The sequence below is a fragment of the Aptenodytes patagonicus genome, chromosome 2, assembly GCF_965638725.1.
Source record: "Aptenodytes patagonicus chromosome 2, bAptPat1.pri.cur, whole genome shotgun sequence".
Classification (NCBI taxonomy): Eukaryota; Metazoa; Chordata; class Aves; order Sphenisciformes; family Spheniscidae; genus Aptenodytes; species Aptenodytes patagonicus.
Window position 1 is genome coordinate 147,818,234 of NC_134950.1, and position 119,061 is coordinate 147,937,294.

Below are 119,061 nucleotides of genomic sequence, written 5' to 3' on the forward strand. Positions count from 1 at the left end.
GAGGAGGAGGTGACACGTGCTGAGGAGGTTCCAATGTATAATAAACTACCAGAAAATGAGAAGCAATATGCCCTGTTCACTGATGGGTCCTGTCGTCTTGTGGGAAAGCATCGGAGGTGGAGGGCTGCTGTGTGGAGTCCTATACGACAAGCCGCAGAAACTGCTAAAGAAGAAGGTGAATCGAGCCAATTTGCAGAAGTAAAGGCCATCCAGCTGGCTTTAGACATTGCTGACCGAGAAAAGTGGCCAGTGCTCTATCTCTGTACTGACTCATGGGTGGTGGCAAATGCCCTGTGGGGGTGGTTGCAGCAATGGAAGCGGAGCAGTTGGCAGCGCAGAGGCAAACCCATCTGGGCTGCCGCATTGTGGCAAGATATTGCTGCCCGGGTGGAGAACCTGGTTGTAAAAGTCCGTCACGTAGATGCTCACGTAGCCAAGAGTTGGGCCACTGAAGAACATCAAAACAACCAGCAGGTGGGTCAGGCTGCTAAGATTGAAGTGGCTCAGGTGGATCTGGACTGGCAACACAAGGGTGAATTATTTATAGCTTGGTGGGCCCATGACACCTCAGGCCATCAAGGAAGAGATGCAACATACAGATGGGCTCGTGATTGAGGGGTGGACTTGACCATGGACACCATTGCGCAGGTTATCCATGAATGTGAAACATGTGCTGCAACCAAGCAAGCCAAGCGGTTAAAGCCTCTCTGGTATGGAGGACGATGGCTGAAATATAAATATGGGGAGGCCTGGCAGATCGATTATATCACACTCCCACAAACCCGCCAAGGAAAGCGCCATGTGCTTACAATGGTGGAGGCAACCACCAGATGGCTGGAAACATATCCCGTGCCCCATGCCACTGCCCAGAACACTATCCTGGGCCTTGAAAAGCAAGTCCTATGGCGACATGGCACCCCAGAAAGAATTGAGTCAGACAACGGGACTCATTTCTGAAACAACCTCATAGACACCTGGGCCAAAGAGCACGGCATTGAGTGGGTGTATCACATCCGCCATCATGCACCAGCCTCTGGGAAAACTGAACGATACAAGGGACTGTTAAAGACCACACTGAGAGCAATGGGTGGTGGGACGTTCAAACATTGGGATACACATTTAGCAAAGGCCACCTGGTTAGTCAACACAAGGGGATCTGCCACTTGAGCTGGCCCTGCCCAGTCAAAACTTTGACGTACTGTAGGTGGGAATAAAGTCCCTGTAGTGCATGTAAAAAATATGCTGGGGAAGACAGTCTGGGTTATTCCTGCCTCGGGCAAGGGCAAACCCATCTGTGGGATTGCTTTTGCTCAAGGACCTGGGTGCACTTGGTGGGTAATGTCGGAGGATGGGGAAGTCCGATGTATACCCCAAGGGGGTTTGATTTTGGGTGAGAATAGCCAATGATCTGAACTATGTGATGTCAATTACTACATAATATTATATGCCATACCAATGATATTACAATAAGAATCTCCCAGATTAATGAAGAATGAACTGTGATGAAACCGAGCAAAGTGCAGCGGTGATGGAACCAGAACTGGCTTCAGCATACAACATATCCATACACCACACACCATCTCTCCTGCCCTGAAGGACTGTTATGACAGATGGAGCCCAAAGTCATGGACTAAATGAACCCAACAGACATTTTAGAGGGATGGCCCATAGACTAAGGGAATGATATCTATGTGTATATATTAAAAGACAAGAAAAGGGGCGGTGATTAATGTAAAATATATTGGAAAGTGTGGGGACCTGGGCATGACGTAGATGGTATAGAATAAGGTGTGGATACTGTCCTGGTTTCGACTGGGATAGAGTTAGTTTTCTTCCTAGTAGCTGGTATAGTGCTGTGTTATTGATTTAACATGAGAATAATGTGATAACACGCTGACTTTTTAGTTGTTGCTAAGCAGTGTTTGTACTAAGCCAAAGACTTTTCAGCTTCCCATACTCTGCCAGCGAGGAGGTGCACAAGAAGCAGGGAGGGGGGACAGCTGACCCAAACTGGCCAAAGGGATATTCCATACCATATGTCATCATGCTCAGTACATAAACTGAGGGAAAGCTGGCCGGGGGTGCCACTGCTCGGGGACTGGCTGGGCATCGGTCAGCAGGTGGTGAGCAATTGCATTGTGCATCACTTGCTTTATATGTTCTTATTATTATTAGGATTTTATTTTATTTCAATTATTAAACTGTTTATCTCAACCCACGAGTTTTCTCACTTTTACTCTTCCGATTCTCTCCTCCATCCCACCAGGGGGCAGGGGGAAGTGAGCGAGCGGCTGTGAGGTGCTCAGTTGCCGACTGAGGTTAAACCATGACAAACCATAATTAATTAGAAGTCATAATTTAACACTTAAATTTAACATCTAAGTGTTACTTCTCTCCTTTCCACAGAAAATGAGAGATACATGGACTGAACAGCCCTGTTGCCATTGTACTTCTAATGTATTTGGGGTATTCTTGAAAATTACCTGCCCGTTGTATAACTTAAGCTTTGCTGTAATCACTGCAGTAAGTAGTTATGACTGCAATCATGATTTACAGTTTTAAACTGTCTAAAGTTCTGAAGAAATTAGCCTACTTTAAAATGCTGAAAGAGTAACACATTTTTAGATACTAAAAAACCTACAGAAATTGCTTTGTGTTTTTATAATTTTGATAAAATCTACATTTTCTGCTTTGAGGAATACACAATGGAGCCTTGTGTATGCATAGACATGATGGAAAAATAACACTGACTCCAATTACAGAACATGACAGCAACTTAATTCTATGGAAAGTATAACTCTTCTCCCCACACACAGCAACTTTTGTTTTCTCACATGTACTAGATTGTAACTGAAATCTAGGGCACTTTTTAACAAACACATTCTCAGCATTCAATATTCAATCATAATTAAGTCTGTAAAAGCCATATTAAGACTTTTTCCCAATAAAAGGCAGATCTATGAATATTTTGTAATTGTCTCTATTCATCTGGCCACCTACTACCATAAGCGTAATGCCCTAAATGTTTCCATGTGAAAAACACATTTACATTCTGAATACATGGTAATTAAATTTTCTTGTATCAATACCAGTTACATGTCCAATTGCAGTCAACAGTGCATTTTGACTGCATGATTGTACATTTACAGCAGTGACTTTTGACTAATGTACATAAAAACATTCAACTTCACTGTTTATTTAGTTCAGAGCATGAATATTACCTCAAAACAGGAAGCATGTGCAGTTGTAATCTAAATAAAGAGCACATCACACAGAACCCATTTTGACATTAAATTGGAGGTACAGCCCGATCTGGAGCACTGCACCAGCCATTCCCAACGAAGACATTGCAAGGTTCAGAGAAAGACAGTGACAGAAACCAGAAAGATTAGGGTTGTTCAGGACGGTGATGAACAGACAGGAACACAATAAAATGATTTACAGGTGGTATAGGGAAAGTAAGCTGGTGCTTTCTGTTTTCCTGGCAGCATGGTGTGAATAAGAGGACAGTCAATTGAATTAAAACCTAGTAAACTCAAAGCTGATAAGAAGAAATACGCTTTAATTCAATACTGATGTCTTTACTTGGGTTGTTGATGAAATCTTTCAAAATTCTTGGCATCAAGAGGGACAAGACATTCTTATGGACTGAGAGAACATCCAGACCTGCAGCAATGAACAGCCAGTTTTGGATAAAAGTGCATCAGCTTTGTCCAGTTTTATTATTCCAAGTTCACAAATAGGATTTTTTGGTTGGGGGTTTTGCCCCGTATCTAGTAATTGCACAGGATCCTTTTTGCACTTCTTGTGACCGCTGCTCACCACTCTTGGAATTAGGAGGTTGGGCTGGGTAACTGCAAGTATCGTCTAGTATTGGCAGTTTCTCAGAAAACCTGGTGACATAAAGAAAGCTAAGATTTTTATTTATCATATAAAAAAAAGAATCATTTGGCTCAGTGGCAAGTGGTTTGGAAGGCAGGGCACCAGTAAAGTAAAAAACGTTCAGAGATCTCATGCAAGTTTTACAACACACAAAACTTGCACTCACTTAGGAACTTCCAGGTTAGATCTTCTGTAGTAACCCCTAAAGTCTGGCAGAGAAATTAGTTTTTAAAATCATCCTCAGAAACAAGCTAAATAGCTACTCAGCTAAACCAACCTGAATGCAGGATGCAAGAATGAGATTCATGCATCTTTCTGTGGCTAGAAGACTCTTTTTCCAAGGGCCATGAAACTTCTGCAGCTCAATTATCCTGCTTGCAGTCCTTGTACATGAAAGATGAACCCCACGTGACGTCTGCTGGTGTGCCTGCACCTGAAATGTATGAGACCCACATCCCAGTTCCTACTCCACCTGGTGGTTTGAACCACAGAAGTGACTAACCATCATTTGGCAATTGAATTCCACTGCGTGGCTCTCAACCTCTATTCCACTGGAATACCGTGTTGCAAAACTGTTCTGAAGGTCACAGAGAAAGCCTGGGTTTTAAAGCCCAGCCATCTACATACTCAAAGAATATTGGAGACACCGAATCTTGAAGTGAGATCCCCCCTCAACTCCAAAAAAATTAAAACTGAACAAAACAAACAAAAGGATTAAGTCTGATAGCCACCTGAATCTACAGCTGCTTTATCCCAAATCAAATTGGACTCCACTCAAACATCTGCTTTGCAACCCAAATCTTTTTATGGTGCTATATCTGGGATGCTCAGCATTTATTTTGGATAGCTGCATTCTCTAAAGTGAATACACCGTTGAGTATCAGAAGCCAAACAGTAACATTTACAGAATGCATGGTAAAAAACCCAAATATTCCTCTCATATCACCTTCAGAAATGTTAATCTGATTAATGAACTCAGTTCACACTTACCTTCACTCTGCTACAGGTACCAGTGGTATCAACTAGATCAAAAAGCCCAGCACGGGCAGCCTTTATCAGCCCTTGGTGCTTATCAGCCAACGGCCCAGAGGCCATATGGACCATACAGCTCACAATGATTCTCCAGCTGGGGAACACAGGAGGATTCATATTTTCATCCCGTGTCCACACACCCTACTATAACTACATCAGTTAGAACAGCAACCATTTTTTCATCATTCCTGCACTCAGAGACTGCCCCATCTCTGGAATTGTTCAAGGCCAGGTTGGATGGGGCTTTGAGCAGCCTGGTCTAGTGGAAGGTGTCCCTGCCCATGGCAGGAGGGTTGGAACTAGATGGTCTTTAAGGTCCCTTCCAACCCAAACCATTCTATGATTCTACAAGAGCTTCATAGATACCATCACCAATTACATTAGCTGAGTCCTTCAGAGCTGAGGCTCCTTAGAGTGCAGGATGAAGGCACACACCCACCACACAGGTGCATCTAAGAAGTCATATGCTTTGCAGTCATATAGGCCAGGAGATAAGACAGAACAACAACAGTGTGAATGGATAACTGAAGCATGTCCTTTTGTTGCAAGCTTGAGGTGGAACATGGATTCGATCACCTCGATACACATTGGCAACCCCTGAAGGACAGAACAGATGTTAACATGCTCAGTGCTCCTCAGGCTGTAACTACCTTTCCCTCAACTCCAAAGGGGAAGGCCGGCTTTTCAGTCACCTGTCGCTTTGTGTCAAGTGTTCTGTAGTCGGATGTTGAGCAAGAGACATTACCGCTTGAAGATCCTGCTGCTGAGTGCAGGGCTTACCTGAGTGCATGAAACTCAGAAATTACTGCAGAACTTCCTTGTGTGTGTGCGTGGTTTTGGAGTCACTAATCTCCACTATCACCATATACCCATATGAGTATCTATATGTACACCCATATGCATATGCACGCACACACACACACAAAAGCATTCCCGACCCTTGGGAACTCTATCCTCTCAGCCACACTATAGATTCACCTGAAGATAAATGTTTCTGTTCCAGATAAACACATACTGTGGAGCAAAGTCATATGCAGTGGTTGGGCATCCACTGCAAAGATACCAAACCAAACTTGGTGTAGGTGTAACCACAGTAAAACACTACTAATGCTTTATTTCTAAAAGCAGATTTCAACACCTGTATTTCTTTTGATGTTGTTACTACCATCCCCACCTTGTATTGTGTAGCTACAGTTTCCATTTTTAAAGTCTTTACTGAAAATCATTTTGCTCTCTCCCATGGTAATGAAACAAAGTGGGTCTGAACAGATCAGTTACAACTCACCCTCACACTGAAGTACCAAACCAGTATAGTGTCTGCACAGGCTTTCAGTAACGGTACGTGTGTGTGCATGCACATGCCTTCTATTTTAACATTTTAAAGATTGTGCTAAAATATTACACATCCCCAGAAATGTGCTTGCCACACCTATGGGAAAGAAACAGTAACGGTCACTGGGGCACAGGACAATCACTTAAATAAGAGTACTTTTAGAATGGAAAAGGCTAGGGGCTTTTTTCAAATCAGAGTTTAAACTGTAGTGGTCTTTCTACACAAATGTTAAAGCTTTCACTTTTTTGTAACAGTAAAGCTTTGGGTGCTTCATTAAAACTTTGAATCCCACACTGTGTATAGGTGTACGCTGCAGGCACTACGGGAATATAGCTCCAAGTTTCTCTAACCACCACAAAAAGGAAACAACAATTAGTATTAACAACTGTTTTTGAATAGAATGTAAAAATTACCTACACCAGCTTCTCAAATACACAGAAAGCAAGCCAATCAAAAAATGAAGTGCATTAGAAGAAATTCACGTACCTATGAAGAGTTCAAACTGTAATTATATAGCGTGTAATTACCACAAAGATGTACTTACAGATAAAACACACTTCTAATGCTAAACCTTTATTCTAGTGACTACAGAGGTACTTGTGGTAGCGTTTGTCTGAAGTGTTTGACATTTCTCAGAATCCCTGCCACAGAATTTGAAAATACTCATTCTCTTCTCTGGGAGGAAGTCAGAGAAGCAGACAAATATTCGAATAACTAGCCTTCCATATTTAATTATTTTTTCAAATAGTAATATAATTCCTTTTAAATTTTTGTAAATTTTTTTTAAAAAAAAAAACAAGCTTGAAAGATAATAAATGCATAAAAATGGCACACAACATGCTGAATGAATCTGTTTTAGAAATAGTTAATAGGCTTACCGTGGCTTGTGACACTGCCTGAACATACTACATACAAAGGGGAGTTTTGGTACGCACTAATGTGACTAGTCACCTGTACACAAAATCTGCATCATGACTAAAAGTGCTTTTTGCAACCAGTAGCAGTGACTCTCCTATCTTGTTCTGCATTACAATGAGCAGTCTTCATATTTTAGTGACAAGCCTCTGAATTTTTTTCCCTTAAGATTCTGAAGACAGATTCCGATGTGTTTAAATCTCCTCTTTGCAGTGCCCATTGAGCTAACATGTTCTAATACTGCATCTAGTCATATAATATACAAGACATACACATTGGTTATCTGATGAGTAGATTTACTAACGTCTACTACCTCTCCCCTTAACATTTAACTACTGCAATAATCTTTATGTATATAAATAACCATGCATATACATTCCAGTCTGATGGAGGCCACCACACCGACCAAGAAGAGTATGTGTCTCGGGGATGTGAGGAGGGAGACATGCGCAAGAGAGACCTACTGACAGATCGTTGCAGTGTGTTAAGGGAAAAATGCAAGTTTTTCTTAGACTTTACTTCAGTACTGAACCAAAAGCTAAAAAAACCCCCCAAAAAACACCAAAAACAAAAAACCAAACCCACAAACCAAAAACCAACCAAACCAAACAAAAACTCTCAAGAAAAATGGACAAACACTTGTTCCTAAAATAGATTGCATTTGTCAAATCAGAGAGCAATCCTTCTATCATTAAAGCATCACTCAAAATGAAGAACAAAGTAATTGCTTCCATATTCTACTTTAAATCCCCCTTCCTAAACCACTCTATATTGGTAAATTACAGGCAAAATATATATAGACATACATATTCAAGATCAACTCCTTTTTAAAATGTTAATTTTGCTCGTTTCTGTAATGGCTTTCTATATAATTTTCTTGATGTGAATTCAGATCAGAAGAAACTATAAATCAAGCCAGAAGTGACCAGAAAGATGGAGAGCGCAAAAGCAGTTCTCACCAGACTGTACAGGCAATTACATAAATAGTGGAACAAGGAATGTCACCTTTAAGGTGACAGCAATGCCCTAAGCAGCTACTTTCATCATTAAGCTTCCAATTCACACGCTCTTTAAAGGAAAGTAATTTCATGTTATTTTCCTCACCCATTCCTGCACCCCAAGAAGCTTTACCTACCCCTTGCAGAAAATATCCTAGAAAGAACAGACAGTAGTATGCAACGACTGAAAGCACTTTAACCATAAGAACACTGACAGAGTAGGTTTGAGAATACTAAACAGCCAAGAGAAAAATGCAAACAAGTAATTTATGCAAAAATTAATGAGAGTAATTTCTGCTGGTTTAGATCTCTCATATGACCTTAAGGCACTTACATTTATTAATAAAGCTTTGCAATTACCTCCACCATAATTCTATACTCATGCCCTGCACTGATTTACAGATATGGAAATTCTGAAAGAGATCGGCTCTGGTAAAGATTCAAAGTATTAAAAAAGTCTTCCCAATTCTCACTTGTGTCTTTCACTCTTGTCCCTGAGTAAGCTAGTCAGACAGGCTGGCTACTCTGAAAGAAAAATCAAACAAGTTACCTGAGTCAATCAGAAACCTATTGGCTGGTTTTTTGCCATCATTGTTGCTGCTTTGTTGTTGTGTTTGGGTTTTAAAAAAAAAAAAAAAACAAACAAAACCAAAGTATACATCTACTGCTTTCCTATTGGCTGAAACCCACAATACAGCTAGTTTTAGTCTAAAAATAAATTATGTCAGAGTAGCCAAAAAATATTATATGTGCTTTCTTAATCCTATTTCTTTGTGACTACGTAGGTTCCCCAAGACAATTTCAGCAGAAGAAATATTAGGAAAGCAAGTGACTTTCTATTTTTCCATCCTCTAATAAAGCAGCAGCAGAAGGAATAGGAAGAGAAGCCACCCAAATCTCCACAAAACATCAGTTGTCCCTAAGTAGTGGACTGCCTTATTTACAATGGAACAACCCATTATTTATAGTGTGGTTATTTAGAACGTACCACAATCAGTGATTTTAGAAGATTATTCTATCCAAGTGCAGCTACACCATGCTTATTGGTTGCCCAGCAATTAATTTAACCCCAAATCTGGGGTCAGAGCCTTTTACTAGCTGTGATAAAGCAGTATCTTTTAAGAAAAAAAAAAAACCAAAAAACACCACCTTAATTTTATTTTTCATATTTACATATACAGAAGTTTTTGCATTAAAAAATACAAACCATCTGTACATATAATACAGCAATTAAAGTTTCCATTAATAAAACCTTAAATTCGCAAGGTTATTTGAAAATCATTATATTAAATAAAGCAGCATTAAAATCCAACAAATGGGGATGAGGATGAAGAGGAAAATAATGACCACGTAACTTTTGTATTCTGCCCTTCCCATGTATCTTTTATGCTAGCTGAACCTGAAAAGCCTCCAAATTCTGAGTTTATTTCACTTGTCTGAAACAATTCCAGTAGGGCCTGCACTGGTGAGCTACAAGAACTTCTCTTCTCTTCAGAAACAGACAGTCCATCTGTATACTTTACGCATAACTCCATATTCTGTTTCCGGGTTTCTCTTTTATTTCCTCCCAAGTAAAGCTTCACTTTTCTGCGCAGCTTTCCAGATGGTGAACTATGTGCAGTGCTGGCAGCCAATTCATTAAGTTCTTTGTTTACAGCAGTATCAGATACCTCAGCCTCCAGAACTACATTGTGCTGCATCTGTTGATGATTATCACATAAATCACGATGTTTCTTGACAAACGTAGGATTGGCATCTGTTTTTTTCAAACACTTTGCTGGTAGAACTACTGCATTATTTAATTTTCGTTTTGGCTGTGATAGGTGTTTGTCTTTTTCACTAAAATCTGTAACTTGAGTATGAGAATATAAAGTACACGTGCCTTCCTGAAAATGCTGTATATTCTTTTTATTTACTTCTGGTTCCAATATTTCTTTACTGAATGGCTCATAAGCTCGAGACAAGTTCTCTGTGTATGCTTTGTCATCTTTCTGAGGGGGTGGTTGTATGAAATTTGATGATACAGTAGTCTCTCTTAAGTTTGCAGCACAGGAGCCATCAGTTTTAATATTTTCATCATTATATCTGAACTTACTTTTTAGTTCTGAAGGTTGTGACAGGTGACAATAAAGAACTGAGCAGACAGATCCAGAAATAGGGGTAGGTATTGACACAGAATTCGGTTGTACTTCTGCTGGCTGGCGATCCAGTTTGAGTGCCCGTATTGCCATATCCTTCCACGAGTAACTTTTCAAAGAAATCCGTTGCTTTTTCAGTCGTTGTTTCAGCTCATCTGGTCTAGTTATCTTTCCAATAATAGGAGGAAAATATCCTATACTACATTTCGTCCTACAATGAAATTGTTTAAAATTATTAACAAACACTTCAAAGAAACATGGGTAACATAACTCCATATGCAACTGAATCTAGAAAAGCAACTGAACTGACAAAGCAATTTTTGTTTTTACATTTAAAGGAAGGACATTTAGGGTTGCAACACACTATTTCTACAGGAATAAAGTGCCTTATATTTGAATTTGATGTTTTCTTATTGATTTCTACAGCTCATAAAATTGTTTTAAAAATACATGAAGGAATCTAGTATTTCAGTAAATCTCAATTCACAGTGGTATTAAGAACAAAAGAAGCTAATGAATATAACACAGTAACTATAAATACTTACAAATATTCTATGATATATATACACAGAATTAGCATAATTATATATGCTTTTCTTGACATCGTATTTCAAACCTAACCACTCAGTATTTTTAAATCACAAAAGGAATAAAGGCTTGCCTTCATTACTATATCAGTTGTTTGACTCTATTTGCATTTCCTTTGATTTCACTAAGAATATCTTTATTTCTTCAATTTTTTTTTTTTTTTTTAAAGAAATAAGAAAGTGATTCCTTATCTCCTGACTCATTTGCAAACAAATCAGAGCAATCTTGAATTGAGTTACTGTTCCAAGTAATGAAGACACTGGTGCCTACAGTCCAAGACATGAAACAAGTCTCTCTCCCGTTTAAGCTTTTGAGCTACAAAGAAGAAAGGAAAATCTGCTTTCTTTGTCCAGCACAGGCAGGACAGAACCTAAGAGGCTTAGAGTACAGATAGGAAGATCTAGATTAGACTAGGAAAAGCTTTTCCACTGGTAAAGAGATCAGATTGACTGAGGAGGATATAATTTGTTGTTCTTAGGTTACTAAGAATATCAGAAAGTTTTTAGAGCAAGATGTCCAGACATTCCTGTCCATCTGTTGGCAATATTTTAGTTCAGTAAATCTTGCTTTTCTGAAGCCGAAGGACAGGTAGGACAACTTCTGGCAATTCCTTTCAGTCTCAGTCTCATTTTCCTGTGATGCCATCTGCACCTTTAATACCCCCCCAATTTCTGCTTTATAGAACTGATTTGCCAGGTACAATTGCACTGCAAATTTCCGTGATTTATTTCAGACTGAAAAATATTAATTTATTCTGTACCAGATCCAGAATTTCAGCACTAAGTATCTTTATGTTCAATGTCTTAACTCACAGAGACTTTAAAATTTAGGTAAAAAGGTAACTTACCTTTTCGGTTTTTTTGCATCATCTTTGTATTCAACAAACTCATAAACAAACTTTGAGATTATATCATCAACAACTTGATACTGTGTGCTTTGTGCAAAATTTCGGTGCTGTTCACTTTCAAGATGCTGCAATTAAAGAAAAAACATGAAACAAATCTAATACTACAGACATGAACATACAAGTCAACAGTATGATATGGAGCAGTCAGTAAGTATCATTAATTTATTACCAGTGTCTGAGACATGAACTATTAGTGCCTTCAGCTACCATACATAGAGGCAGCAATCAAGAATTAAAACCTACAAGGGAAAAAAATACCCACTTGCTGCTTTTTAGGAGATACATTCAGAAATATTTTAAAATAAAAAATACATTAAACTAGCAAGTAGAAACCATTGTTGATACCACACTTAAGAAATATGACTGTATCAAAGCATATACTTGACATTTCACATACTGTTTGCAGATCTTCGTATTTCTTCCCACAACATTCACAATATCCTCTCTTTTTTTTGTCCTTCTGAAGGAGCTGAACAGGAGTTCCACAGTCCTTGTCACTATTTATTTTGTTTCTGTTAACAGAAAAGATGTATTAATGAGTCTCAAATATGGAGCTGAGCTCTAGACTTGCCTCTCACAGTTATGTTCATTCTTATTCCCTTAATTGGAAAAAAAAACAACTCTATTTCCCCTCAATCTATTTATATTATGTTAGTCAATGCTTCGGAAAAACAAAGAGAAAAATTATGCATTAATTAAAAAAAAGATTTACTGCAACAAGACAGGCAGACCCAGTGGAACTAAATGTAAGCATAAAACATCCAGGTTAGTACAGATGTACTACTATCCCTGACTCAGAATAAACAACACAAAATCGCTAAACAAAAAACCCTCACTTGACAAACCAAAGGACATATTGAAATCTCTGTGCATAGCTGATAAAAGGTTTGATAAAGTCAAAACTAGAAAAAAAAAGAAAAAAGTCTTCTAACATCTCATTGACTGTCAGTATTTTTGATGCCAAGAAAACACACAGCAAAAACACTTGGTCTAACAGATGAACTCTCATTCTTTGGTAAAAGTAAACAACAGTCATATTTGTTGGTTATATGTAGCTTTTGAATATGCTGACCAAATGCCATTTTGTCCTGTTTTTCTAGGTACAGGCTAAGTGGAAATACAAGGAAATGAACCTCAAGTTCTTTCTAGAGATTAAAACACAAAGAGGTTTTCAATAGCTGCTCCATGACCTTCAGGGTCCTCATCTGGGGAGAGCTACTGTTTGCTGCAATTCACTATTAAACCACCTAAGGATGATATGCTAGCGGTAAAGCAGAACCATCAATCTCTACTTCCCTTTTACTTCAGAGGAATAGCGCCATCTCCCTGTTCAGCCAAAAATCATTCCAACAGACTACCAGTATCTGCATAGATGTAGGCTCAGGACCTTACATCAAAAAACCTGTCCTGAAAAATCTCTAACTTAGAAAGCATAGCAATGCATTGCTCAGCACAGTAAGTGTACGCTGCTTTCAACAATCTCTTTCAATCAAGAAGTCTAAATTGGTAACACCTGCCCCAGCATTTGCTGGGTTCCACAGGATAGGCTCCACCTAACTGTGTATTTTTACTATTGCACTAGCCTTTTCATCTTCCCTCTTCAGATCTGTAAAAATCAGAGAACCAGTAAAGCAGGATATAAGCAACAGCATTTATCATCTGAAGATTGAATAACGTCTGCAGGTCTTGCCTGATGCAGAAGCAAGCAGAATTGACAACTTAGTTTCAACAAGCTTTTCTCCCAGATAAAGATAAAACAGGCCAGCGCTCCCCTTTCTCTCTCCTGAAACTGACATGCCTCACATTTACCTGCTGAGTATGAAATAATCTCCCACCTAAATATCCCTTTGGCATGTGCCAACCTGAAAGATTAAATAAGAATATTCATTCAAACATAACTCCTGAAATTTTTAATATATCATATTCCTTAATCCATAGAAAAAAAAAAAAAGGCAATATTCTTTTCATTAAATGCTTTAAAAATAATGGGCCTTTCTAACCCCCTCTAAAGAGACACCATGAGAAATTACCTTATTATTGCAAAGGTTACCACTGTATTATAGTTGCTTTGGTTTTTTATACTGCTACATTCATTGCAATTAAAAAACCCAAACAAATAAAAAAAAATAAATAAAATTCATCATGGCAACATCAGCTGAAAACCTCCAGCAATACAATAATGGTGAAGACTGGACAGAACCTGAACAGTGGATAAGCTATTTTATAAAGAAAACAAGTACCAAACCTAAGTAAGTCTTAAACCCTGAGGACAGAAAAGCAGCAAAAGTTACTAGATACAGAAAGTTCCACACATAGCAAAGCTACCTTTCACCTAAGTATCTTTAGTCTCACAAAAGATATCTCACGCAAACCAATTTTAGAAGTCAATGAAAGAATCAATACTCCAGATATGCTAGGTAGAAGAAATTCAAAACAATAGTCTGATTCACCATAAAACCAGATAATTAGGACTCCTAAGTAGTTTCAAATCATGCAATTGATTTACCAGAAGTCCCAACTGCATCTGGAGTGCTCAAATAGAGCCTAAAATCCAAAATGTATCATAAACACTTGCTGCAAGACCAACTGCAATTCTACGGGCAGTTGGCATCCACTTTTCATCTCTGAAGAGTTGAAGCAGTATTTGCAGAGTCTAGTTTTTATAAATTAGACATTATCAACAGTGTGCACTCTTTATCAACAATGATTTTGCACTATGACTGAATATCACTGTTGTAAAAATTTTTAACTGCCTACTTTAGCATTATACTGACAAATATCAAAAGAAGTCTTAAGAAATCCACTTCCTGTAAAATACTTACTGGATGGCATCCAAGATGAGGACAAAGAAGAAACCAGTGGCAGAAAGGAAAAAAATATCTTATGCTGACCCATAGTGATAGGAGAAGGCCACATTTTTGGATGTATGCATCTGTATGCCCAAAAAAAGGACTAAAGACAGGATAAAGAGGATACAGAAAGATAGACAGACACCAACAGTTACAGTGCAGCAAATACATCAGCTGGGACGTGGCTATTAGTATTAAATATCACACAAGATTAGAAGCAGAGCATTTATTTTAGAAAACAATTACTTTAGAATTATTTTAGAGAACCGCCCTTTCCTCTATCCACACCTCAATAACAAGTTTTCAACAAACCTTTGCTTAGACTGAGTTTGCTTTTGACCAGAAGGATGCTTCTTATCCACCTCAAACGGACTATATGGTTTTGGAACACAGTAGTTCAGGAATGGAAAACTGGGTAACTGCAGATAAAATGGTCGGTAGTGGCTGTATTAGACAAAACAAGTGCATTAGAACCACCAGAAATGGAGAAAGGAGTTCATAGCACAAATTACAATCAGGTCAAAAATCTTGAAGAAGTGTTTCTCTCTTACATATAATGTACACAGAATGCTAAACAGATAAATACCATCGAATAAGTCATTCCTTCCTTCCTATAAACTTGATACTTTCTCAAAATAGATTTGCCTTGAGTTTCCATAGCTGTCTTACACATTCCCTGGGGCATGGCTTTCATGCCTATTTATTGTTGAGAATCGGGTAACCAATACAACTAAGAACAATTTGGACGACGGTGCATCTGTGTTCCTGAGAAGTAGCTATAGCAGTTCCTAACATCCAACATATTAATTTTTTTTTTCCATTTTACCATCTTCTTCCTTTTTGGCAAATTTTAATCAATTCACCATTCAAAATATAAAATCTGACCACCTCATTTTCCAGAAAGATAATTTTCCTGTACAGCATTGTACTTAGAAAGATATCAGAACTAGCAACTGTACCATTGCTCTGAATCTATAAAAAATGTTTAAAATAGGGCATACCAAAAGTACACATACTGCATCATTTGACTGTAATACTGATGCCACAGTTCAGTCTGATTTTTTTCCCCACATTACTATTATAAGCTACCCAGGCAGAAGAAAAAGAGCAAGTCTGCATAACAGGGACAGCTAAGCATCTTGTTCTGCTTCTGAACTGTTACTTATGTTGCATCAACATTTAAACATTAAAAAACATTGTTGATGTTACATAGACATTTAAAAGTGTTTCAGGTGTTTGGTACACAGCTACATTCAGAAGTCAAATTCACACATATTTATATACAAATTTCTTGTACTTATAACTGTATTTGTCCAATTCTCCCCACTATCCTCATGTCCCTCATATCTATTACACCAACTCAGTGTAAGACCAGGTTTAGATCTCTGTTTAATTCAGGAAAGTGTCAAAGAAATCAGGTCAAAGAATTTGGAGCTTATAAACATCATCATAAGGCAGAAGTTAGTCAAGAATATAAAGGTGCAAAACATGCCGTGCAGAACTGCATTTTTTTATAATTGATCGTTCTCTCAACTTCCGGCAGACTGGTATTTCCTTGCACAACCAGGTCTGATCAATTACAGGACCAGAAAGATGTGAAAATTTTAAAGGCTGAAAATATCAGATTTCATGCTACTGTGGATATTGAAATCAGATTAATAGCTTTTTTTCCCTTTTAAAAAGAAATGATTGAACAGGAAATTAAATCTAATTTCAAGGGATGATTTTAACTACAACTTCCCTTTCCTTACATCTAAACAGACTCTGCAGGAGATGAATGTTATTGAGTTGGGACTACAGGACTGGAATTTAGTATACAAAGTTTTATTGGCCTTTTGGGCTATAGGATTTGAAGAAGACATCTAAGAAAAGATGTCAAAGTTCCAAGCTTCCAGGTTTCCTTTTCATTCATATGGCCCTTGGCAAAAAGCAACCCAAAGAACCCACTCTCATGGTCTACAAACTGGAGCTACATGTTAACTTTCTAGTTCCGTTACCTATTGCAAATATTCCCTACTATACTACTGCCTGCTCAATCTCATTCAGTGGCTAACCACAGATACCTACCCAGAGCATGCAGAGATGAAAATTTTTTATCTTATTGTAAGAGGACAGTATGCCTGGCATCTAAAGTCAGGAAGTTGAAGGAAATTGAAATCTGAAGGCCACTTCCTCAAGGCATACTAAACGTTTCTGAATTACTCAGTTTGAAAACCGCATTATTGAATGCATGAAGAGAACACTTACTGACTTCTATCTTCCACCTTGACAAATGGATTTTTCAGTCTACCTGCTCATGGGGGAGAAAAGAAAATTAAGAGAGAAATAGTTTTCTTCATTCAGCAAGTTACTCCAGTAGCTGAATAAATAAGCAGACATTGTTTTAGAACTCATTATGTACATGTTTTGACAAACTTGATTTCCATAAAGTTTTTCTACATGCTTTTCTTAGACATGCAAATTAGAATACGGCAGCACACTTGACCAGATGAGAACTATAGTACATTTTTAAGCATTCAGAATGTAAGACAAAACAAAAAACTCTACAAATACTGAAATACTTACTTCTTGACTTTGGAGCAGTAACTTGTTTTCCCTATTGAAAAAAGAGAAGGTATAAAATCCCTGTGAATATTATTCTGCGTTTTATTAGAGATTTAGCTGTAGGTAATTTTAAGTTATGAGGGTCTCCCTGTATTAATCATGACTGTATACACAATCGTGATAAATTTTGAGGGAAACTAAGCTCATTAGTACTTCAGAAATATGGTGACATGTTTCTCAAAGAAATACTTATTTCGACACTGCAAAAAAAGTGTTCTCCTTGAGATGTTTCAATTTATTTATAAACAAAAAACCCACACAGGTAAATTTATTCACTTACTCTCTCTCCTCCACCAAAATACCTTGCCATGGTTGAAAGTCGATTCTTAAATACGGATAACATTTTTACAACACTTTATAAATGCTAACTAACTACAAGCTGTAAAATGCCACCAAAAACTGCAGATAGCAACATTCTCCAATTAAAACAATTCTTCTCATTTGAATGGATTTACACAGGTTGGTTTGGGTTTTTTTTTTTTTTAGCAACAAAGATTAAAAGAGAAAAGAGTAAAGTCTCCATTCAAGCATCAGCCGTTAGCTGTAATTGATTCTGGTAAAGGTACAAACTCCTAGTTTATACTACTTGCAAAAAAACCCCGACCTGCTATCCATGAACATGATACACTGATGATTTAGCAGAGGATTTCACATGGCCTCAATAATTAGCTAATATTGCATTCCAAAACAACATAACATATACTAGATGGTATGTTTCCATTTACTTATCACAGACCCCTGCCTAGACTAGATAATTGTACAACTTCAAGTGTTTAATTTAAATTACAGAGCAACTGCAGATGGAGCGCACAAGCAGCTAAAACAGTTTCAGTGTCTCACTACATCATACACTAAAATCTGGAGAAATCAGGATTTTCACATGCCAACTGCACATTATTGGCAGAATAGCTCAAAGATGCTTTATGCTAGTTCTTTAAAATACTGGGAAGGAAAAGATGCAGAGTTGAGCAACTGACAGATTCCCTAGAGACAGCTTCTTCAGGAAACATAACTGTGATTCTTCAAAATGGTCCATCAAAAGGAAGGGGTTTCTAATCACTGTGTCATAGGGAAAATTATATAGGGCAACTTGACTACAATCTACATCATACTAAAACCAAGCCGCAATTTTTTTTTTATTATTTATTATTTTTGAGGCAGGCAGAATGGAAGTTTCAGACAGTTCAGTACTTCTGATTCTTAGATATCCTTTGCAAGAGCAAAGGTCTACGCATTATTTAATCAATGCTACTATGGAATTTATTTTTGAATAATGCTGAGATGTATAGCTAATACTTTCTATTTTTCAAAGATAGTTTTTAAATCAATTCATAAAACATATTGGTCTGAAAAACTGAACATGAGCAAGACTTTATTAAAATAAAATCTGTAAGCTTCACAGTAGTTAGTATTTAGTACACCTGTGTTTTCACAGTTAATGAAACAAATGGCATTTCTTTCAAAGAGCCACTTACCACATCTTTAAAAGAACTGCCTGCTCTTTTGATTAAGTAGAGCTCCTTTTTCTTTTGTTCAATGTAATTCTTAACATCTGGCAAAAAGAGGGAGAAGTATACTCAGCTATTTTTGTATGTCTGAAGTAATTTGTCATTTTTAATATTTTCAATTCAACAAAATAATAATAAAATCAATGTTACAAGTTCAAATTAGGCTTCATCAAACAAAAACATTTACCATCAATATGAAGTATCTTCACACCCCAACTCAAAGCATTGGATAGTATACTACCAGAGGGGATTAAGTCCTGCAAACAATAAATTATATTAATAATTTTAAGCAATATATAGCAGATTATGTAAAATAATTACAAATATATTACATGTAATATGAAAGCCGATATCAAAGTACAGATGCTTTGCTTCTTGCCAAAAGACTATCGCTCTCCTCAACTGACTTTTCAATCTCCGTGTCACAGCACTTCACCATCAAAAGATTATATTTAACCTTTCATAAAACCAAAACTGTTCTCTATTATCACAAATGCTAGCTATATCAGCAATCCTGATAAATTATAATACTGATCATAAGACTCCACAGACTTTCAATTCTTCAGGAAGTACCCAGAAAGCATGACCTGACAGTTTTACTTAGGACAATCCCTCGACTTCTGCCTGAGCGTTCCATGAAGGACTTCTCTCTTAGACCACTAAGACCACTCTTACTACTGCTTGTTTTCTAGAACAGCAAAACCAGTTTCTCAAGCACGAATTCATTGATTACTTGGCTTACCTGCTCTTTGATTGCTTTTTCAACTAAGGATTTTCCTCTGCTCATACGTACCTATATTAAGACAGAAGCACATTTGTAGCAAGTTAGAACTCATTTCAAAAAAACCAAAAGGTAAGGCAATTTACATTGTTGCTTACAAATACGTAGTTTAGCTATGACAGCCTCCTTTTGTTCACTGTACTGCTATTTTTCATTAATTCGCATCTTCCCCACAAGGTTATGGTTGATACAGTCTGAATAGAAAAAAAACACCCAACAAGTAATTGTTTTCAGCCAAAGCAGGTCACTGCATGGCTGAAGCAATGTTAGTGCTGGAACAACACAGATGGTGGGAATAAGCAGCCAGTGGCACACGCCAGAAGATGAGGTTTCATCAGCTGGACTTGTGCCAAATTAAGCTAACAGCCATGAATATAATCATAATCCATCTTATCCCCATCTTTTCTATCACCAGTGCATCTCCTTTTGTACTGTATACTGTTTATTCATAATGAGCATGCCTTTACCTATCCAGGTTATTTGCAAAATGAGGTGATCTCATCTATGCAATGCAAAGACCAGCCACAGACTGACTCGCAGTCACGTTTCTAAATAAGTACCATGTATATAATACAGCTAATTGTTTCCAACTGTATTTTGAAAGGACGCAAGACTTGCCCATGTAAGAAGCTTCACGTAAACCTGCACAAATTCAGATACTAACTGTTGCAATTAACTTGATCCTCTAAGAAAGAGCTCAGAAAAAAACTAATATTCATAATGTTCGATTTTAATTATTTCCTGGAACTACTATCAAAGAGTACTTCTGTAGATATCTGCATTAACAACATCACAGCAGCCAGATATTAACAGGCTGTGCTGCTAAAGAGACCGGAACCATTGGATGCCATCACAAGCCTATCCATATTGATCCAGCTGTCAAACGTAACAATATCAATGTTTAATTATGTCAGGCATACTATAAGAAAAGATCTTAGTGTAGTCTGCTTATTTGCAGAAAAGGCTCCTTTTTTAAGTAGTTTTTGAAACTTTGCTTAATTAGTTTGAGTTAGTTAAGTTTAACAAGTTTGACTGATCTAGTTTAAAAGTATGTTTGACTTGTCAAAAAAAAAAACCCCCAACAAAAAACAAAACACCCCTTATTCACCCAAGGAACTGTTGCCATCTTTAGGAAACAAAATAGGAGAGAAATTGTGAGAGCATATCCCATGGGTTGTACCCATTTGCAGTATTACTAAGAAACTTACTGTATCTACTATCTTAAACGAACTTCCGTCACGTCGATCTTTTCGGCTGCTAGGATGAGGTGAACTATTTCCTCCATTGCGTGCAGATTCTGGGCTAGGAACAGGAGAAATCTGACCAAGAGTTGGTGCAAATTTTGCCTCCTTTTTATTAGACACCAGATAGCTGATATCTTTACTAAGAAAACTCTCCACTCTCTAAATATAAAGATATAAAGCAAGTAATTATTTCAGGACAATAAATCAGTAACTCAATTTCACATTGCAAACTTTTCTTTAAAGTGACAAAACTTCTAGAATAATCAAGTTCAAAAACACTGAATTAACGAGAAGATATTTTCTAAAGATCTGGATGACAATTACAATTGAGCTGTAGTAGCGTCTTACCAGTCACAAATTCTAATTTCAATTTCTTAATTTTGTAATCTCTATCAAAAGAGCTTTGCTTTGTTTTGATTATCATTCTTTGAACTATCTAGCTGTAATACTTTCCAAATAGAAGAATTCAAACGCTGCATTGAGAAACAACAGAATAATTCAAAGAAAAATCACTGTTTATATAATTTTATGTAACAGAAACTACATAAAAGTGTTCAGCTAAACTTAAAGGAATGTGTATGCAAATGTAATTTACGGTTTGCAAGAAGCGATAAATTCATTGAATTTAGAACCAGCAGAAAAATTAAAATTTCAGGATAGTTACCATGTTTCAAACCTGCAGTATTCATAATACTTCTCAAAAATGTAGAAGACTTAAGTAGATTCATAATATTTTCACACTCAGCAAGAAAAAATATGTGGTTATCCTATGCTTATTCTCTTCCATTTTGCTCCTTCAGTCTTTTGTTACCAACTGTTGTGTGATTATCAGCTCTATTTGCCTTGTTATTTCTTGCCAGTTTATGTTGCTTAAAATATTTTCCTCTTCTCCACTAATCAGTATGGAAAGCACAAATAGCACAGGCAGCAAGCCTGAAATGGTGCCTTTCAATTCTGCTCTACGTACCTTTTACAGAAATGGGACATACAGAGAGAGGCACTTTTGAGCGCACTCCACACAAGTAACAATGAAACATGTGGTAGTTGATCTTGAGGGTGCACCTCAGGTTTAGGCATATACTCCTCAGAATAAAACAGAAAAGCTTCCTTTTCAGTCTTTGATTTGCAACCTTACCTTTCACATACGAATTCCTAAAATTCTGTTTTAGAGAGAAAGGCAAAAGATAGCACGCACTCATTTAATGCTAAATGTAGAGAGATGCATTTAACTTGAAACCCATTATTGCTATTCCTTGCCTTTACTATAATTTCAGACTGCATCTTGATTTACAAGCATCAATTTCATAAAACCGCTCAGTGGTCCTCTGAGGTCAAATAAGTATTGCCAAAGCAACGTTCAGAATAGCTAGCAATTTAAGCAGATCCCTTTTGCTTCTGTGGTTAAAGGGTGTTTAATACTTTAACTGCCAAGATTCCTCTACACTAATTCAAAATATTTAAGTTTAAAGTGGACTAAGCAGTTGCATTGCTTGTGTGTTACTATGATATCCTGTACTTGCTTGTATCAAAGCGTTTCTTTCGTACAGAAGAATTAGGAAAAAAAAAAGTATTAAGATGCTTATAAAATTTATGATTTAAATAAGAGTATTAAAAAATACTCATTAATACACTCTGTGCAGAAAGTACTTACTGAAGTTACTGACTTTTAGTAAGCATATGCAAAACACTTTCTCTAATCACTTTCAGGTTCAGCTGAAAAACTTTAGTTGTAACATGTAAACGTGTCAATATAGCCAGAAGCAGCAGAAAAAAAATCACCTCAAACAATGAAACTTACTAAATTTCGATAAAATTTTAAGCAAATGAATAATTAACTGAAAACAAACCTTTATAATAAACACTTTTATTGCAATTAGCAAAGTAGCTTCTAGCAAAAAATGACAAAATAATTTGTTGATAAGCTAATTGTTCGATTAAAAATAAAGACAAACGTAAAAAAATAAAATCCCATCACATATAAAATACAAATAACATTAAAATGCAGTCACAAAGAACATGGAAAAGGCATTCCACATGTGCAGATTTTCTTCTAGTTTCATAAAGTTCTCTGCTCATTAACTTACCCCTCCTAGCTCTTTGAGGTCCTTTCCTATTTTTTCAGATATCACATTTGATGGAATATCGAGGTAAAACACCTTCCCAGTGAGTGGCTTGTATTTAAGTTTCTCTGGTTTTCCTGTATCTTTTTTCACATTCTTCAGAGAAGATCTTATCTTTTCTGTTTTTGCTTGCATTCCATCTGCTGCAAAAAGAAAAGGGAATTTAAACAGGACTGTGTTTTAGGAACTGTGTTTATTTTTTTCTTTTCAAAAAGGAAAATTCCTAAATTATGGAAGTGGACAAGGCAAGCTTCCATGCAATATAGGACTTTTAAAAAATAGCTGTATGTTAAACATGTCAAAAATAAGACATTAATAATACCACCACATATAGCCCTTAAAAGTTTCTTCTTAAAAATCATATCCTAAAATGGACTTTTTATTTCATCGCTATACAATGCCATAAATTTTCTCACCCAGTTTGGCAAGTATTTGCTATCTCTGTACCACAATACATACACTACTTGCACAGTCACTGAGAATCACAAGAACACCATTTCAGAACAGAATCTCTCTTACTCATCTGAAACAAAAAGGATTCATATAGACTCATTAGAACAAAAAACGGTCAAAAGTAACTGAAACACCAAAAAAGACCTAGATCCTACTATTTATCTGAATTTTGAGCACCCGTCTGAGATGCACGAAAACTAAGCTTAAAGTTCAGAATCATTCTAGTTATGACCATTCTTTCTGTCCCAATGAATTTTACTCTAAAACTAAGAAACCACATACAGCAATTAGACTGTGCTGATGAACTTTCCTGATGCTCAACACAGAGCTATCCACGCAGGCCTAACTGTTAGACTAGACATTTAAATAAGCAAATAAAAAAAAAATTCAGTCTGGGTGAGAAATAAGCCTCATTTCTCAAGGGAAATCTTGGAGTGTCGTAGAGTTCTGTGAGAACATCAGCTCAATACTGAGTAGTAATCAAAAAAGAAAAAAATTAGAAATTGCTAAAAAACAGAAAAGAAAATGGTAATTTTATTATGCTACTTCATAAATACAGGACTCGGCCACATCTTTACAGCCTGCAAAAGAGTAACAAGGATGATCAAAGGCATGAAGAATGACCTTGTACATTAAGACTTCATCAGTCTGTAAGGTAAATTATTTAGGGGAAAAAGAATACAGATACACAAAATCAAGAAAAACAGAGAGAACGGCTAAACAGCCTATTCCAGTAAAAAAGCTACAGGGCACCAAACAAAACTAGGAGTGAGGTACAAAATGAAAAACAGGAATTGATTCTCTATGCAACAGGGCAACCCTGTGTAGCTTGCTGCCAAAGAATGTTGTCGATACTAAGATGCGATTTCTAGGGGAGGCTGCATAAGTACAAGGAAGAGGAATACTTTGAGGGGTCCTAAATGCACAGAAGTGACATGCAACTCATGAAGTCCCTGTAGCTAAACATAGCTGGAAACCAGAATAATATTATTAGGTGAAAGTAATTATACCTTCTCTGTTCTTACATACTTCCACAGGAATCCATTTACAACCAATGACAGAGACAGAATCATCCAAGACTTGCACATCATTAGTTTTACACTGTCTTTTCTCCCCCACTGACTGACACCCTACTCCCAGTTGCTCCTCTTCTGGAGAAGCTCAAAACAGACAATGAGGGCTGCTGCAGGAAGTAAGCAGGCCTCTTCTGGAGACAAAAAGCCAATATGCAAAACGGTCCCTCTGTTATGTATTCTCTCCCTCCCTGAAATGGTCTTAGATGGGAGAGGGAGCAGAACCACCACTCATGCTGCAAGATTCTGTAAGTAATGGTTATGAACACACGTAAGTGAAGCAGGAACAGCAATCAGCTTTGTAGAATCTAGGAGACCAAAAGAATTAGAGAAATAGGAAAATGGGAAGGCTTATGATAGTGTAACTTATTCAGAATCTAAACAGAAAAGATGGATGATAAGCAGGTGTGCAAGTGAAATTCCATAGATGACCAGGGACCAAATATGGTGTTATACCCAGCACACACATGTGATGGCCAGGGCAGCTCAAAAATTAACACACTAAATACCAGAATGAATATCGGAAAATACGTATTAAACTTCTTAGGGATAATAAAAAAATTTGGAGTGAGTTAGCAGTACTGCAATAACAGTAAAGAGTCTCTCTCATAAAGCAACTGCATTTTAATACCCTGGGCCTAACGTACTGAGGAGGCCTTCCATGCATGCTCCTGATACCAGCAAAGATGTGCCTGGGTGGAGCAGTTTGCACGGCAGTGGCCTAGCGAATTTCAACATAGCTACTAGCTTCTTTGCACTGCAAGCATCTTGTAGATGAACAGAGCAAGTTAGCTAGCTACCTTTTCAGTTACACACTTTTACGTTTAAGTGCCCAAACCACGCAAAGGTTATTTCAGCTGTCCACCCATAATAAAGCCAGCCCAAGGCATGCTTACCCGCTAGCCTGACAGAGGCAAGAGGCCCAAACCCAGCACCAGGCTGACTGCGGGGGCTCTCAACGAGAGCCAGGAAGGCGACACCGGCACCAGGCCGCGGCTGAAAGCGATCCCGCTGACCGTGGGAAAGGCTTGAACACCCCCTACCCCGACCTCCGAGCCGGAGCGCGGCTGTTCCCCCCCGGGCACCCCCAGCGACCCGCCGCTTACGGGGACGCGCTCCTTTGTCGGCGGCCTCCACAGCGCTCGGTTTCATCTTCCCGCGGAGTCACATCCTCCTCTCCTCTCCTCTCCGCCCGCCGACAGACCTGCAGGGGTTCAGGAGAGCCGCTAAGATCCCCGACACGCAGCAGCGACAGGCCCCCTCCCCCGGCGGCTCCAAGCCCTCCCATCCCGCCGCAGCCCGGCCACGCGCCCCCCGACCGGGCTCCCGGGTCCTCTCCGCCGCGAGCCGTTGGGGCCGGCGACGGTCTCCGGGCGGTGCTCTGCCGTGCCGTGCCGTGCCTCGCCTCACCGGGCTTTCCCGCCTCCGACAGCCCCAGCCCGCCTCGCTGGGCCTCCCTCCTCCTCCCGGGAGAGCGGCGCCGCGGTCCCAGGGGCGCCCGGTGCCCCGCCGCGGGCCGCACTTCACCAACGGTCGGCCCCGGCCGCGCGCACGCGTTAGGGCGCGGGCAGGCGGGGGGAAGGGCGGGGGCCGAGCGCTGGGGGTGGAGGGAGGAGCGCGGCGGGGCGGTGCTGCGAGGCGGGGTGAGGGCCCCGGGGCGAGCGCCGCGGGGCGCGGCGGGGTCCCTCCCGCGAAGGGGAGGGTGGAAGGGAGAGGAGTCCCTCGGGGTAGGGGGGGTCCGCGGGGCCGGGAGGTCAGCGGCCGTTACTGCGGGAGGCTGGGGGAGGGGTGCCGCCTCGCCTCCCCTCCCTCCCCGCACCGCAGGGGCCGAGGCGGGCCCGTGGGCGCCCTCCTCAGTAGAAATCCCGGGGAGGAGTCCCTCCGCCCGGCCCCGGCAAGGTGGGGGGGGCTTTCCGAGGGGCAACCGCTCGGTGCAGCGACCTCCCGCCGGTGCAGGCGCGGTGCCGGCAGGCCGGGGACTTAACCGGGTTCAGCGCCTCCCGCCCCGGAGGCTCCCCCCCTCCACCCCGGGGCATTCCCTCGCTCAAGGGCAGGTCAGATCGCTGGCCCAGCTCGGGGCACGACTTCACGATCTGCGGCTGTCCTGGGACTTGCGGGCTGTGGCACGCGGCTGGGGGGCCTGGCAGAGGATGCTCGGCTTTTTTTATTGCGGAAGGCTTTGCCTTCGGAGGTCAGAACCCGGTTGTTGCTTATAAACGCATTATATATGCTATTTAGGAAAGTAGTTCTGTTATAAGTTAAAAATATATTAAGAAAAGACAATCGCCCCCCAATTACTAGTTGTTAGCATCTGAGAAGTGAATCTTGGTTTATGCAGCTTAATCTTTCTTATCTTTTATTTGAAACTTAGAAATAGCAAACCGTAATGTTCCTATAGATCAAATAAAAAGCTTAGCTCAATGTAAACTAATAAAGTCACAACTGCACTTATGCATGACATGCATTTTGAAAGATGCCTTTATTTGGGGATTTTATGTCCTGAAATGTTTTTATTAATTTATTATTTTCTCCTGTCCTAGCTAGTTGCAGATACTGGCAATATATAAGCTCCTCATTTTTAGATACTGTGAGTACGTTCCTAAGGTATCGTAACCTTGCCTATGCAGCCATACAGCAGGATTTGTTCAAGGAATTAATATTTAATAGTAACATTAAAACTAGTTAGTCACTGGTTATTGCATGAGGAGTCTGCTAGGGGATATAGTCATCACTAGTAGGCTGTGACTGTTGGATCAACCGGGAGACCTCTCTGGATTTTCTCACAGGAATGACAGAAGCAAGAGGAGGGCTAGATGAATTATTCCGCTGTGCTACAGTTTATGCGCCGCAGGCTGGGAATTTATCTTTGTACAGATTATTTACATGCTCCTAAACCCTTTGTTGCAGCAAGAGGTGATACATATTAAATATTTAATGTGGTTTACAAAAAATATAAACATTGTAATTCATGTAAGAAGGATTTGAAAGATTTATTGTCATTTAGAAAATTTGAATTATTTACAAAACATGGCGCAAATACTCCCATTTCAAAAAATTATGGAGATGCTTGTATACAAGTAGAAAACTAGTATTTACATTATTGCTGCTTATACATAATGTATTAATGAAAATTTAAAATATTTTTTCCTTTCATTTTCTGCAAGTTTTGAACATAGTCTTGCAATATGTTTTTCTATTCCTTAACAGGTTTTTCTTCTCCAGGGATAAAGCCATGGCTGAAATGAGTGATAGCAACTTAGATAAAACAACCATTATTCAGCAAGCAATAGCCTCTTGTTGTGGAGCTATAATTACATCGTTATTTGGTAAGGCAAACTATCAAGCTTGCCACAGAGAGAATCTTTGCAAAGTGATTACTCTTCAGTTTGACTCAGCATGATGTCTGCATATATATGGTTTATAAATTTCCACTAATATGTTCAACAAGGATGTTTTGGGATAGTTTTCTCGTAATTTTTTGTATTTTAACAAATGTGGTTAATTAAAAACTTTCCCGTCCCTGATAATCTTTAACCATTTCTGAAAATAAGAATAATTTTTAACTTTTCATTTCTATGTCTTTTTTCCTCTAGGTGTAGTAGTTCATTGCTTGCTTTCTGCAAGAAACAAAATTAATAATAAAAATCAATTTCCATACTTCCTGCTGCTTAAAAATAGATTTTTAAATAGAAGTCTGCTTTACAGTGCAAGACACAAATCCTGCAAGGCTGGCCCCTGTGAGGTGTCCCCTTCATGTTACCACTTCAGTAGTAACATTAATTTATTCTGCTGTGATGTCTTACACTGTCAAAGCCTTTTATTGGGGGGGGGGGGGGGGTTGCCCCTAAACATTGCTTTTGAGGATAGCTTTTTTTTAACCTTTTAAACTTCTGGATAGTCTGTGGAATTCATCTTCCGCTTCATATTCAGTCATCTCGCTCAGGACCTCCTTCCCCATGTGTACCTAAGGAGGCGTTGGTTGGTTACATTCAGCACTTCCTATTCCTTGCAGCTCTCCAAGCTCATTAGCTTATACTTTGCATTTTAGTTACTTTTTGGCTTAAGCTAGCCTTTGGTTCTGACTTTTAACATGGATTACGCTACAGGGAAATGTGCAGTTTTCCAAGCACGATTTTTCCCCCACAAAATTTCCAAATTTTTACAAAATAGGATCTTACCAGGAACCTGTAAAATTCATAGTCTTTTTAGTCTGTGTCCTGTGATGTTAGGTAAAGTAGCAAGCAAAGCTACATCAATCCGTGGAATTCCCAAGATGGATTCCAACTGTGTGTACATAAGTTTCTAGTACAGCGTAAGGCGTTGGTATTTGAGACCTCAAGAGGTATAGGAGACCGGCTCCTTTCTGAATTGGCAGCTGGGAGACGAGGCAGAATATGTGTGAGTGGCTAAAATGCTACTAGATGCCAAATTTTAAGCAACTGATTGAGCTGCAGGAGTCACATTTAGATCCCTACATTTAGATATGGAAATGTGAGCCAAGTATTCAACCTCCTGTTAGTCAACTGAGAGGCATCAATAGAGCTAAGGTGTGACTCAGTTGCCTGTGCATAGGAATGTGTTCAGTGAGACGCATGCTAGAGTATTGACTTAGCCTCTAGCTGCTGCTTAGTAAAGTTGTAGGTCCTGTGTCATTTCTGCCAACTGTGTAGATATTTTGGATACCTTAGAGACTCAGATGGCACTAGCTGCTTGTATGTAGGCAACTGAATCGTGCCCTCAGTCAATATAATCAGTAGAGGCTGGTCCAGCTGACCAGCCACTGTAGTGTTCAGCATGTCTAGGCCTGTAATAATTGTAAGGGGTAGAGGGGAAGCAATGAAATGTTCACTAAACCTTCAGTTACTTTTCAACAGCTCTAAAGATTTAGATCTTGTCTACACACAGCAAAGAAGGAAAGTACATCATGAGTTTAAAGTTTTTCTTTTGAATGTCGCTATTATGGTCAGTTTATTGAAAAAGAATAAACATATGAAAAATACTGTAATATTTTACATGCTTGAGGCCAAAATCTGATCTCATATGCCTTGTGGTATACCACTTGTAAAAGGTTAGCAGCAGAGCATAATAGCACAAGTTTTAGCACTTTCAGACAAAATGACACAATGGTTTTTGGATGAGCTTTGTGTATCTCTAATATTTGTTGTCTGTGCAACTGTTAGTAAATTAGAAAAGATACATATGGTCACTTGCAAACGATACAGGTTTTGTAGTTCTCCTTTTTTCCTCTGTCTGATTACATTGTAAAACAGGTCTTTTTTTTTCCCTCTGGGGAAAAAAAAAGTCGTAGAAGTTCATGGTGAGGCATCTGTACACTTCTACATTTTTAGGGCATGCAGGGTGTTTCTAAATGACTTATTTGTTTCATTTTAGTAACTCCTCTTGATGTTATCAAAACTCGACTGCAAGCCCAAAGCAATCCTTTCCCCAAAGGTAAATAAATGTGTAGTGTAATGGAGGACAGTTTGCTTTTTGCTGTTGCCTTTAGCTGATAGTTATCATAATGCTGAGCTACAGAATGTTTTCCTTTGTTTCTCAGTAATTATGTTTGTTTCTTCAGCGTGGTGGTGGGGGAAAAAAGCAACACAGCAATATATACTGAAATTGCTAAAGAAAGAAAGTGCCAGTGAATAGACACAGTGGAAAAAACCCCCATAAATACATACCATTTTAAATAGGCTTTTTTCTGTCTTCCTTAGTATTTTCATTGTGGCAGAAGGTACAACTATTACTGGGCTGAGTTTAAGGGAAAAAAAAAGCTATTAATAAATAACTAAATATTTCCTCAGAGGGCTTATGTGATCAAAGTTCATCTCCTCCAGAATCCAAAGACTTTTTCAAAAGAGTGGTAAGTCTTACCTAAGTCACTTGTCACTTGGGTTCTAAGTAGATGAAGACATTGTGCACTCGAAGATATGCCAATGAGTCCTACTATTTAGTTGTAATTAATAAATGAGATTTAAAAGGAAATGAGATGACTGGTGTGGAAGTTCCATGTTGTATGTGGAGATGAATATTTGCAGTCACACTTGCTGTAAATCAGGAAAAATACTTGTGCCTTCTATCCTGGTTTTTTAGCAAATTCTAAACCCTTCAGAAATCTGAAAATGTGAAGCTCAAAGTATGTTTTTATAATGGCAATAATATTTTATCAAACAGGTTCAAAGTACATGATGTAGAAGAAATCAAAAACAAGTAGAGGATGTTCTAGTATAAATACAGTCTAACCTAAGAGATAATACCTTCACTTGTAATGTGGATGCTGAGGCTACTTAATAAAAGATTTAAAAGTGAAAGATGTTCACATAGTTACATACAATAGTGACATTCAGGTCCTGTGTTGTTTTTAGCCTTCAACAGATGGTAGTATTGCATAAACATATCTCCTGGAGCCTGTGAGGGCAGTTTCATTTAGTCTGGCACTCTGAGGAGTACATTTGTTCCCTCTTTCCTTTTACCTATTTTGTTGCCATTGACTTACCAAGATTATTTTGCTCCTTTTTGTCTAACCAGAGATAAATCTATGTTGCCATTATATCCAATTTGAAATTGCTGCTGAGTAAGAACAATCTTACGAGCATTAACTATATTCTTATACACCATTTTATTAGGAAAGTGTTTTGTATACTCGAATGGCCTTATGGATCATATATGTGTTTGTGAGAATGGGAACAGCAAAGCCTGGTATAAAAAACCTGGGCATTTCAAAGGGACATTGGTAAGAACATTTTATATTTATATAAAACTGTACATTGAAAACATTTTAAAATGGCATACTGTAAATTTATTGGGTTTTTTTAAGTTCTGGTAGAATCTTACCATTTGAGAGGGTTCATGTGATTTGAGAGTTGTTCATGTGATTACACTGTGTAATTTATATGGTGATTAATGATACCTTCTACTTTGTACAAGAAAATATGTATTCCTTCCTTTAAGACAAACAAGGGGGCAGCTGCAACCGCTTTCCTTACAGGATACTGGTTCTATGGTTTTATTTTCCCCACTTGAGCTATATTAGCAATAGTTGCTGATTGCAGGTACTGATTTTTTGTACCTCCTTACCTCTGTTCAGTCCACAGATCTCCCAGTATGCTCCTGAGCTGAACTAACAATGCAGACAGTGTTTTAAAGTTAAGTTCATGTGTCAGGTTCTGGATCCACTGAAACTTGTAGGACTAGTGTTTTACCCAGACATTTGAAGCAGACTTGCTGTCGGACACTGATGCTGCTTCGTTAATCAAGATTTTGTTTAACTCTGCCATTAACTTACACATGTGATCAAGGATTTTTCAGAATTAAACTTTTGAGAAGAATGAAATGCCCATGCAAGAGGTTTCTTGAGCATTTTACAGTGTTACTTTTTAAAAAAGTTAATAACTTCATAAGTTTGAATTTTTCAATTAACTTTACCATAACATTTTTAGAAAGTCACTTAGTTTTCTAACTGACATGATTTTATGCCCATTTTTGCTGTGACAAGGTAATTCATGAAGAAGAATGACAATCATATCATTGAATCTCCTTTCATTTTAAAAAAAAAACCAGTGCTGGAAATTGTGCAGTAAAAAAAATTATAGTGGACATGATAGGTTGCCAGTGATAGGACTGTACACGTTTTGCGGTATTTGTCCATATAATTAGGTATATAAATATGCTGTTCAGTCACTGGATTTAGTTACGTCTTGTCTTCAGTCTTTTATCTGTACCTTCCTGGATTGTAAATTTGCTGAAGCTGGATTTGTAAACATATAAACTAACTAGTACAGAATATATTTGGAGAAAACGTAAAATACTAGCATGCCATTTTCTGTCTTTTTTTTTTCCTTTTAAGTGTCTTTTTTGTCAAATTGTGTTAGGACCTTTTAGGGTTTCTTGACTCCCTCTCAAAGCTCCATTTTTTCAAGTCAGGCTTGTTTTAATAAATCATGTCTCTGTTTTCGCCAACTTTTTACCTCAGTGGATCTGTCCATCAAGGCTGCCTACTCTAAAGCTATTTGCCTTTTTCTTCCTGTGAGTCCTCTTTGTGGTTTGTCAGGCTCTATATCTTTTGAGGCCATGTGATAATGTCTGGTCTTGAGCATATTCTAATCCATCAAATCTCAACCTCGTCCCCCAAATGTTTAAGAAAATTAGGTATCCTAATATTAGGGAGTTTGTCTTTTTGATGGTGATTTCAGCTGAATGACCTTCAAGGTTTAGTGTTCCTCTGCAGTCAGTGGTCAGGGAAATGTATGTGACAGCTGTGATATTAATTGTAAGCTTCCAGGTATATAGTATAGTGTATATACGTTGCACATTTGTTGTCACATTGTTGTCAGAGAAAGCAAGTATTCAAGAATTGTTGAGACTTAATTGCTATTTCATGCCTAGAATGTTTGTATGTATTATAAAAATATTTTAGTGGATTATTTTGGGGAAGTTTCCACAAGTTACTACTGTGCTGTATTAGTTCTAAAAGTAACTTACTCACAGGGCTGTCAGTTACTGATAGAAATTTACTGCTTTGGTCTTTTAAAGATGGAAGGAAATTCTTAAATTCAATCACACAAATATTTCTCTTCAGCTCAGTGGAACTATTTGTGTTATTAAATATGACAGCTAGCGTAAGCAATTACAAAATTGGGATCTTACAATGATAAGCCATTTTAGAAACATAATTTTTAACACATTGATTTTGTGTTCTGCCAGCTAAAATATATTACTGAGTACAAAAGTTTGTAGCTAATTATTGCTCTTTGCCTGGTTGTATTTTTAGGATGCATTTGTGAAAATTATTCAAATAGAGGGAATTAAATCACTGTGGAGTGGACTTCCCCCAACACTGTAAGTTGAACGTTCTTTTTTTGGTAACGTTATGAATTCTCGTTAAAAAAATTACTTCATTATTTAGACAAATTAGTATGTTTATTTCTAAGTGATTTTAAAAATTTGGTAAATTCTGAAGTTACAGATAATGATGTAATCAGTTTGATCAGAAACATCGAGAGACAGTACAATTTTTGCCAGATCTTGAGATTTCTCCTTGCAACTTCTTTGATATATTCTCAGTAGTTAAGCAGGAACATCAGACTTTTCATTCTGCCTTTCAGAGGTTGTATCCTTACTGTAACTGTCCCCTTGATAGCATCATCGAATCATGGGGTTGAATGTGATTGTTAGAGAGTGCTAGTCTTTGATAGCTATTTGCTATCCTAGCTTGTTACTAATGACTTGCAATAAGCAACACAGCTGTTTCCACAGACACTCTAGTGTTGCACCTCATTACCCTTACTTAAATGTTTTTTAAACATCTAACTAGAATCTTCTTCATTCCAAAGAACTTTATTGGTTTTTATCCTATCCAACTTTGCCATGGAAAACAGATCATTCATTTTCTCTCTACAAGACGAATTTACATATTTAAACACTGTTATCGGACCTCCTCCTTGTCTTCTCTTTAGGTTAAACAGCACCAAAGTGTTTTATCTTTTTATTCATATTAACCTGGTACAGATAGTAATTAAGACCTCTATAATTATGTCCTCCTCCATAAACAATCCAATAAAGTGGTCAAATCTAACATGTATGTTAAAGTTGTATCTTGTAAGACATGAAGTGTTGCCCAGTGGGAAAGCACTGGTACACTTTTGATTTGCACACAGTGCTCGGTATATAGGCAGAAAAAAGCAAAGCATGGTGGAGCTCAGGCCTTGTTATTCATCCTGCAGCATGTGGCCGTTTCAATATATAAACCTTTAGGACCTAACTTAACTAAGAGGTCTGTATTTCAGCCAAGACAGTTTTTTCTTCAACGTATGTTCTGTACTCCAGCAGAGAAGAACCAGCTTCTTGACTGGAGAGAGGTACGCAGTTTTTGAAAGAAGATCTAAACTATGGCTTGTTGGTTTTCCAAGCATGACAGTCTTCGCTGTTTTTTGGTAATGGTGGTATGTGCTATACTGGCACAGACAAAACACAGAAATATAATTGCCATTTTATAGTAAGATATGGTGCTTTACCCCTACACTGAATGATTATAGATCTAGCTGTTTTTGCTATAGTCTGTACTATGCTGGAATGGAAAAAGCTTATATTTACTCACTCCACATTGTCTTTCAAGTAATGAGAATCATAAGTGTTGATTAAGATAGAGAAAATACTCTCCAGTTGTTAAATGAATAAAAAATTAAGGTTAGCAGCTACTTTCATAATGTTTTGTTTGTTTGCTTCATATTCAGATCTTTCAATTCCATTATCAAAACAGTTCTGAAGCTGATATGAAATAAATTTTGACTGAGATAATCCACCATCATTTTAGTTATAGTTTTTCCTAATGGAATGAAAAACTGGAAAACTGGGAAATCTGTGAATATGAAACTCTGAACTAGAGGCAGTGAATCAAAGCCATGGGATTAATGCTTTTTCTTCATCCATAACGCACAGCTGGAGATTTAACTTTTCCTTATTTAAGCAAACTATCCATACAAGATGGCCGACTTTATGCTCCTGCTTTCCTTGTATTAATTTAGATTCTCTCTCTTATATTTTAGAATAATGGCACTTCCTACCACAGTAATCTATTTTACCTGCTATGACCAACTGAGAGAAGCTCTGAAATCTAGACTAGGAAAGGATGATGAACATATTCCAGTTCTTGCAGGTTCCTTAAGCAGATGTAAGTTGTCATCTGTTTAAAGAGAAAACTGAAATAAAATACCTGATGCTGTTTTCTTGGCTTTGTTTTGTTGTTTTGTTTTTAAAGTAAATTTGCTGTGGCTTTAAATGAGGGATAATATTACGTGGAGCTGAGCATAGGAAGGAATACTGTAATTACCCAGTATTTCTTGGGCAACGTAACCCTCTAACCTGGAATAATGTGATTTATTTCTGCTGTTACACTTTCACTACATTTGTAATTTGTTCAAAATTCTATAGTTCTAGACTTCTACCAAGGACAGTTTAGTTTAAGTCTGTTCTGTCATGAATCTAATAATAAACATCATTATTTTCTATAATGGAAGTTACACAGGTAATTACAAGGAAGATGAAAATTGGACTTGTACTGGTTTTACTGCTGTATGATATAAAGGGACTGAATTTGCTTTTATATCTTCTTACTTTTGTTTATCCCTTCCTCATCTATTTTTGTAGAAGTAACTCAGGTCATATATTTTTGGGCTGTCATAGAAGACTGAGGATGTAGTTCCATATTCTACTTGTGACAACTATGAGGGGGACTGGAAGACTAGTGGAAAAAGAATTGTTATTCTGTGGTGATGTGGCAAATTGTTCTTATTAGGCTGCTCCAGATTTCAAATTCACATGCCAAAGAAACCTTATCCCAGCAACAGGAGAAAAGTTCTTGGGTCTAGTAAAATCATTGAAGTCTGTTACATGTGCGATGGGAGCTTGTTAGTGAGTGGTGACTCACTGATCTTTGCATGAGATGCAAGAGAGTTACTTTATCAGATACAGAATGCCTGCTAAATATTCTTGATAGTTTAAAATAAGAATGGCAAAGGTGCTTAGAAATCAATAAATGCTTAATCTCTAACCATCATTTTTAATCCTTAACAAAAAAAAACCCTAAACCCCAAGCTCACTTTCTTCAAGTTACACTTAAAAATGGTAATTATTGAAAGTAATCTTTATACGTACTTGAGATTTTCAGCCTATTTATGTAACAAATCTGAAAATGAGGATTCTTAACATGTTACATGGATTATAACATGCCAGTATTGAAAAAATGTAGGTAGCTTGTGTGCCCAGAAAGTTTAGGTACTGTGAATAGATATGGTATTCTTATCTGGAAAGGAAACTTATTTGGGGAATTATTTCAAGGAAAATGGAAGAGTTGAAAGGAATCAAATATATAAAGCAAGATGACACCTGACTTTAATGTTCAGAAGTGTTACTAGTAAATGTTGATTTTTAAAAAAAGCCCACATTTTTCTCATTTGCAGTTGGTTCAGTTACTGTAGTGAGCCCCCTGGAGCTGATCAGAACTCGAATGCAGTATCGCAAGTTGTCCTACAAGCAACTGTACACGTGTGTCAGCAGTAAAGTGGCTGTAGATGGATGGTTTTCCCTGTGGAGGGGCTGGACTTCTACTGTTCTGAGAGATGTACCTTTCTCAGGTAGGGTTTATTTTATGTGCAAGTTTGTGTTATGTCAGAAGATCTGTTTATGCGTAGCTTTGTTAGACTTTGTGTTTCTAGGTGATTTTAATGGTTAGCTTTAAAAATGACTGAGATTTACTTGTTCTCTTTTGTGTGGTTTTATTTATAAATTTTTTGAAGACCTGATTTTTTCCCCTCATTTTGTTTGTGGATACCAGCTAGGATTCATTGTTACATTCCCTTTCTCTGTATTTAGACTGTTTTCTTCTCGTCTTTAGCTTATGCAATGACTATTTTTGAAGACTTTCAGTAGGAAATTTTCTTTGTGATAGGTATAGTGGCTATTTCCTTACAGGGAAACATGCTGTATCTAAGTGTTCTGATGCTTAAGTTTGAAAACATGTACAAAGAGAGAGTGACACAGTGTCTTCAGGAATTTTTGTTAGCAAGATGAGTTTGTATAACTGCTCCAAAAACCATGAAGCTAGAGTACCACTCGTTAGCAAAGCTCCAAAGCTGAAAGTCCAGAAGAAGAAAAGTCTGATACAGAGCATAGCTAGTCCTAGGACTATTCTTTAAGACAAGGACAGAGGAGATCATGCTTTCTCCCTTTTTGTCACACCTCTGCTATGTTTTGAGCTAGAGGTAATTGGATGAGACTGCTAAAGGACAGTTTTCCCACTTGTTAATGCCAGTGGTGAGAGCCCCTGTCTCTTGGAGGCCCATTGTTGTCACAACGTGTTCTTTAGCACTTGTGGATCATCAGACACCAATTGTCCTTGAAGCAGTTTCTGTCCTTTGGATAGTACCGGGAATAACACCTTTGAACACCTCACGTTGGCCCAGAAAAATGCTTAAAACCTATTTTTGGAGGCAGGGAACCCTTGAAATATTTGACCTCCTATCTTTGTTCTCCTACTTCATTCTTAAGATAATCTGACATCTAATTTAATTTGTGGTTCCAAACAGTCTAGTGACTCTTACGGGATTTGAGCACATTTAGATGTGCACCTGGAGTAAATTTTAAATTGGCTGTGAACCAAACCAATGCATGGTAAGTGGGAGTGATTAAGATATTTAGTTAAAAATTGCATTTAGTAGTTAAATGAGTTAACAGAACTGAGTTATTTCAGCTGTTTTCTTTTCAGAATGAATAATAATCTGTTTTCTTTCACTTTGCTACTAGTAGATGTTTGAAGAACGTGGTTGGACTGTATTTCCTGCTTAAGGATCCTGTTCCTTGCTGGGACTTAATTTAGCCTTCTGTGATAGGGAAGGCTTCTGAACCTATGGCAATGTGCTTTCTCTAAGGCTAAAGATAACTGGCAGAATTCATCTGAACCTTTTGCCCGAAGTGCTCCCGTTCAATATTTATTTTTTAATTTACTCATTTTTCTCTCTGCCAAATGCATCTTTCTCTTAGGCTGTTCTGCTAAGCCTTGTAAGGGAACTCTAAAATTCTTCATCTAATTCCTGTTGTCTGATTCCAAGTAGAAACTCCTGTTCTCTTACTGATTTTTGTCTGTAGCAATGTGGCAGGAGCTAGTGATCTTCCTCCCCTCTTCTTGGTTCTCTTGGAATTAAATTTTACACTCTGTCCCCCAGATGAGTATGAGGCAGTCCTGAGCAACACGTTTTTGTAGAATTAGTGAGATCTATGAAGTGTGTGAAATATGCCTGAAAACATAGCAAATAATTAGAAGCCTACATTTTGATTTCTGTGAAATTGAATTTTAAAAAATCAGTTACGTGAGTTTTGTAGTGCTTGGATGTCCTGGTTTTGGCTGGGATAGAGTTAATTTTCTTCCTAGTAGCTGGTATAGTGCTGTGTTATTGATTTAACATGAGAATAATGTGATAACACGCTGACTTTTTAGTTGTTGCTAAGCAGTGTTTGTACTAAGTCGAAGACTTTTCAGCTTCCCATACTCTGCCAGCGAGGAGGTGCACAAGAAGCTGGGATGGGGCACAGCCAGGACAGCTGACCCAAACTGGCCAAAGGGATATTCCATACCATACGTCATCATGCTCAGTATATAAGCTGGGGGGAGTTGGCTGGGGGGCAGCGAGCGCTGCTTGGGGATTGACTGGGCATCGGTTGGCAGGTAGTGAGTGGTTGCAGAATTTTTTTTTTTCTTTCCCTGGGTTTTTGTTTTTCTCTCTGTCTCTCTTGTTTTACTTTCCATTACAATTTATTATTATTATTATTATTATTACTACTGCTACTACTACTGTATTATTTCAAGTATTAAACTGTTCTTATCTCAACCCACGAGTTTTCTTACTTTTACTCTTCCGATTCTCTCCTCCATCCCACGTGGGGTGGGGAGGGTGAGCAAGCGGCTGTTGTGGTGCTTAGTTGCCAGCTGGGGTTAAACCACGACAGTCCATTTTGGTGCCTGGCATGGGCTCGAAGGGCTCTGAGATAACGACAGATCTGACCAGACCGTGTTAGAATAGATTTGTTATAAGCATTTAATAGTCGCTGGTTACAATGTTCTTTTATTTGTTTGCATAGTTGTGTTATGTAAATCCTTGCTTGCAGTATGTATTCCCTGCGGTGCTGTTTATCACTTCTGGGAGATGGGTCAGGATTTCCATTTTGCTGTGCTGTGTAACATCAGCTTATGATACGATAATATTGCTGGTAAAAAGACTAATTTGGTATTTGTAGTTGGTATTGCTGTCATCTCCGTACCTCGAGCGCCATCTCTCGGAAATTATTAATAATGACACTCTTCACTTTTTCTGCCGGAGAACACATCTACGGAGAAGACAGGGGTGATGGTTTTGCCCGTTCTTTCACCCTCCCTTTCTCCTTCAGGCTAGTTACACCAGTTCTCGAGAATTTTGAATATCCTTGGGATGTTCAAGCCAGCATGTTCCTGTCGCTATGTCTCCTGAATGTGTTTCAGGTGTTGTTTAGGGTTAAACAACTATTTAAAAAAATCACCCAGAGATCTGCCCCGAAGCTGGATAGTTATGAGTGACAGGGTGTGTGGGATAGTATGAGCAAGTACGTAGGACAGTGGGCACCTCCAGTGTTTTGGAACTTTGCCCCTGAACAAGTGCAGAATCCTGAAAAACTACTAAGTATTTGGAAAAAGTATGCTGTCACCCTGGCAACTCCAGAGAGACACAGATCACTGCAATGTGCTGGGGCCTGGCCCATGCCTACTGAGCCCTGTTCAACACTATTCAGTACCCTCAAGGGGAAGAGAAGGTCTCTGGATCCGATGACAAGGTGACAGGCACTGCAGCCACTCTAACCCCGGTGGCAGGCACTGTGGCTGAACCAAAGAACCAACCTGTGCCAGTATCACTCACCCCTATATACAAGAAGAAATATTGGAAGCGGAAGTCAGCTTGTTTAGTAAGTGATGAAGAAGTTTCTTCTAAGAGGGAGCAGGAGGAAGAAGTGGACGAGGCAGACTACCCCGAAGTAGGGCCATCACAAGAACAGGAGGAGGAGAGACAGCTGCTGCTCGGGGAGGTGGAGGAGGAAGAACTCATAAACAAGGCAGTGACCACCCGATCTCTATCCCTGAGTGAGCTGCAAGATACACGAAAAGATTTCAGCCGTCATCCAGGCGAGCATGTTGTCACCTGGCTGCTCCGATGCTGGGATAATGGGGCCAGTAGCCTGGAATTAGAGGGTAAAGAAGCCAAGCAGCTGGGATCCCTTTCCAGGGAAGGGGGCATTGACAAAGCAGTTGGAAAAGGGACACAAGTCCTCAGCCTCTGGAGGCGACTCCTGTCAGGCATATATGTTATATATCACCCAGGCAAGTGGACCACCATGGAGAGAGGTATCCAGTACCTGAGGGAATTAGCCATGCTGGAGGTGATTTATGATAACCTAGACAACGAGCAGTTATCCAAAGATCCAGATGAAGTCCAGTGCACTGACCCATGTGGCGGAAGTTGGTACGGAGTGTACCATCGTCATATGCCAACTCATTGGCAGTGATGACCTGGAAAGATGGAGAGGGACAAATAGTGGATGAACTGGCTGGCCAACTCTGGCAATACGAGGAAAGTCTCTCTTCCTCCCTCGTCTCGGCTGTGGAGAAACTGTCTTGGAAGGTCCAGCAACTCAGAGAGGATATGTCTTATTCCCCACCTGTATGGACCAGTATCTCGGCTATTAGGAGTCAGTGTTCCTCTGCTCAAGAGAGAGTATAAAGGGTACACACCACGGGGCACCCTATGGTTTTACCTGCGTGACTACGGAGAGGACATGAGGAAGTGGGATGGAAAATCTACCTCGACCCTAGAGGCACGGGTATGTGAGTTGCAAGGAAAAACAATCACAAAAGGGGGTTCTTCCAGGAAAATTGCTGCTCCAGTTTCCAGTGGGCAGTTCCCCAGGAAGAGCAGAAGGGCTGATCTTACTTCTGATCTTAATGAAGAAACTTCTGACTCGTATTTACAAGACGTGAGTAATGAATACTATGACCAGAACTAGAGGGGCCCTGCCTCCAGCCAGGTGGAGGAAAGGGACAACCGGGTTTACTGGACTGTGTGGATTCGGTGGCCTGGCACATCAGAACCACAGGAGTATAAGGCTCTAGTAGACACCGGTGCACAGTGTACCCTAATGGCATCAAGCTATAAAGGGGCAGAACCCATCTGTATTTCTGGCGTGACAGGGGGATCCCAACAGCTAACTGTATTGGAGGCCAAACTGAGCCTAACTGGGAATGAGTGGCAGAAGCACCCCATTGTGACTGGCCCAGAGGCTCCGTGCATCCTTGGCATAGGCTGCCTCAGGAGAGGATATTTCAAGGACCCAGAAGGGTACCGGTGGGCTTTTGGTATAGCTGCCTTGGAGACGGAAGAAATTAAATAGCTGAACACCTTGACCGGTCTCTCGGAGGACCCCTCTGTTGTGGGGCTGCTGAGGGTCGAAGAACAACAGGTGCTGATCGCCACCACCATGGTGCACCGGCGGCAATATTGCACCAACCGAGACTCCCTGATTCCCACCCATAAGCTGATTCATCACCTGGAGAGCCAAGGAGTGATCAGCAAGACTTGCTCATCCTTTAACAGTCCCATATGGCCAGTGCGAAAGTCTAATGGAGAGTGGAGACTAGCAGTAGGGTATCGTGGCCCGAATGAAGTCACGCCACCACTGAGTGCTGCTGTGCTGGACATGCTAGAACTTTGATATGAACTGGAGTCAAAGGCAGCCAAGTGGTATGCCACAACTGATACCGCTAATGCGTTTTTCTCAATCCCTTTGGCAGCAGAGTGCAGGCCACAATTTGCTTTCACTTGGAGGGGCGTCCAGTACACCTGGAATCGACTGCCCCAGGGGTGGAAACGCAGCCCCACCATTTGCCATGGACTGGTCCAGACTGCCCTGGAACAGGGTGAGGCTCCAGAACACCTGCAATACATTGATGACATCATCGTGTGGGGCAACACAGCAGAAGAGATTTGTGAGAAAGGGAAGAAAATAGTCCAAAGCCTGCTGAAGGCCGGTTTTGCCATAAAACAAAGTAAGGTCAAGGGACCTGCACAGGAGATCCAGTTTTTAGGAATAAAATGGCAAGATGGACGTCATCAGATCCCAAAGGATGTGATCAACAAAATAACAGCCATGTCTCCACCAACTAGCAAAAAGGAAACACAAGCTTTCTTGGGTGTTGTGGGTTTTTGGAGAATGCATATTCCAAATTACAGTCTGATTGTAAACCCTCTCTATCAAGTGACCCAGAAGAAGAACAATGATTTCAAACGGGGCCCTGAGCAACGACAAGCCTTTGAACAAATTAAAGAGGAGATAGTTCCTGCAGTAGTCCTGGAGCCAGTCCGGGCATGACAAGATGTAAAAAATGTGCTCTACACCGCAGCTGGGGAGAACGGCCCTACCTGGAGCCTCTGGCAGAAAGCACCAGGGGAGGCTCGAGGTCGACCCCTAGGGTTTTGGAGTTGGGGATACAGAGGATCCGAGGCCCGCTATACTCCAACTGAAAAAGAGATATTGGCAGCACATGAAGGGGTTCGAGCTGCTTCGGAAGTGGTTGGTACTGAAGCACAGCTCCTCCTGGCACCCCGACTGCCGGTGCTGGGCTGGATGTTCAAAGGGAGGGTCCCCGCTACACATCATGCAACGGATGCTACGTGGAGTAAGTGGGTCGCACTAATCACACAACGGGCTCGAATAGGAAACCCCAGTCACCCAGGAATCTTGGAAGTGATTATGGATTGGCCAGAGGGCAAAGATTTTGGAATATTGCCAGAGGAGGAGGTGACACGTGCTGAGGAAGCCCCAGTGTATAATGAACTACCAGAAAATGAGAAGCAATATGCCCTGTTCACTGATGGGTCCTGTCGTCTTGTGGGAAAGCATTGGAGGTGGAGGGCTGCTGTATGGAGTCCTGTGCGACAAGTTGTAGAAACTGCTGAAGGAAAAGGTGAATCGAGCCAATTTGCAGAAGTAAAGGCCATCCAGCTGGCTTTAGACATGCTGACCGAGAAAAGTGGCCAGTGCTCTATCTCTGTACTGACTCATGGATGGTGCCAAATGCCCTGTGGGGGTGGTTGCAGCAATGGAAGCGGAGCAGTTGGCAGCGCAGAGGCAAACCCATCTGGGCTGCCGCATTGTGGCAAGATATTGCTGCCCGGGTGGAGAACCTGGTTGTAAAAGTCCGTCACGTAGATGCTCACGTAGCCAAGAGTCGGGCCACTGAAGAACATCAAAACAACCAGCAGGTGGGTCAGGCTGCTAAGATTGAAGTGGCTCAGGTGGATCTGGACTGGCAACACAAGGGTGAATTATTTATAGCTTGGTGGGCCCATGACACCTCAGGCCATCAAGGAAGAGATGCAACATACAGATGGGCTCGTGATCGAGGGGTGGACTTGACCATGGACACCATTGCGCAGGTTATCTATGAATGCGAAACACGCACTGCAATCAAGCAAGCCAAGCGGTTAAAGCCTCTCTGGTATGGAGGACGATGGTTGAAATATAAATATGGGGAGGCCTGGCAGATTGATTATATCACACTCCCACAAACCCGCCAAGGCAAGCGCCACGTGCTTACAATGGTGGAGGCAACCACCAGTTGGCTGGAAACATATCCCGTGCCCCATGCTACTGCCCGGAACACTATCCTGGGCCTTGAAAAGCAAGTCCTATGGCGACATGGCACCCCAGAAAGAATTGAGTCAGACAACGGGACTCATTTCTGAAACAACCTCATAGACACCTGGGCCAAAGAGCACGGCATTGAGTGGGTGTATCACATCCGCCATCATGCACCAGCCTCTGGGAAAATTGAACGATACAAGGGACTGTTAAAGACCACACTGAGAGCAATGGGTGGCAGGACGTTCAAACATTGGGATACACATTTAGCAAAGGCCACCTGGTTAGTCAACACTCGGGGATCTGCCAATCGAGCTGGCCCTGCCCAGTCAAAACTTTTACGTACTGTAGGTGGGAATAAAGTCCCTGTAGTGCATGTAAAAAATATGCTGGGGAAGACAGTCTGGGTTATTCCTGCCTCGGGCAAGGGCAAACCCATCTGTGGGATTGCTTTTGCTCAAGGACCTGGGTGCACTTGGTGGGTAATGGGGAAGGATGGGGAAGTCCGATGTGTACCCCAAGGGGGTTTGATTTTGGGTGAGAATAGCCAATGATCTGAACTATGTGATGTCAATTACTACATAATATTATATGCCATACCAATGATATTACAATAAGAATCTCCCAGATTAATGAAGAATGAACTGTGATGAAACCGAGCAAAGTGCAGCGGTGATGGAACCAGAACTGGCTTCAGCATACAATATATCCATACACCACACACCATCTCTCCTGCCCTGAAGGACTGTTATGACAGATGGAGCCCAAAGTCATGGACTAAATGAACCCAACAGACATTTTAGAGGGATGGCCCATAGACTAAGGGAATGATATCTATGTGTATATATTAAAAGACAAGAAAAGGGGCGGTGATTAATGTAAAATATATTGGAAAGTGTGGGGACCTGGGCATGACGTAGATGGTATAGAATAAGGTGTGGATACTGTCCTGGTTTCGACTGGGATAGAGTTAGTTTTCTTCCTAGTAGCTGGTATAGTGCTGTGTTATTGATTTAACATGAGAATAATGTGATAACACGCTGACTTTTTAGTTGTTGCTAAGCAGTGTTTGTACTAAGTCAAAGACTTTTCAGCTTCCCATACTCTGCCAGCGAGGAGGTGCACAAGAAGCAGGGAGGGGGGACAGCTGACCCAAACTGGCCAAAGGGATATTCCATACCATATGTCATCATGCTCAGTATACAAGCTGGGGGGAGTTGGCTGGGGGGCAGCGATCGCTGCTTGAAGACTGACTGGGCGCTGGTTGGTGGATGGTGAGCAGTTGCAGAATTAATTTTTTTTTTTCTTTTCCTGAGTTTTTGTTTTTCTCTCTCTCTGTCTCTCTTGTTTTACTTTCCATTACAAATTTTTATTATTATTATAATTATCATTTTCGTTATTCTGTTATTTCAAGTATTAAACTGTTCTTATCTCAACCCACGAGTTTTCTTACTTTTACTCTTCCGATTCTCTCCCCCATCCCACATGGGGTGGGGAGGGTGAGCAAGCGGCTGTGTGGTGCTTAGTTGCCAACTGGGGTTAAACCACAACATTGGGTTAGATTGTATTAAGGTAGGGGTTACTTTATGGGAATGACAAAATGATTAGGCTAATTTGTATCATAGAAAGAAATTTGGAATGTGGAGATAAGGGGAACAAAGCAGTCTGTCCATGGATCATCGCAGAGAACACTTTTATTTTGCTTTCAGCTCCTGTTTCTTTTTGCTCCTGTTGCCATGGTGGAATTCTTACATCTGTACTTCATAAAAGAATTTCTGTATTTGACATACAAATGTGTTGTAATGCAAGTTTATTTTTTTATAACCATAGCAATGTACTGGTATAATTATGAACGTTTCAAGAAGATGATGTGCAAGGAGGCTGGTGCACATGAACCAACATTTTTTATTGCTTTTACCTCAGGAGCAGCATCTGGCTCTGTAAGTATATATTTTTGTTTCTAGTACTACTCGTTATTATCACTAATAAACTATTTAAAAGAGGTATGATTTTATATGATTCAGAAATTGTGTATGTTTTGGGGTGCATCTATTTTGAATACACATGGCCTGGCATTCAAGCTGATTAGGTATATCTGAATAAATTACAGTGTTCTGAAATACAGGACTTTTAATAATACCAGGCACTTGGAATATCACATCTAGTTTTAAATTGTGTGCACTTTAATTTAAAAATTTTAATCAAATTTTAATTGTTTGTGCTCTAACATTAAAATGGATTTCTTTTCCTGGTAGATTGCAGCTGTTATAACTCTGCCATTTGATGTAGTGAAAACACATAGGCAGACTGAACTTTGGGAGTGTGAGACCTTAAAAAGTAAGTTGCTGGTAAGGAGAAAAAAAAAACCATAATGTTTGGAAAAATAAAACCTAGTGTTTGAGTATATAGACTTTTGGTAGGAATTTTAAATGTTTGTCTCTTCTTCTGAAGTTTATCTAAACATTCTATCACTAAGGCCTTTTTTCTTATCCAAATTGTAACATCTCGTAGGATTTTTTTTATCTTCTAGGATAAATACAATATTTCATTAATGGCATAGAGGAGGGAAAAGGTGTGAGTTCAGTACCATTTAGGTTAATGAGATGGTATAAAATACAAACAAAAAAATCCAGAGCTATTACATTTAGGCAGGCCAGTTGCAAATTTGTGTACAGTTAAGTAAGTTATATTTAAGTAGGCAAAAATTTAATTTCTTATAAAACATTCAGGTGAACAGTTATCTATTGAAAAAGATTTTTGAGTTGATAAAAATAACATGATAAAATGTTTGCACATTCACTACCACTTGCTCCTTCATAATGATATTCTTCTTTTGTTAAATATTAAGCTAGAGAGAGAAAGTGCTGTGCTCAGCTTGCGTATTTTTTACCTAATTTTTGTGTGATTTCAAAGAAATTATTTTTGAGGGCGTATTAGTGAATATCCTAACAGCTTTAAAGGGTGAAAGAGGAAGGAAATTTCTTTTTTGTTCTGCATTCGGTAGAGCACCACTGTGTTTTATACAAGTTCAAGTTGTATCTAAAAACTTTTTTTTCCATTGCTTGGGACCTGGACCAGTGAGGGACTTTCATTAACTTCAATAAATGTTAGATCATGGCTTTAAGATTACAGACCAGTAAAAGGCTTAGTACCCAAACAGTTTCTGCTTAGAAACTAACTTGAAGGCCCTAGATCAGAAAGATGTTACGAAAACTTAGTGCTTGCTTTTTGGTATGAGGTTTCATTCTCTCAGGTAAATTATTTTTTTCTTATATAATTCTTGAAAAAAACATACTTATTTTTCATTGTAGAACAAAGATCAAAAAAGCTTTAAATATAAATAGTTACTGTGTTTCAATTCTTCCCTTGTGCTGATGAATGTAAAAATTCGTTGTAACACCACTTTGAATCACAGGTAGCTGCCGTATATTTATTAGGCTGATATTAACTAGATTAATATACATTTTAAATTTCATTATGGTTATCTATAATTTGTACTAGTTTAATCCTTTCCAAATCCAGTTGCTGTTAGAGTTGGACACTCACTCTGCATCTACATATTGTCTCTCTGTGGCCGCAAAGATATTTTGCGGCTTCCAGATGCTGTGGGATGTTCCTGCTGAATGTATTCTATGAAACTGTTTTGACTTTCATCTAGAAAAAAAATTTCTTACCCACTTTCATATTACAGATCAATGAAAACAGCATGTGCAAAAAATTCCTCCGTTTAAAACAGTTGCATATGTCTGCAATGCAGATTGCTTCTTGATGCTGCTGCAGTTAGGTTGCTTGTGGTATGTGATTTAGCTCTACAAGGGACTGTGATCCACATCTCATAGACCTATACTTTCTTAAACTAACTTATAAATTTAGGGGGGTTTGATTTTTGTAAACTTAGATGTAAGGTGTAGTGTCCTAGCTTAATTATTATATTCATTCTTATGATTCATGCTTATGATACCAATTTTCAAAACTTACCTTTAGATTCAGTTTACCATAAAGGTAAGTTCTTGGTTAAAAATCTGAATTGTGATGATCTTTTAGCTGCATGTATAAAGTGACATGGAGAGGGACTGGCTCATTTGAAAGCTAGATGACTTTTTTCAACCCTATCAGTTACTCTAATAAGGAATATTGTCTCTGTTCATATATCTTACTCCAGGAGTTACTACAGGTTTTTCCATGTCATGCTGTTTTAACTTGAGTATTGTATGAATTTGCATACTGTATGAATTTGACATCCTCTATAAATAGTATGGATAAAATTAACATAAAATTAATTAAACCTAATAATTACATCTGAAGTGACTGTCTCTGATTTCTAAAAATATTTTTCTGTGGCATTGTATATATTGCTTAATTCACTGTTTTCTTGTACTATATTGAGTTCCACAGAGGGACTGTACATCAACCTGGGCAGTTATGAGGAAAATTGTCGCTAAAAATGGGATTACTGGATTATTTGCTGGTAAATCTTTTGATATCTTTCTAAAAAAAACTCAGACTGGAGAGAAAGTTTTTTAATCAGTAACAAGTGTTTATAGATGCTAACATGCATAAGTTATATAATATTTCCATCCCTGTGAACACTCTCAGTTATGGAATAGTTTGTATATATAAAGCAACAGACATGCATACCTACAGAGAGAATTTTGGTAATCTCTTCACAAATTACTAAGCTACAGCTATCCAAGATGGACACGATTTATTTAAAAAATAGAGGGATTGGGCGTGACAAATATGACTGTATTGGCCATTAAAAACGGTGGGAAAAGGTTCAGTTCAGGAAATAGGTTTTTTCAGATTTAAATAATTTGTTGATTTCTTAAACTGTAATACTTGGGTTTTTCAGAAGGAATTGGTACAAAGGAAATTTAATGGCTTGTAGGTTTGGAAGCTACAGTATGGAGGTGTTTCTAGGCTCAGAAAGTTTCTTAGATGCAGTTTTTAGTCCAGTGCTAAAAATTTCCAAACTGTCAGTACTGTTGCAGCACCTATATTTAGGAACAGCCATCCTAAGTTTTGCTCTTCATCTCATGCTAGTTTCTATACTCAACTTTTTTGGTTCTTTCTGTCTCAGAAACAGAGCTTAAGCTTCACTGGTATTTTTCTGTCTCCCTTCTTAGTCTTTGAAGAAGATGCATTACTGAGAAACCAAGAAGTCTGAGTATGGAATAGATATTCTGAAGCAGAATTCACATAATAAAATACTGTTATTGGCCTGTGGAATGCTAGGCCCAGGATAGATCCCATCTATCCTATGATGCAGTCATTTTAAGTTGGACTTCGATGCAGTTTTTTACAGAGGACTGGAAGATATGGCAATTATATTAGTATTTGTTTGTTTGCTCGATGGGAGTAGTTATGTTGAATACTGTATAATTGCGACATTCAAGGTCATGCAACAACTATTCCCCAAGAATTTTTTCCTTTAGATTTTCTATCAAACTAGAAACATTATTTAAAATCTTTGTTAGATTTTTATGTTTAAACAGATGGAGAAACGCAATCTTGACAATTTAATGAGTTCTGAATGAGTCAAAGAGTTTTTAAATTTTACTTGTACATTATCTCATGTGTACTCACACAAGTGTACACATCTGACATGACTTTCTTACCCTCACTGAACCTACCGAAGGACCACTGCTGCCCGGCTGTGTCCAGTGTTCAGCACATCAGTACATAGTTTAGTATGCAGCTGGTGCTCTTTCAGTTCCTCTGAGCCATTCAGTAAGAGAGAATGTCACTGTTAAGACCCCATTTAGCTGTGGAATTCCTTGATGTATTTTATTTTTCTTCTTGCGTGGACTGTCTTAAAGACTGTCTTTTAGTCTTTTTGATAGCTTTAGCAAAGATCACTTTTTAGCCCTGAACTATGTGCAGTAGTTATTTCTACTGCTGATCAGCACAGATGTATCCCTGACCATCATCAGATATCTTGGCCGTTTAAACCCTGCATATTTATGGAACAGAAAAGAAACCCCCAGGAATACCTTCTGGTGTCTTTTTCAAATCTTGGCAACTCTCTGAAACCAGTGAACCCTAACTAATCATATGACCTAATTCTTGGTACTAACTCAAAGCCTCCAGCAACGAAGCTGGCCGTTTTCTTGAGAGGTTCAGCAGTAAATATTATTCCTCCTTATTTTCATCATTATGGCTCAATTGTAAGAGGACTTTCTGGCATCAAGGAGTGATCATAGAGGCTCCTGAGACCTCATGAGACTTATGAGTGTCTTTTCCGCTGCATAACCAAACTACCCTGGCCAGAACAGGGACTTAATGAGCTGGCAAGTGTGACATAAGAGACAAGAAAAATTACATTCCAGCATTGGAGCAACAGTTTCTTGCTGTTACCTCATCCTGAAACTGAAGATTTCTTTTAATTCTTAAGATCTTTCAGGGAATGTTCCACTTTGGTAGTTACCAAAAAGGATTGACTCCCTTCTGAGGTAATCACCAGTCCTTTCAGTAATTCATGGCGGATTTAGCCGGATCCCAGAATATTCTCTTGGAGAACGACATGGAAATTTTTTCACAGATTTGTAGATATTTGGCAGCAGCTATCATGGATCCTGCTAGACTGCTGTCAGAGGTTTCTACTTGGCATGCTCTGTCAAGCAAAACAGGAAGAAAAGATTGGGTTTCCCAGAAATTTGAGTTCTTGCATTCTCATCCCTTGTATTCTCATCTGTATTCTTGCGTTCTCATCCTAAATAGCCATAGAATGCAACTTGTGTTTCTAGTTGCCAACCTGGTAACTAAAACCAAAAGTATTTTGATAGTTTAGCTATATGCTGCTCTCCCCACCCTAATTAATCTGGTAATCTGCAACTACCAGATACTCTTTACCCCATACGCACAGGAACTTCTCCAATAACTAAACTGAATGTCTGTGTACCCTGGGAGAACTTTGTGGTGAACTACTGTGGGCCCAACTAGTTTTTAGGACAACCTGCAAGGTGAAGCTGGAACAAGCATTGCCATCCTAATGGGAAGGTCATCTTGGCTGTAAAGCTTAGCATGCCTGAGGAATTCAGGTTTTAGTAGAAAATCTGCCTTTCTGTAAGAACATTATTGAAATAAAAAATTTACCAAGTCTTCACTTCTTAAAGATCTTTGTACAATTTTTTGATCATTTGGTGTTGTATCTTGCAGCTCTGTAGCAAAGCAGAGCCTTAGACCAGACCATTCTCAAACTTCTGTCTCTGGAGCAGTAACAGTATCAGACCACAGCTGCTAACTTCTCTTCCACGGAGCTACGAACTTTCTGTCAGCAGTCCTGAAGACACCATTGGGAGGTGCCTATTATTCTGACGGTTGCAATTCCCTCTTTCTTTTCTCATTTCTTTGTCTTTTACATTAGTGTAGAACCCTACAACTTCTTTGTGTCTCAAGATATCTGCTGTGATGTTTAGTAAGTTGTAGGGATCTATTGTAATCATCATATAATTTGTCCCTCTTCAATCTCTCAATACATTATTCCTTCTTTCTCTGAGAGTCTACTTCAAGTGAAGTCTAGAAGTGAAGTACATCTACTTCGATGGTTGGACTCGATGATCTTAGAGGTCTTTTCCAACCTCAATGATTCTATGATTCTATAAGTGGAAATGCTTGTGTTCTGAATGGAGGGCATTTTTACAGTAGATTTGTCTATGCCTCATTATTTCATAGAGGCATGGGGTTGTTGGGGCCTAATGTGAATGGGGGAGGCTGAAAGTTTTCATCCATGGGTTCAAGAGCAGTAGTGTGGTGACTACAGAGCCATTTGAGAAAGAAGCTGGTATGTTCCTTTAGCTCTTCTAGATGTTTATTTTTGTACCTTACAGAAAGTCATATTTTATATCTTACCTTCCAAAATACTTGTGCTTCACTGTGGTTCATCACCATTATCAAGTTTGTCTTAATAAACATCAGAGTGCTTAGCAAGATGTCTGCAGCCATTTCAGTCCATATGAAATGAAATTGAGTATTTTTTCCTGGATGATGGCTTGGTATGAGGTTCCTACTTCCTCCAACCTACCTATAACTAAACATTCTTCCACCATTCAAAGAAATGCATTTCATGGTGAATGCTTGTAAGTTTTGCTTCACGCTGCTCGGTCCACAATTCATATCCAAATAAATACGGAGGTTACTGTGTTACATTTTAGGAGTGCACATGTATGCTGTGCTGTGATTATCAGTTAATGGAGTTCTTTGAGACCTGCCATCCACAAGTGCACTCACTATCTACCTTCTCTCCCTTTCCTGTATTGTGGCTGAATGGTAATTAAGAGGAAACGCAGGTGGTGCTGGGCATTTCCCACTCTGTGGGCCTGGGTGTGCACAAAGGCAGTCTGGGATTGCCACCACATGTGACAGGAACTGAGAAGATAAGAGTTTCCAGCCTCACATGGCAGTGCAAATGGATATTCACAGTGTAAATGTTCAAGCTGATTACACATCCTCAGGAATTCTGATTACTGGTTCATATCTTTTTGTGAAGAACTACTGTCATTCATTAAACAAAAGCAAATCTTTACCTGGGGATGAAACTTGGCCTTTGTTGAATACGTACATTCAGGTAGTTCTATCAATAATTTACTAGCCCAAGTATTACCAAACTAAAACAGTATCACTTCATAACTAAACTGTTTTTAAGGTTTTTTGCTTTTGAATATCCTCCTTTCTGTGTACGGCAACTGGAGACTGAAAAGTCAGCCTTGAATTTATATGAAATGCTTATAGTCACAGAGTGCTCTCGACTTCCTGCACGTCCACCTCAGGATGCTCATCTCCCTGAGCTTTCTTACTTCCTCGGTACTTGTCATTCAGTTCCCCCCATGCCCTTCTCCCAGGCTGTAGGGGAAGAGATTCCCACGTCTTTCTGTCTTCAGTGAGTCTACCTGATGGGTGAGGCTGCTGTTGTCCTGTTCTGTTGAATGGCTAGGGCAATACTCTGTGGTTGCCATGCACAGAAGTCCTTCGTAATGCACACTTGTTGTCATGTGTGACTCTGGTAGCCTAAGGAGGAAATGACAAGATATCGAGATTAAAATGATATTGAGATAAAAGCCTATAGTGGTTCATACTTAAATGAACAACTGCAAGAGACATTCCAAACCCAAGATGCTTACCAGTGTTGACAGCACTGCATTGGTTCATTGGGGTTCCTTGTGTGAATGGCTACACAGTTGGTTCAAGACTTGCAGGGCTTGTGTTCGCTGAAAGAGATTAAATTGCTTTACTTGCTGTACAGTGATGACATAGCTGGGTAACAGGATTTGCCTGTTCCAGAGCCCTGATGCCAGCAGAATGCATGACACTACCAAGTATCAATGGTACTAGATTATTTTGGGTGGAATGTAGTTCATAGATGAGGACGCCTACATTTAGGTCTCGACATGTGAGTAATGGAGCGTAGAGACGTTCTCTTGATCAGCCACTATCTCAGTTCAGTCGCCCACGCGTAGGTGAGATGACTTGGGCATATTCTGCCTGGCTTCCTGCTACGGTTCCAAAGGGACACAAGTTTTCCATAGGTCATGCGTCATCTGTACTAGCTGCATGCAGATGTCTTTGCATTTCAAGTGGAAGTAGGTGGCTGTTTGTAGACAAGTGGATTCAGCCTTATTTTCCTTCCTCTAGGTAAGGTGAATCACTTTCTAAACTCCACTGACAAGATCACAGTTGATTGTAATGGGAGACATTTAACACCTAAATTCTATCGTTTATACACGTGACCAGGATCCTTCCATTTCAGTAAAGGTGCTGTGGGTCTTAGGAGACAGTGGCAGGGGAATCACGCTTTTTACTTAACAGTTGGCTTGAAGGGCTGAGACATATACCTGTGGCAGAGGGTACAGCCCAGCATGCTACTTGAGTCCTTTCCTCCCTAACTTTACCCATTTCAGGATTCAGGGCTTCCTGAACCTCTTGTCCCACCTGAGAGGTCACAAGCCTCTGCTTGTCCCACATGAGCAGCAAGTTTGCACTGACACTTAAGGGAGGGCACACAGTCTGCCCCCGGGGCCACCTCTTCTGTGCTGGAGCAAAGTCGCCCTGCGGGTCAAGGTGCTCCACCTCCGTGGAGAGAGACAGAAGGGGCAGAGACGCAGTGGGCTTGAGGCAGGCAGGCCGCACAGGATGGCATAGGTGAGTGCATAAGGTTATTACAGTGGTAACACCTACAGCCAGTAATTTCAGCGTTTTGAGGAATGTGGACAGGTAGAATCCCACTTCTACACCGATATACTCTGGTATCAATAGATTGTGACCACTAAATGGTGCTGCAGCACTTCAGTCTGAAAACAAATGATAGTGAATACTTTCCTTTCTCTTCTGGGCAGGTATTATTCCACGGCTGTTTAAAGTTGCTCCTGCTTGTGCCATAATGATCAGCACATATGAATACGGAAAGTCTTTCTTTTCTCATTTAAATGAAAAAATGGACCAGCATCCTTAATTCTCCTTCATCCGACTGTCTGAAGTCAAAAAATATGGTGAAATATATTGTGCCAAATTTGAATCTGTCAAGGCATTTTCTAGAGTTCCCGGTGAATTTCTGCCATTACATTTGGTAACGAAATACAACTTCATTTTTAACTGTTTCACAAAGGATAAATTCACTTTTTCTTTTTTCTTAAGACTAAGAAAATACACAACCCTTAAACTATCATTGAAGATTTTGTGACTTCTCTTGCAGCTAGAGAGAAAAAAGGAAAGAAAGGAGAAGGAAAAAAAAATAGGTGCTCTGACTGTTCTTCAGTGATGATTAATAGTGAAAAAAAAAATTGAGGCTGGACAGAGCAATGAAGAATAACCACTGCCACTGTGTTAATTTTCAGTCCGACTAAAGATTTTTGTTGGGTATTTAAAATGATAAGAAAATGTTTTGGGCTTCCAATTGTATGATATGGTTATTCTTCCATAAGGAGGTTGATATCGAATGAATTAAATAAACGGTTATTTATTCTTGCTTAATACATGTTTAATTCTGTGCATGTTTGTTATTTGCAGGTCTATATCTTGTGCAAATGCATATTATAAAATAGTCTTTGGCTTCTTCTCAAGTTTATTTAAAATGAAAAATGCTTTAGCTCAAACTGGAAAAAGTACATCGTGCTCATTAGAAACCCAGAGAGCATGGTGAATACATTGATAGGTGCTGCAGCGGCGTTTTAGTTTAAGGTAATACTCTCAGAAATGAAAGCATACCCAGGCGCTGAAGACAACTGCCTGTACAGGTGGTCTGGAGGAACGCTCCCTCGCATGTTTTTGGGAGGTGCAATCTGTCACTGTCACAAGGCTCCAAGGCAGGGCCATACACAGTTCGTATGGGATCACCTGGTTTTGAAGGCCAAGTTTGCTGGTATAAACACAGCTGGTTCCATGCCAGTTTGACTCGGACGCGTATCTATCTGAAGGCAAGAGCACATTTAGTTTACTCCTATAGGCGCAGCCATTGTCTGTTACGGTGTGCTGCACGCGCGTGGTATGAACAGCTGCAGCATCTCCTTGCCCATAGGCACTCGACTTACTGAATCAGAGCTTCCGCTGTATGATTTTTTTTTTAATTATTTTTTAACTACCCTCACTACATCCCTTCTTTCATGTATTTTCAGTAAAGTGGTAGAATTTTATTTTTTGCGTATTTTAATGAGGGGGTGTGCTGGTACAAAAGCAACTCAGTAGTCAGGTCATTAAGACACCAACTTTTGGGTGTGCTTTACCCAAGAAACCTTCTTCATAGTAGAACAGGACTGAAGTCCGTATCCCAGTATGTGTTTGGCCTTGGTGAAAATTCATCACGCCCTGAAAAATGCTCAAGTTGTAAAGACGTTAGGCACAAAGTTACAGCATACGGTGGAGGCAAGAGGTGCTGCCACGGGAGATATTTGACACTGTTCCCCCATTGTGATTTTCAAAGTAATTTTACACTACAACCTCAAAATAAGGCCTAAGAGAAAGAAAGTAGTAACAGCAGATTTTGGACCACATTGAATGAAATACAGCAACAAAAACAAAGTCTCCCTGTTTTGCAAGAAAAGAATTTGCTGTAAGCTCAGTAATACTATAATTTGCTGAATGGTCTTATTTTTTCCTGTATGATTAAAACAGAGACAAAAACTAATAATTAGCGATGATACAAAATGTTTAATTTACATGCAACATTTATGGAACGTCAAGGCAACAAAACATACAGTTTTGGCATTTTTTCATTTTTTTTTAAAAACGATTAATGTTTAGGACTGAGAAAGACACACACAACTGATTTCCCATGCACAAAATGACACCCAGAAATGCACGGTGGTGTCAGGCTATATAAAAGACTTCAGTTAAATGACTCATGAATTTCACACCAGTAGCTCCAAGAAAAGAGCCATCAGCGAACATGACTGAAGATCATGATTATAGCCCCCTCCAAAATACTGATGTCGTGGGACATAGAAGTGTTTAACAGCAAACAAGACCAATTGAATCACCGTACCTTGATGTAGAATGTTAACTTGTGGAATCTGGATTCTCTCTCTGTATTTGTCATAAAAATGCATCTCTAGTTTACAAATTAGTATTTAATAATGTTACTCAACTGCCATGAGAGAACAGGTGGTTAATGTTATAACAAAAAAACTCAGTTACATGAAGCAATGGACATTCTGACAGTGTATGAAAGGATTTAATGATCAGAATTTATTACAGAGAAATTAACTGGGTGGGTACACGAGGACTTGAAAGACAAGGTCTGGTGGATTTTGCTAAGCTGCTTTAAAAATCTGCATTAAAATGGCATCAGTAGTTGTTTGCTCTGCCATGGATGCAGTAACCTCCAGCACTGTGGACTAGAGAGTTGAGGAGATGTGTCTTGAACCTCCTCCAGCTAAATCCAACAGCGCGTTGCATTCTGGAGATGCGTAGCCTCATACTTACAAAGGCTAAACATTTCCTGTAGTTTTCAGTAAAGGTAAGAAGGAATCCTCTTTCTTCCAAGCCCACCCTATGACCAGATTATAGTAGTAGTGCCAAGGTACCGTTACAAGAGGCAAATCAACTAAAACCGTACAGAGTGTAGTGACATACTGTAAACACCTAAGAGTGAGCAATAATTAAAAATCTGTCTTGTATTGCAGCTACTCATGTAAACAATTTATGAAACTTCTTTGGCACAAAAAAGCATTTTCCCTAGCACTTATAAATACAACGTACTTACATGCATTTAAGTTTTGTTTAAAAAGTTACTAATTATACTGATAAGCATTACCTTGATTAGCAAAATTGTATCTTACAAAGAATTAAGAATATAGTTTGCAATTCAAAAATTAATTTGCAAACTTTGAAACTGTAGGGTAATCTGGAAAGTTAGTTTTCATTTAAAAAATGTCTCCCTTTTTTCTTTTTTTTTTTTTCTATCAGTAATTTAAATCAATGGCAATTAATTTCAGAAAACTGACTTAAATAAGTTCTGCCGTATTACCTAATCAAGAAAAATACCTATTGCACTACTACAGGAATGAGAAAAATCTTTAACATGAGAATACCATCATTACATTGTCTTTGTTTCCCCTTCTTCACTCTCCTCGGGATCGTGCCAATAAACACACAATCCAAGCTTCCCAAGGTGCTAACCCCACCATCCTTAGTCCCCATCTTTCCAGCAAGGCCAATAAACCAAGAAATTTCTCATATAATGTTTGATTATCTGTAACTCAGGTCACTCAAAAGCATTCAGTGAGTTTCCTCAACATTTACAAATTGCTAAGTATGCTTGATTTAGATGATCAACTTACATCTGTTACTCACATGCAACTTCAAGAGTTAGTAAGAGTGTCTCAGTGTGATTCTTCAGTGCGATTCAGACATCTCCTAAGTGCCATGATACTAACAGGAATGCAAAATCTAACGTTGAGTCAACTTGAGAAGAGCTGTTGATAGGTTAAATATGCTATTTGAGGTCCTATGCAACATACACAGATGAAAAGCTGGATTTTTAGGTAAAATATTTATTTGCCTACAAAGACTGGCGTTAAGGATTCCCTGTCTGTTCTGCAAGAGTTGATAGATATTTAAAGCACTGCAGAGAAGCACCGTGGCTAGAGTAGGGCCAGGCCATTGCAAGGAGAAACAAAGGTCATGGCAGTTAAGTAGGGGACTGATTTCCAACTGTTTCATTTTAAAAATCAGTCATAAGCATCAGATTATATGTCCTGTACCTGACCAAGAGCTTTAAATAATTCAAGACTAAAATAGAAAATCTGAAAAGTCCTCTGGGGGAAAAAAAAAGTTTGAATGGGAACTGACACAATTTGTGAATTTTTAAACAGGTAACCATGAAAGGAAAAAATAAAGCAGCTCATTTTTTAGCTTAGAACTAGCAGTCTTCATTGCAAGTCATTTTATGGAACATAAACCAAATGCATACAACACAAAGCTCTTCCTTCTTGTGTGTATCTCAAGATGGTGTTAAGCCTGGACTTGTCATCTCTGTTGTGGGACTTGCAAGATATTCACTTGATTTCAGACTTGTGAGAGATTTGTAGCTTGCTACTGAAGTGAGAGAGCCACAAAGACCAAGCAACGATGGAGTGTCTTCCTTCCCTGTTAAGAAAAACAAGAATTAAGCTAATCATTTTTACAGCACAAGATGACCTGACCACAAAAAAATGAGGGAATAGAAAAATTGTTTCATCTACACTACTATGAACTACATATTACTGCTTCAGCACACACATACTTCATAAATGCAATTAGGAAGACACGTAATTTATGCCATACCTTCCCTGTCCAGGTGGTAAACAGATGCCTACCCGTGCATCACAGGCTGGGCTGTAGTCAGTCTCCTACAGAGGGAGATTCAGAGGCCCCACTGACTACACGGAGAACAGAAGTTACTAATTCAGCACCGGTTTTAGTCGAGTACATTATATATGAATGGAAGTGACGTTACTAATACAACGTCAGTACCAGAGATCTAATTTTGAATCCCTCAGAAAGGAGTAGAATTAACTGGAATCAGGATATATTTCCTTAAAAATAAACACGTTTTGTCTTTTAAACCTTGGTAATTTGAAGTACGTTAGGCTCCGACCGCTAGAAAAAGTCCTACAGTGCAAGAGTGGCAGTGCAAGTCTCTGCCCTGTCATGCAAATACACTTGACAGTCAATATGAAACATACCTATACGTATAAGACTGCATTGGGCAATTTTTCTATTTCTTTTATGTCTTCCCTTCTCAGAATATCCGTTCAAGTTATTTTGTGCCAACTCCACTAATAAATTACATTATAAAGAATTTGATCTACCAGCATCTCCCTATTTCATCCTCCTGGCTCACCTGCAGTATAGAAAAGATGACCTTAAACTAGAGATTAAAATCAACTTCAAAAGGTCACAGGCACAGATGTTATTGATAAGCCAGTCTTCCAGAATTCTTTTAAATCACATCTATCAAGTAGCATTTCTTAAAATTGTGTCTCCTGTTCCTGACAGAAGAGTTTTATTCTCATGAGAAGGATGTAAGGAAAAAAAAAAAAAAAAAAAAAATCAAACAACCCAAACCACGCCCTGCCCAACAATTCATTATGAAAAAAAAATAAGTGAGATGTAGTTCTCTTGCATCACTTATGGTTCTTATTAGCAGTTTCCAGTAGATTTTAGGTCTCACCTCTACTGAGCTTTTTTCAAGTGACTGAATAGCTTTCGCTAAAGAATGAACCAGATTAGCTCTTTTTAAAAATCTTCACTTTTAGAAAAATCTTAATTCCCAGAAAAACTACCCTTTAAAGATTACATTCAATTTGAGGACATAAAATACACAGAGAGCAGTGTAACGCTGTTTGCGCACAGCCCTTGATTTCAACAAGCGTGAAGCTAAAAATCTGACTACATGAGTGGGCTTAATAGTAATGTGAAAGTCTACTACTTTTAATCTTTTAATTAAACCTGCCATACTGAGAGTTAGACCAGAGGTATTTGAACAGCAGGATCACATGCCATGTCTTACAAAATTATATTAAAGCTTAGGTACTGATGAACCTCAGTAATTTAGAAGTGAGATGATATGCTACCTTTAAAGACAGAGTCTTGAAATAAAACCTAAACTATTATTATCAGTGGTTTTGCCACACCTTAATTTACAGAAGATAAAACAAAGCATAACTTCAAACGATTAATATTGAAAAAAACCAGTTGAAAGTAGATCTGCACAAGAACTCTCCTCATAATAGCCATGCTGATTCTATTTCACTTTCTCTAAGCTAACTTGAAATAATTTAGATTTTAAGACTGTTTACACTTTTTAAAAGTTTTAAATTTTACATCCTTGATATTTTAAAAACAAGAAATTTTACAGTTAAGAACTACTAAGGCTCTGTATTGTCAAAGCTATTTAAAGTTAACCTTTGGTGAGATACAAAAAGGATTTTTTATAGCAATTTATGTTCTGTACCCAAATACTACTATTTCAGAAGTCTTCCAGCATTTTTCTGCTTTTCACAATCGCCCACAAGATGGAGCAGCTAAACTTTGATAAGCGTACAGATTTTGAAAGGGGGTGTGTGTGTGTGTGTATTACATTTATATACTAGCATGGTTCATATCATGTTCCTCTCTCTACTTTAACACCATCAGGCTGCATCTCCAGAGATAAATGTTGAATGCAAGTTACAAGAATGACAGTGGTAGTTGCAAATCCAGTGCCTTTAGTCTTTCTTTTAAGAAACAAAAAAGCAAACTTAAAGCACTCAAAAGATTTGAGTTAGTTATAGCAGAAAGATGACAGAAGATCCTCCTTGTAGCTGAGCTGTCTCTGGTTCTGTGATGGAGAAGGAAGATATGCAACATATTTGAAGCTTAGCTTTAAGTACAGCACAAAGTCTTATGATTATTGGGGATGGGGTGGGTAGGCATCTTCATAAATCCAAACTTACTTGAAGTACAGTCCTTAGGGAAACCAAAACAATTTGCATAACAATGAAGAAATATGCTGTCCAATGCCTATTTTGTTCACACTGAAAACTCATGTCACAGGGACTGAAGATCAGAGCTACGAAGAACAAAATAAAATGAAGCCGCTAGACTGGCTCTGTACCTTCATTTAACAAGTTCATTCCATCCTGCTTCCCATCCTGTGAGTGACCTGGATCCAGAGAGGATTGAGAAAGACTAACTTCTGCTGAAAGTTGGTCCAGACTTTGAAAACTTTTCCTGCAAAGCAAGTAATATTTAATAGTAACACATTTAAAGATCTAACTAGATACCTTCAATTCTCCTTAAAAAGTTTTCTAAAAATAACTAGGCAGTTAATCTTTCTTCCCTTAAACACTCTATTTTTTTTTGTTTCCTAAAACACTGTTTTTTCCTAAAGCGATTATTTCCTTTTTTTTTTTTTTTAATTAATCCAAAGGAAGGAAATTTTTATGGTAAGCGAGAGAAAGTGATTTTTTCTGCCAGCTGATCCTTGTACATTGTAACAGGTAATTCCAATAGGATACATTTCAGATTATGCTAAGGGAGATGTATAATTTTGAGTTTCCCTGTTCCTCTACAGGTGAATCAAAATAAATATTCAACTTACTCATCCCATTGTTGATTGTGCTTTCTATAGAGTAGAGTGTCCAAGGCAACAGCATTGACATCCAGAGCTCCTGGGGAAGGCCACTGATTGGTGAGGTGAGTAGTTAATTCTTGTCTTGATCTCAGGTCATTATTCTTTAGCACAGTCCTGTGAATACAAAAAGCAGTAAATCTCAGTCTATTAAATGCAATTCCTTAAGGTACAGAAAGAAAAACAGGACAAATAGTCCTGACCAAGTTGATGTTCTACTTCGAGTGACCAACAGATTGCAATTTTCATAAAGCATCTTAAACTGTTCATTTTTCCTAGGGGAAGCAACTTAGGAACCTATTGAGACATACTTAGGAACAGAAAAAGTTGAAATTAGAGCCTTTCTGCAAAAGCAATAAAAAAAACCCAACGGCATTCTAAAGATTCTTTCTGCCAGCATGGTGGTAATTAACAGGCCAACTATTTTACAAACCAACTATGGGAATGCGATGTCCTTCCCCCCCATGCTCCCCAATTTTTTTTACAGTTTGAACACCCCTCCGCCCCCAATGCTTTTGCAGAATGAACTAAAAACCAGACACGTTAATTCCATTATATGCATCCAGGTAAAATATAACACATAGTTATTCTGTTTTCTACCACCTTACAGTTTCTAGTAATTTATGTTTTTAAATTACAGAAAATGTGTTAACAGAGTACCTTACATGTTCAAATTAGTTTTGCCTCATATTCCCATGAAGCAGACCGGTTTTCTAAAATTCTGGAAATGAGGAAGCTAATATGCCAATATTGAAAGTCATCTGCCAAAAGTCATACAGAAATAAGGAAAGTACATGGTTCTTCAAGCTCCAAGACAAGATCAGCCTTTTTCCAGTGCTACAAGGCAGTCTCCAACCTACCCTTATACTGCTGTAGAAAAACTCTAGAAACAAAATTAATATTGCTTGTTAAACCATAAATCTTCCAATCCACAAAATACTAGGCAATAGCAAAATGCTGCTTTACAACAAGTTTGACTATCTGTGGCCTGAAGCGAATAGCTAATGTTACGTATCTCCATACCGAATGTACTCAGGAGTTCAAAGCCAAATGCCATGTTGTTATCTGAAATGTCAAACTGCACAGCAAATTAAATAACTATTCATGGTACACATACGTTTATGTGAATTCACAAATAACATTGTCATCAGGTCTATTTTTACAACACAGTTTTTATTCTGGTGGTATCTGAACTGTTTAGACAAGAACCTCAGTAAGGGCACACAACACTACCCAAAGAACCAAAATTTCCCACAAAACAAGGTAAGACAATAGTGAGTTCAGTAAGGAATTTTTAGTGGCCGAGTTTGAGAGAGGAGACAGATGCACAGCAATTTTGCAAGAGAAGGTGGTGAAGCACCACAGCGAACAAAACTATTTTCAAGAAACTTTTCTCAAGATGACGAATTCCCCCAGCGTTCATGCAAGTAAACAATCAACTTTTCTACTCTGGGATCTCTGCCCTCACCCTCCTCTCTAAGGGGTCTACAGGAATAACCACTTTGATAACCCAAAGCTCTCAGTAATTTCAAATATCTTGTATGGTATTCACTTCCCCATGTAATTCCTCTAATCCCATGGGGTACATCGAGCATTAAACAGATCCATTAAAGGCTTGCTTATTTGAGGAAACTGAAACACTGACCTAGCAAGTTCTTGTAAGGTTAGCCAGTTACACTACATCACCTCCTTATTCAGAAGGACTTCTTGTGTGCTTTCATAGAAGTTTTGCAACAGGACACAGTTTGTATTAGCAACTACGCACACAGTAACTAAATGCAAATTCATAGACATATAACACGTACGTCTGAATTCCCATTTGGACAACTCCTGCAGCAGTGTTAAGTTAGTATTAAATAAACATGCTGAGCAAAGACGACAAAACCACACATCTACAGACAAGTTGCTAATAGTGGAATTCTGGCATTTTACGTAGGTTTCTACACTGAGGCTTTTTCCACAAAGCTTTATGCTATAGTAACCTGAAATTTCACCCTTTGCGTGGTCAAAGAAATTCTGAAACAAAGACTAGCCAAACTGCTCCAGGGATTTTAGCATAACAACATTTAAAAACAGTTCCAGCAGATCACTACTTAAACCACTCCACTATACTCAGGAAGAAAACTAGGCATTAGGTAGGATACAGAAGTAACTATTCCCCTCTTAAAACTTTTATGCTTTTACTTTGAATCTTTAAAAATATGTAAAAATAACTTTGAATATATAAAATCAGTCCAAACACAGTGTTCAGTATATATAAAATAGTAGTATAGACAATAGGAAGTTGGACAAAATATGCACAGCAGGTGCTGGTAGTTACCACCTATTTTTTCAGCCTTGTAGATCACTTAGCTGTTTGCTCTCTTGCAGCCATTTTTAAAGTATCATGAGATTCCACTCCAGCAAAGACATATTAAAGGCACTGCCTTTAATATTCTCTCAAGATAAACAAAGGCAGTATCAATTTATGCATATTAGCCAAACTTATTTTAAGAGTCAAAGTATTAAACTGCGCAGAATGATAGAATCATTTAGGTTGGAAAAGACCCTTAAGATCAAGTCCAACCATAAACCTAACGCTGCCAAGTCCACCACTAAACCACGTCCCTAAGTGCCGTGTCTATACAGCACACATCATCCTCAAACTCTTAATCACCATGAGGCAAAAATGATCCTGCTACAAATATTCGAAAACAGGAAGAGGAAAAGAAATGGAGACGAAAGTGTTTACTATAGAAAGGAGTTAAAAAGGAAGGAAATATGATCAAGTTTTAATGAAAAAAGCATACAAATTTCAAAACACTCAATGCGAAAAAATGCTGCACGAGATTATTGAGTGCTGTCCTACTCTTGGTCAGACAAGAGGAGCTCTTTCTAGAAGTTAAGAGCTCTCAAAAGACAAGAATTTCTTTTATCCAAGGCAGACTGAATTTCTACAGTAGCACTCTTGTTCCTCAGAATACAAACATTGTAACTAGTGCTGGCCAACTCTAGGCTGCGATACTGCAGGGTTTGAAGTAGGACTTTTCTTAATGACCACAATGAGTGCAATGAAGATTACGAGCTTTCCTCTATACGTTTACTGTCAGGCTGTTTAACCAAAAGAAGAATATTACTATTAAAACTTATTTATCTGCTAATATAGCAAAATAAGTTTGGCATATAAAAAGCCTTCAGAGGAAAAATTAGAATAAAGTCTTCATAGAGCAAAAAGAAGAAATGAAGAATTGGTGGAGAGGTACAAATGGCAAATAGGGATATTTGTGAAATTTACAAGTTTCACAAAATATTCAAGAATAAAATGTAAAATTAGTATTTTCTGTTATTTACACACACATAAAAAAAAGGAACTACTGAACTCTTTGGGCCTTGACTGGGACATATTTCAAAAGTGTTAACAAAAGTTCACAGAAAAATAATGTAATGTTATATATAAGCTTCTATTATAAAATGCTGGTCTGTAGTAAAACATACTGAACTGGAAGAGCCTATGTACAAACAGATTTTATTCTATTGCTTCTGTTCCCAAGAACGAACCGCTGGCAACAAACACCAACTGAAGACCAGAATGACCTGAATGCCTGAAGACCAAGACTCAAAGCCTAGATTTTATGAAAGATATTCCCTCATAACTTGTAAGCGTAACTTATATGGAACAAAATCCATAATACATCATAAGAATAACACTGAAGATCACAAGTATGCAGTTCTATTTTTAAATAAAATTCAATAAAATATTGTTCTATTGGTTTTGTAGCTGTGATGATTTAAGGGTGATGCAAGATAAGGTTTGTAGACAGTATGTTAAGCCATTTAATACAGGAGTAAAAGCAAGGACATTCCAAAAAGGGAGGAGGAAAAGTAAGAGAGACAAAAGGGTTTACTATAGAGAGAAGTTAAAAAAGAAGGAAATACTATCATGTTTGAATGAAAACAAGCGAACGAGCATATACAACAAGCTGTTAACTCCTTTTCAACAAGCTGTTAACTCCTTTTCTTCAGACTGGAAATAGGAAGCTTGAAAGCCAAAAAGAAGATAAAAACAATGGCTTCTAAATGTAATAATCTCAAGAAGGTAGTTGGTACATGGAGCATACAGTGGATCTTAATAAGAGGTTGTATGATTAGTTTTTGAATGAAAGAAAGGCAGCGTGTGAGACATGGCTGAATAGGGTATCTTGGACTAACACGGTGAGACTGCGGAGTGCAGACAGCTTTGCGTAGAGTAGGGAGAATATGTAAGAATTCATTATGAGAGCAGGGGTGTTAAACTGATTTATGGTACATCACCTAATCTAGGCATGAAAAAATTCTTGGTTGTCTGAAAGCCTGTGAACTTTTTCCCCCACCCACTAACTGGTATCTTGTCTACCTACAATCATTTCCATCTCTTTATAATCATGTTGGCAAAAAGTAGCAGAAGCTCTCTCTTGTGATCTGCAGAAAGAAAACAATTATTTTTCTCCTGCTCTCAACATTTATGCCCTGAGCAGTCCTCACTCCAACAAATATTTCTATAAGATAACTTCATATTGTGTCTAAAGTTCTGAAAAACATTACAAAAATCAAGAAATACTGAAGAGGTGGCAGGCAGAGAGAGAATATTTCTAATTCCTTTGGAAGTAATTGCTGAATTGCTATTTTTATACTGAAAAGTGGTGAGGCAAACCCAGCAAAATGCTTGTTGGGATTTATTATGGGAGAGAGGCATTGGTGATGCTAGAGACAGAACGTATTTTCAAAAAATTGCTTTTAAAATGATCAAATATCCTTTCTATTCCTTCACGGCATAGATTTTTCCATAATGCACGTATATAAGAGAAGTATAATGAACACAGTCTCATCATGTTAGCCCTGTTTAAGTTATGACATTTGAATTGTGGTGGTGTTTTTTTAATATCTAAAAAAAGAAAAACTCCATACAAATTCAAAATACTACTGCAACTAATAACTTTTTAGGAAAAACAAGCAGCAAAAGAGATGAGAACATCATCTTAATACTAGAATACATCATTAAAAACTAACAAATATTTGGCTTACATCAGCAACCGCTATTTAAATTAAGCTCCTCTTAGAAAACAAAGAAAAGTATTCAGTAAAAACATCCTGCTAATGAATTCCTGCCTACTACAAAAGAATACTGATGATTCATCACCTAATCAACACTAACATACTCCCAAGTTAGGAATAAGTGTCTGCTTGAAGTGCAGAAACATACGCTTCCTCCAGGCCTGTAATTTACTTTTATTCAAGAATAACAGCAACAGCCAGAGTATTAACATCAGGTTCATACAGCTATTCCCAGAAACGTCTCTGCGTGCTTTTGACTTTCAGTCCTTTAACTGTGTATTTAAGAAGTAGGGAAAAGTGAAATTAGTGAAGTCTTCCAATAAACATCCTTCTCCGCTGGTGTTCACTGTCCCTGTCTTTGTCAGGTACTCTCCAGAATATTTACTTGCTGATTTCCTCAACTCTTATTATTTTGAGATTATTTATTAAACACAAGCAGAATATCATTATGTATGGTACATATATAATAATAAAATGCAATTGACAAATTACTGCTCATTTCAATCCCTGCTCCACAGAATGCTGCCCTTTCAGTTGTTCTGGTACAATCACGTAGGAGACACTCTGAAAATGGATCATTGAAAAGGTTTTTTGTTTTGTTTTTTTTTTTAAAATTTAATTCATAAGGTAACCCCACAAACAGTTCTGTTTGCACTAGCATCGCTTTTGGCAGCTCAGCTACCTCTCAAAAGGATAAGAAATTACTCCCTTGAATTAACACATGTAAGACTTCTGCATCTTGAAAGTATGACCTGACTTGATTCGCTCATTCACAGTGGGGAATGGGGACAAAAGACAAACTGTATGTGGGGTTCCTGCATGCAAAACAGAAATGATATAAAAAGGTGATTATCTTTGGTCACTTACTATACTGTAACTATATTACTTATTTTTAAATTCCCAGAGGTAAGTAAATAAAAATTAATCTCAAGTTTAGCCCAAGCTAATATAGAAAAGCCTTATCTTGGTAACCACATAAAATCTCTGGTCTTATTTCAGCTAGATTGGATTTCCAATTTCCCTTGGATCAAATCCAGATTTATGCCATTGGAAGCCTATTCTGAAAGACCCATTTACACAGATTTTTTTTTTGTTTAATAAACAAAAAGTCAGTTCTGTTTCCAATTATACCTATGAAAAACCAGTAATTTCTTACCTGCAAGTTTAATTTCTCCAAATCCAGAAAATGCCAGTCCAGTTGGCAATTTGCCCTCCTACCAGCAGATGAAGACAGGAAATAAACCAAACAGACTAATTCCCTAAGAAAGGGAATTATATCAGATGAGTGCTCCAGTTCAAGAACTACCTGAGTAGTGAAAAGTAAAAGTGAAAATAAAAGCTTAAAAAAAAAATAAAAACATTTGAATAAGAAAGAACAAGCTTTAAAACCTTTATTTAGGACAGGAAATATGGAATGCAAACTCAAATTGATAGCATACGTGAATATAACTAAAATCTGTAAGAGCAACTCTAAAATAAAAGGGAACTCTCAAACTGTCAGTACTGTAGCAAGACAGTGAGCTGTCTGGACTGGTATGTCATTGGACTTCGAGAAATTAGATCAGCAGGTATGAAAATGAGTTACTTACCAGTAGATTTTGATGCTGCAATATATCACCTCTCTCAGGTTTGTGCCCTGTGCACAGGCACAGTATTCCCCAAATTAGATGCCAGAGCAGTTAGATCCCAGCAGACTTTCTAATGGCAGCCGCTGCAGCGAAAAAAAGCAGGTATGTCCTACCGCACCACATTTTCTTACTCTTTCTGACTGGCCAACAGATCTTCGTGTGTCACAGCAACAGTACTAGTTGTGCCACAGAACATATCCCCGTGAAGCTTCTTCAGCAATCTTTTTAGTCCTCCTTTATTATCTCCTAGAGATCTTGAAATATATCCTCCAGTAATAAAATCACTGTCATCAATTTTATACAGCCTTTGATCTCCTTGACCGTTGGAGTGACTTGATAAGCTTATATTGGCAGAAATACTGGCAGCTTGACTCTTGAGTTCTAGTCTAATTGCGGTGTAGATTTTATTTCAGAATACGGACATCCAGAATGGATCAAAACACAATACAACATGTTAACTTTGTGTCTGCTCATTAAAATACTACTGCAGTGCGTGACTGACACTTCATGTCCTTGGACAAATAACCAGACCCGATTCCTTTGGAGGAGGATAACAGGCACAACAAGTTTCCCCAGATAGTAGGTCCTGACTGAAAACAAGAAAAATACTGAACTTGACTAGCAACCAAACTATTAAAAAAAGTAAAGATCAGCTTTTAATTCAGTTCTTCAACTATCAGATCCTTTCTGCTGGAAAATGGAGGACTCTTAGCAAACAGCTTATTTTGACAGATTATCAAATTTGCCTTTAGTAAATATCCTCTCAAACAGAGCTTGTCATTCAAGGATTTTTTTTTCCATGTCAGTCACGTAAATACAAATTATCTGTCTACAGCTGAACTCCTTTTAAAAGAACATTTCTATGGAGGTTGGGGACGGGGACGGGGGAAATCAAGATCTTCTTTCAGAACAAATCAGGAAAACTTCACCAAAAACAGTGGTCTTCTCAATAATTTTTTATCATTTTAACATGCTTCCCTTGGATTCAGTAAAAACAGCAGTATCAACCACAAAATGGTTGGGTAAACTTTGGGTCGAGAGAACAACCACTTTTTTAAACTTCTGCTCACATATTAAGCCTGCAAGAGTTTCAGCAGAGATGTCCAACATTGTAACTCTAAGATAGATCTTCTACATAGACAAGTATTTGCCAAAACCAGCATATAAGCTCCTTCAGAATGCCATGTTTCTAATTACAAAAAAGTGAATATGGGAACATTGACTTACTGTGAAGGATAGAAGACCATGTTGGTTTAAAAAACAAACAAACAAAAAAAAAAACCAACAAAAAAACCCAGGCAAAAGAAAAAGGCAGCAAGCCATGAATAATGTAAGTTCTTCCTGGTAGCTGAATGGGAATTAATACGACTACCAAACTATGCAAACAGTGAGACAGAGCTTCAAAGTCTAAGGCAATTGTGGAATGAAAAAAATGCAGGACAAAAATCTGATCCAAGGGGAAACGGGGAAAAAACCCAAACAAAAAGACCCCCACACACAGAGAAAAGAACAGTAGAAATGGAGAAATGGGAAGGGAAAACAGGTGGCAAATAAAAATCTTTGGCAAGTGTAATTTGAGTTATAATTTGGGTAACAAAATACTGAAAATTTTATTATGTTAAATGGTTGCATAAGAATACCTCAATGACAAACAGAAAAAGCACTAATCTAAATCTCAACCACTTGCTATCCAAACAGAAAGGCAGCTAATAAAAGCTTCTTGCTCAAGAAATCAGGTAACACACTACACTGTGTTTTCTTGGTTATAACTTCAGACATTTAACTTTTTGTATTTTAAGCCTTTCCAGAAATCATTTAAACTTGTTTTATTTTGACAAAACATTGAAAAAACCCAAGACACAAAGTTGTAGCCTTAAAACTGGATTTCAAAGAAAGAAAAACAAGTTGTATCCTAAATTTACAAATACCATCCATAATTCTAAAAAAACCTAAACATTTCTGTGACTGTGTGTGTATGCACACTGATCGGTAACTCACCTTTCTTTTGGTCAAACTATTTGTATTTTAGAGAAACTTTTAATTTTGTTTTGAAAGTATAAAATGGATTTTTCTATTCCTTTTTACTGGATGAAACTTAATTCTCGATCTGATTTATTTAAACCAATAAATATAGCCAAATAAAACTGAAATTTAGGATAATTTAAATATCAGTTTCTTTTGTCTAAAGATCGTTAGAGAGATTGTTTCCGTATATCAATGATAAAGTAATATGTCTGCAAATACAGAACTAGCCTCTCCTCACCATTCTAACCTGGCACTATTCTTCCACCCTTACAAAAATTGGTTATATTTCTACTATTTGTCATTTAAAGTCCATTTAGTTTGGTACTGAACTTTATGGAACTTGCATTAAATATATTAGAAGCATGTAAAAATAACTTTTGTTCAACTCTTCTCATTTATGTATAAGCACTATCAAATACTAGCTTTTCCCATCAGTATCTTCCAGAATATAGAAGCAAATCTACAGAAAATTAATATGAGGGTTAAAAAATGAAGTAAGAAAAATTGGGACACTCAGAAGCAAATGGCAATGCAAGTTTATTTATCTAAATGGGTAAAGCACAGAGAGATCAAATTCAGTCTCTATGATTGTACTCCAGAAGTTAATGATTATGCACCATGATTGACTTACCCTATTTTTTAGCTGATGTTCTCTATCCCCTCCATTCGCAGTGAGTGTCAAGTTATTCAAACCCTTTTATGAAATCAAAGCCTCAGGTTCACCTGTTCTAGACATGAGATAATTCTCTTTGTGGAATTAAAAGAGGAAAACATCGATGTTTGTTGTAAAGGTCCGTTAGCATTACTATGCCAAAGCAAGCATTCTTTTCCGGCCACAGTTCAGGTAAGTTCAGGTAATATTAACAGAGGAAGAAACTCCATGATCCAAACAATATGCTTTCCTACTGAGGATGCGCATCATTTGCAACTGCATTGCATTGAGGCCCTCAAAGGTTCAATACTTCTCATTATTATTTTGAAAAGCCTTACTTCCCCCTGCTCCCAACCTTATAACTCTACATTGGATAAAAATTCTGCAATTTGGAATGCATGAAGTGCTTATATCCAAGTAACTTAAAGCTTTCTTGCTTGCTACTTTTATGCAATGCCTTTATCCATAGAAGTGTAACTATGGGAGAAAAGAGAAAGGATGCCACTATAAAAACAGATTTTAGTATTACACATTAGAGGCTCAGAGAAGGGGACACATTGCCATGCTAATGTCATTAAGTATGCAAAATGGTCAAAGGAAAGTCCCTATGATTCTCTAACCCACTAAGGGAAAAAAAGAAGAAAGAGAAGGAGGAGGAGGAGGAGAAAAAAAGAAAGAGGAGAAAAAAAGAAAGAGACAAAAAAGAAAGAGACAAAAAAGAAAGAGACAAAAAAGAAAGAGACAAAAAAGAAAGAGACAAAAAAGAAAAAAGAAGGAAAAGAGAGAGCAGAGAGGAGAGACTCCTTACAAAAATTAGTATTTTTCACTTTGGAGTCAGCCAGCATTTTACTGTAAATATACCAACTTATCTTGTCCTCGAAGGCACCAATAACTTCAAAAGCTTTTAAACCCCCTTTTTAAAAGTTCAGAATGAGATATTAAAATATGAGTGTTTAAAAAGAAATCCCTACCTACCTACTGCATCTTGCAGAGTAAGTCCTTTTCTTCAGGCTGTTATGAATCCAGAAACTTTTGGCTTCCTGCTGCACAATAAACCCATGCAATCCCTCTGGATTCTAAGAATAGCATGTCCTCTGTCATGTCAGAGGCTTGGTTGAAATTTTGTTTAATTCTGCATATTGCTTTGCTGTGCCTCACTCCGTATGCTCCACTCTGAATTGCAGGAGTCTGTCTGTCCATGTACTATGCCCAGCTGAACTTTTCCTAGTTATACTTTTAAGGAAAAAGGAAACTCAATGGTCTTCACAGGTTTCCACCTCACTGAAAACAGAACTTTCCTTCTTGCTGTCTATCCACACCTTTGTAAAACAGAACAGGTGTACAATATTGCAGCAAACTTCAAAAGAAAGAATTCCACAAAAACAAAATCCAAAACACTGCCTAAACAAAACAGTTCTAACGTCTGTCAAAATAAGCAATATTTTTTCTATGGCTGTTTAAAAAAAAAAAAAAAAAAAAGTACAGACAAGTTGAGAAAAGAAGGAGCTGAAAACAGACCAGACTGCAATACTAAGGATTTAAAAGTGCTGCTGCAAACTTGAGGGAGACAGAGGACATACAGGAAGCATTACAAATAAAAGTGTGGCTAACGTGAGTTATGGTTTGATAGCAAGGATCCATGAAAGCTTTAAAAGGAAAGAAGGATTAGCATTCTCAGTTTTGACATTCTAGGAAAGAAATTTGTCAAGAAGATCAAACATAAAATCTCCCACTTGCTTTCAGTGAGAAAATAAAGCAGCTACAACGAATCGGATTTACTGGGCTCATGCCGTTGAGAAATTCAGTTTCTTTAAAAAAAAAAAAAAAAAAAGTCTTACAAGAGGACTATCTGAAAATGAAGGTAAGAGTGCTGAAAAAGTGATCCAGCTTTCCTATTTCTCCAGATGATTTAGCTTTTGAGCAAGGATTACAAAGCCAGGCAACCCACATTGAAAGTTTTACTCACAAGCAGACATAAAACACAGGCTAAATTTCAAAGCCTTTGCTTAGACCCTTCTGCTTCTGTTTCCTTGGACAAGCTTTTCTCTCTTTGTCCCTGACAGCACAGTTATAGCCTACATGCTCTACAGCTTTGTGCCTTCATCTGTGAGCCTCCCCTGCCTGCTCTCAGGCAGAGTATTTGTGGCAGCACTCTGAAGGCTCTAGAGCATTTACAAACAGAATCTTGACAAAGCGAGGAAAAGCACAGATACTATTTTTGTAAGCAAGTTTTTTAACCAAATGGGGCATGATCCATCTTTGGAAAGGAATCATCTTTGCTACAAAGAATATAGTAAATCTTCCTTTAAGTACTTCATAACAGATCTGATAGAACATGGCGTATTTGAAACAGAGAAGCTCATTTTGCTGGACTTAAACATGTATGAATTTAGTCTGGCAGGCTGCTCTCACAGAACTATTGTGGCTATGTTCAGGTGCTGCTGAGAATGAGCTGATGGACTTCTCTGAAAGGCAGGATGCATCAACCTGAGCTCAGTGCAGTGCTAACACAGGGAAAAATAGGTGTGTGGACAGAGTACTCCAACAGTCAATGCCTAGAAAATAGTGAAGCATAAGTGACGGGCTTTGTACAACTCAGGACTGGAAACATACACAGAACGTTTAGTGTAATTAGAGTGTCACTGATGCAAACAGTCTCTCAGGGTTGCAACTAAACTGTCATTTCCTGTCTTTACAAAGACATTTGTACTATCCAGATAGGAACTGCAGTATTGCTGGATCTATCAGACAGCTATATTAAAATATTAAGAATGGAGTACAAGCACTGTTTGGGCCTTGAAAAGACTGACCAATTCTGAAGTAACAGCCAGACAAATTAAATAAACCTAGATTTAAGATTTGCTAAAACATACAAAAAAGTCTTAATTATACAGACAAGCTTAATACAACGTAAGACATGAGTGTCCCTACAATTTAATTTGAGTCTTATTTGTGCCATAACCAAAGACCGAATTCCAAACACAGAAGAGTTTTTTTGAATTTCCTTCCTTCCACATGCCCCTCCACAACACACCAGAACAAGACAGGGATATAGGAAGAAACAGCAGAGGGAGATAAAAAACAGAGCGGTATAAAATATAGCATAGCCACCGAATCCAAGAAAAATATTTTCAATACATATGATAAATTAAAAAAAAAAATATTGCACCAGTTGGGACAAAGGGGCTGTACCATCTTACACCAGACACACTGGCCTGGAAACCTGAAAAATACCTTAGGAGGAAACCCATGGTGGTAAACGTTATGCAAATCACCATTGTCCTTTCAACAAAAATCACAGCAGAAGAAAAAAATTTTAAAGCATTTTGAGGTTTTTTTACCTTTGTAGACAATGTGCTCCTTTTTCCTTATCACTTTATTTAAAAAGATTTTTTTGTTAAAGCGATTAGCTTTTATAACATCAGTGAGTCACTATGCAGGAGATGAGTCACGATTCAGGAAATTGATGGAATCTCTCTTCTAATCATACAACAATATTTAACATTTATAAATATCAATTTCAGATGCAGAATCTGAACTTTAAAGTGACAAAGATCAGCAGAGTTTGCCTTAGACACAGGTAGTGTATAAGCCAAAAGAAAGACTAAGAATCACCCTAAGGGAGAAAAAAGCCTGTTTAAGCTGAGATGAAGAGATTTAATGCAAGGATGTTGTGGGCAAACAGTTCCAGATTTTGCCCAGTCACTTCTTTGAATGAGCTAACTAGTCCTTCAAGGTGGTGGTCTCCAAAGTGGGGTGCGTAAGACAATCCTTTCGGGTACTGGGAGAAAATACTTTCTGTACTGTTAATAAATGAAAAGAAAAAAAAAGTGTTTATTTCATCTTTATCTCATCCTTTTTAATTGCTATTTTTGTGTATGTTTTATAATGTACATAATATATTAGTACAGTAGTACATATATATAATTTATAAATAAATATACCTATATTAGAGGTGCGTGCTCAGAATTGTTTTACTGATGGGGTGCGCAATCAAATGTTTCTCTGTTCCAGAAGACATTCAACACTTCTTTGCAGGATCTTAGAGGAGGAAGAAATGGCTGCCTCTGAGTTTTGAATACTCCGGGATACAGTTCCTTCACAATTTGGGATCCCTCTCCCAACACATTTTGAATGTGACAGAATTCAAACTGTTTTCTTCAGTTAGACGTGCCACGATCACAGGCTTCTCTTTGCTGTCCTCCTGTGAGCTGCTATTTTTAAGCACTTTAAGGCCTTAAGAACTGCCCCACCCTCACTATGAAAATATGCTATTTCTATAGAAGAGTGAAGCCAAAAGCACTGTTCTCTAATGTTCAACTACAACAAGTCCCAGGCAAAAACACATCCCAGTGACAGCAAACACTTCTGAAGAAAGCAAATGGAAGCCAGAATATGCCTCATCATTATTACAATTGACACGTATCACTAGGCAATCACTTCATCTGGAGATGCTGAATGTGGTAAAAGAGCAAGCTGTTCTTAGAATAGAACAGAAGAGTTCCAGTTGGAGGGAACTTAAAACGATCATCTAGTCCAACTGCCTGATCACTTCAGGGCTGATCAAAAGTTAAAGCATGTTATTAAGGGCATTGTCCAAGTGCCTCTTAAACACTGACAGGCTTGGGGCATCGACCACCTCTCTAGGAAGCCTGTTCCAGCGTTTGACCACCCTCTCGGTACAGAAATGTCTCCTAATATCTAGTCTGAACCTTCTTCTTGATCAGCTGTGCATTCGTTTAAACATGTCTGACTGATGATCAGGTGGTCTATTGCAGTTTCACTTTTCTAACTTGATTTGCCATCAGACACCTGCCAGAAAAGTGAGATGTCCAATCCCCAGATGGGTGGGCATATTACTAAGAAATCCAATTAAGTTGAGAGACACAAAAAAATGTTACTCTCTTGTGAATAACTAATCTGATAAATTTTCAGCTTCACTATTTTCCAGATATTGGTATTCACGAGATCCATGAAATGGCTTTTAACTAAATCGAAAACTGTGTTGTTCATTGTAGTTTGGATACTCAAGCGTGTGAGACAAAGTTAAGAATACTGAAAATTGTAGAACATTAAGTTTTGCATAGCAGCTGTAAAACAAAAATTACTTCCAAGTTTCTCCAGTCTTCTATCTCCATATTTATTTCATGCTTTACAGCAAACTGCCGTATTAAATGTGAATATGGAAAAGTTTCTCTGTAAGTAATCTAATTTATAACCTGAAGGCCTTTTGATCACTACTGTTACCTGGTTTCCAAGTCAGCAACAATAACAACCTACAGTGCCAAGAAAGTCAGATCTCTATTCCCCATCTCCACTTTCTTTTTTTTTGGGAGGCAGATCTAGACATAGACTCAGATTCTGCCCAAATCCATTGAGAATATACGTAAAATATTTTGACTTGCATGCCTGTGAAATAACATTTTGGAAACATTAACAAATACTTACTCAACAGAAATTTGAAGCGGTGGAACTTGCTACCTTAACAACAACAGCCGGTGGAATAGAAAAGCATCATTAAAAAGAAAATATAGAATGTTTATTTATAATAGCATCCATTACACAGCAAATGACCCTAAATCAGATCTCAAAGTGTTTTACAAACAGTAATGTAATATGCCTCGGGCAGAATTACAATCCCAAACTTGCTCTTAGCTGCTGGTAAAGAATTCAAAAAGATTACAGCATACATTCACTACTTCAAAATGCTACTAATGGTAGGGGAGCATAACACTAAGATGTGGAATTACATGAACACCATTCTAAAATGGCTGGACCATAAAAAACAATTGGCCAAAACTCATGCCTCATTACAGACACATTAGTGATACAACATATTCTGCTGCCAGGTCACCCGTCATCAGAATAAAAAAAAAAAAAAAAAAAAAAAAAAAAAGAAGGAAAAAACAAGTATGAAAGAATGATTACAAGATGTTAATTATGACTGGTGTTCACCATCAGAAACCTGCTAGGAATATTTCTTCCCTTCCCTCTCCCCAGTAAGGAACTATGAGTTCCTAACACACTTTAGGAAGAGTTCGTGTGAGAGGCACGCTACACTCACAGCGATAACAATGCAAAATTATACCTCTCTCTCCAAATATCTAGTGTAGTCCAAGCTCCTGACTGCAGTCTCTCATAAACAGCTATACAAGAACACACTGTCAAGATACAACAGAAATTGCTCCACAATTTGAGCCTTTACCTAAGAAAGTCAGCAAACAAAATCAAACCCCAAAGACTGAGATCTTTAGAACAGTCTGATTGCATATAGCTTAGCTAAAAATTAACAGCAGGTCTGAACGTTCAATATTTCAAAGTATCAGAGTGAGTTTAAATGAGCTCACATCTCCCCCCCTGCCCCCCCTGCCCAAAATAATCAGGGAAGCCAAAGAAGTATAACATGAATCATTAGCTATATCAGTAAGTTCAGAGAAGAACTCAAGAACAGGCATCTCTCAGAAGCTTACAGGCAATCAGAAAAAGAAAAAAAAAGACTCAGAAAAACATCTTTTTTCTTCCTCAACTCTGAAATTGGCATAAATAAAATGCAAATGCTGTATTCCTGAGGATTTTCGTAAAATCCATTTCAAGCACTGGCAATAAAATGATCTAGCACAAGACAGAGAGGGGAAGGGGGTAAAAAAAAAAAAAAAAAGGCGTTTTGTTTACAAGCTAGAAGTACTTTTTACTGCATAGAAAAGACCCTTCTGGGTGGTGTCTCTGTGAGACATTAGGCAGAGGGAACCAAAGTACCCCAAAGCCATCTTTATGTTCTCTTCATCCTGGATCGTTTCAAAGGCCACAGATGACTTCCATTTTACTTCAGGGTTCAGACACATACAGATTACTCCAGACATAAAGTAAAATAATTTATCTTGTATTTGTAGTGAAGAGAATGGAACATACAATTACTTCAGATGCATACTATAGCAGTCTCATGGCAATTTATCATCACACAGTGAGTCTTCCATCTATCTGGGTCTTTAAGCATTACCAGGGAGTGTCTCTGCAAAAGGATAATACCTCTCTACCCAAAAGACAGGGCTAGGAGGATAAACTACCTAAGGATCATAAGATACTCGAATATTTATCATATTAGGAGTCACATACGCTATTAAAAAATTAAGCCTTTTCCTGTTGTTTTAGCATTTGCCTTGCATTGAAGAAAGGGTGAATAGCAAACTATTTCATCAGTTTGAATATTTTCAGGACTACCAGATGAAATTCTACTGTGTCTGAGCCCCACACAAATAAAATAGAATCTATGCAAAAAAAATAAATATTTCTTTATCCTCTCTTGCCTAACGTTTTAAAAACAGTGTTCAAAAGGAAGCTGCTTCCAATATTTTTTTTTTAACGGTAGTCTTAAAGCTGGAAGTAATAAAATATAAAGAACATTTTATAAAAATGTGTTAAAAATTTAAGCAAGTTTACTCTAAGGTATTTCAGATCTAAAAAAAAAAAAAATTAATCTCAGAATTACTCTGTCTTACACTACTGCATTTTTCAGGGGAGCCATTTCTGAATATGAGGCTTGTCAGGAAAAAAAAAGCTAAAATACATCAATTTCTTTAAGAAGTTTGACTCATTAACACAGGACCAGAAGTTCTTCGTATTGTATAGTTAAATAAGTTAAATAAATTAAGTAATACTGCTCTAACAACGTTTCTCCATTATACTAACTTACAACTGGTCTTGCAGTTCCACAATGATATATTCCAGCTGTTCCTTCTCCATTTTATGAGCTAGATCCATATCTTCAATTCTTTGTAACAGCAGTTTATTCTGTGAGACAGATTCAGACAGCTGGTTTTCTCTGAGTCGTACCAATTCTTCAAGGTAACCCTGGAAATATAAGTGTTAGAAAGCCTTAAAGAACACACTATCAAAAAACTTTTCATTATGTATGTTCACATTTTTCTGGTTTAAGATGTATACAGTTCTACTCCGGTTTTGTTACAGGGCTTTTCTTATTTTTGCACAGACTAGTAAATTGACTTAAGATTAGTATGATGTTACCTAATAGGTACCAAGAAAACCATGTACTTATTTATATTCCTGCAGAGGAATAGAATAATGGATGAAACAACGAGACAGGAATGCCACCAGCATGAAACACTAATTCGTTTTTCAAAAACAACATAGAACAGTCACTAGTACAAGAAAAAGATCAGAACTCTACGACTTAACCAATGCAGGATGTTAGATATTGCGTAAGAAGGACAAGAGTAGAATGTATCTATATGGATCTGTATAGTTAATGAAAGGGATCCAGAATTATTATTATAAAAAAAAAAATCCAACTTTAAAATAAAGTTTCTTTGAAAACTGCAATACCACATTACACATTAAAATGACAAAGAAGAAAGTTATTGAAATAAATATTCACCTACAGTAAAGCATAAGGTAGGACATAGTGACTGGTGAAGGTCACTTCTTTTAGTAACATTGGACGTGTTCAGCTGGAATGTGCATGTGCATTTATGTCATTGTTTTTCCAGCTGATACTATAAAAGATGTGGGGCAGTCCTAATCACACTCCAACTACTTAGTCATTTACAAAAATCCACAACATGAGTATTTAACAGCAGCTGTGATGGCAGACTGGTCACAAAGTATGTTCACAAATTACACATCTGGTTACAATACTAAGGAGCTATTTCTTTTTCTTCTTCAAGCAGAGTCCCAGCATGTCAGATGCTAGTAACTTCTTATCAATTCTTAGTTAAAGCTGGATACAATAAGTCTATACTGCATAAAATTTTGCACATTCCTTGAACCCTGTGGAAAAACGTGTAACACTCTCATAGGTGTCCACATAAAAAAAAAAAAAAAATAAAAGGTAGTTTTCATAGACACAGAACAGGCATAGTCCTGTTGAGTAAGAAAACAGGTTTCACGTTAGCTGGTCAGTAAAATGCTACTAATATAATTCATCATCACAAAGACGATTAAGGGTTTGGAGCATCTCTCATATGACAGGAGGCAGAAAGAGCTGGGATTGCTCAGTCCAGGGTTGGGAGGGGAAGGAAGAGGGGGAGGAAGAGAATCACATCAATGTGTATCGATATTTACAAAAAGATTTTAGATATGAAGCATCAGTATCAGAAACAGAATACTATGAACAGTAAATACCTCTATCTATAATGACATGGAGATGCAACATCCCACCAGTGAAAGCATACCAAACTCCAGTATAAACAGTACACAAAGAATTTAGGAGTTTACTACACAAAAGTGAACAGTTTACACCATTCCAAAATAGGAAAGGGATAACTTCCACGTAAGTAACAAATGTGTAAACTATGACTCATTAATCTGGACAAGAGACAACTTGGAAAAGACAAACTCATCATATTTCCAGAGTAGCCTGGAGAGGGCAGGAAGGAAGTGACTGTTCATCATTTTTTAAAATACAAGAGCTAGGCACCATGAAACGAAGCTAGTAAGAGCCAGATTCAAAGGACAGAAAACGAGGAGGCTTTTCACACAACAGATGGTAGATACACAGAATGCTTTGCCAAAAAAAATTATTTGGATGCTAAAATTTTACATGGGGTCAAGGGGATATTTGACAAGTATTTGGAAGAGAGATCCATCATGGGTTACTAAACAGACAAACCTTATCAGCTTCAGGAAGTCCTTGAGCTGATATGTGTTGGCCAAGAAAATATTAGAGGAAAAACAGCCCATATGTGTTTGCTTTGTTTATATTCTTCCCTCCACATCTACTTTGGGCAAGTATCCAAGATAGGATAGTAGGATAACCAAGGATTCTTGGTCTAAACCAGCATAGCATTGTTGATCCAGTAAAGCAACACTAGGATTTACCTTGCTAAAAATAATACCTGGCCCTATCCTATCATTCAAACAACTCGGAAGATACAGTTACCTTTATCTTAGCTGAAATCCAATCGCTTGTCATATTGTGACCCTGGTAAACTTCATTCACCTGTGCTATTACTGACTGCACATACTTACTTAGGAGGCACAGAAGGAATTTATCATTATTTGCGCAAAGTGAATGACAGTAGAGCAAAAGAAGGATCTATCAGACTCACTATATCAGTTACTAAAAATAATGTATTTTCAACTTGGTCTTCTTGTCACAAACATCCAGTTTTCCAACACACAGAATGTCAGAAAGCCCCTTTGTTTGAAAGAAAACACTGTCTCTGATTAACTGGTACCTACTGCACTGTGTGCAACTTGATTGTTGCTGCAACTTACTGCCATGAAAAAGGTCCTGAAAAGGGAAGGAGAGAAACACTCAGGAAAGGAATTCTATTCCATAGTCCATCTAACCTCTTAATGGTCATTTTTCAAGTTATAATAGAACAGATGTAGTATAGTTGAAGTGAATTAAATAAAAATTTGGCTGGCACATCCCAAATGAAAATTAGACAATGGAAAATTTTCTGTCTGTGGGAATAAAAAAAGTTATTTTGCTACTGCAATTGTCAAGCAGGCATTCTAAAGGAGGACAACTAGGAAAGTGTCAATGGCTGTCAGAGTAGCTATCATTTTGAAAATTGTATTAAATGCACCAAAGTTTTCAAAGAGTTATCATAAAACTGACTTGAAGTCTCCCCTACATTAGTTGACTATAGAAGTTGGCAGTTCATTAAGAGAATGCTACAAGGAATAATGTGACTCACTAAAATAGTAATGCTCAAAAAATTGAAATATTCAGTATCAGATCAGCAAATAACTTCCCATGGAAGAGAAGTGTTTCTGGATCTTAGACTTGTGAATAAACCAAAACCTCCCATTTGCTGCTACAGCCACTGAAGATCTTTGTGCTTTTGTAGACGTAAAGCTACCTGGTGATTCTGGCTAGTGGATTTGGACACTGTGTTTCAATACTGTTTCTATAGATGTCTGTCACAACTTTGATGGGGTATCCTTGGAAATGAACCACCTGGATGTACCAAGAAAAATAAACATCCACCTATTTTGTTCCCTTCAATGCTTCTCCAGAGCTCATGACACTGTCCTCATTAAACCCCAAAATATTTTACAATCTTTGGGGCAGGGAGGGGGGAAGAGCAGAGTTCAAACCAATCCTATGTTTTTGTCTGGACACAAGGATGAAATGCTGTCTTGAATATGTTCCTGTGCTTCAAGGACTGTTGGGGTGGGGAGGGAAAAGTTTTCATTTTGTTTATGTATTTAAAGAAATTCCTTTTGAATGGCACATTTTGGTTTACAAAAGCAGGGAAAATGTCCTCTGTAGCAGAGAGAGCCCCAAGGAACACAAGTTCTTTCCATATGGAAAGCGATACCACACTGGCTGAGAAGATTGTACCAGCAACCTGGATGCCAACATTTAAGGTCATATTTCAAAAATGAGAAGTCTAAGGGACCAAAAATAGAAAACAAGTAATTGTATGCATATTTTTTAAAAAATACCTCTCACATCTATCATCCCACAGTAAGTCTGACTTTTTCACTGTTACTTAGAAAAACCTTAACTAGGTTCTCTCACATGCATTAAAGTAAACCAACTTTGATTCTATCCATTCCATATTAAGACGGGCATTTAGCAATCCATAGCTACATTTACCCTAATGAATTGAACATAGCCAGGACTCCTTCTCAGGTACATTTTCTCAGTCTGGCTATATCTATACTAAAACTCTAGTTCCAAAGGACCATGTCTGAAGTCATACTGGTTATTTGGAATGATCACTGACAAACACTAATTCACAAACAGTGACTTGAAATAATCTGCGAGAGTGCTAGTTTTCCCAGGTCAAAAATCATGCCAACAACCATTCTTAGAATTTAAATATGTATGTGACTGAGTAGGTACCAGGACCTGAGCCACAGTTAATGTACTGAGTCCCAACTGGCAGAAGATCTTTAAAAACATTAACCATTTGTCTTTCATTTTTTTTTCACTTTCATTTTTTCTGACCCCTCCTTTCTTTTTCTGTGCACTGCTTCTTCAGCGTCTATGAACAGTCTTCCCCCTTCTCTCTGCCACCAGCTAATACGCATTGTTGTCTCTGTAGTTGAGTGTTATGAAAAACTGACAAGCACTTTGCTTTTAAAAATATGGAAATACTAAAAAGTTCGGACATATACTTCACTTCACATTTAACTTACAGTGTTTTGGGTGGTAGAGGGAGAACCTACCTTTGGTTTCTATAATAACATTCAATATGCCACCTAAATTATTAAAATCAAATGCAAACACACTCTTTTTTTTATTTCCCCATTCTAGCTTGAAGCAGGTCTTAAAACTATATATTTTCTGAAAACCCATCTCAGTATCACTGAGACGATAGTTCTGCTTTTCATTCCTAGATGGATTACTTTGGTGATCATTTTCGTTTACCGTAAGACTAAATGTTAAAGTTTAACATCACTATCATTATAAAAGCCTTCAACTGGCAGTCTATCTACATCAGTAAAATTCTATGGCCTCTAAGGAAGAGGAAAACCATGTGGACAGTCGTGTTCACTTCAAGCTCACAACCTAACAGCTTCAGAGATACACTGCCTGTAACTCTGAGATTGGAAAATGGAGACAAAGCTTCTACATTAGATTGTGAAATCTGATCTCCAAATTATTACTATTATTCTCTTCCCCCTCTCCCCAAACCTCTTTTCCCTCAAATTAATGAGCAAAGATACTTAGATACTCTGAGGATCGTAAAATTTAAGACCATTTACATGAAGCTAAATAATATTTAATATATTTTTCTGCCTTTACTTAAAGGGATGTGTCACCAGTTGGCTGGTGATGAGCTTTGGCTCCATCACCCCCCCCCCCCCAACTAATCTTTTACCTTCTGTTCCAATGCAAGCCGGTACTTCTGTTCTACCCTTTTGCATTTGTTGTACCAACTGTTTTCATCCGTGATGAACGGAGGACCAACATTCTCTGGAGTGCTGCCTTCACTGCCACTACTGCCCAGCGTTCTTAGCTCTTCTTCATCACTGCTGATGCTGTCAGAACTGAAGGATCATATTAATTAGCCAAGTGAAAAGCTGTGTTTGTTAAAATGCAAATTCCCCTTGAAATTAAAGCACCACAGTTCTTAAAGATATCTAAAGCTCTGTAAACCAAAAAGAATCGAAATGTTGGGATAGGATAGATCACCAAATATAACTTATATTTCAAGCTTTTGTTTGTATAGCCACCTAAAGAATGGGCAAAGATTTGCTTGTGGTCTTAGTCAAGTTGTCTTGGGCAAGTCAGACACTTGCCACAGACGTACGTGGGATACTCTCCTGGAATACAAAGGGCCAATGCATTACAATATGCTATCTAAGGAAGTGGTGACTTAATCTTTCCTTCACAAATTCAGGGCAAAGAGTAGTATCTGAAAATAAATTGTATTTGTTTCTAACAATGCAGAAACATAAAAAAGTGATTGTCGTTATATTAAATCGTGATACATTTAAATGAGAATGTATAGTTATGGTTGTAGCGAAGACCATGTGCCTGTTATTTCACAGAACATAAGTATCTCCCTACTAGTATGCAGATTCATTGTTAAAATATCTCCATATCATCCAGAATCAATGTATGCCAGAGAATTCAGACATCTGTCTCAAAGACAAGAATTTTAATTTATCCCACTACCCATTTGAAATCTTCCCTTACAAAATATGCTTTCCACTACATTAACAGCATTTACTAGTTTTTTTAAGTAGTGATTCCTGCAACCCCACGATCCTGCCGTGATGCAAATTCTGCTTTAACCGAACCATGCAATTTGTCATTAACATGTAAGCTAATAAGAACTTCAAGATAATAACTAGGATGTTTCATGTTCAGTTGTACATATTCAAGACTATTCCTAACTCCCAATTGCCTTCTTCATTTTGGCAAACCTAACAATGTAACACATCCCATTAATTTCCATGCGTTTTGGAGATGCCAGATTGCTATCTGATCTGTTAGACAGTGACCATTCTTTTTATTATTAATCATACGGCTGATCAGAGAGGCAAAATGTAGCTGAAAGGCCAGATTACATACACAACTGGTCATGATTTTCTATTATGTGCTAACTGGTCATACTGCATACTCCTTATTTGTCCTATCTTATCATTTACCAGGGCATATATAATTTTTATTTACAAAATAACTACTTTTAAGTTTATGGCTACACAGAAAAGGCCCAAGAGAAAGGACAACTTGGTCTGGTGATCTACAAAGGAAATAAAAAATTTGACTCCTGCTGAACTGTGATTCTAATCCAAGTAAACAAAGTTAGCATGACTCACCTGATGAGTCATGTAATAATTCCACCAGTCTGAAAAAGCAAGGTAGCCGAGTGTACAGGTTTGTATTTAGATATGGATACTATTTTGAAAGTGAAATGAAAAGTAAGAGGCCCAGTATGAAGTAAAATTTTGCCAATGAAATAAAATAAAAAGAGCAGTGTAAAGATAAAAAGTACCTTTGGGTGAACTTCAAGTACGGTGTATAATCTATGACAGCTGGAAAGCTGCCATCCAATCCCTCACCCTTCAGACAAAAACTGATAAAACAGAGAAACAATTATAAGATTATAACAAGAAAATTAAGTGACAGTGCCAGTTGAATCTTACCAATGTGAAATTTGATTTTTCTTAACTTTTTGGTAATAAGAAAGGCCTAGAGTATTTAACACTGAAATCCTACTCAGCCGAGCTACACTGTTTAATATTAAATGGGAGTCACCGAGCATATTATAGGATAATGAAAACCTCAACAAACAGAAATTCCACATTATCAGTGAATAGATCAGGGCAAGTGGTATAAACCCTAATTTTTAAATATTTGCTTTTATTCTGAAAATACGGATGGATTGCAAGGGAATAACAGGAAAAAGAAAGTTAGCTGAAGCAAGAGAAACAGAAGAGCTATGAATGAGCTTGAAATCTTCAGTATTTAAACTCATTTAAAGTGTTTGCAGAGTGCTTACGTAACCATCCTACTAACTTTAAGTCAAAAATCAGTTCTCAAAAATCATAGAATCATAGAATCATTGAGGTTGGAAAAGACCTTTAAGATCATCGAGTCCAACCGTCGACCCAACACCACCATGCCCACTAAACCATGTCCCTAAGCGCCTCATCTACACGTCTTTTAAATACCTCCAGGGATGGGGACTCAACCACTTCCTTGGGCAGCCTGTCCCAATGTTTAACCACTCTTTCAGTAAAGAAGTTTTTCCTCATGTCCAATCTAAACCTCCCCTGGCACAACTTGAGGCCATTTCCTCTCATCTTACCGCTTGTTACTTGGGAGAAGAGACCGACACCCACCTCGCTACAACCTCCTTTCAGGTAGTTGTAGAGAGCGATAAGGTCTCCCTGAGCCTCCTCTTCTCCAGGCTAAACAACCCCAGTTCCCTCAGCCGCTCCTCATAAGACTTGTTCTCCAGACCCCTCACCAGCCTCGTTGCCCTTCTCTGGACACGCTCCAGCACCTCAACATCCTTCTTGTAGTGAGGGGCCCAAAACTGAACACAGTATTCGAGGTGCGGCCTCACCAGGGCCGAGTACAGGGGCACGATCACTTCCCTACTCCTGCTGGCCACACTATTTCTGATACAGGCCAGGATGCCATTGGCCTTCTTGGCCGCCTGGGCACACGGTCGGCTCATGTTCAGCCGGCTGTCGACCAACACCCCCAGGTCCTTTTCCACCAGGCAGCTTTCCAGCCACTCTTCCCCAAGCCTGTAGCGCTGCATGGGGTTGTTGTGGCCGAAGTGCAGGACCCGGCACTTGGCCTTGTTGAACCTCATACAGGGCCTCGGCCCATCGATCCAGCCTGTCCAGGTCCCTCTGCAGAGCCTTCCTACCCTCGAGCAGATCAACACTCCCGCCCAACTTGGTGTCGTCTGCAAACTTACTGAGGGTGCACTCGATCCCCTCATCCAGATCATCGATAAAGATATTAAACAAGACCGGCCCCAAAACTGAGCCGTGGGGAACACTGCTTGTGGCCAGCTGCCAACTGGATTGAACTCCATTCACCACAACTCTCTGGGCCCGGCCGTCCAGCCAGTTTTTGACCCAGAGCAGAGTACACCTGTCTAAGCCATGAGCCACCAGCTTTTCTAGGAGAATGCTATGGGAGACGGTGTCAAAGGCCTTACTGAAGTCCAGGTAGACCACATCCACAGCCTTTCAGAGCCTTTCTCCTTTCAGATACTTTCTGGTGTTGGGCTGCAGGAAGATGAGGAACACTAATGAAACTAATTTTCAGAAAATGTTCTTAAATGGCTGTAGCTTTATAAAGCTCTCATCTACACTGTATTCTTTTTGTACTGGATATAGAAGATGGTATTTGAATCATGTTTAATTATCACAGAAGTGACAAAATTAATTATGCTTCCACAAGGCTCATATTCCTCACTCCTCCTATCTCTGTCATCAAAAAAACAGACTCTAGTAAGACACAGCTTTTGCTAACTTAATTGCAAAGTGCCATTTTTTACAATGCAGTCACTTAAGTGGTATTTGGGAAGTACATCTGAAGGGGATTTTTTCCCTAAGAAAAGAAAAGCAAAGAAAACAACAAAAAAACCCCCCTGCAAAATCACAATTATTTTAAGTAGCTACATAATTCCACATTGCTGTGAGGGGGAAAAAAATATTTAGATTCTGTTCTCACCTGGGTTCCCCAATCTCCACCCCAAAGTCTTATTTACAGTTCCACATAGATAAGCCAGTCAACATTTATAAGAGACTGTTTGAACTGAAAAAAAAAAAATCTCAACTATAACATGCAAAGAATGGCTACAGCTCCTCAGCCATTCAAAACACAATACTATGAATTATATGTGGCACAATAAAAATGCTGCTGTAGCACTATGTTCCTATTTTGCCCAGAAAATTTTTAGGCTCTTAAAAACTGCATTGACAAAAACTTAAATGTCTCCAACGAGAACCAATCATTACTCTGAATACTATTAACAGATACCTATAAATATGCTTATATTAGAAATCAGAGGACAAAGGAAGAACAAGTGCATTCCTACAACTAAGCTCTCATACTGGTAGTATGTATCACTGAGGCTTATGCGAGACAAACACAGTTAATTGATGATTATTTATGGGAGGATTTACATACTGCAGACCTACTCTTGCTATACTTCTTATTCATGATACTTCTTATTCATGTATAGCTACAGTCCTTCCAAGTATAGTGCTCATACAGAAGCAGTTTAATTTCATACAGTGTAAAGCTTAAACTAATCTGGTAAGGTTTGGATTTGCTGTATGCAAGGCTAGCTCTCTTATCATCTTGCAGCACACTTCTGTTCCTCCAGAACATATGTTGAGGATGCAGTTAAGCCAATCTAATAACTAAATGCTGGCAAAAGAAGCTATCCTGCATTTTCAACTTGTCCCTCCCTGCTTTTTCTTTCTTTTTTTAAATTTTTTTAAACCCCAACCAGACATTCCCTTTCCCCTCCTTACAGTGGTATTGGCACTTATCTGACTCCATGATGAGCTAGTTCAGCCATCAAGACCTGAATTTTTAGGTTTTTTTCCCCTTTAGCATCCAGTTGCAGTTCCACAGGCAGCTGAAATAAACGCTCGCTGCCACCAGAAAGGGAAGATATTACTCAATCCTTCTTACTTCTTCTTTTCTCTAAGCCTTATGGTTCCATCATCTCTGCCACTAACAGGATGCTTCCGTGAACCAAACGAGTTAACAACAGAAGAGCTATCCTGTCTTCTTACTGGGTATGGTTTTTTACTCTTTAACAAGTTAAGTGGGCTTACAGAAGGGTCCAACAAGCCTCAAAACTGGTATAAGGGTACATAAGCAGGAGTAAATCTCCAAAGGCCTTTTGGCAACAATCAATCACTCAGTGCATCCAGTGAGACTATGTGCTGTTTTCTACCAGTTTATCTCCTAAATTGGTTTATGACAAGCATTAATGCTGCTGCAGGGTAAATATTAACAGTGTACTGCCAGAAGACTGGAGAAAAGCATTATCACTCTCCTTTTCCCTATGCTGTATTATGAAACACTACCCCAATGGCTCTGTATGAGGCTAAGTGGGCCCAACCAGGCATATTAACAGGGCCCTGCACCAGCCAGGTTTGATCTTTTCATAGGTACTCTAGTCTTTATACCTTGCTGATGTTTTTTTATATATATATATACACACACACACACACGCCCCAAGATGTTTTTTATATTATGTAGGGTGTGCTTGCACCTTCATTACCCCAAAACACAGAATTAATCATATAACAAAGCACACAGAAGTCTAGCTAGAGGTTGCAAAGGTAAATTCATACAATCTGATGATACGTTGCAGTTCAGCTGCAGTTAATTATAACACAAATTAATACTAAACAGTCATTTGTAGGTTAAGCTTTTAAAATCTAGAAGTGCTAAAGTTAAAGATACCTACACCTTCTACATATGCAGTTACAATGCTGTCATTGAGTACGAGGGCATAACCACGTATTTAATCACACAGTTTTCCCTACAGTTTAAAAATAGCTTTAAAAGATTCAATTGTCTGTAAACTTCACTTAATAGGTTTGATATACCTTCTGCAATTATACTTCTGATTGCTTTCAGGATTTTGATACCTGAAAGAAAGACCATGTAATCATGCAGCTATATAAACTATGGCATAACTTTGTTCTTACCTAGAAGAGCCGTTCAAGATCAATCTCTCTCCCTCCCCCTCCTTCCCCCCACCTAAGTTTTGTCTCTCAAACTATCAAGAGAATCTAACAATGTTTTCCATAATGCATCAATTTATAAGTACTTTTCCTGAGCATTTTGTTATGAAGCATGCAAATATAATACCTGAAATCAATTGCATTGAGTCCCAACAGCATACCAGCAAGCATATTTGCTTCTTCACCAAGAACAATTGCTCCATCCTCATAAAATCTCCTTCAATAAAAAAGAAATTAGTTCAGTTAATACCATTTTCTCTCAAATAATAATGTTTTTCATAGTTAACAGAAAACTGAAGAAATCCAGTTTAAATAAAAACAACTCATGTGAACCCCAGGGGCATTCACGTTTCATTTCAAGTAAAGCAAACCAATAGACTGCACAGCACAAAACACCACAATCTTAGAGCACATAAAATTTAGACAGAAGCAAAAAGAATTTACGGTATTAGCCCTAAGAAATAGTAGAACAGGACGGACAAAATGCAAAGAAAATGATGAACATATCTTATACTTAACTACTGAAAGGAAGAATTTGTGTCACGTACATTAAAAAAATAATTATTCCATCGTATGAAAAAAAAGTTCTCTCTCACAATTGTACTTGCAGGCTGTTTTAAAGTTCAACATTCACTCTTCATTCTTAGTAGTTGATTATTTAAAAAAAAAATATTTTCACAAATCAGCTATTTTCCAGGTAGCATACTTTTTCTTAAAATACTGCATGCTGGGAAGATGCTTGCTGCATCCAGTTATTCTGAGAATTAAAATTTTCATTATTTGAAGGAGGAGTGTACTCTTAAAACCATTTTTTATTGTAAAACACTTATTGGCCAAAGTTTTAAAACTCCATGGTTTGATCTCAAAATACACTTCACATACCCTGGTATATGCAGACTTGTGAAGACTGCTTGAGAACAGTGACCAATAAAGCAACAATTTTAAAATCTGTATTCCCTCACCACCTCCCCATTTTCTCCCATTTATTATTACAGCTCTTCCCAGCTACCACAGAAGCTACGTCCAGACAACGTTCCAGGCACAGGGTGGGCGAATAGGACCCACCATTGCCATGCATGGCCTTGTAAAAAGGCATTTGGTCTGTTTAGCAAAGTAGCACACAACTTTAATTTCTGTGTTAAAGGAGTCTTGGCAGCAGCAGAGGCAGAAAGGTCACTAGAATACACCGGAGTGTTACATGTGGAAAGAGGGAAACCAAGAACTGTTCAGTACCAAAGGCAAGGTTGAAAAGTCACTTACCAGAAACCGAGATGCACAGTCCACCTATACATTCTAGCAACGTATGACTGCAAGAAGGTGCCAGGTTACTGAATGCAACCTGTCTTTCAGACAAATACCAGCAACACTGCCCTACCAAAAGCTCCATCTGTTTTAAGAACTGCATGAAAGCATTGGGCTGGCTCAGTGAGAGCTGGAGCTGGCTGCATGGCGAACATCCAGAAAAGACACATTTTGGGGCACAGCTCCAAAGATTGAACTGTGTTATAATGTACACTGTCAGAAGTCCCACTTTTGCAGTGTCATTACAGACACCCATTTGCTGTAAGGAAACAAGTTGTCCAAGACCTTGGATGTTCTCAGTGGAAGCAAGAAATCTGGAAGACTTCCTCTGGGAAGATAGAGATTATAGTCCTGACACTGAGGCCATGATGTACAGACACAGCTCTCTACCCTCTGATTTCAGGAAGGGCACCAGGAGGCTAAACTGGCCACTGGTTGAGACAGAATACTGCGCTAGATGGACTTTACAGTCTGATTCAGTACAGTTACTCTTATTTGTGAACTAACAGCAATGTTCCCAGTACAAGCTGATTACAAAACATTTCACTGGCATCTGTAAAGTCACTGCCAGGTACCAATCTGTACTGTGTTCAGTTCATATTGTAAAATGGTGCCTAGGAAGTAATCACACAAAAAAGACAGGGCATACTTGTAACAGTGAGATGCAGATGTTAGTCTGACAGTGGCAATGTTTCTTAAACCAGCTACAGTAATCCAGCCAAAGCAACAGTCCCCTTGGAAAATTCACAAATCTTCTTTCAGTGTTATGCAGTTGACATCTCACAACAGAACAGTCTACTTTAACTTAAGAGTCTGTGCTGACCAATTTGTTAGAAAAATAATTGTGTGCCCATGCTTAATCCAACTCCCTTCCAAGTGTAATATGCAGATCCAGCACTAATAATGTGCTGCTTCATTAATGGACTAGCCCTAAGATCAGGCACCTAAATACAGCAGTGAGGTTTAAAAAGAGCTAGCAGTATGATAGATGAATCTCATATGCTACATATACACGTGTAACATATGATATTTATAGTTTATATAAATTATTAAATATACCTATAGCACAATACATAATTTAAAATGCTAAATAAACGGTGCAAAGCATCACCAAAAAAAAAATCAGGCCACTTAGTAGGTATCTGAAATCCCACACCGGAAAAGAGAGTGTGTCCATTATTGCTAGTGAATTTGAAATCCAGCCTACCAAGATCTGAAACTGTAACTTTTATTTCCATTAGATGTATTTAAAATATTACTTCAAAACTTTGCACTTACTATGTTTGGAATGCAAGAGAGGTTGTTTCCAAAAGCTATACCACTGAAAGTACATTCAAATATATGAAACATTAACATGTTCAAATAAATGAATTTGAAACTGCTAATAAAATAATACCACTGTTATCCACTAGCAAACAAACCGCACTACCAAACAGGGACAAAGAACGTACTACTTAACTACATAGTTTGTAACCCTCCTCTTCCTCCTCATCTCCCCCTCAAAAACCCAAGTGACTTTTCAGTGTGAGGCAACATGAGTAAATCTTTTCCAGAACATTTTGTTTTATGAGCTTCCTGTCTACTGTAAATGCAAGCAAATCTGGGTAAAATAAAGACGACAGGTCTGGAAACTTCAATAAAATGGGATGTTTACCTAGTCGTGTTTCAAAGTCACCTTAATATTGGCAAAATATATGGAGATCTGTGGACAAATAGTATTACAAACAGAAATAACATTCTAAATGAACAGAAGTCCTTACAGAGAAAATTCTTATTGTTTAAATAGTCCATTCAGTATGTCTAAAACTTTTAGAGTTCAACATAAGGTACCGCAACGTTACAGACCCACTCATATTTAGATGACTTCATCATAAATCTACAAGACACACTTGTTACAGGATAAAGCATCATATAATAATCACATTATCTAGAACAAGTCCAAAACTGCCAGAGTACTTTCTATCACAAAGCATATTCTTGTCCATAACAGCTTTCACCATTAGAAGGTACAACAAAAATCTGTTACACATTTTTCATATTACATCAAGAATCTTAGCTATGCCTGATCACTAATTCTGTTTCTCTATATTTCTCAAAAGTTTCCTGGAATTCTCTTCCTTTCTTCTTCAAGAAGAGTTCCTATAAAAATTATTTTTTACTGAGTTTCTAGGGCTTTCTGTGAACCATACCTAATTTTGAAAGGAACATTACATCTTCTGTCTTTATCACGCTACAATTTCAGAATTAGTTCCTTCTTTAGAGAGGTTTTATTGTCTTTTGACCTTTCAATAATTCCAGACTTATTTCCACATTTTTAAAATCACAAAGAGATTTTCAATTGTGCAGTTTTACACATGCTAAAATCCAGTCAATTGATATCAACTCCAGATATCTTTTACTAGGTTACAGCTCTTTTACCGGTGACATCCTTTCCTATACAAATCAAGTGGAACATTCACTTTCAAACCAAAGTCCCTCACTTAAGCAACATTTGCTAAAATATTGCAAAAATGTAAGTCTTAGAGACCTGGTTGTTTTGAAGTCTCTCAGAGCTGTGGAAATATATTCAGACAAATGCTTTTCCATAAGTGCTACTCTGATCCAGGCTCGACCCTGCAAGAAGAAACAGATATCAAATATTTAAGTATTATAGAATGAAACACTTAATTTTACATCTGAAAATGAATACAGTTGATTTACCTGGCTGAAATGAACTGATTAACAAAATTACCACTAAACAGAAATTGTTGTTAAGATGTACTTCAGTATAGTAATAATGAAAATAGAAAATGCATTCTTACAAATAAACTTTATTTTGAAATAAAGTTCTCCAAAATTTTAGGGGGGGAGGGGGGAATGATTTTGCTTCAATTGTATACTCCAGCCTTTTGAAAATCTCATGTGCATAAGTGGTAGCAGATCAGGGCAGAAAGCTTTTCATTTTAAAGACGATGGTATTGGAAGCATCCAATCTGTTCCACTGTGAAGCAGCAGTAACCTACCCTCAAGATGATTTAAGTAAGAACTAATTCTCTGCATTCATTCAAATATTTGTGGGATGAATAAAAAAAAATTATAACTCAGTGACATATCTTTATTATGTAATTTGCATAAATTGTTTTCTCCGTCGGTAAGGACATCATTACAGAAGGTGCACATAATATACAGGAATGAAATAAAATCTAAGAGGCCTAAAACTTGTAGTCCAAAAGCAAAACTTCATTGAAACAGTTCTATAAACAAAAGCAATAGCTTCAAAAATAACCTTTAGGAATGTATATTGCACTATGTTTACAGGTCTAGTACACAGGATTGTAGTTTACAAGAAAGACACATTTCAAATGGCTGCCATAGTTATGACTGTCATTTTGAGAACACCAGGAATATTTCTTGCAACCCATATAAACTTACAAATAGTTATATAAGTAGTAAGACATCTTTCTGCTTAATATATTTGGTGCTTATTGACATCTAGCTGAATATCACTACAGACTTTCTACCAAAACCACCTGCAGTAGATTATAATCCTACTTTTAATTTATATAGACTTAGATCAAACTAAACCTATAATAAGATACGCAGATGCTAAATAACAAAAAAATTTGCTTTCATAAATACCAACAACACAGCAAAAACTTTAACATAGTGTGCACTAAAATTAAAAGGAGGTTTATCTGGATACCTGTCTTTATGTTGCAGTTATTTAGAACATGCATGAAACAGTCAAACCCTGATGATGCAGCTTAGCTAATGACTAAAGCCTACGCATCTCCAGTGAAAGCAGGGCTAACTAGCCCTGGCAAACCCCTACTAACAGCTTCCAGGGTGAAGCAGACACTCATTTGGACCACCGGTAAAACTCATGCATACCATTGGTATTGTGTCAACATGCCTCCAATCTTTTCAGATACAGACATCCAAAATACTCCCACACGCACCTTTAAAAATTCAACACCGCTCTCCACACTTGCTGCATAAATTAGCTGCTTTGTTTACTATTTCGCATGGAGTTTTCAACAGAGTAAAAGAAAATTTTAATTTATTTATAAGAGTATTTCAGAAAATAGCTTTGCATCTTATTATCTACTAAATTTAAATATTCATATCTATTAAAATCTTGGAATTCAGAAATACCTTTAAAATAAATCTCGAATATACAAGCATCACATCCTAGAACATGAGTCTCTCCAGAAAGTATTTTGAAATAAGTTATCCAAATTATCTGAATTTCCAGATCTCAACATAAGCAAGAAGAAAAGCTGCATGACTTACATTATCAGTCTACTACTCCAGTACATTGAGTGCTAGGAAGAGCATGTAATATTCTGGATAGGAAAACCAGTCAATAGCTTTTTGCCATAGAATCTCAAGCATTTTAAAGCTTCCACACAAATTACAGATATGTTTACTATATAAAATTTAAAACTGGGTCTATATAAAAGAAGAAAGGAGCCACAGTAGACATAGCAAATGAGCTGTTCTGCAATACTATGGATCATCAGAATGGCTGCTCAAAGATCTACTAGATTCATGGTGCTGCTTGATCTAAGCATCATCTTTTATTGAAGAAAATTGTGGTTGCATAAATACCTGTAATTTAAATTGTATAAACCACCATCATGCCCCTGAAAAAAACCTACAAAGTTTTTGTATATAACAAGCTAAATATTTCCACCTCACCAATGACACCAACTGTGAATAATCCAGAGCATAATAAAAATCTGGAACTACAGGATTTTTAAAATAGCCATGGAACACACTTTGCATACTTGTTCAAACAACTGATTCCAGTTCATTTAAGAATAAAAAGTATTAAGAACATTAATTTGTGCATTCTTTTATACTACTTATACTTTCAAGTCAGAAGGTTCTCAGTTATCAATCAAGGCTGCTTTACACAGAAATATAAACTATTGAAAAGCATTCCAATCTAGTAAAAAGAACTTGTAATCTCTGTCCAACAGTATTTTTTTAAGGGGTTGGTCTACATTGTCTCACACTATTAAGATTTAACGACAGGTCAGTTTAAAGCTTATTCTTATTCAGTTCATATGCATATAAACACATTAAATTGTTACTTCCTTAATGTTTCCATCATACCTACAATCAGGAATTGTGATGTAATTTCTATACAGGTCCTTTAAAATGATGGATCTTTATTAGCAAATAAATCTATTAAAGGCTTCCTGCACAATCATACCAACAAACTCAAGAGTTGATCACACCTTTTCTGTTAGTGCATAAATTATATACAAAATAAAATGATACTTAGGTGGGGGGGTGTGTCAAATTTCTACAATTTTAAAATAATATTTGTTAGGCATGCCCACGTGAACTTAATTTCCCTCAACATACTGCATTTTCAAAAAATTATGTAAGTTCAAAAATGTGAAGGCAATCATTTTATAATACAACATGCTCACTGAATAGAGAATTTGAGATTTATTCTACTGAATAACATAAATTTGAAAGGAAACACATTTAGCTTTAAAAGTGTTTGTTTTTTTTAAGTAAATACTTACTAGGTAGATATAAAAAAATAATTATTTCAAACAATGAAAAATTTTGTGGGGCAAGCTTAGTAATATGTTTTTCTTCTGGGTACAGAAACGTCACCTGTATTTTACACAGAACAATGTAATAAAAAAGTCAGTTTGACCTTTCTCTTCCCTACCTTAGCTCTAGAAGAACCGACATTCTCCATGTTCTCAATACTGCAGATGCAATTGTGAGAGACTTTTCGGCAAGCTACTCGAATGTAGTCCCAGAAACTACGAGGACTTTCATAGCCGAACCAGGTGATCTGACCTTAAATCAAAATACAAGATATGTAAAGATTTACGAACCTCCCTCTCTGCTTATTGGAGATAAACATAATTAAAACACTTCCCTATAAGTTGCCTGCACTGACAGGATTTTATACTAGCAAGTCCATAAATTCCTACTGAAAACTGGCTCACAGGTGTAAAAAAACTTGCATCATGCAGCTCACCCTGGTTTGAAACTGATGCACAAAGAGAAGTTCGGGGCTTTTGTGTACATATGTGTATTTTGTTGTCTTTTTCCTTGTTAGTATGCTATAATAATACTCAAGAGTTCTTCATGGGACTCTTAAATCACAAAAGAGCACACACCGTTGTGACTTCAAAATATGATGCAAGAAGTATTTTTGTTTTTTCTTTTAGGTAGTACCACGTGTTTCACTAATACAGTCAAGTAAAGAGAGTTTTGTTCTTTAAAAAAAAATAAATTTTATATATATATATTTTTTTTTATATATGTATATAAAAAAGACCACTGTTTGCTGTGGTAGGGTTAGCTTTATTTTAGAAGCAGATTGGAATTTTTCAAAATGTGCTTCCATTGAAGGAGAAATTGATGCATGATCAAAAAAGTTTTGCGGTCACAATTTATTTTGAGTACACACAGAACATTCCTTGGGAAGCTGACCAAAACGAATTGAGCAAATCAACGTCTCTTCTGGAGCTTTAATCAAAATCCTTCATATTATTTTCCAGCTTGGAATGTATTGCAGCTAGAAAGCAAAAGGCAAAATTACATACTACTTGCAACTGCTCCACACAGTTGCATAAATTTCATTACAGACATAACAGTTCAGCCCCATTTTTCAGACTGAACAGCATACAACTGCAAACAGGTATGTAAAAAGTAAGATGAACATTGCCTTCTGGTGACTGCCGTTATTACATACGTGCAAGACCCTTTCTCCATATAAAATGAGATCTTATTGTTAAGCTAATTTTATTTTATTTCAAGTCTTGAGTTGTACTTCAGAAGCTTTACTAATTTATCAGAAAGACTTCTAATTCTTTTGCTGTTAGAAAGCTCAGATTTCAAGAAAGAATATATTAGACTGATACTGCAAATCATACATACTGAAAATAAAATGCCAAAATATGATGACAAGGATATTTTTATCTATCATGACTTATCTCAGCTCCAAGCATAGCCATAGTAGTGTCAAGGATCTGTCCCCTATGATCTTAAGAAATTCAAGTGGTGGGTTTTTTTCCCTAGAGGGTGCATGTAACTTGACTTTGTGGCCCATCTGCTTACTTTGCCACGTGGATTTATTTATTAAAATTCAAAGCTTGATAAAAGACTTACAAAAGAAAAAGCAGGAAGAATTAATATATACTACTCAATATGCCAAAGGAAAAACAAAATCCCAAGGTGCTTCAGTTACTGTAGACTCAGATCTTCTCAGCTCTAAGGACTAAAATAAAAGAATTTCTATGAGGTAAGCGCTCTTACGAATTTACAGTTTTTGTCGAAATGATGAGTGTAGTGGAGAGCAACAAGAATTCAACAGCATTTCAACAACATGAAAAGCTACAGATATTTTTCATATTCTTTACCATATCACAAACATTTCTGCCCTGGGGATTATACCTGCAAAATTAAATGCAACTTAAATGTGAAGTGTGAAGATGATTTTGTGTCACCAATTCCAGTGCCTAATAAAGGCAAGTATATCATACAATAACTTCTGTGGCTTTTTCAAACTACCTTAAGGACGGAATATATTCTGAAAAAAAAAACCAAACAGTTTCACTCTATAGTTTTCTGAAGTCACTAATTCAAAGCAATTCCCTTTACCAATGAACACATGAAAAACATGTCATTTAAAAACAAAAATACCTTTATAACAGAAGTACATACCAGCACACAGCACTTATTTGGCTCACACTGATCAACAAAGCAAGCTGGCCATAATTACAATATGCTCTGACATAACAGTGGGCTCTCATCTCACAGCCAGCTCTGTGAGAGGGTATGATGATGGGTTTCAGACTTCAGTAGGAATTGTCTTCACTTGAAACTCACAGCCAGCTCAGGAGCTTTTGTGAATCAAGGACTTCTGTATTTCACTATTTTCACCCTACAACTTTAAACCTTGCCCACATTCTAGTAATTAACACCATCTGAAGAAAAACTTCCTTAATCATTCCATACACGGAAAAATGTTGGAAAAGACTGTCCGAGAATAGTGAGATGTATTTTAAGAACTACTAAATGAGATATTAAGCTGTATATTCCCTACAATTTTAAAAGCTTTCAGTGTATGAAATTCTATTTGGCCCTCAATGCCCTCAATGTACACAACCACAGGAACTCTCAAGAATGAGGAATGAAATAGCTCCCACTACCCAGCGCTTCTCAGGCTGTGCCTGGAGTCCTGTGTCCAGTTCTGGTCCCCACAATTCAAGGAGGACATGGACAGATTGGAGAGGGTCCAAAGGAGGGCCATGAAGATGATCAAAGGGCTGGAGAACCTGCCCCATGAGGAAAGACTTAAGGCATTAGGTCTTTTCTCCCTAGGGAAGAGAAGGCTTAGAGAGGAACTCATCATAGTATTCCAGTACTTAAAGGGTGGCTACAAAGAGGACAGAGGCTCTCTCTGTACAAGGAGCCACATGGAGAAGACAAAGGGCAATGGGTACAAGTTGCACTGGGAGAGGTTTCATCTCAACATAAGAAAGAATTTTTTTACACTAAGAACAATCATTCACTGGAACAACCTCCCCAGGGATGTGGTGAGTCCCCATCACTGGAGATTTTCAAGATGCGACTGGACAGGATGCTAGATAATCTCATCTAGGCTCCCTTTCCCACCAATGGCTGGGCCAGATGATCTTTTGAGGTACCTTCCAACCTGGCTGTTCTATGATTCTAAAATAATATCTAAATTTTAAAGGGTCCTAATAAATTTGAAAGCTAATTTTAGTATACAACTTACATTCTGTCAAAGTACTTCTTAAGGAAAGAGTAAGTTTCCTGGGAGGTCCAAAGGACAAAGAGTATGTTATCTTTGCCATGAAGTTTATATGTCATCAGAAGACACAGAAGCTGACAGCTATTCCAACAGGAATGATGTTATTGTTTTTGTCAGCCAAACAAAATTGTTAGGTAAGCATGGAAGCTGTATGTTTAATATTGTTCAAATTAATTCAATTCCTGTCTACAGAACTGCAAAGCAAATAGAAACAATATTGTGAAAATTTTTTATTTCACTACATTTTTGAATACTGCTACACACCTATTTGTATCAACCCATTTCTGCTCCCGTCTGACAACTAAGTGCAAACATCCGCAACATTAGTTGTTGCAGATCTTTCTTCACACCCAAGAAATTCTTCACAAACAAGACATTAAACAATTTGATTCCTACTCAATCACAGTCCAATTTCATATCTACAAAGGTCCACAATTGCAAAGTAGTAACGACTAGGATGCTCTAAGGTAGAGGCAGATTTTCTCCAGACTTGCCTGTATTATTTAGTTCACAACAAATTTTTCTATATCGCAAAAAATAAGTTTTAATACAACTTGTTGGTAATAAACTGGCATGCTATTCCTTTGAGGAATTTCTGTGATACCTACTCTTTTATTTTGGGTCTACAGAATGGGTCATTAAAAATTTACAGTAGTTCATAGACCCAGTCCTCCAAGACAATTATAAATTCATTTAAGATTTTCCTCCATACAAGAGAAAGGAGGATGAGCTAAACCACAAGTTACACAAGAGCCCTACTATTTCTTTTTAGCCAAAAACAGTAATAGGGTCACTATGTGTGTATAAATATTAAATCTAGTAACAAAAGCTATTCTGCTAATAGCATTATTGCACCAAATAAAGGGCCACTGCAGCTATATGCTTAGACTTAGTCTTTTTCATGACAGTAGTGCCTTCAGCTCTTATTTCCTTAACTTATCTTTTTCACCCCCATTATATCTCCATTACCTTCACTATTTTAGCCAGCAGATTTATTTCTCTCAGGATGAGCAGCATTACAGGCTGCATCTTACTCACTCAAAGAACCCTGCTTCCTCACCTGTGACCTAGACCTACAAGCACAAATTGTCTTCTGCAGACATAATTCATACCCTTTCCCTTGTAACCACTGTTTATGCCTGAATTATGAGAATTCAGGGAATTTTGTTTAATAAAAATTATATTAATATTCATTGCTTAAAAAGAAAGAGACTCCATGAAATAGCAGGTAGTAAGTGCTTTTTTTTCCTCCTAAAAATAAATAAGTAAAATAAAAACCATATGGGAAGGGATAAATTATGCACTGCAGATATAAGAAAAGTCTTTCACTGCTTACTATGAAGAAGTGCAAAAACTGAACAACATTTACCAGTGACATCACTAGTAGAGCTATTTACCATTACTACCACCAGACTATTGATGATGCACAAAACTAGAACATTTTCTTGAATGAGGAAAGGAAGAGAAATTATTACATTTATCTTTCCACTCAAGCAGCACTGATCACCCTAGAAGCTTACTACTCATAGTAAGTTTTCTAAAAGAAAAAAGAAAAGCAAGCAAACGAACTCCACAGTCACTAAAAATTAGGAATAACGTAGATCAGATAAAGACAAGCAGCTTCCATGGGCAACCCTAGCAGAAGCTTTTGATGTGTTTATAATACTTTCTAAATGTACGTACAGGAAAAAAGGCACACAAAGTTGTAAAAGTGTCAAAATAGCACAGTACAGCATACTGTTTTGTGTCATTATGGTGGTAAATGCAAATAAGTATATAGATGACAAGTATGCTCACGGTAACCATGACATACAAAAATTACAGAAGTCACAAGCAAGATGCACTACATACGTTGTCAGTGACAGAACTTAATTTATACACCAAAACTATTTCTAAACATGCATACTGGCTAGCGGTTTGGATATAAACACATTTTGCTGTAAAGGATATTACAATGAAAACATAGGAAGTCAACAAATACATGCACATGACAATAGTTTTCAGAAATATGCTTGAGACGATGGCCATAAAAATCTGCAATAGTTATTAGTGTTCTTCAGTACTAACTCAGTTAAAACTAATCTAAAGTGATAGAAAAAGGCAGAAAACCATACAACACTGTGATATAGTAAAGACAATATATACATCACTTTGAATTTACTTCAGGTTTTAAATCAGCCAGGATATACCTGTGATCAAATCCCAAGAACTGTTGCTGAACACCTTTTGATGTCCCTACCATTTCTGCACTAACTATATTTACTTAGTTGATCTGATAAAAAGGACACTTACAGGAAATACACCTGAAAAATCTGTGGCCAGCAGTGAAAACAGGAAACCACCAAGGCAACTACAAGATACGGCTTAATCTTCACAGTACAGAACAGTTAAGAAAGGAACAAATTCCAAACAACTATCTGGGGAAAAAAATGGCTCCTGAAATTACCCAGCTTGCTGTAAAGATTATCAAACACACATACATTTATATACAAATTTGTAAAATCCCTTTCAGGACTATAGGTCTTATTTGGTCCAGAGACCTTCAAATACATTGTCTCCATATCCACTCAGGAAACACTTACTCTCTGCTGTATTATAAAACCATGCAAATTCTTATTCCTGAGAAGGAATAAAAGAGTAATTAGTCACTCATTTTTTTCTGTTACTCCTTCTCTCCTACCTTTTCAAGATCTTCAATTGTCCCGTCCAGTAGCATCATATCTTGCCAGCAGGCATGCCACACAGCTTATTTTAGTGACAGGAAGAACACATGCTTTATATCCTCCTCATTACGATATTTGGTCTACTCTGCATTCACAATAAATCCAGCACTTCTAGGGAGTACCAGGTATATTACACACAAGTATTACACAGTAAGGGTAAGTATCTCTCCACTTTCTAGAGCAGAAGGCAGTCAATGGCTTGCAATCCCTGAAAAGACAGTTAAAACAGCTTACTCAAACTCTCTCTCTCTTCCTTAGGGCAATTCAAAAACAGGCTGTGAGCCAGACTGCTTTTTCTAACAACAGTGGCCTATTCCTGACTGCTACTTATTGGCATTGGTGTACATATAACTGTAACCTTTTGGCCACGGCATATTATATTACCTTTTTTGGAACTATTTTGGTGCTATATGACCTAAGTCTTCTGTATCACATGAACAGATACCTGCATTCAAGCAGCGTTTACAGATCTCTGTTGTGTGAGCTGATATATTTATGTCGATCTCATTTTATTACTAAGCAAACACCTACATCTAAACCACTCTTAAGAAAACGAGCAGCTGGGTTAAAGAAGTGCATCCATGGGGAAAGTCGTCAGTTTTCTGCCTGTTTGACTTCCTGGTCTGGCTCACCACAGGATCTGGTGAGGACCATGGCCAATATCAGGGAAAGGTAAGCACAAAGTGAGAGGGGAAATCTGTAGCAAACTGCACTGAGTTTAAGAAATGTCATGGAGGTTTTCAACACTCAACTGGAAAATGCCGTGAGCAATCTGAGACAGCCCTGCTTTGAGCAAGAGGTCAGACTGGATGACTTTCTAAGGTACTTTCCAAACCAAATTCTTCAATGATTCTGAAAAGAAAAAACAAACCAACAAAACCACCCAAACCACTACGAATGTTGTTTCATGACCCTTTTGCTAGTCAGAGCTGGCAACATCAGATCAGTTACCTATCAAAAAATCAATTTAAAAATGGTGCTCATATTGCTATAACTGGCATTTTTAGCAGAACAGCCAGGAGGATAAGGATTGGAGAACTATTGTTTCAGAATTCTTAATTACAACAGTTTCAGGAAAAGCATAAAATTCTAATCCCTGGAGTTGAACATTTTTTCCCCTTAAAATGTCTATACTTCTTCCTTCCATTTTGTTTTGTCTGGATCCTACCTGAACACGAAACCAATAAGCAGCAACAGTCACTATATTCTGTCAAGACTATGCTTTGCTCCTTAAAAACATATCATATTTAGTGTCAGAAAAGACAGTTGCCAGTAAAAGTATTCTAATAAAAGTAAACTTAGGCCTTTACAATGAAAATTAAATGGGGTTTTTTGGGTTTGTTTGTCTTAATTCTTCCTTCCTCACCCAGTACTTCTGAAGGAAGTTAAAGATTAGGAATTGTTATTTGCCATGGCCTTATGAAAGTAAAGGTCTATATACTCAAACTCTTAAATCTGGATCATCTGTTTAACTACACTGACAGGGGATTATCGTGACAACAATTTGATACAATGAAGCCATTTATCTTACCATAGACAAACAGATCATGTTATGTTCTGCCTGCTTTAAAACATTTTACACAACCCACTGCAATCACCGCTCCTACTGACACGAAGTATGCATTCAGAATGTTGGTTGTTTCCATCAATAAAATGCAATTTCTTTCAAGCCCTGTGTTGTATAATATACACCATCTTAAAAATTGAATTGTCACGGTACATTTATTGTCTCAATTTCCCTTTCAAGTTTTTGAAGAATAAAATAATTACTCGCAGTGATCTAGCTTGTTACCAAAATATTCCCGTTTGCAATACAATGCTTAAGTTGCTGCCTTTTTCCATATTTTTATTTAACTCTGAAAACTTAGAAAATCATACTGGTAATTACAAGGGGAAGACTGAAACAACAATTTAGCTTTTTGATTTTCTCTATTTCTTATTTGAAATAATTTTTTACTTGCAAATTCCATTTTCCTGTAACCCACTGGCCAGCCTGTCAAGGCTTCTTCTCTGTACTGCCTGTCCTGAATAACAGACTGTGAAGCAAAAGAATGTTGGGGGGGGGGGAATCATAATGATTTTTGCTCAAACATCACTGAAGCTGGGGGAGAAGGAGAAAACAGAGCAATTTCCTTGCAGCCTCAAGTTGCTAAGTACCCATAATCACTCCAATAATCTTTGTCACAATGTGACAAACACTATGTTCCTACCCCACTGTGTGATTTTTTTTTTTTCCTTCTCTGACAGAATGACAGCAGGTAGTAACTGTGCTACTCAAATGTCAGCCTACATACAATATTGTTCACAAAGCTTAGTTATGAATATTAAAAAGCAAAAGTATGAAAAGGAGTAGATTGTCATATTACACATCTATATTTAGATGATTATGATGTCCTTCATAATCCTCAAATAATTTCAGAAACTGTACACAGAACTGAGAAATGAGGAGAAGCTTCCAAAGTCCTTTTCTAGCAACTGTTACTGCTAAGGTGCGTTCTGTTCTTTTAGCAAAGCAGCTTCCTCTAGAACAATCAGAAAATGCAAACGGACATTTTCTTGAATTAGAACAACACCTGACTCCGATACAAGAGGAGAATCAACAACTGACCTTTCTCAAAAGCAATTTAATCCAGATCCATTACATTCCAGTAGCAAAAACCAGCTCCCACTAGGGGGGTGGAGGGACGGGAATGAAAGGACCTAAACCCAGTATCTGGAAAAGAAGGCAACAAAAGCAGGGAAGGGAGAAAGAAAAGGGAGCAGCACCACAGATATGCTCTCTATAGCTTCTGTTAAAGCAGAAAACACAATTGTCTTTCAGACTCAGACTCTTAGGACACAGCCTTATCATAAGGCAGAAAAGCAGACAGAGCTCAGCACCATGGCAACATCCACTTGCTTAATTACCAGCCGAGGCAGCTTCCAACAAGAACATTGGAAACATGTTTCACAAAAAACGTTTCCTTGACTTTTCCACAGTAATGCAAACAATCAGGAAGGCAACAGCAAAGGGACAGACACACAAAGAAAGCCAACATTTTCATTCAGCATCAAGCAGTTTCTACAGATGTACACTGGTTTCATACAAATAAATTCTCATGGCAAAAACATCACCAGTAAGGAAGGTAATTAACATACCTTTCAGTCGATGACTTAGAATCTGTTCCAGAATGGCTGCAAAATTATTAAATTCAGGGGAAGTATCATCTATAGTCTCAAAACAGGAACGGTCGATCAGAGTCTTGACTGAAAACCTGGAGCAAAAGCACAAGACAATCATAAATTATATGGATAGCTATTGGTCCTCTATAGCAGGACAGTAGTTTGTATAAACCAAACAAGCGAAGAACCAGAAAACCACCTTGATGATTTCAAGTTCAGTCAGAGCAACACAAACACATACCACATCAAGAAATAGTCTGGAAATACAATCATCATTGTCGGTCTTAGGCATAAAGCCTTAAAAACAAAAAGAAAACAAAAATCCCTACACTTTCTATGTAGAAGTGAGATAATTATTTTCTAATTATTTTCCTCTTCTCTAAATTATTTTAATAAAGCTGTAGAAAAACAAGCACTCAAAAGCATCTAGCATCAATTTCTCTTTGTAATCCTAAACACCATGATTTTTGCTTGACATTTCGCTCAATGCTCCTTTTATTCCCCAAATCCATGACCAAGAATCAGAAGTATAAACTTTATCCTATTATAAGAACACTGTAATTTCATCCTAATGCAAGAATAATCCAAACACATTATAAAACAATGAATTTTTATGCACTATTAACTCTGTGCATTAACTTGGACAGGCTGATTTCCCTGTGAATGGGGGTAATCCCTATTCAGCATCATATTACTTCATTATTATGCCAGAAAAGCTATCAATTTAAATGATCTAACATTTGAAATTGGAAAGGCTGAATCAAGCCACTGTAAAAAGCAGACAAGATGTAACTAGTCAATTAGCCAGTTAGCTGTGTTTAGTTACACCTGCGCTTACACGATTTCATTCTTATTCAGAAGATAGTTTAAACCTCAAGAAACATGACAAAAATTGATTTTTCTTCTGCCTTCTCCATTTTAATCCTAATCTATTTTTATTTTCCTTTCTGCTCCTTGTTCTTCAGTTTTCAGTTTCAAGGCAAGTTTCATATGTCCTCAACTTCAAAAGTAACATTTATTCTGAGGCATTTATTGTGTTTTTTGCAACAATCCTTATTTGTATTAACGGAGCCATACTAAAGCCTGAGGCGATAGTTTTCACATCACCCAAACTTCAACAGTACCAGCCTGGGAAGTTCTCACTCTGCCTGCTCATCCCAGACCCTATACCTGAGCACACTGCTCCCTCAGTTGTGCCAGTTCCACTTTTTATGGGGCTCACTATGAACTGATCTAGATTTTTAGTACTTGAGAGAAGGAAGGGTGGAGTGAATCTTAAATATGGATACATTCATAATACATACGCTTCACAGCATCTCAACACAAACAGTTCTATGGCACAGCTGCAGAAGCGGCATACTATATAGGCATGGGCAGGAATGAGACTCCTTAAACCAGCAGTACTATTTTCAAATGCTCTGTACTGTAAAAGTAACTTAACTGCATCCTTAGTGGAGTCAGCACAGCCTCTGATGCTCATTTACTAAATGAAAATAATTATGCTCAAACTGAACTGACATACATATTTCAAGAGTTTCAACTCAACTGTGTTATACTAAGTCAACTTCTGAATAAAGATTCCCCACCCTACCTTTCCTGCAGGCTTCTATTGTTGTAGTGTTTTTGGCAGGACAGGAATTAGGAGCGAGAAGGGTGGGGGAGGAAGCTGCTTCTGCAGTGCCAAGTTATGACTCAGTTTTGAACTCCTCCACATTTTTAACCAATTTTGAGTAAGTGAGAGACATGCATGCCCACCAGTAAATTTCTACCTAGTCAGTATCATTGCTGTTGACTACACTAATGGCAGTAATGATTCTTTCCTCAAAGCTATACAAAAGCTGTGAAATTATCTATAAAATTTCTTAATTTTGAAAAACAAATGCATATAGCAATGCCATGACCAAGTTGGTATTAACTGTAACAAGACGACTCCTCCCACACTGTGCAGATCTGAAAATGAGAAGGTGCAGCATATCACTCACGGGTACATACACAACAGAGACAGTGAGTTAGCAGTGTAATGTACTGGACTATATATAGGAATATCATCTTAAAACTCAGACACATGATCACAGCACTATCATCCATAAACTGCAAAACAAAGTAGTGTATAATATGTAGCTGTGCCTATTTCTCATGTATTCAGTGTCCTGCTTAAAAGTTCACTGGTTAATATTGTATGGGATACATACCCAGAAATGGAGATATATTCAAGAAAAAACACTTAAGAGCAATTCACGTACACTTCTAAAAATCACAGGTAAGTAATTGATAAGTAATTTCTTTTTTTAAGTTTTAAAGCATTCTGCAATTCAATTGAAGAAAAAACATGATATCTAGTTTTTAAGGATAGAACAATTTTTAAATACCTAGGGTCTGATTAGAAAAGACAGTCTAACAGCTCATCATCATTAATGGTGATCTTTTTAAGTGCTCATATTACTACCACCATGCTCTCCATAGAAATATTAATTTCCATCTCTCTACTCCACACTTTCACCAAAAACCTAAACAACCTTTATAGCTATGTCAAGTTTGGCTGAAATTGGTTTTTAGGAGAACTGACAGGGAGTGTGAGTATGTACACCTTATTTTCATAGACCAGGAAGATAACAGTGCTACCAGGCAAAATTTGATTGACCAGAAATATTTTTTTGGATATTTAAAAAAATGCTTAGGCAAATACTCTATGCTGTTTTTTTTCTTTCTTTCTCCAGTACTACAGAGGCAAACATATCTCTAAGTGTAAATTAAAAGCCACAAACACATTTTGCATGATATTCATACTTCACCATGCCTACCATGCAGATTAGAAAAAGGATTTAAGGTATGTAGAAGTGATGCCTTTGAAAAAAGGTTACACTGTAAGCATTGGTTAAGCAATTTTACTCAGTCATGAAAGATGCCTCATATGTTGTTTCCAGCGTACAGCCCCCCAGCAAAGAAAGCTCATGCTCTTGCGCAGTTATGTGGAACCACTTGGGGACCGAAAGTCAAGAAAGAAAAGGTCAGGTCTAAAGTGCACAAGAGCTATGAAGAAAAAATGTCCAAGTAGGTAGAGTTAGAGCAGCTTTCTTGTCTCCCTTTGTTGCTCCCAACTTCATCTTCTCTCCATTGGGCTACTACAGCAGCACTGCACTCTAGAGCAACAGACTACCTACACTTCAGAGGTTAACAGAAATTGTAACAAAAGGGCATGAGAAAGTAAAGTGGCTTGAAAACAACCTTAAAATTTTCTAAGATGAACTTTTTGGTGGACTGTAGGAGCAGACGAATAACACAGCTCCAATACCCGTTGCTTCAAGACTCTTTAAAAAAATGTCTTTTATCCAATCATTTCCCATTGTGTCACTGCAACAATAGGGTTGTTTTGTTGTGGGTTTGGTTGGGTTTTTTTGGTACGGTAACTGCCATTGGAGAGACTCCAATATCAGTGTTTCTAAATGACCTTCGTGAACTCTGATGTTTTCAGATTCTTACATATTCTTCTCTGTCACGAATCTAGTCTTGCTTGAGCCAAAAAAAGATGTAGAAACAGTAGCATTCTCCAACCTTAAAAAGACATTCTGAATTATGTAAGAGGGAGCCATTCTTGAATACGAAAGATATATAGCAATCTTTTTGGGGTAGGTTCTTCCACTGTTTTGCATGATGCACAAAAAGGTCTCCCAAATTTCTTGACTATCTCCAAACCAAAGCCAAACCTTTTGTGGATATATCCCAGGTCTACAGGCTTATTTCCAAAACAGCAACAAGCCTCTAATCAAAAACCAAATAGGCAGAAAATTTGACTGCTATATGAATTTGTCACTTTTCACTGTCAGATTCTGCTCCTCTCAGTTTTCAAAAGAATGGAAGGATTCTGTCAAATTTATTTAGCTTGCAATTTGGGAGATGTCACTAAAATGCCAATTTAAAGAACGTAAACTATTAATATAGAATAATCCCCAAGATTATGAACTCATATCCCTTATGCTGGAGAACATGGCTTGGACATGAAACCAGACAGTTCAGCTAAGGGTGACTGCAACAGCTGTTATGCATATTAGCAAAATCACTATTTTAAAAATACATTTCCTGACAGTTGTTCAATTCTGTGTTAACATTCTGTGTTTAAGCTCTGACCCTCACTTCCAAGGCCTGTCTCTATTTTTTTGGTGGTTCTGTATCTATATGGATCTTTGATCTATAAATCTTAGGGAAGACTAGATTAAAACAAAACCAAACAAAGAACAACCTCAAAATCCCAGCGCCACTTACTGGAAAACAGAAGGCATCAAACTTCAAGGAAAAAAGGTAAGGAGAGAGATAGAGCTTTGAACACATATTACTTATTCAAACAAAAAAATGCTAAAAATTATTGCAATTTAAATCAACATTGTGCAGCTACACAAACGTAACTAACTATTTTCACATGCAGCTGGTTTATGGAACTTAAGTAACTACGTTACCTCCCCTGGCTACATTGCCACTCAACATTTTAGTGGAAACAAACTGTTTTTTCCAAAGCTGTAAATACAAGAAACTATCCACATCCGCATGAGGAGTTAGATATCATTACTGTAAGAAAAGACTAAAAACCCAAAGCCTGGTTTAACTATTAAGTAAAAATCTGCTACATTGAGGCTTTGACAAAAATAGTTCATTAAATCGTCAGAGACTGTTAACAGATGGTAATTCAGAAGAATATCTTCCTTGTGATTTCTCACGTTCACATATCAACCAAATTTAATTGAATCAATTCACTGGAGCTATTTTTACCAGAAATATTTCACATTCTCATAGGATTTTGATTGAAAAGGACTATTATCTTACTGGGTTTGATAATAATTTGGCTATTCCTAGCAAATAACACTTTTCAATATTAGACAATGTGTAACAACTACAGTAAAGCTCAGAAATATTTTAAACATTTACTCTTACACTGGCAGAACAATAAAAATACAAATAAATGTATGCACATCATAATAATGCAAATCCTTTTTCCTCTTCATCCTTTCCAAATTTTAAGGTGTATTCAAAAACTAGCAACTTCAGGTTTTGTGAAGATATAGCAAAATTAAATTGTTTTACTGAAAATAATTAAAATACACCAATTTCAAGTAGTTTCTGTAGTAGTTCTTTGTTTCATATGTGTTTGAATTCCCTCTGATTTCTAAGCATCTTTAAATACGTTACAACATCATTTCAGCTGCAGGACAAGGACATGAAATAAACAAACTAAAAAATAAAATGTAACAGCACAGAGTACAGAAGAGTTCCTCTCAAATGAGGAGGCAGAAAAAAATAGCAAGCCCTGTAGAATACAATATACTCCTTTAAAAAGAAATGTTTATATCCTGTACAATTATGTTATTCCTTGGTAAAACTGGTGTTTTCCCAAGCCTGCAGGTTGGCAATATCTGTATCTCTGTAGCAACAGTGAAACTGAGAACTTCTGTTTCTTCTATTTGATCTGCTTCAGCAAGTTTGATAAAAATCTTCTTTTTCTATGTTTTGTTTTGCATATCTTTTTCACAGGTAATAGTAGAGATAAGCATAAAAGCCTGGGAAAAGACTGAATAGTATCAATGCTACTCTGAAACCCAGATACTAAGACTTGAAGGAATATTGAAGCAAATTCCTTTCAGTAGCCGGATAATACAGTTACACTTTGTAAAACCCATTAACAATGTACAATAAAAGCAAAAAAAAAAAAAAGAATATGGGATCCTAAACTTTTTTCCAAAATACTGCTGCAGCATTAAGAGGTGAGCGTACAAAATTATCTAATAGTTGTCCTGGTACATTATTAAAATTTGTGAGAATTAAAATCATATCATAGCTCATATGAGTCTGTTGAAGACCTTCTCCAGATGACATTCAAATTAGTTTGATAAGTTAAAAAATTAGCAATTGAAACAGACAAACTAACGGTGTCATTGCTACCAGCCTATTTGTGTATTTAAAAGTTTGCCATGATGTAATGGGTCAGTACTGCACACTTGGAAATGCTGCATGAATTCAACAAAGAAAGCAGTGGAAACGCTTACATGGAAAGCCATAGGAGGAAGCATTATTAAGCTTGCATAAGCTCAGCACCAAGATGCTAAAAAAAATTTGAATACACTAGATCTAGCCTATACTGCGGATCTCCTGATCCAGATTTTGGAGATAAAAATATCCCCTGAACGCAGCCTCCTCGGGACTGCTCTTGCGGCACCAGCGCGTTAGCAAGAACACACGGTTAGACACTTCTACAGCAGCTTGGAAGAACAGTTTTAGGTTTCACTTCACGTCCAATATATATTAAGTCTAAATTTTAAAAGCGGCCGCACGGCGTCAACGTAAGAGAAATCGACGCTACACCAATTCTATTTCCACGAAGATGAAAACCCTCAGTTCAACATTGCTGAGAGTTTAGCCTGCCCTGCCTTGCTCCGGCACACGCCTTTCGCCCAGGAACACAACCAAGGTGCCGAAAACAAACCTCTCCCCCCGCCCCCCCAAAGACCATTTAACGCCCCGATGCACCGGTGCGCCCGGCGGCGCTGCCAGGTGCGTCCCTGCCCCTCGGCCGCCGCGTGAACGCCCCTCACGCAAACGCTCCCGAAGGAGCTGAGTCAGGATGGAGGCTGCCCTCTCCCGCCGCTGCGTGCCCCCGGAGGCCGGCACCCCCCCGGCCTCCTCCCTGACAGGGCGGCCGCCGGCCGCGGCGGGGCTGCCGCCCGCGCTCCCGCCACCGAGCGGCCGCCACGAGCAGGGGCCGCGAGTCACCTGCGCGGGGCGGGGGGGGGGGGGGCGCGGAACGGCCCCCTCAGGCAGGGCTGCCAGCGGCCAGAGTGGCGGGAGGGCGAGAGGAACGGTCCCCTCAGGCGAGGCAGGGCTCGGGGGCTCACCTGCAGACCGTGATCAAGTTCCGCCTTTCCACCGCGGCGTTGCGAGAGGGGACGCTCTTCCTGCGGGCGGAGACGTTGAGCCCCCCCAAGCCGAGAGACGCCATCTCCGCTGGGGGCAGGTGGAGCCGCCGGGGCTGGCGCGGAGCCTTTGTTCCCGGCCTCCCGGTTTCGGGGATGCTGCGCCCGCCGCCGGCCGCGGAGGAGGAGGCCCCCGTGTTTTCCCCGCTCCTCCTCCCGCCGCCCGGTCCGCGCGGGAGGAGCGCCCCGAGGCAGGCGGCAGGTCGGGCGAGGAGGCGCCGGGGTCCCCGCGGCGGGGCCGGCTCGGCCCCCCCCGCTGCCGGCAGCCGGGCAGCCACCGCGCCTCGGAATCACAGCGCCGCAGAGCGCCGGCGCCGCCAGCCAATCAGCGCGCGGGAGGGGCGCGGCGCCGCGCCGCGCCGCCGACGGCCGGTGCTTCAAAGGGGCGCGCGCCGCTGACGGAAGCCGTCGGGAAGCGGGCGAGGCGCCGGCACCTGAGGCGATGGGAGGGCGGCGTGGTCGCCAGGTCGCCTTCCCGGCTGAGGAAGGGGGAGCGCTCCGCCAGGTGCGGAGGAGGGCGTCTGTGGGAGACTAACTGCGCTCCCGTTCTGCCAAACGTCCCTTTCCCTCATTCACCTTCCTGTCCTCTCACTCGGTACGTGTCTGTGGAGTTCAGGGCCCCCGAGTGAGTCCTGTAGCCCTCTAAGCGTCTGTGAAATTGTTAGGCTTCTTTTGACTGTTGCCAGTTCTTTCTCTTCTTAGCGAGTTGCTGTCTAGGATGCGAGAACTTCTCTGGTTGTATGGTGTGGTGGTGCCAGGCTTAGAGTTAAAACTGCTCTGAAGCATTAGATGCTGCTTTATGGCATATGTAACCTTTAGAGGCCCTACTTGTGGGAATATGTAAATGAAATGATAATCCACTCTGCAACCAAAGTACTGGCATTTGTCCTTGCTCAAAACAAAGGCGTGATTTCTGAGCATGCTTAGAAGAGCTCTGGGTATAGGGCTTTGCCTTCGTGTCAAGTTGTACAAGAGAATGAGATGAAGTTCAAGTCACTGGAAGGTGGGATGATTCAACGCTTCTGAAGAAAACCTAGCAGTAAATTAATTGTGTTTTGTGGGGTGTGAAGGAGTGGATTTGGCCAGATAGTTGGGGAGATGTGAAGCTGTATGGATTAATTTGTTTTCCTTCCTTTCTCAGAGGAAGTTCCCTTTCCGCTTCAGAAAATAACTTTATTTGTGTGCAACAAGGATGAATGGTGACATAAATTATGGCACAACTCTTCATTCTACCGAGTTATGCGTATGATATTCCTAAATGTCTGTTAAACTCTAAGCTATCCATTCCTATTCATGAAATATAAAAATTTCTACTTATTGACATGCAAATCCCCACTGGATGATGGTTTCCTCAGTGAATATCACTTGTAGATATGAAGCTATTTCTGAGAGATGCTATCAGATGGGGAACTGTGTCCAGTTATTGACTGCCAGTTACGTTGCCTGAAGAGGAATTGTGTTGACATAGGAACTTTAAACAGTAGATTTCCATAGATGACCATGTTTTCATATGTAGTAACATACAAATGTTTCTCTTTTTTTAATCAGAAGATCTTTCATAAATTGTTTCAAGTTGCTACCACTTACCAAAACTTCCAAGGACATCGTACATTACTTGATATGCTGTATTCTCACCTCACTCGGCATGTAGCTGAGTAAGTTTAAACTAACCTTTATCTTCATTGAACTTTATATTAAATGGTAAGTAAATTGTTTTGCCTTCCCTAAGGTAAAGCTTCATCTTCCTTGGGTGGATTTTTTTCCCAAACACATTATAATTCAAATTCAGTATGAGGTAGTTCTTCATTCTGTTTCCTGCCTCTCTTCCTCCCCTGTCCAGAAACAGCATAAAAGAAGTGGGGGCACAGGTAAACCTGAAGGAGAAAATACTTCCTCTTTCTACTCTGAAAGCAGGAGTAACGAATTTGTTGGATGAAGTGGCTCTACTAGAACAAGACTGAAACAAGCTATTGTTCTTTACTCATTCTTTCAGACAATCAAAGGAAAATGTTGAATGTGTTACTTGTTGACTTTCAGAAATGAAGAGCCTGCCTTCAGGTTTCTTCTGCTTCTCAAAGTCTTTGTTGAGGCCCATTGTCTCTGTAGCGTCTGTTAAGAGATTCGTGCAGCTTGAGTAATCTTTCGATTAAGTTCAGGCTGAGGCTGAAGTAGATTTAATCTCTGCAGATGAGCAACTTCAGCTGCAAGGTCTATTGTTCTTGAACTTATGATAAACATACTGGATAATTACCAATACTTTACAAAACAAACAACCAAAACCAACCAAACAAAAAAAAAAAAAACCCAAACAACAGGAGAACTTTTCTACATATATCAAAAGCAAAAGTATCTTCTCTGTTCTTCTCTGCCTCCTTTCCAGAAACTGCAACTCTTTATTTTTATACTTGAAAGAAATTGAAACTGAAATCAGGCTTATCTGTTGGGCCAAGCTTTAGGTTCAATATTGATAGGTTTTAGTCCTCAAGTAAATGAATTTTCTCAAAGATCATTGCTTTCTTTCAAATATAATTTATCTTCTACTACTGTCTTACCAAAGCAGGAACTGTAAAAAAGTTCCAGAAGACTTCAAAAGAATAAAAAAAACCCCAAACAAAACAACACCAAACCCCGAACAAATTGAGTATCATCAGCTGTCTTAGACTTAAGAAAGCTCAATAAACTTATCAGGAAATTTACTGTGGTAACTCTTGCATTTTTTAATGCCTCTCTGGAAGACAGTAAGATTTTCCCTTAGCCTATTTTCTTAAACTACCTAATGAGAGGATAAGAGGGAACAGTGGGGCTCTTCTGAGGAGCACATAGCAAATGGACAAGGGGCAATTGTCATAAGCTGCAACAAGGGATAGATATTGGGGAAGACTCTTGACAGCAAAGACGTTCAAACACTGGAATGGATTGCTCAGAGCAGCTGTAGGATGTTTGTACCAGAGATACTAAAAACTTAACTGGATGAAAAATCAGAATGCCCTGATCTAACTCAAAGTTTTCCCTGTTTTGAGCAGGTAGAAAACTGACTTCTATCAGTCACTTCCAGCCTAAACTGTTTTAATTCACATCTGACAGTTGTATCATAGAATAATTATTATTAATTATTTAATATATAAAATATAAATTATATAAATAAATATTTATATATTATGTATTTTTATATAATTATTAATAATCTATATTATTTATTTATAACTATAATTAATTTAATAAGAAAAAGTACTTTCAGCTCTAAAGTTTCTGAATACAGGATGCATAATATCACTGTAATGACAACACCGTGTCTGTGTGAGTTGATTCACAGACTTCAGCTGGTTCCCTCTAACCATGTTGTTAGCTTTAAAACATTAATAAACTACCAACAGCTGCGTGTGTCAGAGTGTATGGCTTCACTTAGATGTCAGTCTCTGTAAGGCATGGGTGTGAGTAATGAGTGATTCTAAAAAGGTATACAAAAAACACCCAAAAAACCCCCAAACTAACTCCTGTTTGATTTCAACCATGTGAAGCTGGAATGCATTACTTACAATATTCAGAAACAGTATGACTGAAGTAGGAATTTGAAGTGTCACTATATGAATAAACACAGCAGCTATGACTGGTATAGCAGCAATGAGGAATATTAATTGGTTAAAATCAGTTTGGATTTACGGATAACAATGCCTCATGAAAATCGCTACATCTCAAAGAAAAAAAGACTCAGAAGTGTTTCTCCAGATTTACTGGCTTTCAGTCAATGAGAAGGTGCCTTTTAAACAGATTGTTTACATAACTGAAGTGGCAAAAACGCCATTAAAGATATTCTTAATTAAAAAAGCTTTGATGTGCTCTCTGTTAAAATTTGACAGAATTCATTCACTTGAATTATTTTCTGAAGGCATAAACACTTTGGAAAATAAAATCTAAAAGTCAGACTTTTTATTCCATTCTCAGTGAGTTTGTGTATCAGCACAGTTTGCAACTTTAAAACTTAACTTCTGAACATTTTAAATATATACAAGGTTTAGTTCTGCTTGAACTTACTATACAAGTTGTGTACCAAGTCTGGCAGAGATGGAGTTAATTTTCTGCTTTTCAAAGCAGCCAGTATGGTGCTTTGTTTTGGATTTCTTACCAAAACAGTGCTGGTAACACACCAGTATTTTAACTATTGCTGAACAGTGTTTATACAGCATCGAGGCCAGCAGGTAGGCTGGGGGTGCACAAGAAGTTGGGAGGGGACAGCACAGACAGCTGACCCCAACTGACCAAAGGGATATTCCACACCACATGACATCGTGCTCAGTGATAAAAGCTCAGGGAGAGAAGGAGGAAGTGGGGACATTTGAGGTTAGGGCGTTTGTCTTCCCAAGTAACTGTTACGAATGATGGAGTTCTGCTTTCCTGGAGATGGCTAAACATCTGCCTGTTGATGCGAAGTAGTGAACATATTCCTTATTTTGCTTTGCTTGCATGCACTGCTTTGCTTCACTTATTAAACTGGCTTTAACTCAACCCACAATTTTTCTTGCTTTTGCCCTTTCAGTTCTCTCTCACATCCCACTGGACAGAAGTGAGTAAGTGGCTATGTGGGGCTTAGCTGCTGGCCAGAGTTAACCCGCAAGTTGACACTGCATTGTGATTTGCAGTAGGAGAAAATGAACTTGATATCAAGATATCATGTAAGACTTCCTCAGTTAGGAGCAAAACACAAACTGGTTATGGCACATTTGGTATGAGATGTGATATGTTTTACTATCGCACTTTTGGGTAGTTTTGAGTTTACTAATAGTTTGGAGCACATCTCATGGATTTCAGCCAGTTGCTTAGCTTTGTGTATATGTAGGAGGCATACATGCTTGCTGCTTTAAAAGTTTGTGTTTTGAAGGATTTTTGGCTTTTTGTTTTGTTGTGGTTTTTTGGTGTTTTGGGGTTTTTTTTGGCAGCATCCTCTGCATATCTGTGTATATTTGATTTACCAATATCTTTATACTGAAACCTGCTAGGTATCATTTGGAGTTCTAGTTGCACTTTTACAAATCGCTCTTTCCTACGTGAATTCTCAGAATCAGTAAATTTGTCAGATTATTTGTAGATCTTGCACTTCGGCATTATTGCTTATACTTATGTCTTAAAAGAAATTTGTACAGGATCCTTTAAAAGAAAGGTTTGAGGATGTTTTAGAAGATGGAATTCCACCCACCTTCTTTTTTGGCATCCTGCTGATACTTAATTCTGTGGAAGGAGTGAAAGGAATTGAGGAAAGCAGAGTACCATATGCCTTTTTAGAGCATACTTGTGTGACAGGCATGAACAGAAGGAGAATAAGAACAAGACCTGAATTCTACAAAATGATATCATCATAGTAGAATTGGCCAAGAAAAAGTAGACACTGAAATATGAAGCATGTTTGTGATTTACGACAGGAAGGATGTAAATTTCAATCTATGAGTTTTAAAACTTGTTGCAAATCAGTTTAAGGTTGCTTGCCTGAAATGAGTAGGAAAGCAATATTTGAAGGCATTGTGACTTTAAACACTGGAAGCTTTTGAAAGCTATGTTTGCGAACCATAAATGAGATTACTGCTTTATGTCAGGGCACATAAAGTTTAATCCATGTTCATTCCTCTTGATTATTCTTTTTGCATATTCTAAAGTTGTTATGTTATTAAAAGGTTTTACACTTTTCCTTTGTGACTTTAAATATTTACATTGCCACTTGGTGGCCTCATTTGATCAGGTAATAGATTATAAAAATATAAGTTAAGATCCTTTTTCTTCACAGGTGTGCAATTCAAACCTTGATATATAATCTTCCTACACATCCAGGAACAGTGTATCCCTTTTTGCAACTGAATATGTGTATGCTGTGTTGATTGCTGAGGTTCTTGAGGGTCTGAATCACTGATGTCGAGGTGGTCAGACTTGAGAGCTCTTCAGTAAGGATAGAACTGAAGTGGATGACTTTTCTCCCCATTCTTCCTTGCTCATCCTTGATGTTTTGATGTTCCTCGTCCCTTCCCAATCAAAACAAGAAGAGGGTCTCATCTGCTACCAACGTAGTTTAACTTTTTTTTTAGGACTAGAACTTGTTCTGATTTTGCCAGGCTTCTTTCTTGCTTATTCTGTCTTTAGCTCTTATTTTCCAGATTTTATTACTTGCAGATGTTTTTCTGTATCCCTTTTGTGAATCTATATCCCAAGTCTCTGTCCCTTTGTGGTTCCATATTATTCGTATAATTAGCTGTGTTACAAAATGCTTGTATGTTATTGCTGGGTTTGCTGTTTTAGTGTTCTTATGTCTGGGTTCAAGGCAAGCAAATATTGATTATATTGTGCTTAGTATACTTCTACTCGTAGAAGTCTTCTGCCTTGGTATGCTTCCTGTCAATGATGGGATGGAAAGTCAGTTCCCTATGCCTTGATTCTGAACCCACAGTGTCAAGCTCTGATGGCTGAAGGCTAGGTACTGCCTCAGAGCAAGAAGGTGGTGTGTCACCCTGCTCCAGTCTTGTCTCATGGTTTTCTTGCAAAATCCATGTAGGTCTTTTGCAGTTGTATAGCTCCAGATAGCTCCAGGATTTTCTGTCACACACTACAAGCTGTAACATACTGTAAGCTGTAACAAAAAGACAGCTAGTTAATATATAGGTAATGATTAATGGTTAAAATAACACGATTCTTGTACCAGTACTTGACTGTCCTCTAAAAATGTTGTGGTAGAATCAGGGTTTCTGCATCTGTTCCTGATCTTAGTTGATTCTCTAAAGTAATACGTCCTTTCACTGCTTGGTGCCTATTCATGAATTTTTTTAGCTACTTGCTCTATTTGCTGTGATTCCTTAACGTTTTTGGTATAAAGATT

General features: G+C 38.2%; 3 protein-coding genes across 10 annotated transcripts; 1 reads left to right on the forward strand and 2 right to left on the reverse strand.

Annotated features, from left to right (window-relative positions):
• Nucleotides 1–9,303: 9,303 nt before the first annotated feature.
• On the reverse strand, nucleotides 9,304–25,940 carry DBF4 (DBF4-CDC7 kinase regulatory subunit). Of its 2 annotated transcripts, none has more exons than XM_076331582.1 (13): nucleotides 25,836–25,940; nucleotides 25,532–25,629; nucleotides 22,864–23,042; nucleotides 20,744–20,938; nucleotides 19,497–19,547; nucleotides 18,942–19,011; nucleotides 18,722–18,798; nucleotides 17,208–17,238; nucleotides 16,890–16,932; nucleotides 14,955–15,086; nucleotides 12,191–12,305; nucleotides 11,734–11,858; nucleotides 9,304–10,509 (listed from the first exon to the last, which is right to left on the reverse strand). In XM_076331582.1, the coding sequence occupies exons 2-13, from the start codon at nucleotides 25,575–25,577 to the stop codon at nucleotides 9,462–9,464; spliced, it is 2,112 nt and encodes a 703-aa protein (XP_076187697.1). In that variant the 5' UTR covers nucleotides 25,578–25,629; nucleotides 25,836–25,940; the 3' UTR covers nucleotides 9,304–9,461. The 2 variants fall into 2 exon arrangements, with proteins under 2 accessions (XP_076187697.1, XP_076187696.1); XM_076331581.1 differs by having other exon boundaries at nucleotides 16,890–16,935.
• On the forward strand, nucleotides 25,905–54,511 carry SLC25A40 (solute carrier family 25 member 40). 6 transcript variants are annotated; one of them, XM_076331586.1, is made up of 12 exons: nucleotides 26,586–26,616; nucleotides 27,212–27,338; nucleotides 27,633–27,751; nucleotides 29,817–29,876; nucleotides 31,055–31,161; nucleotides 33,199–33,266; nucleotides 34,973–35,097; nucleotides 36,386–36,559; nucleotides 45,474–45,583; nucleotides 45,899–45,980; nucleotides 48,031–48,111; nucleotides 53,975–54,511. In XM_076331586.1, exons 3-12 carry the CDS (start codon nucleotides 27,658–27,660, stop codon nucleotides 54,088–54,090), a joined length of 1,017 nt encoding a protein of 338 aa, XP_076187701.1. In that variant the 5' UTR covers nucleotides 26,586–26,616; nucleotides 27,212–27,338; nucleotides 27,633–27,657; the 3' UTR covers nucleotides 54,091–54,511. The 6 variants fall into 6 exon arrangements, with proteins under 6 accessions (XP_076187702.1, XP_076187703.1, XP_076187705.1 ...); XM_076331587.1 differs by lacking the exons at nucleotides 26,586–26,616; nucleotides 27,212–27,338 and adding an exon at nucleotides 25,905–25,957; XM_076331588.1 differs by lacking the exons at nucleotides 26,586–26,616; nucleotides 27,212–27,338 and adding an exon at nucleotides 26,045–26,068.
• Nucleotides 54,512–54,578: 67 nt separating this feature from the next.
• Nucleotides 54,579–112,420, reverse strand: RUNDC3B (RUN domain containing 3B). Of its 2 annotated transcripts, XM_076331584.1 has the most exons (12): nucleotides 112,131–112,420; nucleotides 105,229–105,344; nucleotides 96,245–96,378; nucleotides 93,098–93,183; nucleotides 89,396–89,485; nucleotides 85,026–85,106; nucleotides 83,403–83,571; nucleotides 78,293–78,450; nucleotides 61,198–61,344; nucleotides 60,712–60,827; nucleotides 58,045–58,220; nucleotides 54,579–55,045 (listed from the first exon to the last, which is right to left on the reverse strand). In XM_076331584.1, exons 1-11 carry the CDS (start codon nucleotides 112,232–112,234, stop codon nucleotides 58,075–58,077), a joined length of 1,347 nt encoding a protein of 448 aa, XP_076187699.1. In that variant the 5' UTR covers nucleotides 112,235–112,420; the 3' UTR covers nucleotides 54,579–55,045; nucleotides 58,045–58,074. The 2 variants fall into 2 exon arrangements, with proteins under 2 accessions (XP_076187699.1, XP_076187698.1); XM_076331583.1 differs by lacking the exon at nucleotides 54,579–55,045 and having other exon boundaries at nucleotides 55,762–58,220.
• Nucleotides 112,421–119,061: the final 6,641 nt, after the last annotated feature.

Coding starts and splice junctions, on each gene's coding strand:
- DBF4 (XM_076331581.1), bottom strand. CDS start 25,577: ATGAAACCGAGCGCTGTGGAGGCCGCCGACAAAGGAGCGCGTCCCC. Junction 19,012..19,496: donor AAAAAGCAATCAAAGAGCAG/GTAAGCCAAGTA, acceptor TATTGTTTGCAG/GACTTAATCCCCTCTGGTAG. Junction 15,087..16,889: donor AAGGTGGAAGATAGAAGTCA/GTAAGTGTTCTC, acceptor TGTCTAATACAG/CCACTACCGACCATTTTATC.
- RUNDC3B (XM_076331584.1), bottom strand. CDS start 112,234: ATGGCGTCTCTCGGCTTGGGGGGGCTCAACGTCTCCGCCCGCAGGAAG. Junction 93,184..96,244: donor TCGGTTCTTCTAGAGCTAAG/GTAGGGAAGAGA, acceptor TTCTTCTTGCAG/GGTCGAGCCTGGATCAGAGT. Junction 60,828..61,197: donor CACAATCAACAATGGGATGA/GTAAGTTGAATA, acceptor CTTGCTTTGCAG/GAAAAGTTTTCAAAGTCTGG.
- SLC25A40 (XM_076331585.1), top strand. CDS start 26,576: ATGCTCGGCTTTTTTTATTGCGGAAGGCTTTGCCTTCGGAG. Junction 35,098..36,385: donor TGCAGGTTCCTTAAGCAGAT/GTAAGTTGTCAT, acceptor TCTCATTTGCAG/TTGGTTCAGTTACTGTAGTG. Junction 36,560..45,473: donor GAGAGATGTACCTTTCTCAG/GTAGGGTTTATT, acceptor TTATAACCATAG/CAATGTACTGGTATAATTAT.